Consider the following 144179-nt stretch of genomic DNA (forward strand, 5'->3'; position numbering starts at 1 on the left):
ACTTGGTTGAGGACAGCAGGCTGGTGGGTATCTACACCTCTACCTGTGGAGCCGTTAGGCACGACCCTGCACTGCACAGGCGGGCTCTGGGGCTCTGAGGGCCTAGCACTCCAGCTCATCCCTGCTTACTGAGGACCAGAGAAGAGAATCATTTTTCCCAAGGCCACTGACTCACCACAGGAGAGCCAGGTGTGCAAGAACCCAGTGACAGAAATAATGTGTATAGAAGCACAATTATGGGAGAACACACATGCACACAACATGTAAATATATACCCATCTATCCATATTGACTGACACAAACAAAGATACACAGATATACACACATACCTACATAGACATACATACACAGATGCATGTACACAGAGATAAAGATGCACATACATACACACATACACATACATGTCCAGACGTGTGTATACACATACAGATACATACACATATCCATATATATGTACACATGCACACACAAACACATATACATATCATGCCCATATATACATGCAGACACATATATTTATATCCATACGTGCACACATCCATGCATACATATGCACACATAAACACCTACATGTACACATATACACTCAGACACATGCTTACATAGCCATACATACACACATACACACACACACATATGCTGAAGGGTCACAGAATTCCTGCTGTGCTGTTGACACACTTGATTGCCTTTGCCTTGTGCGTTATTAGCGGTCCATAAAATAACCACTGCCTTCGTGATCTCTCGACAGAAAATACGCTGCTCTCCAGCAATGCTGCTGTGGCTCTTCCCATAGAAGAGCTCAGTTAAATGCAAGTAACATCTCCTCTATCCTAACAAGGGTGTCTAGGTGGGAGACAGTGATGATAGTTATCCATGTTACTGTTCTAAGATCAAAGACCTGAGGCAAGGAATGCCAGGTGAACACTGGGCAGCCCAGCACACTGCTCTGGCTGTGAGCAGGGCTGGGTTGTACTGGCACCAATGTCTCAGGTGCCAGCTGCTGACTCCCAGTGGCTGACTTGTGTTGTCCCTAGCCACAGCCTGTCCAGCATGCCCTCCCTTCCAGTCAGGCCTTGTCCTTGGATTTCCTTCACCAGCATTGCCAGTGAGCTCTGCATACAGAGTGTCCCTTCACCAACTTGGTAATGGCCCGTGTTGAATACCCACCACCACCATCCCCCCCTTTTTAAATTCTGCTTTGAGTAAGAGGAAAAACATAAAAACTGATTAGCATTCAACATCTGCATTAGTGGAAATTACTAGATTCGCAGAACAAGACAGCCACGGCTTCAGTGACAGAGGCCTGAAGCCCAGCTGACTGGCTGCTTCAGTGGCTACAGAAGCCGAATGGATGGCCTGTGCTCTATTTCTTCCCTAGCTGTATTTTTCCCAGTGCACTTACAGACAGACTTGGGTGGCAGCCATTTCCTTGCAGTTGATGTTACCTGTGGAAGCTTGTCTAAGCTTGGGTAGGAGGCTTTGGTAGGAGGCTTTGGATGGCTTAGCCGTCCTAAGCTGTGTGCAAAAAGTCCATCTTGTAGTGCTGTTTCTGCCCAGCGTGCAGATAAAGAGAAGCAAGGGAGCCTGCCCTCCTCCTCCCCAGTACTCTGATGGCATAGGGCTGCCTGCCTCTTGCTTCCTACACTAGTTTTGGGCATCCATACAGCTGGTAGGGTCCCTATGGGGAGAGCTCCTGGTAATCATGGTTGCTGCCCTTCTTGGCAGTCACAAGGAGGAGTGAAGAGAGATGCTGAGACTTGCTCCTCACTGCTTCGTTTGGGCATTGTTCAGACATGTTCAGTATCCTGATGGAATTTCATGACACACCTGCATGGAGGAAGCCATGGATGTCTCCTTTTACTCAAATGAACACCAGGAACAGAGAAGTGAAATAATTTGCCCCAAAGCCACCCAGCTTGCAATGTGGGGCTTGACCACTGCATGGAAGCAACTCTTAGAGTCCAGTGACATTACTTTGGCACAACCAGCATTCCAAAACAATTTCCCTGGTGTCTTCTGCCACCTAACACCTTCAAACAGAGAACAGGGCTTGAGGGTGTCTGTAGCCACAAGGATCTAGAGGCAGACTTGTGGATATTGTAGGTTTGTGAGACTGGCAGGAGGCTCTAGAAGTATCTTGAGGGCTCTAAAGTGTGTTAACCTGACCTGTCCCAAGTGTGGGTTTGTTTGTTTGTTTGGTTGGTTGGTTGGTTAGTCAATTTTTTTTTGTTGTTTTTTTTTTTTTTTTTTTTGGTTTTCTTTCTTTCTTCTTTCTTTCTTTTTTTTTTTTTTTTTTTTTTTTTTTTTTTTTTTTTTTTTTTTTTTTTTTTTTTTTTTTTTTTTTCCGGTTTTTTGAGATAGTTTCTCTGTGTAGCCTTGACTGTCCTGGACTCAGTTTGTAGACCAGGCTGGCTTCGAACTCACAGCGATCTGCCTGCCTCTGCCTCGGCCTGGGTTTTAAAGATACTCAGGAAGGATATAGAGCATTTGCTCAAGCAAAGCCGAAGCTATTTCTCCCATTCTTTGCTGTTTAAAATAACACATTTCCTAGACCAACCACAAATCACGACACCATGTTGCTCATGCTGAAAACACTGAGCCGCAGTCCACTGTCTCTGCACCCTTAGCCATGCAGCGAGGAAACTTTCAGAAAATGCAAGTGTCACTGGGTACGAAAAGCCCCATGTCAGCAGGTCAAGAGCAGACAGAGAGGCAGAGCTGGCAAGCCCTGCTCCCTGCAGCATTAACACTGCTGTGCACACAGCGGGATGCCAGGACCAGAGCAGAAATGATCACCTAAACAGGAGGGCAGAATACCCGCCTTCCACAGATTTCCTACTCTCACTTTAGGTTATGGTGAGCCGAGGATGTAGCACACTTGGTAGGAGGCTTGGCTGTCATGCACAGAGACCTAGGCTTGATCCCCCAGCACCACAAAAGCCAGCTGTGGTGGTGCAAGCCTGCCATCCCAGCACTGAACGGAACCAGGAGGATGAGAAGCTCAGGGTCATCCTACGCTCCCTGTGCAGTTCAATACCAGCCTAGGGTCTATGAGACCTCAGGGAAGAAGGGAGGGAGGTAGGGGGGAAGGGACGAAGAAAGGAAGGAAGCAAGGAAGGAAGGAAAAGAGTTAAGGACCGGGGTGAGGAAGGGAGAAAGAGAGAGAGAGAGAGAGAGAGAGAGAGAGAGAGAGAGAGAGAGAGAGAGAATTATTAAAGAAAATTCCTGTACTAGATGAATTCTTTTGACCAAGAATTAGAAGACTGGTGTGTCAGGTGTGGAGCCACTGGCTCCACAGATGGGAGACTACTGACCATTCTGCTTGACCATGCACCACACTTCAGAGCAGAAAGTGCTGTTTTGACTCAGAGCTGAAAATAGGTGGAACTGGCATCTGAAAACCCAAGGCTTTCTGTCACAGGCCACACTACTGGTTTTTTTTTTTAAACCAATTTTCAAGCTATTGATACATTTTAACATTTTCACCTTAAAACTGAGCTATCCTCATAGGCAAAAAGAGATGCTGAAAATAAAAGTAAGAGGTCACCTATGGTGTATTGCCACGTTCTTATCTTTTTAGCGGAGTAATTGACAAACTAAAATTGTATGTATTTGGAGGCTTATATTGCTATCTTGGCATAACTGTGTGTTAGAAATCATTAACACAATTTCATCACTAATAAGTCACTTCACATGTGAACTGTGTGTGTATGTATGCTTAGTATCTACCATACAATAAATATTAACTGTTATCATCTTAATGTCCCACAGATTGGGACTACCTTGGAATATGACTGTCACTTTGTTAAAGAAATTTCCAAATGTATGTAGTCCAATATGTAGTGTGTGGCATGTGACTGTGTGTGCAGCACGTGCTAGGTATCATGTGGTGCAATGTGTGTCCTGTGTCATGCATATGTGTAGTGTGTAGGGACTGGCTGCCATGTGACTTTTCCAGGGAGAGGGGCATGAATAAACATCTATTCTAAGAAACCAATGATAGAGTCAAAAATGATCCCACCAAAGTCCATCTTGGCAGACCAATGAGTTTATTGAGAAAACTTACAGAGTCTGGAGGAGCAACTTCTAGAATGGATAGGGCTACTTACAGAAGCATGAATGACTCAAAGGTAGCTGTACCCCAGCCTGGCTACTGACCCACAAAACCTATGCCCTGGAGCTCCTGCATGATTTGGAGGGTAAGAGAGTTGTGTCTCTTGGTCCCTTTAGCACTTATTTTTGATTACACAACCTTGATGAACTGTGTGAATCTATTTAGTTTCAGGAATTTCCTGAGACTTGAGAATTATTTTACTTTCTGAGTCTCATGACTCTCTTCCCTCCATCCCTGCAGGATAGAATGTTTCCGTTTGGAGGAAATTGCTACATGCACCACAGTGTTATATGTGATAGTGTGTGTGTGTGTGTGTGTGTGTGTGTGTGTGTGTGTGTGTGCCCGGAGGGTGTGTGAGAGGATGTTCCCTCCATTCATATCTTTCCCATTTCCTTTCTTCAGAAAAGTACCACCTTGGCCTATTAGATCTGGATACATACATGCACATTCCAGATTGGATTTTAAATCAGGGCAAATATGTGTGGCTCACAGCCCAGCTACACATTAAAGGGCTGAACCCATGGCTGGCTCTGGGTAGGTTCTGACATGGATTAAAGCTCATTAGACACGGAGTAGTGGGATGTTTGGTCCCTTCTCTTCTGCCCCCTTTCCTTGAAGCCTGAAGAGTACTGTGGAGACTGCTAGCATTTACCAGAAAGATCCACACTGGCAGATTCTGGGTTTTCTAAAGTAAGCTAAGTATACATAAAATTCTCCTGGGTAGTAATCATTTTCTTCCAAAATATCAAGTGGCATCTAATCCAATTGCTTTTACTGCAGACACTTGGATGGTTGACATTTCGCTGTACTTAATAGTTTTAAAATGACTCAACATTTCTTCCTGAAATTAATATGCTGTCTTGACATATTCAGAGATAAGAAATGAAGCTCGAGGCATTTTAAGAAGGAAGATGCATTGGTTATTGAAAACTCACCGGATTGGGGAAGCAGTGCTGGGTGGAGTTCTCATTTTCTAGCAGGCTGGATTATGCAGAGCACAGGCTTGAGCTCAGAGGGTACCAGTCAGGCTTTGCGCTCAGCCTCTGAACCTCTTGTTATTGTGGGTTACCCAGTCACCAAGATTCTTCTGTCTATCCGAGGCAGCCTCTTCCTAAGAGAGTGGATCTATGGTTACTTCCACCAGCACAATCCCCCTGCCTCGGGTCATCCAGAAGCAAAGTGTCTACCCCAGCATACACTCAACGCTTCTGTAACTCTTTTTGTTTGTTTGAGTTTTTTTCATTATTTGTTCGTTTGTTTTGTTTTTCCAGACAGGTTTCTCTGTGTAGCCTTGGCTGTCTTGGACTCACTTTGGAGACCAGGCTGGCCTCAAACTCACAGTGATCCGCCTGCCTCTGCTTCCCAAATGCTGGGAAGTGCCACCATGCCTGGCTACTTAAGAGACTCTTAGGTCTGCCCCATTCTCTGCTCTTTTTTCTTTGGTGCCATGGTTAATTTTGTCCTCAACTTGACCAGGATGCAGGATGCCCTGACCTTTGGCCAACCATTATTCTGAGAGTGTTGGTGACAGAATGCTGGGGTAGGCTGAATGAACAAGTGGCCACGCCTAGTGGGCGGGCCTAGTGGGAGGGCCTCGTGTGCTGTGTGGATGGCCTGAAAGCACAAAAGACTGGCCCTACCCTGGGTGAAATAAAACTTCTCCTGCCTGGCGGCCTCTGAACTATGGCATTGCCATTTTCCTATCACCAGACTTGAGCAAGAACACAGTTCCTCTAGACGGTGGGTCCTGCCATACTGAAGCAGAAGCTACTCTATCCAGAGAAGGTCCAGCCTACAGTTTGTCAGAGTCCATGCCCCAGGTTAATTATGCTTATGCTAATGAATCAACTAACAGACAAATGGCAGACTGCATCTCTATTGGCTCTGCTTCTCTAGCGAATGCTAGAGGCTAAAGCAGGTTGTAGGAGAAAGATGTATGGGTGAGTGTAGCCTGGTGTGTGAGTACAACACACACACACACACACACACACACACACACACACACACACACAGGGGGGGGGGTTATCTAGCATAATTCTGTGAGAACACAAAGCCCCTGCAGAATGAATGGAAGGGGCCCATCCCTTCCTAGAGATCAATGATGTTTGCACAGCATTCGGGCTTCTCTTGGCCCCACGATCCCAGCAAGCACAGGCAGATGCTGCACCAGTAAACAGGAAGGATGACCAGGCTCAAAGAATTCCCAGCAGAGGCCGGGGATACAGCTCAGAGACAAAACAATTGCCTAAAAGCATGAGATTCCAGATTCAGTTCCCAGAATAGCAAAAGAAATCTACCCTCAGGGCAAGGTATCCAGAACCCCAGACCCTGAGTGCCTCAGAGAAAAACAAGGGGAGCAGCATCCCCTTGCTGAGATCCTAGGGGCTGCAGACACTGTTTGTCCCCAGACCTTGCAGGACTGCAGCCAGCCTCACCATTGGCATGAGAAAGCAGGCATCTAGGTGTCTTCCCTGGGCCTAGGACAATCCTTTTGCCATCAGGGATACTTGAATGAAGAGGTCTTGAATGGAAAGGCATTTGGCTCCTTACTGAAAAGCCAATGCATCTGAGTGTGCTGTCTGTTTCTTATCTAACCAGCCAAGGGAAATGTGGTGTGTGGAGATGAAGGAAGGAGAAATCATTGCCCTTGAACAATTAATTGCTTCATCTTCTCTTGAAAAACTGGTTTATTATCTCCAGTGGAAATGCCCCTGCTCTCATCACCCCGTGCCTGTGTGACAATTACATAGATGTGCTCCGTATCATGTCGCCTCTCACTTCATTAGATGTCTCCCCTGCACATAAGATGGAGAGACGATCTCCATCACAGCTGGGTTAAGGAAGCCGCTCAAGCATGTCCAGTCCCAAAGCCTGTCCCGTCTCAGTGAACCCCATGCAGTTAGAACGACCATGCTGACACCGTGGGGCTTCCCTTAGGATTTTATGCTTTTACTATCAATTACATTTTTAGTCACTTCTTCATGGGGGGGGGGGGAGAATCTGTGACAGAGCTGAAGCTAGAAGGGAAGGGGGGGTGCAACATATTCCGTCATGAGCCATGACGCCTGCATTCCCTCCTCCTTCATCACCTGAACTTGCCCTCTCCCCGTCTCCTTTTTGAATGTTACACTGCATCTACACTTGCACGTCTTTACCTATGTGCACTAGAGACCAGAATCTGGGCCACCTTGCTTAGTATTATACTTTCCATACCCATCCTTTTTCTGACATTTTGTGATTTAAATTTTTACAGCTATATAATATTCCATGTGTGTGTGTGCGCGCACGCGCACGCGTGCGCACGTGCACGCGTGCGCACGTGCACACATGGATGTGCAGATATCAAGATATCTGCTCTGTTGCTTGGTAATGGTGGCTGAACTTAGTTACTACAGCAAAAGTGACTTGGGGGCTTGAACAAGCTTCTAATCTTGCTGGTCTTCCAAGTTAGAAGTTCTCACTGAGATAAGAAAATAAACCTGGAGCCAATGAAGACGTGGCATCAGTGCTGAGGGCACCTCTCCTGACATGCTTTATTGCTCAGCATTTTCAATACGTCTATTTTTATCAGCCACACATTGTGTGGTACAATGCCCCATGCAATACCCATGAATGTCTGTGTTTTCACATGGCACAGACTGTGTTGAGTGGTTGGAGGTGTACCACCTTAAAATGGAGACAAGGAAGTTAAAATAAACTGGTGGTTGTGGACTGTGTAGTCAACAACCCTTAACAGTAATGGCAGTCAAGCTGTCTCTCATTCCTGGGCTGAAAGGGAAGGAGAAGGAGCCTCACAGGAGGCCCATCTAGCTAAGGGGTACCCACTATAACACCACCCTCCTAATTTCCCAGAGTCTGGCAACCTGAGGAGGCTGCTAGAAGGTCATCAGTGCACAGAACGGCTTTCAGTAGGTGTCGGTTCCTTCACAGCAGCTCGCAACCACATAGGCCTCTAATTCTAGGTTAGGCATGCACATATGCATATTGCATATACATATATGCAGGCACTCACACGGTGGTGGTTTGAATAAGAATGCTCCCCATAGGCTCATATATTTGACCGCTTAGTCACCAGGAACTATTTGAAAGGATTACAAGGATTAGAAGGTGTGGCCTTGTTGGGGAAAGTGTGTCACTGGAGATGGGCTTTGAAGTTATTTTGGGAAGATGGATCTGGAGGGAGGGCTGGGGTTTGTCCTGAGCGGTGGGTGGACAACCTGCCATTTATTGAGAAAGCAAAGGCCCTGGGACAGAATCCAGAAGGGAAGGTTGATCTCCAGGGCAAGTTATGTTTGAGACTCCCAGCAGCCATGGTGCTGTGGGTGCCAGGCAGGCAGGTACCCTGTGAGCCTAGGGCCCAGAGACTAAAACTGTGGCTTCATGCATGACACCCAGATGGATTGTTGGACATGAATGAGCTGATTTAATGCCACAGACAAACAAACTGACAACAGCATGGTGGTGGCTTTGAGGAGGGCTCAGGTCCTAGCACCAGAGACAGCACAGCAGGGGCCCTGAAGCAGCACCCATCCTACCTGGCAGAGTTGGGGGTCTTACAGCTTTTGTGGGGAATGAAGGTGGTAGTCAGAGTTTCTTTGTTAAAACACCATAACCAAAGGCAGCTTTGGGGAAGAAGGGGTTAATTTCATCTTACACTGCTCAGGTCACCCTCAATGCCTGAGGCAAATGGGGCACACACAAGGGGGTGGGGACCAAGGCTGGCCAGGAAAGAAAGCTGTGTACTGCCTAGCTCCTTTGGCTCTCTCAGCTTACTTTCTTACACACCACCCACACCAACAATGGACCAGGCCCTCCCAACTTAATCATTAATCAAGAAAGTGTCCTGTAGGCTTATCTACAGGCCAAGCTTATAGACATTTCTCTCAATTGAGGTTTGCTCCTCTCAGATGACTTTAGCATATGTCAACTTGAGGACCTCGAAGAAGAAGAGGGGGGAAGGAGGAGGAGAAAAGAAAAAGAAGAAGAAGAACAAGAGGAAGAAGGAGGGAGGAGAGAAGAGGAGAAGGAGGAGAGGAGGAGGAGGCGGGAGGAAGGAGAGAAGGAAGGAGGAGGAGGAGAGGAGGAGGAGGAGAGGAGAAGGAAGAAGGAAGACGAGAGAAGAAGAAAAGAAGAGAAGAAGAAGAAAGAAGAAAGAAGAAGAAAGGAGAAGAGAAGAAGAAGAGAAGAAGAGAAGAAAAGAAGACGAAAGAAAGCGAAGAAGAAGAAGAAGAAGAAGAAGAAGAAGAAGAAGAAGAAGAAGAAGAAGAAGAAGAAGAAGAAGAAGAAGATTAGCCAGCCCAGTGGTGGTTTATAGCATAAGCCTTCAGCTTTCTGATTCCCAAGCGGGAGACATGGAAGAGGGTGGGAAGCAGAGTGTGTGGCCACCAATACTGTCTTTGATGCAAAGTCACTTCCCCAGGTGAGAAATCTAGGCACCTGTACATCTGCTAGCTTGAGCTTCCACAGTGACTCAGTAGGAGGCCAGTCAGTCCCTGTGAGGGGGGAGGGGCAGCTGCCTGCAGGATGGCCTGAGAAGCAGCTGAATTCTAACATCACATCTTACAGGGATGTGCTCAGGATGCTATGGACATCACCAACTTCCTCGCAGTAGGACCCCATGTACTCACTTGGGCCTAGGCAGGACGGTGACAATACTACCCTAGGACCTTGCTGGCAACCAGAGATAAGAAACAACTGATGTATGAGGCAGAAGAAAAGCCAGCCACATCACAAATGCTCTGAGGAGGAATCTGCAGAGGGAGGAAGTGGGGAAGCCATCAGCCTGTGGCTGATTGTGAGGTGCTGGACAGTTAGCCACTGGCCTTGAGAATAAGTGGCCAGCTTGCTTGCTTGTGGCACACATGCCTGTGGGACGCTTGCTTGCCTGTGGTATGCACAGCCCATGCAGAGGAGCTGTGAGGACCAGAACCCAAGACAAACCTGGAGGAAAACTGAATAGAATGGGGTGAGAGCTGACAGTGAGCTACAATGCAGGGAGGTGACTGTAGACGCCCTCATAAGACTCTCCCAGGTGAATCCCAAAAGGATTCATGTATGTGGCATGAATAGGAGATCAGGAGAACTCCAGCTATAGTTTCAGGAGAACCCCAGCTATAGTTTCAGGAGAACCCCAGCTATAGTTTCGCAGGCACCATCCACTTTGTTTTGTTTTGTCTCTTACATTCATTTATTAGTGTGCATGAGTGTGTGTAGGCGCATGTGTGACACAGATGCATATGGGGGTGAGAGGACAGCTTGCAGGAGTTGGTTCTCTCCTTCTGCCTTATGGGGTCTGTGGCCAAACTCAGAACCACCAGGCTTAATGGCTCAACACCTTGTCTTCTGAGACTAGCTCTCCCAGGCTTGACTTTTCTGCCCAGACAGGGTTGGTTACTCTTGAAGTTACCTACTAGGGGTAGGAAGATAGTGAGATTCAAGTTTATGATGTTAAAATGCGACAACCATCACTATGAGATACTGGCAGAAATGTGGGTGTTTTTTTTTTAATAATAGTTTTTGTTTGAACGTATGTGTGTGCACACAGTGGGCTCCAAATGAGCCCTGGCCAAATAGAGGCCAGAAGAGGCTGTCAGATCCCCTAGAACTGGATTTACAGGTGCTTGTGAGTAAGAGCCATCTGATGTGGGTGCTGGGAACCGGACTTGGGTCCTCTACAAGGGCAGCAAGCACTCTTGACTGCTGAGCGACCCCTCCAGCACCAGCTATGTGTTCTTGCCTTGGGGCTCTTAACCAGTGTCAGATGAGTTTCATGGCTCGCTTGCTCCCCTAACACCACTGGACACACTGGAATAGATGAACATTCACCCTCACCTGTGACACCTTGACCCTGGGGCTGTGAGGAAGAGGAAACTGGAAAGACTGACCTATAATAACCTCTGGGCTTTCTGAGAGGCCGCCCCAGCCCGAGCCACCTCTGCTAAGCTGCCAGCCTCTTGGGATTAACCAGTAGGGACCATAGGCTCTGCATCAACATCTGTTTTGTCCCTGTGAACACACTCAAGACTCAGGGCTTGGGCTTTTTCTAGGCCTCATCTAAACCTGATTTCTTAGACTCTCATTAGTTTCAAACATTACATAAAATACTAACTAAAAAAAAAAAAGTAGAGACAGGTCCAAGAAGAAAGTGAAACGAATTAAATTTAAAATTGTAGTTCACGGGGCTGGTGAGTGAGGGAAGTGAATAAAAGCACCTGGTATGGAAGTTCAAATCCCCAGCATCCTTCTAAAAGCCAGGCATAGCTCCACTGCAGTCAGAGACAGGTAGATTCTGGGAGCTTGCTGGCCAGCCTAGCCAAAGGAGACAGCTTCAGGTTCAGTGAGAGACCCTTGCAGGCTCAATTTTCTTAACCAATATATTTTGTTAACAACTTATTAACCAAGAGTATGTCGCTTATAACCTGACTAACCAAAGCAATAGGAAATGGGGATTAAGGAACACGACAACAAAACCGTAAGGATATCAGTTCTGAGGAACGATTCTTCTGGCATGATCAGGATTTCTTCTGCTGGAACCTGGAGTAACCAGAACCCGGAACCTCAGCAGGAGCCAGAGCCCTGAAGCCTTCCCTCCAGCAGTTCTCTCTAGGAACATCTCAAAGTGGAGCAACGAACAGTCAAAACTATCCGAAGTCTCCAAATAGCCCCGCCTCCAGTTCTGGGCTTATTTATAGATTCCCCTCCCAGAGTCTGTTCACAGGATCTTTTCAGCTGCCAACAATCAAGCTCCCACAGGAGGTGATCAGTCTCCTAGTGGCTTAACCTCACCTGTTCTCTCACAAGACCATTCATCACCCCACACTTGGGAAACAAGTTTATTTCTCCTTCAGACCCTGTGTCAAAGCAATAGAGGAAGACACCATTGCTCTCCTCTGACCTCCACATGTCTGCACAGGTGCTCATACTCTTGCATGCATATGCACACAACACACACAAACACATTCATGTGTGCATGCATGTGCACACACTCATGAGTGTGCCACATACACAAAATAATTCACATCTTAATAGTTTATAGTGAAGCTATGGCCCGGGTTTCATGCTTCCTTATCTGCAAACCGTCTCATGCCTTTTTTCTACTTTCTATGGGGCACTCCCCCTTTATTAATGCTTTAGTAGAATTGCTAATACATTTGGTAGCAATGCTTCTCTGGGCTACAAACTGTATTGTGTCTTTTAATGATCTAAAACCTTTCAAACTTATCCTTTAAGACTGGCATGTTAGTGACTTGTACATGGCATTCTTTGATCTCTTGAAATTACTGAAATGCGACTTTTTACACAAGTCTTTAATTGGCTCTGACATTCCTCTTCTCCTGATAGGCCACTGCACCAACTTCTGCAGCTGAGATCAAAAGCCACCTCGTCACAGGTGGGCATCTGCTCTGACTTCCTAGTGTGCTTCTGCACTAACAGCACCCCTCCACCATACTGCACCCCCTGAGCCAGCCCAGAGGAACTGGGTCGAGAGTCCCCTTCCCACTCCCAGGAGCTTTCCGTTGTGGACATCCACACTTACACAGAAGACGAGAATTCATTCAAGAACCTTGTCAAGATGTTAGTGGATCTCCAAAAATAAACTACAGCTCTGTTTAGGGGAGAAAGGATATTTCTACACCCCCCCCAAGTGTTTCTCTCAACAAAGGCACATATGTAGTTTTTCTTCAAATCTCTCAGTAAAACTCCAGAACTTCTGAGTATAGAGAATTATCCAAATGTACTCCATTATACCTTATATATTTTTGAAAAACAATATGTTATTATATATAAATCATAATTTAGTGTTATAAATATCAACTTACAAGAGTGTGTTGATATGCAGAATATAAATATGTATATATAAATTATAATTTAGTGTTCTAAATTCAACTCACGAGAAGATGTTGCTATGCAGCCATTGTAAATCTGTATTTGGCATGTTGATAACCTTGCCTTTGGAAGCTGGTATTACCAAAAGTCTTCTCTGTAAATGTCTCGCCAGGCTCTGCTTATTCATCCTTTAGTATCCTTATTATTCAATTTGAACTGTTAACGATTGTGTTTTTATAAATATCGCATTTTTTTTAAGGTGTGGGTTACAATCTAGAGAATCATTTACTCAGAAAATTAACTTTTTCATTTCTAACTCTTCAATTTGAGGATCTCACTCACTGGACCTGAAATATTAGAAGGCACATTAACCAGCACAGTGAGACGCTACTCTTCCAGCCCGACTCATTTAATTTGGATCCTTTAAAACAAAATTTTAGACAGCGTAGCCCTCGAAGCTCCCCACCTTACTATACAGCTGAACATGACCATGAATTTCTGACCACCTGCTTCTTTCCTCAAGCTCTTGCAGTACAGACCATGTCTCCTTGTGCTGCAGCTGGAACCCAGGGTCTGTCTTTCTTGAACTGTTGTTGTGACAAAAACACCATGACCGAAAGCAACTTACGGAAGAACGCGTTATTTTGCCTTAGGGTTACAGAAGGAGAGTCCATAGCAAGTGGGCCTGTGGCCGCAAGAGGCCAGAGCAGGAAGCCGAAAGACCTCCATCCACATACAGAAAGCAGAGAGCGCAAACTGGAAGTGAGGTGAGGCTGGACTCTGAAAATGTGCCCCCAGTGCATGTCCTCCTTCAAGACTGCACCTCCTAAAGATTCCACAGCCTCCCCCAACAGTGCCACCAACTGGAGACGAGGTATTCAAACACATGAGCCTGGGGGACACATCCCTTCAAGCCACCATACTCAACAGTACTCCCCTCTTGTTTCCCAACAAGTGGTCATCTTTTTTACATACATTCAGATTCTTTCATTTGGGCATCTTATTGTATACTTTCTGCTTATTGCTTTTTTTTTTTTTTTTTCTGCCTCTCCTCTCCCTTGGCAAGTGTGGGTTCATAGAGGCTTCGCTCTCCTTTCAGTGAGTCATTTTGTGTTCCACAGGCCATAAACATATCCACGCTCCCAAATGGCACAAAGATCTTAGGGAGCTCAAGACGACCTTCCACACCCACCGACTTTTATTGTTGATTCGTCCTCTTTCAAGGTTTCTTTCTTTCTTTCTTGTTTTTGTTTGTTTGTTGTTTTGTTTTTTTGAGACGGATTTTTCTGTGTAGCCTTGGCTGTCCTGGACTCACTTTGTAGACCAGGCTGGCCTCGAACTCACAGCAATCTGCCTGCCTCTGTCTCCTGAGTGCTGAGATTAAAGGTGTGCACCACCACGCCCGGCCCTTCACGGTTTCTTACCCACTTTCATTGGCATGTATTAAATAGAATTTGTATTCATTTGCCTGTGTTGCATCTGTGTATTTCTTTTTTTTTTTGACTCTTTTTTTTTTAACCTTTCAAACCTTCATCAGATCCATTGGTGTGTTCCAGTTGCATCTAATGGTTCTTCTCTTCCTGTCTGGTTTTTTGTGGTCTCTCTCTGTGATTTTTGCATGTTTGGTGTACATGTCTGTGTGTGCAGATCCATGCATATGTATTGGTCCATATGTGTGCACATGTGTATGGATGTCAGAGGACAATCTCAGATTGTCATTCTTTGATTCCTGGTGACTTTTATATTTATTTGTTTATGTATTTGTTTGTTTATTTATTTATTTATTCATTTATATTTTTGAGACAGTATCCCTTACTGGCCTAGGCCTTACCCATCGCGCTAGACCAACTGGCTCCAGGAATCCACCTGTCTCCACACTGGGATGACACTTGCTTCTCACCATGCCCATCTTTTTGGGTGAGGTTTTCTGATAAGAGACACTCAGAACCTCACATTTGCATAGCAAACACATCCCCCACCACACAGCATCCTCAGCTCTCCACATCACAATTTTCAGTGTGGTACCTTAATATCTTTAAACCCACACCCTCATATTGCACACATAAGCCCTCCCAGACCTGCCCTCATGGCTGAGTGTATCTGAGCTGTAGGCCCATCCCTCCTCTGTGTGCTCCCTTCCCAGCTCTGTTCTGCTCCCTGATCTACCTCTAGCATGTGGGGAGCTCTGGGGGTGGGGCGTGGAATTCTTCAAGGCTTTGAGTTGAAATCCACTTTTCTGAGAGAGTTTCACTTGGGGCTAAGCATCTGAACTACTGGAAACTTTACTATGGTCTCTTTGTTTCCTTGAGATTGTTCAGGCAAACCTGTAAAGACAGGCCCCAGGAGCACAGAGAGAGTTTGTATCAGAAGCCCTCAGACACAGCTCCTGTTCCCTTCCTCCTTCTGGCCACAGTCAAGGCAGGCCTATAAACCCACACATCCAGCTCCCACATGAGGCAGCACATCTCGGCGGCACCTGGAAAAAGCATCACATAGGAGCTTTCAGTCTATGGATCAATTGTTCATCCTGAGGCGGGTAAACATGGGAGACAGTTTTAGCTACCTGGGACCCCTTTTGGTTCTGCTGTAGTCACTCCTGCCTATAATATGCCATTGACAGCTTAATTGCACAACCTGAAAGGACTATGAACACACTCTCTCTGCAAACAATGCACCTAGCATCCTCAGAACTCCCACTCACATTGGGCTAGACACACACTCCTCTCTCCTGAACACTAGTTAGATTTCCCTGCCCCTAGCAACAACCAAATTTAGACAGTTTTAATGCAAGTGGCATTCTTAACATATCTGGACATAGAAAAGAAAAATGATGATCCAGTCTGAACTGGTTTGGGGTGGATATGCAGTAGAGCAAAACTGTTCAAGAGAACCTTAAGGGAGACCTTTGTGCTTACACAATTAAGCATGCATATGATTAAAATCAGATGCATTATGGAAAAGGGACATTCCCAGTTGGAAAAATAAATATACAGTGTGGTTGTTTTGAATAAAAATGACCCATAGGCCCCTATTGAGTCAAACAACTAGGAGGTGCGGCTTTGTTGGAGGAAGTGTGTCACTAGGGGAAGGCTTTGAGGTCCTCGGATGCTCAAGCCATGTCCAGTATGGCATTCTCATCCTGCTGCCTGCGGAGCCAGATGTAGAACTCTCAGCTACCTCTCCAGCACCATGTCTGGCCTGCACGCTGCCATGCTTCCCTCCATTATGATAATGGACTAACCCTCTGAACTATAAGCCAGCCCCAATCAAATCTTTTCCTTTATAAGAACTGCTGTGGCCATGGTGTCTCTTCACTGCAGTAAAACCCTAAGGCATACAGTTTAACCTGCCTATCAAACTATAACCAAAACTTCCCCCTTAGTAGTCAACACTTCCTTCTCTTAAACCTGTAGAAGAGAACTCCAAATAACATTAGTGCCTTGAGCTTCCCGTTCACGTGGCCTGCTGCCTGAGTACCTGCCGTTCTGATCTGTTCGACTGTTTTACTTCTAAATAAAGTTTCCTCATTACATTGCACGTATTGAGAACCTTGCTCAATCCTTTGAGTAAGGGGCCAGTGTGGTGGTTTGAATCAGAATGGCCCCATAAGCTCATATGTTTGAATACTTTGTAGTTAGTGAAGCTGTTTGGGAAGGATTAGGGGGTGTGGTCTTGTTGGAGTGGGTGTGTCACTGGGGTGAGTTTTGACTTTTCAAAAGCCTCTGCCTCCTGTTCGGAGTTTGAGGTGGGAGCTCTCAGCTGTTCTGGTTGCCATACCTTTGATTCTCCATCATGAACTCTAACTCTCTGGGATGATTAAACCCAATGAAATATTTTCTTTTATAAGTTACCTTGGTCTTGGTGTTTTATCACAGTACTAGCAAGTAATACAACAAAAAGCCTGGGAACACCCCGCCCAGACCACATCCTTTGGAAACACTTCCAGCCTGTGAGACCCCAAGATTATAACCTGGCACTGTGTGTGGCTCTAAAACTCCGTTCCAGCCGCCACTCTGTACAAAGAACATGTGTGAATGTAAAATGTGAAAAACAAAAACAAAAAACAAAAAAAACAAGAGAGAGAGAGAATAAAGACTGATTTGTGTCCCCAAGGAAGATTTCTGGCACCTAGTGAAAGTCGGCCTGGAGGGTTTTCACTTTATTTTCTCCTCTTCTAAACAGTTTTCTTATTCTGTTAGATATCCGTGTACTTCTTTAAACGATATTTTTAAAAGGCTTGTGTAATCATCACTGAACATTTGCTAAATGAAGGAAGGGGAAGCTCTGTGACTCCCCAGACTGTCGCATCACCAGAAATGGAGGTATGTTCTTTCTAAAAGTAGGGGCAATCAAACTAATTAGTAAATGAAAAGAAAAAAAAAAAAAAAAAACAGAAATCGATGCACTGAGCGGTTGGCACACCAAGCATGTGAAAGGCATCCACGAAGGATAGTGACAGACTATAAGTAAATACCACTTAGAGGCCAAGCAATTCAGAGCTCTCACTGCCTCAAATACAAGAAGACAATGTTAGGAAGCAATGGTGCTCTTTGAGCTGTTATGAAAATTAATATCATACAAGGAAAAGACAGAAAGAGGAGAGGGAATGGCATGAAGCCTTAACTGATGAGGAAGCCATGCATACAAGGTCAGGAAAAAATGATCAGGCTCATCTAATTTGCCACATGCATACACATGCCTGCACATGTGTGCACACACATGGAAGGATGTATGTGTGCATACAGGATACAGAGCAAGACAGTAGAGCTGCCTGCTATAGGAAGACACACAGGCCAACTGCACAGCCGTTTCTTAGCGAGCCAATCCTTCCAAACCACGTTAATGTGAAGGGAGAACACACCTAGCTGAGGATACTTCCCAACATGCACAATGGCTTTGAATCCCATCACACCCACTCTAAGTGCACAGTCCATAGACAAAAACATTCTCAAGTCCCATCTTAGCCAAAGAAGCCACTGTGGGAGAAAGTGATCGGAGGAAGATGAGGAAGGCAGTAGGGGAAAATAGACAAGGCTTTTAGAATTGGTTCAAAGTGTCTCGGAGCATAGCAGGCTCTTTTCATCCCTCACTTCATTTGCTTCAAGGCCCCAGATCCATTCCACCCACCACTCACATGCAACCCACCTGTGTCCCAGGAGCATACCACATATGTGCTATATATGACTGTGTGTGCCCTCTGTATACTCTGTGCATATGTGATGCAATGTATATACCGCTTTGTGTACATTTGAGTACCATGTGTGCCATGCGAGTAACATGGTACACCAAGTATGCACCACGTTTGTATACTAGGTACATGCCACAAATAATACCTATGTGCATTAGTGTAATAGGTTGCATGTCAGACATGTGCAGTATATGTAACATGTACACACCATGCATGTGCCACATGTATGCCATGTACACGACATGCATAACATGTATACAACAGATATGAGCCATATATGTGTATATAAATACATATATAAATTCCACGTGAGCCATTAATGTGCCATGCATGTCCCATACACACAATACCACATGTACAATATCCCAAGTGCATGTGTCCCTGAGTGGCTGCACCCTCGGTCTTGCTGTTCCTCAGTGTCTGACTCCACAGGCAGCCCACGTGGCACAGGAGAACCCTGAAGGGAGGGGACTCTTCACAAACTTGAATTTCATTTGGCCACTTTGTAAATGAAGAAATAGCAAACACACAGGTGGTGGCAGAGTGCAATCAAGACAGCTGCTCACCGTGTTATGACAACTATCTTCTATGTAAAAGTCCACATTATCACTTAACAATAAATAATAACATGACAATTTATTCAAGCAATATGTTGTCTGTGTAATTTTTCTGCCTATCTTTATAGAAAAGAATGGTTTTTAACTTATATACTGTAACAAAATGCACATTGAATGCACATTAAAATTTTTGGTTCTGGGACCTGAACTCCCGTCCTCTGTGGGAGCAAAAAGTTCCCTTAACCAATGAGCATTTCTTCACCTCCACAGAGCACCATTTTTTAAAAAGGTGTACTAGGGAACACACCTTTAAAGGTCATGCCAAAGTTACAAACTTCTAAAAACTGTTCTAGAGAGTTGATGCCTCAGCGGGCTTTTCCTACCAGCGACACGGGTGTGATCTTCCCTTCAACCCCTGCAGTAGTTTGTCATTCTGCTCTGCTTTGGGCTTACCTCCAGTGTCACTAATTCCTCTGCTGGCTACCCCTGGGTGTTTTGATTCTTCCCACACATGGAGATGTGGCTCTGCTTCCACAAACAATGCTGCGAGGAACAACTTTTGGCGCACACCTCTGTAAGTTTCTAGAACACAGTTGAATAAAATGTTACTCCCTAGAGTTGTTAGGTCTATTTCTTGCCAATGGTCAAGAGTGCTGTACCAATTAGGATTGCTTAGTTTAGCAGATTATGACCAAAATATCAAACTAGCATAAGTGAAAGGATTAGGGCTTTTCTTTACTCATGGCCCTACGGGGCCAACAAAAACCAGACAATCCAGGGCTGAAGCACGCTGTCCTTGCTGATGGTGACCCTGCATCTTGAGGCCTCAGCCAGGTCTCCACAGAGTTCCAGATGCCTACACAGGTTCCAGTCAGCAGGGCGGAAGACACCGATGGGTAGCCCCGTAAGACAGTTGTTCACAAACGAGCCCCACAGAACAACCAGGAGGTGCCCAGCAAGTGCTTGCCTCTGTCTGCTTCGAGAGGGGCTGATGAATGTCACATGATATGGATGTACAAATAAAGCAGAAGGAAGGCTGTGTTGCTAATGGAAGGAGGGTCCAGTTATTGTCAACAAATTACCAAATGCTGTAATGAAGTATTATCCCAAGCACTTGCATTCACTCAGATAAGAGCTCAGGGGGAAAGTCCAACTGTGGATGGATAGAGCAGCCTCAGAACTTTGTCCCTCGAAAGCCACCATCTTTCCTGCACCAACAGCCCTACCCAATATTGGAGATGTCACTGAACAGCAGGCCAAGGCTTCTAGCCAAATACCAGTCTCTGCATTCTATACTGATGGACTCTTCTCTCTAAGGACTCCATGTCTCCCTTAGAGCTACAATTGGGCACCAAGATCTTTAGATTGCATTTCCTGTTTCTTACTGCAGATGGGGCTCTCAGGCACACTGAACTTAAAAACACCCAGGGCATCTAGACAGGAATGTGCAGCATGGGGAAATGGAGTAAGCAACGCATACCTGTGACCCTATCACAGAGGAGGTGGACGCAGCAACATCAGGGGTTCAAGGCCAGCCTGGGGATACACAGTGAGTATAGATCAGCCTGAGATATATAGAACAAAACTCTATCTCAGAAAACAGAAACAAAAGAAAGAGGGAAGTAAGATGTGTGGGACCTTCCAAGAGAGATGCCAGCAAACGTCTCCGTACCCGATGAGGCATCGGCAACAGACACATCACTGAAGCCAGCTTGGTGCAATGACACCCAAACTGCGCCTCCTCAGGGCCCTTTCTATGCTTTTGTCTGTCTGTCTGTCTGTCTGTGGCATCAATAACTTTTCTAGCAATCCTCTTACCTAAAGAACAATCCATCTCAGGGTCCCCCTTGAGCCCTAAACTTGAAATGTTTCAGCTTTTGTCAGCCTCTTTCGTCTATGGCATACCGAGTAATAAACACTTGCCCCTGTCCTGAATGCTACTGTTTTGTAAAGACTGGAATGCCCTGTTATCCTATTATGGAGAAAGGAAACATAACATAAAGATCTCTGACAAGCATATATACCTGTCATTCCATAGACCTTGCAGACTTACTAGAAATCTCATAGTCAATGTTTATATATTTACCAGTGCTGCTGGAAAAAGGAACTCACAGCAGCATTTTCATCGAAGGCTTTCACATGCTTTGTTTAAAGGCATCTTTGGGAACATAAGGTGTTTTACCCCATCTCAGTTTTCTCTCACCCTTGGATACTCAAAGCATAGAGGAAATGCAATCTGCTGGTAAGGATACCATGTTTGCCAGTGAGCACTGATTTGGGCTTCTGCGCACATTCACACATGCCAGTGCTGGGGTGGGTGTTAGCGGGAATGACACCATTTTGTAAACCTCCTCCATTTGGGTGAAACTGCCAGAACTCACAAACAACAGTGATTTGGTTCCCAGAACTACAGTAACTCATTTCTCTCTCACCCTTCCCTCTCTACACTATCAAGCCCGGGCAATGGAGGCCAAGAAAGATGCTGACCCATCACTTGACACTCTTTAGCGCGTGCACTGTCCATGGTTTCCCTCCTCCCCACCCTCTGTCCAATGAAATCTACAATAAGGAAGTTCTGTCCTGAAACGCAGGCATAACTCTCCTTGGAACCACTGTCATGCTGCTGTCTGCCTGTCTGTCTGTGACTACAATCATTCTAATAAATCTCCTACCCAAAAGAACAATTTGTCTCAGTTGTCACCCACAAACACTAAAGTCCAAAGCCTTTCCATGGATATAGCCTGTGTTTTATTAAATTATTAGGAAGGGGGGGAGAAGGGGGGCGGGAGGAACTTCAGAGATAAATTCCCAAGTGTAGGCGTTTTCTCAGTCTGTCAAACATGAAAGTCGGATTTTTGTCACCAGACATCTCAAGCTTTTACTCAGTCTACTCTACCGTGGCAGCTGCTAAGCCACTTGCAGAGAGCAATCTCTTCATTCTAAAGTGTTCTCTACCCTAGAAGCCCACTCTTAACTTTTCATATTTTTGTTATTCAAATCAATGCAGCAGGCAGACAGGGAGTATTTACTTGGCCAAAATATATACAATTTGCATAGCAAAGGAACGGCAGGCTCGACATTATCATCACAATACAGAATTGTTCTGCCAGCTCCAGTGGAGTATGAATATAGCAGCCAGGGTCACTTTGTACAGTCAGTTAATTAGAAGCTACTCAGATGTCTGGGTAAGACTGAGATGTTGTTGCATTCTCAGAAGCAATGTAGTTTACTGGATTTGTTCAGGGACTTATTCCCAATTTTTCTTTTTTATACAAAAGCACCACTGACTAAACAGGTTGGCGTTATGGCAGCATGGAAAGATTATTAAAGGAAATCCTTCTGGTCAAAGGAATGGGATCTGCCTCTGAGTGGGAGGCATGCCATTGTTTCCCTCATGAAATAATCCATTTGGGCTGTCACTCACCTGGCCAAGGGACATTCCTCAGGAACGCTGACTCTGCTTAAGCCATGTTGAGATGAGAGGAATAATTATACCTTTAATGAGATACGTCCTTTGCCTTCATAGGATCTCTGCTTCCTAGGCGCTACTACACAGAGAAGAAAGAGGCTTCTTCAGCAAGCACTGAGAAAAGGCATTGGATCTACAGACATAAATAAACATTTAGAAGGCTGTTTGACAATATAGGACCTGTTTCTATCTTATTAGCACTCATTATTATGTACAATGTAGCTTGTGGACCACCTTACAATCTCATTGATGGAAGAAAAAAAAATCTCTTTGGATACAGCATAGTATACCAATATATTTTTACTTAATCTTTTAAACTTGGATATAAATTACCTCCATTGACCTCCTGTAACTTCAAAGGTCACAAAATAATATAGCTATTGTTAAGCCTCTTTTTCCTCCCATCCCTCTTTCTCCATGCCCAGGACTACATCACTTAAGTCTAAGTGCGACATGGCAAGACGGTCTTGTAATCTTCTTAAGGGCGTTTCAGGTTTAACTAAAATTTGTTTCTCCTTGATGGAGAATCTCATGGGAAATGACCCAGTTCTATTCTAGGAACCCAGAGTCGGGGTACCCCTTAGCTTCTGGTAAACTGCTTGCTTGTACAAACCCTTCCCTGCTGCTGCTGCTGCTGCTGCTGCTGCTGGGTGAGATAGCAGGGTATAGTTTTGCCTTTAAGAGCCTTTTGGTCTAAACACTCAGGGCTACAGGTGGGTCCCTGAATAAACTGGGTGTAGTCCCAGCCAGCTGGAATAAAGACATTCAGTTGACTACTGTCTGAGGGGTCGTCTCTGGTGGGCACCCTGTAACGTAAGCGTGTCACATTCTTATTTTAGTCATCTCATCTTGGATTCACTGGCTCATCCTGACCTTCTTCTCCACAATGGAAGTCAGAGCCCAACTGACTGCATCTAAGTAGCAGTCTCTCAGAAGAGCTCCCAACACAGCCCAGCTGGCAATCCGGGGTCGTATCACACAAAGATGGGTGACACACGGCAAGGCAAGGGGCCGAGGTAGCCACAATCAATCTGGCTCTTGCCCTGTGACAACTGAGTCACTGAGGTTTTATTCAGTCAGCCTTGTAAAATGTCTAACGCAGGCGTGATCTTTTAAGAACTTTAGCTGATGGTGCTAGAGCCACCCACATTTTAATTCATGACTCAGAGAGGGGCAAGACCGCCATCCCTCAGACAGAGCTGGACAAAGGGCTGGTGGGAGAGGATGTGGGGGGTGGGGGTAAGCAGGATGCACACTCAGCCAGGCTTGTTCTAGAACGCAGATGAAATCTCCAAGGTCTGAGCCACATATCCATTCCCATGGGGTCGGATGTCAACCCTGCTACACAGAAAAAGGGGATTGCACAGAACTAGCTCCTTTTCTGCATCCACTGTTGGCAAAGGTAGATTGATGCAAATTCCTTTCTGGGACGAGCTGACAGACTTTCAGAGTCTATCCTGCATCTCCAAATAACCAGCTAATAGCCAGCACAGGTGTGTCAGGAAAAGGGATTTGGAGGGGCACCATTGTTATGGAATATAATGGGGAAAGAGGGTATCTTTGGTTGGCCCAGGCCAACGTACACGTCTGCGAAATTATGTCATGCAACAGATCTGCTGTAAAAGGAGTTTATTGGGGAAGGGGAGAAGAGTGAAGACCTGGGGAAGGGTTAGAGGTCGCAAGAGAGCCATATAGACAGACAGCCGGATGGGAGCAGAGCCACAAGGGCAGAGAAAATGGAGGCAGAGAGGGAGAGAGAAGGGACATGTACTGAAGACAGAGAGAGTGAGAGAGCTGGGATGGCTGAGGAGGGAGGGGCTTTTTAATCTCTGCACACACCTGGTTCACCTGGCCGTGGCAGTAGGCAATGGCATAAGCCGCTGCTAGGTCCCGAGGCCAGGCCAGTGGAATCACCTGTGTGCTAACAACCATCATTGGAGCAACTCCTGAATAAAGCATCCCTCCCCCGCAAGGTGGCTGATAGTGCTAAACTGATCCTCATAAGATTTGCTCCTGTGGCTGTGGTTGGGGGGAGAGCCTGCAGCCCCAGCTCTGAAAACCACTGACTGAGCTGGGCTGCCGACAGAGCATCTCAGGTGTTCTCCAGACAGTCAAATCAGGCTCTAAAGACACGTGTTATGAGCACTTTGTGTACTCACCTGGCAGACATACGTAAAAGCTCATTTTTATCCATTTCTTTTCTTTTAAGATCTTGGGAGTCTCATGTAGCCCAGGCTGGCCTTGAGCTCATGACTCCAAGCTTCTGTTCCTTCTGCCTCCACCTTGCGCTGAGATTGCAGGTGTGCTACCACAACTCGCTTATGTGGTGCTAGGGATCAAACCCAGGACTCCATGATTGCTAGGCAGCTACTTTACCAACTGAGCTACAGCCCTAGTCCTATCCTGTGAACTGTTGTTTTTTTTTTTTTCTTCATAAAATGCTTAAAGTAATGGGTGCTGAGAAGCTTTTGACAATAACTCACTCGCTAGAGCCCAGAGAGAATGGAGAACACTGCAGTGACTATGAACACCCGACATCTTCTGTGTACACACTGTGTACAGAGGAGACTTCAGGAGACCAGGCAAAGGTTTTTGGTCAATGACTCGAACATGGAGATCACATTTGGGGTGAAGAAGGGACGAACCCCAGGCTAGCCAAGAATCTCTACGAGGTCATATTCTGATAATCTGACATTCACATCTGAATCCTAACTAGTGTGGCTATAAATTTTTTTTCAAGGTTTTTAAAACAACCTGTGACATGTACACACTGTCTAAACAGGCAATTTCTGAGGCAGCAGACCATACCTAATGCTTGGCAGAGGATGTCATCATGCTGTCATTTAGCCTCACAGTCGGCTCCCCAAGGGCAAAATCGCTTCCATTATGGGCACATTAATAACTGCTATAAATAGAGGCTGGGGGAGAATACAAAACTGTTATCATGTCTCTTCGTGCGTGAAATGTAAAGTCTGCACTAAGGAGCACAAGGCCTTGCTGACGCTGTCTAAGGAACAGTGTCTGAGCTGGCTCTCCTGACATGGCATGTCATCTGAGTCCTTGCTGTGCATTCTTAACCTCCTTCCTGACAGGATTAGCCCTTGTCCAGCTGAGACTGGTTTTTGCTAGAAGCTTTTAGCTGTTACCAGTTCCTCAAATAGAAGGAAGGTGTCTGGCTGACACTATAGTGCCCTCTGCTGGATATCAAAAGTCAGGTCAGGCAAGGAAAACCTCCAGGGGACAATTTTCTGTCTCTCTGTGTTTCTGTCTCTCTCTGTCTGTCTGTCTCTCTGTCTCTCTCCCTCCCCCTCCCTCCATGTGTGAGTGTATGTGTGTGTTGTGTATATATACATGTGTTTGTGTGCAGCTGCCTGTGTGCACATGTGTGCACATGCTTGTGGAAGTCAAAGTACAAGCTTCAATGCCATTCCTCAAATGCTTTCCACCGTTTTGTTTGAAGTAGGGCATCACTTTGGCCTGGAACTTTGTCAGGCAGTCTTGGTACTCCTGTAATCTACCTGTTTCCACCTCCACCTCCATCTCCCTAGCTCTGGAATCACAAGCACGCATGGCCTTACCTAGCTTTTTGCACGAGGATTGAACTCAAGTCCACATGCACTTGTACACTGAGCTGCCTCCCCAACCTAGGTCACTCATTTTTAATAAAGCTTATGAAAGTTGTGAAGAGATCTGCCTGAGAGTCAAGTATGGCTATTACAGTTAGACAACATTTCACTCCCCAGAGCCAGAACTAGGGTATCTGAAGATCACTTGAAGCTGGAGCCACAGTAGGATGTGCAGGAGCCCTTTAGGGTATGCAGAGCTTATTTTCAGGCCCCAGGCCTGCAGCCCCATTTGTGCCTCTTTACAGTTGGACACTCTGGTGTAAAAAGAGAATTCATGTAAGTGTTTGACAGTGTTACCCTTCACCATTCAACAAATACTGGCCACCATCTCTTAAAACTGCAAAGGCTGAAAACTTGCAGCCCTTGGGTAAGGGACCCCTGCTCTGGGATGGAGAAGGGATGAATCCCAGGCCACAGCCTCCACTCTTCCCTGGGTGTCCTGACCTCTGAAAAGCTTCTGTGGCTCCTGTTCAAGTCAGTGCCCATCACAGGGGAGCACTGGGCCAGGACCTTAGGATGACTGACTGCAATTTCTTTACAGCAGGAAATGCTGGCTGGGCCTAACAGTCTCCCTATCAGAACAGTTTATCAGAAAGATGCTGGAAACCCACTATAGATCCAGGAGTTTTCAAAGTGGGGAAAAAACATCCAATATGACACAAACGGAACAGTCAGGGAGTAGAGGTGCCAGGAGAGGGGCCATCATAGTCCCAGAAGAGAAGTTTCTTCATCCATTCCCCAGTAGTTACTGGGCATTGCCACAGGCTGAGCGTGACTTCTTGACCCACGGCCTCATGCAGAAGAAGAGAAAAGTGTGTGGCCACTGGCCCCTGATGAGCTGTTAGGCCCTCCGGCACCTATTGGGTAGGCCTGTTCACCCTTTCCTGCAGTCACAGATCCCAGGGCTGTGATCAAAGCCACACAAAAGCAGTTTCATAAGACTCTGCAGAGCATGCGACCCCTGCAATAAACAGTTTGAGCTGGTAGAAAGGCTCACACTGAGAGTTCTTTGCCACCAAAACTCTGTATGTGCTGAAGGAGATGACACGCACCGTCTGGGCACCAGTGGCTGCTCTTCTAATGTCTTTGATGTAGAGCCTGGAGGCATTACCACAGAGCACCCAGGAGCTCACACCACACAGCACCCAGGAGCTGCTCACACCACACAGCACCCAGGAGCTCCTCGCACCACCCAGTACCCGGGAGCTCACGCCATACAGCACCAAGAGAGCTCACACAGGTATAGATCTGCATGACTACTGCTAATGGAAGTCCAGAACAAGCCAAAGTCGGCCCCTCTCACTTTTCTTAACCTCTTTGGACCTGGGGAATGGGAGTGCATATTTTGCAAATTGTTGAAAAGATTAGTGATAGTAGAGACAAAGACCACAGACACTGTATGAATGGTAGTTATTAGTATATTCCATAGTTAACTAAAACACATGCATAGGCCATGTGTAGTTCATTTCACACACACGAGAGTGCATATAAAAATATTCCCATGAATCACTTTTCTATTCACTCAATATTTAGTCTGATAGTAGAAAAGAGGAGGAAAATATGTACTTATTTGATTACAAGGATAAATGGGATTTTTTCTTTTTTCTTTTTTTTTTTTTTTTTTTTTTTTTTTTTGAGGTAGGGTTTCTTTGTGTAAGAGAGCATTGGTTGTCCTGGACTCTCTTTGTAGACCAGGCTGGCCTTGAACTCACAGCGATCCACCGGCCTCTGCCTCCCAAATGCTGTGATTAAAGGCATGTGCCACCACTGCTGGCACATAATGGGATTATTTAAACAACTAAAAAAGTGAAAGTCACAAAGTTGCAAAGACCACCATCCCTTTCTCACCTCTTACTAAATTTAAAACTTCTGCTCATTAAAAGACAGCAACATGATGAAGGAATGCTTGCCCTGCGTGCCTGCCAACAGACTTTGATCTAGGCTGTAGTTCTAACACTTGTAATAGTCAAAAGATAATTTAATTTAAAGTAGGCAAACACAAGTCAAAACTCAAGAACTCTTATATAAGAATTAGTGAGCACACTAAGAAGAGACTTGATACGCTATGAGCATATACAGGGGGAGGAGGTCCCCCTCAGTCACAGTCATAGGGGACGGGAGTAAGGGGGAAATGGGAGGGAGGGAGGGAGGAATGGGAGGATGCAAGGGATGGGATACAATTGAGATGTAATATGAATAAATTAATAAAATATATTTTAAAAAAAGAATTAGTGAGCAAAATATTGAGCAGCATATGGGGCAGGCTCTTTTAAATAATAGAAAATTCCCTAAGTATACAAGAAGATGCTTGGCTCACATGGCCATCGGGGCAACCCAGACCTCAGTGTGGCTGCCCTCCAATCTCACCAAAACACTGAAGACAGACACTGAGGGGCTGGGATGGAGGCAGGGAGAGGAAACACTGGGCCCTCCCACTGTGCAGTTCCTTCCAGGGGCTGGTGCAAGCCCTTTAGGGCAGAGAGCTGGGCAGTTTCCGGTAAGCAGCCTTCTCCTCAGTGACTCAGCGGGTATGCTTGCATGTCCTGCAGCTTCGCTCAGACTCCCCAAACAGCAAGCAGCCCAACACAGGCAGACGAACAGTGCACACATATGCAACACAGATGACATACTTACAACACGCACAAGGCATACACACAACATGCAACACATACATAGTATACGGGTAACATATCACACAGACACAACCACATGCACAGACACAGACACACACACCAAAGGCATAATATGTACCATACACATGGCACACACGAACACATTCACAAAGACATAAGTACAGGCTGCTCACAATGCACTGCATGCATACAACACACAAATACACACACACACACACACACACACCAGCAGTTGAAAAACAAGCAAACCTCTTACTTAACATTCAACATGTGTCCATCTGTAGGAATAATGTCTATCCCACTCTAAGACAGTCTACAATAACAGCTGGGTATAGTATAGTTCAATTCTTTTGACATTCCCTACCTGGAGACATACCCCACAGGGCAGGGACCCCAAGGTCTGCCCCATCAACCCTAGGTTGGGATTTATACGTCTCACCAATTTGCTATAAACTGACTCCCCTACCTCCCGTCCTCAGCTTGAGTTGGATGACTGGATAGGGCAACTCACAGAACTCAGAGGAACATTTGGCATTTATTTTGAAACAATCATAGTTGTTACAAAGCTGAACAGCCGGAAGAATAGGGAAGGCACTAAAGGCTCTGGCTTCGCCACCACTATCCAGGTGTCCCAGATGCTTACCAACCCAGAAACCCTCCAAACCCTGGCCTTTAGAAGTCTGTCTGGGAGGAGGGCCTGCACCTTCAGGCCAGATACCACCATCTGGATCACGCCACACCTCACTGCAGCTGTCTTGGACAGAATTAAGAAGCTGTCTGTGCTGAACAAACAGCCTTCAGCCATGATACCTTGCTTTCCATGCTCTCTGTCAGATTGATTATGCTAAACGAAATCACATGATATCACACTTCCTGCCAACCCGCTAAGCTTCTAAAAGGTGTGTAGCTCCTTTGTTCGAGGAATTTGGGTCTGAAGAATGCTTGGGGAGGTTTATTTAGGGCAGTTCTCCAAAGAGGCTCTAATGGTTTCTCTCCCACACCCTTTCCATGGTGGCTCTCTCTCTCTCTCACTCTTAATGAAGCTCGTCTCCAGACTCTAAAGGGGAGCTGCACCTTACCTTTAAGGCCCCAGCAAGTTCAGATCTCCATAGGGTGTACTGTTTGCATCTAGTGCTTCCTCCCACACTGAGACCCAGTCATGGCCTTAAAACCCTTTCCTTGTCATAAACCTCATCTGCATTAAAGGGAATCGTGCCGGTAGATTAACTTTAATTCTCTTATATTACCTTACTCACACATGACTGGTCAGACCCACAGCCATCGGCAGCCAGCCTTCGCCCTGGGACACTTTACCTCTTTGTCTTCCTGAGGATTGCCAACTCATCAACCCTTTCAGTCACGCACACATTCACACACCTCTCCGTCCACTCTTCCCTTCTCGTGGTCTTGGCTCTTTGCAGCATGACCTCCAGCTGAAAAGGCATCGTGTTCACCAGCTTACCTGTACGTTACCCATCTGCCCATCAGGTGGCCAGTGTCAGGACAGAGACCTTCTGTGTGGTAACTCCAGAGCTTAACCACAGCACGGGGTATGCAGGCATGACACACACAGAACATGTCGATTGGCCATATTCCTGGCAAAGGATGTGGGGTAAGCCTCCCGCTGCCTGTTCACACACACACACACACACACACACACACACACACACACACACACACACACATATATATATATATATGATCTTCTGAGGTTTGGATTTTGCAAAACTTTTGGTATAAATGTTTGCAGGGCAGGCCTGATTCTCTACAGGGAGTTTCTTCGTTTTATCTGTGAAAAATAAGGTTCTTTTTTTAAAGCATCATTATTGACGCTTCTCTCCAACACACACCCCTTCAGAAGTGTTTCTTCGTGTTTCATTTCACTGTTGGTCATGGTGTGAGGCCTGCCAACTCCATGCCCTTCCAACCTCGGGGAGCCCCTTCCATGCAGCCACTTGCTCTTTCCCAGAACACAGGCCTACCTAGCGGATCTGTTCACGGTCTCCTCATCGGGCTCTCCAAGAAAAGAGTTAAAGACCATCTGTTCCAAGTCCCCAAGAAGACAAGCCAGTAGGAGAAGCCAGGGTTTCTATTGCCCCACCCCACCCCACCCCCACCCCTGTCAGCACATCACCCACCACACCTTTGCAAGTTTTAGGGTAACCGAGCAAACTCACCATCTGATTTCACATCTGGTTTGTGGGAACACCATTCACCAGCCCGGCGACAACTATTCTTGGAGCAGCTTTTCTGACACCCACGTCTCCGTGCAGAGAATCTGCCTTTGGGTGACATGAGGCAATCAGCTCAAAGACCCAGACCCTACATGCCTAACCTCTCAGTGCGCCCTGCTGATGATGGCGAGGCTCCTCCCCCTTTACCATTCTCCCTCACCTTCCATCCTCCTCCTCCATCACCTCACCTTCCGTCCTCCTCCTCCTCCGTCCCCTTCTACCTGTTCTTTATGGCCAGTGAAGATGAGTGCTGGTACAGTAGACCGAGCCACTCTCTCAGTAACCTTGCTGTCAGGTCTGGGCCAGTGCCCGGTGGGAACAGCACAGGCCTCCTCTTGGCTTTGAATTTCTGCCCCCAAAGAATTCTGCTTTCGGTTCACTTTCTTTCTTCAGTTTTCTGTTCTCAACTTGAAGTTTCTTCTCTCAAACTGTCTGCAAAATTGTGTCCCTAAAAGTAACTTAAGAGTGCTTAAGGCATTCGATGGTTGGCTCTGCCTCTGCAGCTTTTGTCCAGGAGAACATCACTGGCTGCCATTTTTGACAAGGTATGCCAGAAAGTCATAAAACAATGAACAACTTACTTTCTTTCTTCTTGCTTGCTTGCTTTTTATGGCCTCGTGTATCTGGGTCTGGATTCGAAATCTCTGTAGCTGAGCATGACCTTGAACATGACCTTGAATTTCTGATCCTTCTGTATTTAGATTAAAAAAAAAAAAATGAGCCAGGCTCATACTGAAGATCAGCTGCACTTGAAATTTTTTCCTAAAGATTGAAAAAAAAAAAAAAAATGAGCTGGGTGTGGTGACGCATGCCTTTAATCCCAGCACTTGGGAGGCAGAGGCAGGCAGATCACTGTGAGTTCGAGGTCAGCCTGGTCTATAAAATAAGTGCAGGGCAGCCAAGGCTACACAGAGAAACCCTGTCTCGAAAAACCAACCAATTAACCAAACAAATAAACAAAACAAAGGAAAAACAAAACAGGCCGCACCCATCTTTGATCCCAGCACTTAGGAGGCACAGGCAGGCAGAGATCTTGAGTGCCAGCAGCCAGCCAGGGATACACAGTGAGACTCAGCATCTAAATAAGTCAATTAAGTTAAAAGGTTGTTTGATTCATGTGGGTTTTTCTAGAAAAGTTAGTATGTTGTGAAGTTGTCTGATACCTTTTTAACTTGCCTCAATAGCTAGGTGACTAGAAAACAGCCAGCAACAGAGTTAGATGAAACTCCAAGCACAGCAGCCCAGTTGGCAATGTGAGTGCCAACGGCAGGGACGGCCATTTTCCAACAGCACTTCCGGGGCTGAGAGGTGCATCAGAGAACTGGTTCCTAGACACAGTGTCTATGTAGCTCCATGGAAACAGCTGTGGCTCATGAAAGAAGAGCATGGAAACCATTTTTAGTTTTGAGTTCCTCTAGTGTCCTTGAGAAGAATCATCTCTTTTCTCATAGTTACTCTCATCCCACTCTCTCTCCACCACAGGCCTCAAGGATCATTTCCAGTTCCTGCATTTGGGTCAAAGAGGTCATAACCCCGGGCGCCTGGCATCCTCTGAACCACCATATGTTTCCCAAGTTTGCCAAGTTCCTGCTACAGCAAGTGTAATCACAGGATCCTGGCTCTGTGCATTCCCTCCCCTCCCCCCTCGCTCTTTGGTGTGTGTGTGTGTGTGTGTGTGTGTGTGTGTGTGTGTGTGTGTGTGTGTGTGTTTCCTCTTCTTACTGTTCTGAAGTAACAGTGGCGGTCTTATTATGTGTTGCGCTGGAAAATTGTTAGTCTAAAAATATGTATGCACATGCCTGAAAGCTTTTCACAGGACTGTTGTGTCCCACGTGTGTCCACACTCTCAGGAACACTAGAGTGACCTGAAGTCTGGGGCTCTTGAAACCTGAAGACCTGGCTTCAAGTCATGATTCTATGACTTCCTGTCTGTGTGAGTGACCCAGGGCAGGGGACCTCTTCTCCCTCAGCTCCTCCACCTGTGAAGCAGACACAGTAACAGGCCCCACTTCCCAGACTGGAGCAGAGAAAGCCAGGGCTGCAAAGGAATGGAAAAAAGGTTAACAGCTGGCACTTTCACAAACATCTCTGTGCTATCTCTTCTGAGCAAAACCTACCAGAGGCTCTATGCAGATAAAAAGAGGGAAGTGCACTGACTCGAGTAAACAAAGCTGGAGACGTTGTTGTGCTGAGAAAGAGGAACTGAGCCCTAAAAGGAGGAACTGAACTCAGCTGATGCTCATTGCTGTCAGGGGTCGCTCTTGCACTGTGTCCCTTAGTGGCAAGAACAAAACGAGAGTTGGTGTTTGCCACAGGCTTTTAGTAGCCAAAAAGGGAAGCCCGTGTCCCTGTAGCCCCTTAGCCATGGCCCTGGAAATCTTCACCCATGCCCCTGGAACCTGTCACCCATTGCGTTAGTTATGATTTTATTGCTTTGAAGCGACACCATGACCACAGCAACTCTTACAAAGGGAAACACTGAATTGGGGCTGGCTTACAGCTCAGAGGATTAGTCCATTGACATCATGGCAGGAAGCATGGCAGCACACAGGCAGACATGGGCTGGAGAAGGAGCTGAGTACTTTATATCTTGATCTGCAGGCAGACATGGGGCTTGTCCGAGGCTAGACCAGTGGGATGTTTTGTCTCCAAAAATATGAGCAAGCACAATTCTTTTCGTGGGGCATGCTAGTGCACTGCTATAATCTCTGGCTCGGGTCAGGGCTGTGGGACAAACAAATAACTAAACAAGCCTTACAAAAGAAACTCCCCAGCCTTAGCCATTTGGTTACACTGACAGAAAAGAGAATAAAATATCAAGCTCTAAGAAATTAGAGGGGAGTGGTTGGTCTCAGATTTCTACAAAGCAATGCTTCAAACTCAGAACAAAGGGTTCAACCAGTCCTGGCAAGAGGAAGGAAGCTGAGCCCCAGCATCCCACCCAGTAATAGTGACACAGACCACCCTGCGACTTGACAAGGCTGGCAGGGTTAGTAGGTGGGGCGGGATACTGCAACAGAGGCTGTGGGCTGGCTGCCCTGAGTTGGGGTTCTTCCCAGAGGTGACAAGGAAAAAAACTGAGCACCTCAAGACAAATAAAGACCCAGAAAAGATGACAACAGGCAGACAACACCCCATCAGGAAGTGGGATCCACAGAACTGGCAGACAGTAAAGTAGTGGTCTGGGCTGGTTTTCACAGGGCCCTCAACTCTCCTTTCTCATGATCCCCTCTTTTCTTTCTCTCTTCCCTCTTCCTCTCTCCCATTACATCATCTCCTCCTTTGGACTGTCATTGGCCCAGGAAGCTAACCCGCAGTGAGTAAGGAAGCACCCAAGCTGCAAAGGGAGGGGTCAACTCAATGCATAGTCTAGCTGCTATGTGGGAGTGCTATCTTTTTCCCTCAGCCTCTTCCTCTACTGCCTTTCTTCCCTGCTAACTCCTCACAGAAACACTGGTGGAAAGACCCGGAAGTTAACAGTCCTTTAACTCCAGAGCGAAGAATAGGTAGCTGAGGGGGTCAGGCTGGAAAAAGAGAGCTTGGCTGTCTAAACCTCACACAGGAGGCACCACTCGGAGGTCCTGTAACAGCAAGTGGTAGAAGCAATTACCTATCTGGAGACTCAGAGACGAGTTAGTGCTCTAAAATTCAAGCTGACTGACTGCCTAGCCAAAGGGATTAAATGCTCATTTTTTTTTTCCTTTAATAAGTGGTACACTTAAAAACAAACAAACAAACAAATAAAAAAATAAAAAAACCACCACCAACAAAAAACTCATCTGTGATACTCACTTCCGTAAAATCAGCTCACCTTACATGTTTATTCTGTTAAGTCAGCTGTTGTATTTTATATGGATCTAATGATGTTTAGGGTGGAATCCGAGTTACAATGAGGCTGTTGTCATGTGTGTACACGGGAAGAGAAGTCTGTGGCCACTCTCTCGAGTGACTTTCTCAAGGATGTGAACACAAACCTGACAAGGGCAGTTTCTGGGAGGAAGGCTTCATTCTGGTCCATGGTCTGAGAAGATACAGACCAGTGTGGTGGGGAAAGTGTGCAGGAGGATGGCCCTGTGACTGTAGTGACAGGACTGTGAAGTGGCTTCTTCATATCTCCATGGACCAGGAAGCAGAGAAGACACAAATAGCCGTCCCATCTCTAAATCCTCAAGCCGTCCCCCTCCCCTCCTCTCTCACACACACACACACACATACAGACACACACACACAGACTTCACTCACACACCTGCATATACATACTCACAAACATGTTTTTACAAACTTGCACACTCATAACACACAAACTCACACTCACACACACTTATACATATTCACACTCTCATACCCACAAATTCACACACATACAGTACCCTCTCACACATATACATACTCACATACTCACACACTCACATGCACAGACACTCACAGATACACACTTATACATACTCACATGCACACACATGTATGCACACACTCACACACACTCACATGTACTCACATATACTCACACACACTCACACACATGCACACATACTCGCATACATACATATCTTCACACACTCATGTAGATACACTCATACATACTTACACATTCACACATGTATGTATACACACTTACACACACTGTTACACACTCAGACACACATACATTCAGTGATGTCAAGCATCTGCACTTTGGACAGTCGAATAGCCTTGCAGTGGAAGTTCATCATTGTCTCACTCTGCATTTGTGTCTACAGATAACAGGAGCATCTTCCCATGCTCCTCTTCTCCATGCCTCCATCTTCCTAGCTGAGGTGACTCCAGTTTTTCTGGCCTTTGAAACTGGAGTCTCAGTTTATTGCTGTGTCTTTGGCTCTTGGTACATTTTGCGCAGCAGTGCTGTCGCTGTTGTCTCTCCAGGCCTTGTCCCTGGTTTGTTTCTCCTTTCACTCTCCTGACACTGTCTTTCAACAAGAAGTCATTTTAAAAACCATGTGTTTTGATTTTTTTTTTTAAAGCACCGATTGATCAATGGAGCACTGATGGATCCGCGATCAATGGTACAAGATTAGAAATACACCCAGTGTATAGTGAATTCTAGATGCATGAGGTAACTGATATTTCTCAACTCAGGGCAGAAAGATTGCTTATTACAGCTGGTATCATTGGGCCAGTGGGAGGACTCAGTGGGTAAAAGCACTCGGCACTTGCCCAACATGCCTGATGTCTTGAGTTCCATATCCTCAAATTATAAAGGTGAGGGAGAATTGATTCCCCACATACACTGTGTGTGTGCATGCCCATGAACAGGTCATACACACACATTACAGGCAGGGGTGGGGGAGACTAAAGACAAACTGGGTTCATTATTTCTTCATTTTGAATACAGCTGTTAGCTGACAGTCCAAGCTAACTTATAAAGAAAGACAGATGACTTTCCTGCTCAAAGAGCAGAGAATGATCACCTTTAACTGAATTGTGCACACTGCACATTCCTTACATGTGTTAATGTAAAAACAAAACAAAACAAAAAAGGTATATTACCTTTAAAAGGACCAGACACCAAAGAAGACAAGAACCGGTATCCCAGACAATTCAGCCTCACAGACCGCCTCAGTAGCTGCTTCCTAAAAAATCCGCATCCAGCTTCAAAAATTGTTCCAGCCAGGACATCATCACACAGAGACGGTACAGCTGGCTTTTTTAGGGCTTGACTGCTATGCCAAGTTTCTTAGGGCCTCCAAAAGAAACATCACCCCAGACAATAGAAAGCAATTTTAAGTGAACAATGTCCCATTCCCAAAGTGTGGAGTGGGGTCACTTTTTGGTCATTTGATGGGTGATAGATGTTTGTCATTGTTAAAGGAGGGATGTTTGCAAATTGTCTTGGTCAGGGAGGAACAAAATAAAGGAGGTTAAATTCAGGGATATAATTTTCTCTTTCTTTTTCTTTCCTTTATCTTTCTTTCTCTATCTACTTTTAAACTAAAGAGCAACTAATAGTCTCAAATATTTTTACATTGGTATAGATTATTGTATATTTGATATAAATTTGTGTTTATTTTTGTTATAACACACTATATATTTATGTTTCAATTCTTGTATAAGGTACTGCACCTCTGCAACTCATTTAAAAATGTAATGTGAATTTCGAGTCCTTGAAAGCTGCCATTACAAACTGCTTAGGATAATTTAAAAATGCAAATTAGTAGTCAGTCAATCAAACTTATGGTCATGTTAGATACTAGTTTAGTTAGTCACAAAATAAGTTTTATTTAGTCTCCTATACATGTTTTTTAAAGTTAGTCAGATAATAAATAGCTAGAAAGAAGCAACATTTGCCTATTAAGATATACTATAGATAGATAGTTGGCCTTCAATAAATCTCAGAGACCTATAGAATATGGCATTTAAAGATGTTTTATTAATAAAAGGTTTTCTGACAGTGAGACATGTCAGATCCTGGCAGCACTCACATTCTACTTCAAAGAAGACGATAGGCATTGAAGAACCTCCATATGGAGTTTGCTAAGCTAGCCACAGGGGAAAAAAACTACCCTTTCCTCAACTGCAGACAGCATGCTGTCCAAACTGGACAGTCTGGGCACAGGATAGTAGATTGCCAACCTTTGCCAAGACAAGGTAAACAGCCCTTCATAATTCTTGCATCACAGAAAAATCTGTCATATACTAAGCCAGAAGGCTAAAGAGGATGTCCTAACATTGCTGAGGAATCTTGGATGACTGTCCAGGCAGCCAGCTGGGTTTGTCATTTCTATAATTTTGGAAAGTGCTTGCTCCACATTTCCTTTTAATCAGGTAATATGTACCATTCTCAGATCTCTGATGGGATTGAAGACTAGATAATTGTAGTCTCACATATAAGTGTAAGTTGTGAAGGGTCTAAGGAAGTGTTTTAGGGTCTAAGAAGATGTTTAAGGATGGCAAATGCAAGTTGTGAAAGTTTACGTTGTCAGTAGGTGTTTTAAGATTGGGAAATAAAAGTTAGAGGGTCTAAGAAGGTGTTTTATGAAGGTTGGAGGAAGTTGTAAACAGGTGTTTTAAGGTTGGTAATTGCAAGTCGTGAGAGTTAGAGGAGATAAAGGTTTAGGAAGTGATGTAGGTAAAGACTTTCAGATACACCAAGATAGTAGCTAATGGAATACTTTCTTCAAGATTGCCAGTACAGATGGACTAAACATTGTGTATATAACTCATATCTGATAATTGTCATAATTGTTCTTATTGTATATAGTTTATTATTTTAACCGAATGAGCCTTTTATTGGAGTAAAAAGGAGGTGTTGGGGGATGGTGATGCACTGTGTTTTCAGATGCTGGTTTCTGTGCATTGTCATTTTTATGAAGAATCTACTGTATCAATGATGTGTAAAAATTGTTCTCCATAATCTCTGATTGGTTAATAAAGAAGCTAATCAGCCTATAGCCAAGCAAGAAAGGACAGGAGGCGGGACTTCTGATCACAGTTAGGAGGTCCCACATAGGAGGAGAGGGGAAGGGGAAGGGGCCACGAGGAGGTCACCATGAGGAGGTTGCCATGAGGGAGCCACGAGGGAGTAGTCAAGAGGACAAAAAGATGGAGGCAGAAGGGCCAGAGTACAACTAGACAGCAGGCAAAGAGGGCATGTGTCTGGGAAATAGTCTAGACCAGTGTAGGAGGGTTAGAATAAATGAGTGCCTGCCCAGGTTAGTGCTTTAAAGTTTACTAATAAATACAATGGGCAGTAGAAAGACCACTACTTTTTTGCTTACAGTTAATTTTATGTGTCATATCATATACCAAGTTAAATTTCAAGGAAGAAAGATCTAAGTATAAGAAGTATTAGAAGAAAATTTAAGACTAAGCGGGCAAGGCATTTGTTTACTTTCATTGGAAGGTTATATTATTTTTAGATTTAAAAAATGCCTATAGGTATTTTGCCTGCATGCAATACCCATAGAGACTTCTGGAACTAGAGTTATAGGAAATTGTGAGCCCTCATGTGAGTGGTGGAATCTAAATTCTGGTCTTCTGACATGAAGAGCAAACATTCTTAACTGTTGACCCATCTCTCCAGCACTTAAAAGGTTAAATTTTGTCTGTGAAGGTTTTTTGTTTAGTTTTGTTGTTTTGGTTTTCGAGACAGGGTGTTTCTGTGTAGCCTTAACTGTCCTAGATTCACTTTGTAGACCAGGCTGGCCTCGAACTCACAGCAATAGGCCTGCCTCTGCCTCTCCTGAGTTCTGGGATTAAAGGCATGCGCCACCAAACCCAGCTTAAAAAACACACTTTCTTATTGAATGAAAATGTCTTCTTCCTGGCATCACTCTGAAGGAGAGATTAACCTGTTTTTTAGGATCCCAAGTGTGGGATCGGAACGGTCTTGTGAGAGAACAGGTGAGGTTAATCCACTAGAAGACCAACCACCTCCTGCAGGAGCTTGATTGTTGCCAGCTGAAAAGATCCTGTGAGCGGACTCTGGGAGGAGATAGATAAACGAGCCGAAAACTAGATGTGGGGCCTTCGGAGACTTGGCATAGTTTGGGCTTCAAGACTCTCCTAGAGAGAACTGCTTGAGGGAAGGCTTCGGAGCCAGCTCCTGCTGAGGTTCCGGGTTCTGGTTACTCCAGGTTCCAGCAGAAGAAATCCTGCTGATTCTGCCAGGAGAATCGTTCCTCAGAACTGATATCCTTACAGTTTTGTTATTGTGTTCTTTCATTCTCTTTTCCTATTGTTTTGGTTAGTCGGGTTACAAGTGGCATACGCTCGGTTAGTAAGCTATAATAAAATATATTGCTTAAGAAAATTGAGTCTACATCACCCAACTCCCTCAGATAATTTTTTAGGGATATGAGTAGCTCACAGTCAAATGTCACTGAGTGTGCAAGGAAGTGAGACACCATGAGCAAGAAACAGCAGAGAAACCCAGACAAAACAGCCAGAGATGGAAAGACTTCCTGAGTCAGAATCAGCATTGAAAACAACTACACTGAATTTGCTATTTTATAAGAGCCTGTAGAAAAGAAACAGTTTTTTTTGTTTTTTTTGTTTTTTAATGTGACTTTTAAAATGTGATTTTCATTGGGAGGTCCCAGGTGCGGGAGAGTAGCTAGGAGGGCATTCAAGGCTAGCATGCTGTCACAGCAAGGGTCTGGGTGTGTTAAGGGAGAAGCCTATAGGGCAGTCTTTAGAGGGGCATGGCACATGAGGAGAAATGCTGGGAAACATGTTGGTATTTGCGTGGTTAGCTTCAGTAGCAGTTAATGCCGAGGATGACTCAGGCACAGGAAGGACAGTGATGCCACCTTATCCCCACACAGTGGAGCTCCAGAGAGACATCACCTGTTGGAAAAGGCTGGGTTTACTCTGCACATCCAGAGCCATGGACACTGTCTTACTGCTGTGTCTGCTTCTGCCCTCAGGGCTTCCAGACACCATTGTACACTGGGCTGGGCTGGAAGGAATGGCGCTTAGCCAGGCGGGTGGGCTACGCAGGACCTTGGTCAGTGGTGAGTACGGGGAGAAATGGCCTTCTCTGAGATGGTTTTCAGTGAAACAGGTCTCCTTTATTGGGAGGAATAAGGGGATGTGGGTAGGGGTTTGGGGGTGAATGCACATCATTGGTTGGGTCTGAGGTGCTGGGAATGCTTCATTTGCACGGAGAGGAATTCCAGGTGCTAGCTGGACATGTTCTTATAAGGAAATAGGATGTTTTAACCTGAAATTTACCCACCAGGCTATGTGAGTACCTCAAGGGTGGCAGAGATGGGGGTCGCAAGGCTCTGTGCACTGGGGCATGCAGGCCCAGAACAGGGGAGGAAGTTATCTTTACTTCTGCCAGTTTCAATATGAGATTGGAGGGTTTTGTACAAGTCTGGACTTTACATCCCTACTCCTCTACACCCCATATCTCCATCCCCCATCTGCCATCCCCGACCCTGCTTCCATCCCCACCCCTACTCACCTGTCTCACATTCCACATGTAGCAATAGTTTCCTCTAAGTTAAAATGTGTAGTCTTGGAAGGAAGCTAATCAAGACTCACAGCTGGCCCACCTAGTGACAGACAAGTAGTGATGTCATAGGTTGCTAGGCAGCCTGGGGGCAGTATGCTAACATTCCTCTATCTTTTCTTATAATTTAAAAAAAAAAAATGAGGATGTTGGATTGTTTTTCATGTAAGGTAAGCTAAAGTATGTAGCTAAAGCTAATGTAGGTTCATTGGAAGCAGCTCTTGGCTGACATGTAAGGGGGGAAATGAGAGAGAGAAAAGCAATAGCAACAAAATGTCCAGATTATATGGTGAAGGGGTAGGAAAAAACCCTGCCCTGGAAAATTCAGGGTAGAGGGCAGGGTATGCCAGCCATGTCCTGCAGCAGATAGGAACCAAGGAGTACTGAGAGAGCCTGGAGCTGTTTGTCCCTAGCCTGGAGCAAGTTAAAAGGCTGAAATGTTGGCCACGTCCAGGAAGAACAGGCTGCTGTATTTGCTGTCCAGGGTCTGAGAACACCTGTGGCTAGGAGGGGCAGTGCAGGTCCAACTTGCACTATCTGTGAGTTTGAACTAGAACATCTGTGGGTAGCTGCTTTGGCGCTGTCCTGGAAGTAGGAAATCGGGCAGGATACTAGAACATTATATATATATGGGCCGAAGACAAAGTTAGTAGGCTAGGGAGAAAATTTTGGGGGGTGTACATTTAAAACTTTTGGGAGAGCAAGCAGAGAAAAGGCTTGAACATGGAGAATGTCCTTCCATTTTACCTGATTGCTGGTGGTAATTAAAAGTTTCATTTTGCATCTGCCCAAGTTTGGTTGCAGAGGTGTGTAAGCTTATCAGCCCTTAACGTGGGTGCAGGGATTTGAAATTCTCCAGAAGGCATCCCAGAGGAGCCTGGAGAGACAGTGAATGGACTGTTTCCACGGGGAGGTGAAGTCAGCAATCCATTAGGGCTTCACCAGAAATGGATTGTGACGCAAAGAATAAAATGGCTGGTGTAATCCGTTCTTGCCATCTGTCGACAGGAAGGAGCTGAGCAAGGAGAGAGAGTCACCTAGGGCACTAGGATTTTAGCGATGAGACAAGGGAGTGGGAGTGGGGGTGGGGAGGCACGGTGATGGACTGTGTCGGCTTCCTGGGGTGGGCTTTCTGTGATGTAGCTGCCTTTGAGTCATTCATGCTCCTGTAAGTGGCCCTAAGCTATAGGCCCTAAAAATAACCCCAATAAACAATTTGTTCACCAAACTGGATTTTGATGGTATGGCTATTTTGATCTGTTGTTGATTCTCTATCTGGGGGTGAGTTGATGCTTGTTCATCTCTCCCTAGAAAACTGCCATTTTTAACCGGCAACCTTGAAAACTCCTATAGACTCTGCAGCCTCCTTTAAGGGAACAGTGGTTATTTTGCTGGTTCACCGAAGCAGGTCTAATGCTTGACAAATAACTAACCATAATAAATGATTAAGAACAATAAAAATCCTCTATTTACGTAAAAATACTTAGTGACAAAAATGAATATAAACAAAAAACCCAGGGTCGTTTTAAGTGGAAAAGACAAGAGAAGCTCCCACCGAGACAAACAGCCCATATTTTCCTCTGTGCCTCTTTTGTTTCTATGATGGTGCTTGAGGATCAGGACACAGCATTTTAACACAGGCACTTAAATAATCAGTGTCGCCAAAATATTCTAGTGATGTTTGGGGGAGGGTAGGGGAAAAATGTAAAGGAAAGTTTTCCGTAAAAACATTCAAAGAGGGTTGGAAGGAAGACTTAGATAAAATGCTTGTCATACAAGCACAGGACCTGAATTTGACCCCCAGCACCCATGTGGGAGGGTGCAGGTGGGAGGAAGACAGGAGAGACCATAGGCTTGAGGCTCAACTAGTGTAGTAAAATAAGTAATCTCCAGGTTCAGTGAAAGATTCCGTCTGAAAAGGTCAGATGGAGAAGCACTGTGGAAGAAATCTGGTGTCTACCTCTGGCCTCCACATGCGTTTGTGTGCATGCATGTACATACCTGCACATGTGTGTACTTACTACACACGCTTGCACATAGGAACATCTGCACACACATATAAGCATTAATCACTTAAAAACAAATTTAAAATTTCAACTAAAAATCGGAACAAGGACCACACAGATTTTATAGAAACAGTGGATTTGTTTGGTAGTCTTAGCGTGCTGGATTGGGAACATGCACACCAGAGTACACTTAGAGCAGATCCTACAGGGGATGAGGAAATGGGGAGCTTTTAATGGCACAATGCTTGGGCCAAGCCCCAGTACTGTGTAAAAACAATAATCCTTGCTTGCAAAGATCACTAATAAGGGTGGTGTCCATTCAAAGTAACATGGGAACTTGTTGGACCCACATCCTTGCAGAAAGATTTTTTATGTGTAAGGCTGTGGTGGCCATTGTACAAGGCTATGTTTTTAACAAAGTGCTTTGTGATAGCCTTTGGTATTATTTCATGTGTCTTAAGTACCATCCTTCACCATCTCCCTCTTATATTTACTATTTATTGCTAACTGCCTCTCTACTCCAGCTTTTACATGAGTACTGGGAATCAAATTCAGGTCTTTCTGATTGCATAGCAAGCATCTAAGCCACCTCTCCATCCCTGTTTCTGTGTTTTGACAGGGCACTGCTCTTTAAAATTTACCACAAACAGCATCTAGAATCTTACTGTATTTATTTATTTACTGCATCTAAATATTGTATATATTTATTATTGGTTAGAGTTTAACAAAACTGACCAATCCTGACAATGTTAACAGGCTAGCAGAAAACAAAACCAAAAATGTATCAAGAACTGCAGGACAGGATTCAAGAAACAGACTGTGGGTAACAGGTAACACCCCCAGAAACAGACTGTGGATAACAGGTGACACCCTCAGAAATAGCTTTGGGCAGGCAAAAGCCTCTGGAGCCACCTTTCAGATCACTTGGGTTCTCTGTTAGCAGGAACATTTTGGCCGGCTGACATTAAACACACCGTAAGGTAGGCAGTGTCGCTCCAAACTGGTGGAGGGAGAAGGGGCCTGAGGACTAACTAGCTTGAGCTTGGGAGATGAACTTTCCTTTCTGCATAGAGGGCCCTTGGTTCCCAGGGCTTCTAGATCCTGAGAAGGGCTTATTCCTCGGGATTTGTCGCACCAGGGGACTGTGGGCCAATTGCCTAGAGGTGCCACCTGGCTCAGTTTGTGGTATTGCCCCTGCTCAGGCTTGGCTCTACTGACCAGCTGGGTTCCTGGTGCTGCCCTGCTCAGCTCAGGTTCAAGGTTTGGCTTGGGGATCCACCAGGTTGAAAGGACTGCCGGTCCCCGGCTCCGTTTGGGGCTGCTGCCTACTCCAGGTTCGAGGTCCAACATGTTTCAGGCTGGATTCAGCCTGCTGTTGCGTTCTAGCTAGGGTTTGGGGTGTCACTATAGTGGATCTCCTGTACTTTCCGGCCAGGCTTTGTTCCTGGCGCTGCCTAGCCCTGCAGGATTCTGGGCGGGGTGCTACTTGTCTCAGGTTCGGGGCGGCGGAGGAAGCGCAGGCGCTGCCCGGGAAATTTGAGGAAGTTCCCCGGAGGAGGAAGCGGTGAGCGGGGCGGCGGGGAGAATCAGGGACCCCGGTGCACCCGGCAGGAGGAGGAGCGGGAGGAGAAGGCGGCGACCGCGGCGAAACAGGCGAAACAGGAGGGAGGAGGAGAAAGGGTTGGAGAACGCGGCTACCTGCTCAGGTAGGAGCCACTGCACCTCGCCGCGCCTTAGCGCAGGGCCACGGCCACTCCCAGGCCGCAGACCTTGGCTAGTCCAGGCCGGACCACGGCTTCTCTCCAATGGCTGCGGCTGAGCGCCGTCCGGCCTGGCCAGGGTGCGCGGGACCCGGACTCCCGCATGCAAACGTGCGCGCCGTGGGGCGCAGGGAGCACGGTCGACAGCGGGGCCGAGCCGGGAGCTCCGCCTCTCGACTGTGCTCTTCTTCTGGCTGATCGGTGAACCCCGGGACTACCTCTGTGCGCGTCCCCGAACCGATGCAGAGTCCCCAAGCATTTGAGACCCGGGACTGCCCTCGTGTGCGCCCCTGAGTAGATGCAGAGTACCAGAGCCTCTGACGTGCGGTAGGTGAGGGAAAGAGCAGTTTCACCAGTCTGAATCCCTGCCACACAGCCAAGTTCGCTTTGCCTGGCAGACTTCCTTTGTGAACTCACCTCTCCAAATCCTTGGGAATTGTTTAAGGCACTATTTGAATATATATCAGTATGGCTCCCCAAACTTAACCCCACCTAAAAGCCATTGAAAGGAGACTCACTCCTTTGAAAGTCCACGGAGTAGAAAGAATTGGAGAAGTCAGTCAGCTTCCCGTTTTCTTGGGAACGTTTTTTAAATGTTTATATCTGGCTGAACAAAGACTGTGTTCAAAGTTAAGTAAAATTCTGGACTTGGGGTATTTTTCTTGGCTTTTGCTTGGCGTCTTCTCTTTTTTAAATTCTTTAAGTGTTTCAGCATGGGCCCCTCTGAATTTTAATATTAAAAAATGCCGTGTGTGTGTGTGTGTGTGTGTGTGTGTGTGTGTGTGTGTGTGTGAGAGAGAGAGAGAGAGAGAGAGAGAGAGAGAGAGAGAGAGAGAGAGAGAGAGAATAGACACATGCACAAAGACACAGAGGTGGGGAGGTGGGGGGGGCGCGGGGAGAGGGAGAGAGGGAGATGAGAGAGAGAGATGTGTCAGGGCGTTCCTGTTCCTGGGGTACTGGGATCAGATCTTTGCTTGCATCTCCCCCTGTGACAGCAGTTCAAATAGTGTGGGGGCATATTTATATTTGAATAAAAAGATATAAATACAAGATAGCAGGTGTTTTAAGTGACAGACTTTGTCACTTGAAATTATTTCACCAAGTCATATTGTTCTAAGCAAATGAATATTTTTGTTTTAATAGATTTAGGGAAATTTTGCAATAAAACTGATTGATTTGTATTCTGTATTTGAGATGTTTAGATATGCCATATTTACTAAAAAGTCTTTAAAATGAATTTTTTAAATGTTGCAAGTTAGAATAAAAGTGGGAAACATATTTTGGGACTATATTTCATTCCTGAGAAGTGAAATTGATTTTTAAAAAATTAGTATTTATTGCTATTTTGTATGAAATGGTTCTTTGGTCCTCTTAAGGCCATATTTAGTCTTCTAGAAGTAGGCATGATCTCTTAGATTTGTGTTTTGATTTTTAAGCAAAGGCCTCTTGGTAGAATTTACCCAGCAAACTGCCTCACATGTGTGTTTGGAATTTTGGCGTTTTCAAGATTTAATGTTTGCACTTACAGTTTAGAAGGGTATATGTACACCGGAACACCATTTCTTGTGATCACTCTGGCACTGCTGGGAGTGTGTTTTGTTTCCCAAGCACCACTATTTATTCATATTTAATAGTGTCTCTACTCCGTGGGGAATAGATACCAACTATAAATAGCTGTGTCAGTTCAAACCAGGTGTTGTCACTCAGTGAGCTTCCTTAAAACTCAGTGCAAGAAAAGAAAAACAAGCCTTGTGTTTTCAAAGCTGGGCCTCGAGGATTGGGTCTATATTGGACTCCTTAAATTATGGTGTGATTTTTCAGTCAAGTGCATTTACTCCTGGATACGTCCCGTTTCCAGTACCTAGTGAGCAGTCCCTGTTTGCCTGGGTACTGGAAATAGCTAGGGTCCACAGAATGCCCAAGGATTTTAGTTAAACCCCAAGTCATATAAGATGGAGCAGGATGTTTCCTTTGCATCATTCCTGTGACTTCAGGAGAGAGCAAAAGACTGTCTAGGAAGGGGCGTGGTCATCCTTCAGGGCTCTAGTCCTTGGAAGACTCATTTCCGGTTCCCTCCAGTGGGGGTGGGGGGGTTGGGGGGGTTTTGTGACTGTCTCCGTCCGCTCTGCCCAAGGAATGGCAAGGCCTCCTTTTCTATGTCAGTCAATATGCAGCCTCTGTATGGACCTGTTTCTAACAACCCACGCTGTCCTGTCCACCCTCCTTTGCAGCTTTTAGCTATTTTTTCGGCTTCTGGATTGATGTTGTGACAAATGGGTGTGAGGAAAATAATTAAAATACAGGCTTTGATACACACACATACATATGTATACAATATATATATATATATATATATATATATATATATATATATACACACACACACACACACACACACACATATACATATTCCACAGGTTGGTTTTTTTTCTCTTTATGTCAGAAGGCAGTCACAATGATATAATTTAATTGTTCACTTTTGTTGGATTTTATACCATAATTTTCAACCTTGTATTTGAACACTAGGCAAAAAAAAAAAAAAAAAAGGTAAATACAGTCAAATATGGTTAAAACCAAAGATATGCCAAGAAAGCATATTTCTTTTATGTTACTATCAGTTTAGTAGAACAAAAGTGGCCTTTTTTTTTTTTTGTCTTTTATTTCTTGCAAACTTGGGGTGAGAGGAGGAAGAGGGGGTGTTAGGGATGTTGTGGTAGCTTGTTGGGGTAGGCCCTGCCCTCCCAGGATGGACTTCAGGCTTGGGCCGAACACAAGTGTGGGAAGATTGAGTCTGCCAGAGTAGGTCAGGCGGGAAAGGTGGAGGGGACACCCCCATGGCAGACCTGGGTGCTCTGAGTCGGGAGAGAAGGGCTCAGGGCAGTTAGTGGGATCCATAATCCCAATATTGATGCACTAATGTGGGTTTGGCATGTCTATAAGAAGTATTGAAATGTCCACCGTGGAAGTTACTACTGCCTCTTCCTGTAAGTTTGACTTCACTAATGGACCTTCCTCCTACCTAGATCTGCCTCCTATGTCATTCACTTGACAGTTCCTGTGGTGTGGCCATGGAAATCTCTTAGTGTGACCTGGGTTGACTTTTGTCTTTTTACTTCATTTTAATTTAACTGCCACCCTCCCCTTTCAGTCTTCACATCCCATCTTTCTGTCCTAGAGACTAGCTTCCAGGAAGCAAGTTTTTCATTTCAGAAACTGTTCCATACAGGCTAGTTTATTTTATGTAGCAATTTCAGATAGCATATCTGAGAATGTGGACTGGGTAGAATCCAGACTCTCATACCTTCCAGTGGTGATTGTTCTGTGATTCGGACTTAATGGGTTTCAGCAAGTGTTTACTGATGGTGTTAACTATCATGCATAGCTTGCTGAGTCCACTTTGGTCATAGCATCTCCATTCTGAAGATCCAGCCGGACGGAGCACTGTCCTCTTCTACTGTGACCCTTGCCAGGCACTCCTGAGAGCCTTCAGTTGGCATCCTCACCAGCTGTAAGCACCAGGACCCCTTGAGTATCCTATGGTTTGAATCGTTTGCCTATGGCCCCAAAGGTCTGTGTGCTTGGGTTAGAGTGTCACGGTGTGCTGAAAGATAGTTGTACCCTAGGTGGGTCCTAGCCATGGGGTAGGACTGTGGGGCATTGTCTTTAGCAGTGATTAGCATAGTTCTTTGGGGACCCTGAGCAAACAGCAAGCCTGGCTTTCAATGGCCTTTGCCTCCTATCTCTATATATGATCACTTCCTCACTCATGACCGCAAGGTACCTTCCAGCTTGTTATTCTGTGGCTCACAGAATAACCAGCAACTAAACAAATGGGACCACCCTGTCTTGGTCTTCAAAAATGTGAGCGCAATAAGTTTCTACCAAGTACTGAGCTTCCAGTATTTTGTCATAGCAACAAAAACCAGGTCAAGCCATTGTGCTATGCCAGGGTATGCCCTTTCTGCTTCCTCCTTTAGCCATATCTGCTGTTCCTAAGGCAAAACTTTGTTTCGGCTTTTTCTCAGTTTGCATAGAGCCTAATACAATTTTTCTCTCAACCTTATGACATAAAACCGAAACCTCTCTTGATACAAGTTTCCACACAGTCAAAAATTATCTCTCAGTTCCATTTCTTCTTCTTTTTCTTTTTTTCTTAACCATCCCCCCCCGCCACGTGGATGCACGTATGTTAAGAACTGCAGAAAGCCCTTGAGGATCGTGTTGGCTAAATATATTTCTTGGTGCTCATTGTACTCTGTTTTGCATTTTTGAAGGCCTTTGTGTAGATCTTAAAGATATCTAGGCCGGTGAGTAGACACATGATCTTGCCATACCCTGTTGTCACAACTGCTGGGCACATGTCCCATAAGCCTTTTATCTCTGTGGCTACTTGTTTTCTGATTTTCAATAGAACTTCTGTGGTTTCTTCCATTTGGATGTATTTTGAATCATGCTTTGTAAGAGGTTGTTCTTGCCTCCAGTGCAGCAGTTAGGCATCTACACTTTATGTCAGTGTATTCACCCATTACAGAGGCTCTATTATCTATCTCTGGAAAGCCCAGGCCCAGCCTTCTCCTCAGTTCTTTTAACTGCTAAGGTAACTGTCATGGGATGTGAACACCACCTCTGCAAAACGATCTTTGAGCCAAGGTGGAAAACATGGGAAGGGTGAAGTTTAGCAAGCAGAATTCATCTGAAGGACTTGGTGCATAGCCGCTGCTGCTCCGATGACTTCTGTAAGTCTGTAGGCCTCTCATGGGCAGAAGCATGTCTTTTCCAAGTTAGGAGAATTATGATATAACAGAGTAAGGTTTCGTTGGAAGGATGGGTGGTAAAGGAAACAAGGAAGGAAACTAATTGAAACATGACATTTGTCACATCAGTCAGGCAAACTCTGTCCCCAAACAAGGACCAAAGCTTCCAGAGGTTGAGGATTGCCCACCGTCATGTAGACTCAGGTGTGCAGTGTCACACCTGGAAGTTGTCTGTACTCCAGATGCTCAGGTCTGGTTTGAGATGCAGAGAGAGAGGTCTGGGCTGTGGCCTCCTGCACCATTCTGTCTGGAACAGCAGGACAGGGATAGAGAGCTCACCATTTCAGACTGGTTCCTGGGGTGACTAGCACATCCTTGAAGGCTAAAATTGGAATTTGTGAGTGTGCTGGCTACAGTGGCTGTTTTGTGTGTTGTAAGTTGCAAAGACAGGGTGGTTCACAGAGTTCACTCCCCATTCACTCCCCATTTGGTTTGTGTGTGTGTGTGAGAGAGAGAGAGAGAGACAGACAGACAGACAGACAGACAGACAGACAGACACAAACAGAGAGACAGAGAGGCAGAGAGACAGAGAGACAGAGAACAAGCACAGTGAGGGGAATCATACAATCATTTTCCATCTGTACATAGGTGTTTATATTCATAAAATCTGACAGTCTTGGAATTTTCAAGGTGTTTGAATGGGAGTATCAGTCTATTCTCAGCCAACTGACACATTCACAAGAGAGAAACTCACATCAGATAACTCTCAGGGAGGGAGCATGTGCACCCACTTCTACACAAATCTGATGACACGCTTTCTATCTTGGTGCTTATTTTCTCACATTGTTCTTAGTCCACCCGATGGCTGTGAGATCCCAGCATTGCTTTTGTGCCTATTTCCGTGACCTGGCTTTTTTTTTCCTCATGAGAACATACGTGCCTTCCATCTGGTTGAGATAGCTCGGGCTATGGTTTCTGGGTGACTGTGGCTTGTCATCTGGGCCTTTCAGGCTGCAGCAGAGGGTGACCTGAAGCCCGCTCTTGTGTAAGCCGGATGCGGATAGTGTGTGCAGTCACTTGCTCAGTTCCAAATGTGTCTATTTGCACTGCTGTACTCACCACAGAAAGCCCAAGGACTTTTCACATACACCTTTTTGATGCAAATGCTGAGACTGTGGCTTTGAGTAGCACCGGCTCACTCTAAACAGTGGTTTCCTAGGGTCCTCGGAGCAGCATAGTTGCCTGAGGCACCCAGGAACCTGACTCCACCGTTTCAATTAGTTAGGTTCATATTTTCTCACCTGCAAAATGATGTGGAATGTTTCCTTTCTCTGGAGCCTCTGTCCAGTCTTACAGGTGCAGTGTGTGTGTGTGTGTGTGTGTGTGTGTGTGTGTGTGTGTGTGTGTGCATGTGTCTGTGTGTGCATGTGCGTGTACATGCATGATGCAGGTATGTGCAAGCGTGTCTAGAAACCAGCGGTCAACCTTGGGTGTCATTCCTCAAATGCCGTCCACCTTGGTTTTGTGTGGTTGTTGTTGTCATTATTGTTAAGATTTCATCTTATTTGCATGTGTATCTGAGTGTGTGTATGTGCATCACATGCTTGCAGGTGCCTATAAAAGCCAGAAGAGGGTGTTGGGTGCCCTGGAACTGGGAATTCAGGAGCCCATAAAGCACCTGATGTGGGTGCTGAGAACTGAATCAGGAGCAAGAGCAGCGAGTGCTCTAGCCACTGAACCGTCTCTTCAGCCCAGTCCTGATTAATAATCATTAGCCTAGAGCTCAACAGGTAGGCTAGAGTGGTGGGCAAGTGTGACCCGGGAATCCTCCTGTGTCTGTCTCCCTCACAAGCACTGGGGTTACACGTGTGGACCACCAGGTCCCAATGACTGCTGTGAAGATGCTCAACCTGGTTTATGCTTTGAATGGACTTTTACCAACTGAGCCATCACCCCATCCCCCTTATACACGTGTCTGTCTGTCTGTCTGTCTGTCTGTCTGTCTGTCTATTAGATATGCTTTGGACACAGCAAAGCAGAAATTTGGAACAATATGTACCACCCCTTTAACAAAAAAGAAAAACTGTAATGTCCAAGTTTGGTCTTAATGGGAGAATTTTCTGGAAGGGAGAGGCATATAGAACTCAAAGACTGTCCCTTGGGGTATGTTTATACAGTGTCACTCATGACCTTTTCCCCCATGTTAGTCCCAGAGTAGGCATGCATGCTGCCCAGGTGGGCCCAGAAGGCTTCTCTCTAACATCCCGCCAGTGATGTTCAACGTGAGGCAAGTAGCCATGCCCATTTCAACTAAACATAAACAAAGTCGATGATTAAGTTCTGAACCCACATTGCAAAGGCCTCGTAGCTGGTGGCTATGTTAGTGTAGATAAGCATTTCCAGGGTGAAAGGACTGCTGGACCCTGCATTAGACTTGAGCCTGTCTCCCACATCCAGAGGGCCTTTGAGAAGCGGGGAAGTGGGAGGAGTTTTGCTAGCCTTGCCTGGCTGTGAGCACTGTTGCTCACAGTATGTACCTTGTCATAGGTAGCACTTGCCGTGTTTCCATTGTAAGATGTCTCCTCATGGCTATAGTTTCTATTGCTGTGACAAATGCCACAGCCAAAACAACTTAGAGAAGGAAACTTTTTTTTTTTTCAGCTTATACTTACTCCCATCACTAAGAGAAGTCAACGCAGGAATTCTGGTTGAAACTTGAAATAGAAACCATAGAGGAATGCTTCTTGCTGCTCTGGATCCACAGGTTCATGTTCAGCTGGCTTTCTTATACTGCCCAGGTCCAGCTGCCTAAGGGATGGTTCCGCCCATGGTGGGCTGGGCCCCACCTGAATTAAAACCAATCCTCCATAGACCAATCTGGACTAGGCCGTTCTTCAGTTGCTGAGGTTCTCCTGTCACATGCCTCCAGTCTGTGTCCAGTTGACAATTACAGCTAACTAAGTCACCCTCTTAAAGAGATCTGATGCTCTGAGCAGAGGGGACCTAGGGGCATAAGCCTCGCTCCCTTAACACAGCATAACACACACACACACACACACACACACATACACACACACACACACACACCCCAGTATGGTCCACTCAGTGGCATGCTATTTCTGAGTCATAAGAAAAACTGAACTGGTCCTGGTGGTTTTCTTGCTGAAGTCTTACAAATGAGAACCCAGCTTCCGAGGACTGTAATAAATTCTCACCTTCTCAACTTAAAACAGTGAGGTTGGTTGAGTGCACATGTAGCCCTCACAGCCACAGTTTCCTGAAGACTGACCTAGTCTCAGACACAAAGTAGTCAAAGACAGCTCCTCTGTCTCTGTCCTGAGTATGTGTACACCGCCCTTCAGGCCCTGGTTCCCTCACAGGACAGTATATGTATGCAGCATTCGCTGTGTTGTGCCTCATGCGTAATCTAGAGATGATAAGGCCTGTGTGAAGATGGATGTGTTTGTTTGAGTAAATTTGGCCCCTCTAGGCTCATATGTTGGAATACTGGGTCCCCAGTTGGTGGAACTATTGGGGAGGGATTATGTTCACGTTGCATGCACACATGCACACACACATACACACATGCATGCATACATATATACATGCATACACACAAGGGGGCAATTGTTTTAGTGTATATTTAGAGTCTGAACTTTGTCTATCTTCAAAGGAAGATGAAAAGAAAGGGGAGTCATGTCCCTTGTGGGGAAACATGCAAAGGCCATGCTGAGCAAGCTGTCCTATTCTGCTCCTTTGAATACAGGAAAGCAAGACTAGCTGCTGTAACAGAACCTCATTTGCTACCAGGCGATCTGAGAGCAACCGGAAGGGCCATTTCTTTTCTGGTCTTTAGCCTCCTGTGCGCCGCGCACGTGCTCGCACACACACACACAAACACACAGACAGTTATCCCCAGTATCTTTTCATTTCCTGCCCCCCTTTTCCCCAATAGGCACCCATGGTTTAAAAGTCTTAGCTCAATTACTTTGGGAAACATTCTCTTCCTGCTGTCAGTCTTTGCTGTTTTTCTTGACTTCCATTTCCTTTGAGTAACCATGGAGACCCCTGTGGGCTTGTGTTTTGATATAAGTCATGCAGGACATCAAAGCCTGACTGTCACAAGGAGGTCATCCATGCTCACAGGTCCCTCAGAACAGTCAGTACCCTGTTTGCAGGGTCACATGGGGAAAGAGTGCAGGGGTGAGGGTGTCAGGGGTGGTGGGGTGGGGCAGGAAAGCAAGAGCAGGCAAAGCAGAGCAGACCAGGCTGATTGGTTTATGAAGTGATGTCAGGCATTGGAGAGAGGAGGGCCTTATGCCGTTGCCTGTTCTTGTAGATCAATCAGGACAGGGCACTAATAGGTTGGCATATGACAGCCTGATAAAGGAAGTGGTTTAAGGTGGACTTTGGATTGGTTTGTTTACATATGGAGTGTTTCAGTTTCTCCAGAGATTGGTCAGTGCCGGGGTGGGTTGCACCCCCAACATCAGCAAGTCCCTGGGCATCAAAACCTCAGAAGATAAAGATGGCTAAAAGGTTAGTTAATACACGGCTCACTAGTGAAGAGGTCTTTAGTGAAGAGCTGAGAAACGGGCCAGGGAGGGAACAAGTGGTAAGTGTGGAAATCACCAGAGTCTTCTGTACAGGAGAGCTAACTCTCCAAGGCAAAACACACGGCCAGAGCTGCACTCAAGAGCTGGGAACTCCTCAATGGCTTCTTCTTTTCCAACAAAAGAGTCAGACGTCCAAGGAGACGTAGCAATGCTAAACATGTATGCACAAACCAACAGGGCATCAAAAATGTATAAGGCGAACCCTGGCAAAACAGAAGACACAAAGAGACAAAGCCAATATTATGGTCTGGAATTTCCGTTTCTCTCGTTCTATAACTGATAGATCAAATAGAAAATTGATGGTGATAAAGAGGCCAGAGCAGCTGAGCGTGGTGGTAATCCCAGCACTTGGAGGCAGTGCCAAGCAGATCTCTGTGAGTTCGAGGCCAGCCTCGTCTACAAAAGTGAGTCCAGGACAGCCAGGGCTGCACAGAGAAACTCTGTCCTGAAAAACCAAGAGAGAGAGAGAGAGAGAGAGAGAGAGAGAGAGAGAGATACAAACACACAGAGACATTGTCAATCAACTTGATATGAGATGCTTGCTCTTATAACAGAAGAATGCATTCCTCTCAAGTTCTCAAGGAATATTTATTAAAATAAAATACATGCTTGGAAAACTGGTTAAGTTTATATTTTAAAAGGTCATGTAAATTATTTTTAGAACATAACAAAATTAAACCATATATCCATAGCATAAAACTTTATCTAGACACTGAAAATGAGCTTTTATATAGCCTGTGAGTTGAAAAAAACTCAAAAGAACTCTTAAAATATTTTGACTAGCATGAAAATGAAAAGTCAAAGGGATGGAGAGTTAGTGCAGCAACTAGGAGCACTTGGTTGCTCTTACAGAGGACTCAGGTCCAAATCCCAGCACTTTCCTGACAGCTCACAACTGCCTATAACTCCTTTCCCAAGGAATCTGATTTCCTCTTCTGATATCCATGGGTACCAGGCACACATGTGATATACATACATATGTGAAGGCAAAATACTCATATACATAAAATAATTTTTAAATGAAAATACAGTTTACCAACATTTTTAGAATAACACCAGAAGTAGTGCATAGAGGGAAATTCCTAGCACTTAAAAAAAGGGAGTTTAATTTGGCTACAGTTTAGGGCTTAAAAAACAAAGTTCAGAGCCATGTGAGGTGGTGGTGCACACCTTTAATCCCAGCACTTGGGAGCAGAGGAAGGCGGATCACTATGAATTCGAGGCCAGCCTGTTCTACAAAGCGAGTCCAGGACAGTCAAGGCTACACAGAGAAACCCTGTCTTGAAAAACAAAACAAAACAAACAAAACAAAACAAAAAACCCAAGTTCAGGCAGCCACATGGCAGGTGGCACCAAGTGGTAGAAGAACATGATAGATGATGGCTGTGGATGGGACCAAATTGGTGGAATGACCTTGCTCTATAACAGTCCTCTGTCATAGTAACTAGCCCAGTCCTCTGAGACATAATAGTCCTCTGAGACAGTCATTAATATGTCCAAGGATGGTGCCCCTGTGAACTCGTTCCCTCATACCAGACCCCCTACCTCTTAAAGGTTCCGCCACTTGAATGTGCCACACGCTGGCCAAGTTTCCAGCACACCAACCTTTGAGTGTCACATGCAAGCCATGACAATATGTCAGATAAAGTAAGTAAGCCAACTCGGGCACCTATAATCAATGATGCTCTGTGGAATTATAGCCAATTAAGTGTAAACCAGAATGTTGAAAAAGGTAACAGGGAAAGCTTTGAAACCCAAAATAAGAAACTGTAAACAAAAATTAACAGAGCCAATTTTGAGCCTTTAAAATTATCAAGATTGTTAAGCATAATATAGAGTAAAAGAATGAGAAGAAAAAATATATATATCCTAAATTTGGTACACAGTTTTAACCAAGATGTGAGGGAAATGTGTGAGAAACAGTATGCCTGCCCATCCTGGTCAGGAAACTCCACGTCCACTGGCCTTCCTCATCTGGCCAGTGTATGGGATCCCTGCCTTCCGACTCTTAACTTCGTTACGAATATGAACTTAGCAAGCAGCACGGGGTGGGCGGGCTCTCACTTCTGCTTTCTGGCCCATCTTGTTGCTGACACTTTGAGGAAAAGCCACTTCCCTAGTTACAGACACCAGTTAACAGCAGGAAGCCTCCGCTTGTCCTCCGCCTGCTCTCCCATTGTCGCCATCCCCATCTTCAAGCCTGCCAGCTTGGTCTCTTCCACACTCCTTGCCACCTGTCTCCCTCTCATCCCTACGCCCGGGAGCCCAGGCCTTCTATGAGTCCAGGACAGGAAGGTAAGTCAGATCTGTGGCCATCAACAATGGTGACCCCAGGGCTCTCTGTGGCACGGGCGGGCGTGAGAAGGCACGCCAATCTCTGAGTTTGTGTGTTCCCCTGGCTGTTACCATCCCCTGGGTTACACCATGCCCTGGCCTGTATTCGTTCATCTTGAGCTATGAAGGAACTGACCATTACTGCAGTTCCCGTGCTGTGCCGCAAAACCATCCTTCTGCCCCGTGTACTTTCTTTGAGCACTTTGTGTCTTTAGATACAGTGGTGACACCTCCTGGAGTGCCCATCACGATTTCCTGGAATATTTTACAGTCATGAATTTTAGAATAACCAGGTTTCCTTGAGCTGGTGTGGCGCGTCCTTTGTGTCGAAGTTGGGTTGTTTGTCTTCTCTAGAGGCCTTGAGGGCCCTGTTGTATAGTGTTCTTGTGAGGTGGGCAGATGGGGAAGTAAAAATAGTGCCTAGATGCCAGCAGGCTCAGCTAGGCTCCCACGGCCTGACGGAAGTGGAGTCTGCTGGTCACAGTGTCCGTTGTGGCCTCGCCCCTGGCCACCCAGCTGGGATTCTCTGGGATGGGGCTAGTTGGGGGCTCCGGTGGAAACCAGAGGGATGCTGTAAAGCGGCTCTCCACTTGTCCTGAGTGCTTTCCTACAAGATGACGGCAGTGAAAGCTGGAAGACATTTTTATCATGAAAAGACTGGTACTTAGTCAGCTGTTTGTATTTTGTGTGTGTGTGTGTGTGTGTGTGTGTGTGTGTGTGTGTGTGTGTGGTGTCTGTGCCAGAGGGTGGGGGGAGAGCGCCAGAGAGAGCACTGACATGTGCCTGCCATGGTTCACATATGGAGGTCAGAGACCAACCATAAGTGAAGCCAGCCTCTTTGTAGTTCAGTGCTGTGTGTATAGGCTCCCTGGCCCATGCACTCTGGAGATTTCCCCAATGTCTATTCCCATCTTCCAGTAAGGATGAATGATGTATGCTTCTGTGCAAATGGGGAGTCCTTCCTGGTTGGTTTCTCTGCTGTGCCAAGGAGCTGTTCTATTTGCTCCGGCTGCCTGACCAGTCCAGGGAGAGTATGGTCTACCTGCTTCCCTCTCGGGCAGTGTCACTTTAAGAAGGAAAATGCTGGGCTTCCAGCAGAAGTTTCCAAGTTTCCTGCTTTAAAATCCCCAGGAGAGACGTTTGTGTGGCTCTCCTGTTCTCTGGCCTCCTTTCTGGGTCTAACGGTGCGTGTGGCACTGCCACACTGAGAATGCAGACGCTTGGACCTGCAAGCACTCTTCTTCCTTTTTCAAGAGTGAGATCTGCGATGACACTTAGCCAGTTACCACAAGATGCAAAAAGTACCTGTGAGAACCAGGGTGCATGCAGCCCTGGCTAGATCATGGCACCTTTCATTCCAGAACTTTCTTCTACCCGCATGTCATCAGGGAAACCATGCAGTGTGGTCTCTCTGGCACAGCACTTGCTACCTAGCTTGTGGTACTCACTTGGCAGGTCTGTCATTGGGTTCATGACTTAGACTTGAAAGTTATGTGCCCCAGGATCGGGGGGGGGGGGTGATAGCTCAGTTTGTAAACTGTTTGTCAAGCAAGCACAAAGCCCTGAGTTCAGTCCGCAGCACTCATACCTGTGAAAGCTGAATGTGCTACACGTGCTTGTAGTTCCTGTGCTGGGGAGGTGTGGAAAAGGGTCTGTCCTTGGGGCTTGCTAGCCAGGTTAACCTGGCCTACTTGGCAAGTTCTAAGCCAGTGGGAGGCCCTGTCTCAAAATACAAGGTGGATGACACCTGAGGGAAAACACATGAGCTTGATCTCGGGCCTCCATACATTTGAATACCCGCACATACATGATCATGAACAAACACTTAAGTGCACTAACGTGGGCTAGATGCTTGTTTCTAGCAAACAGTTAATATTCTGCGGACCACAGGCATGCTCTGTGACTTGTGCTAACGGCATCCAGGTGGGCACAGAGACCAGCTTAGGGAGCTTGCCTGTGGAATCTGAGGCTGTCCTGCGGCCAGCTGAGATGGGTTAGCCTTTGCCAGGTGTGTTTTAGGGGTTCTCTGCTCTGAGGCTGCCTCACACCAATCCGGTTTTTTGAAGGGCCAGGATGTGCCTCTATGCATTTTATTGGCTCTCTGTTTCTGAATGATGGTGGACACCGAGCAGGCCAGCCTTGGCTGAGCTTCCTCTCTGAGGTACAGGCCTCGGTATTCTGAGAAGCCCTCTTGTGCTGCCGCCAAGTACTGAAAAGAGAGGTGCTCCTCAGAATAAAGGCGTGGCTCCTCCTTGGTAGGCTAGGTGTCTGTGCAGTGTGACAACCAGGCAGGGCACAGGAGGTCTGGGGGGGGGCAGACCCCCACAAGAGGACAGCCTTCCAGAAGACAAGCCGATGAAGCCAACCCAACTGCTCTGAGTGGTTCGGGCTCAGCATCTGCTGGGTTCCATTCCTCCCTGCCCATGCCTCAGGCGTGGGCCCATGTGTTTTCTGCATGGCGAGATCCCACATAGAAGCCCTGTGAATGCTGGTAGCTCCAGGAAGAGCAGTTGCAAACAGTCAGCTGTAGAGCCCGGTGTAATGGGGTACCCCTGTGGCACCTCCCTTTCCTTCGTTATTTCTCTATCACCAACCAGCCTGACTAGCCTAGCGAGACTGATTCTCCCTCTGGGCTGGGCTCATTCCTCTTTTTTTTAATTATGAAAATTAACATAACCCCCAGAGGAAGTTTTTCTTTTTAATGAAGTTCTAGTAGTCTACTTACTCAACTTAAGGCTGCAAGAAAATTTCCCAGGTACCCTTGAGTGGGGCTGCTTTGCATCTGGGTGGTCCCATGGTTTCCAGCCCGATAACCTTGTTATTTGCATGTTCTTGATTTTGCTTCCCTCTGAGTGTGGCCCAGATTGGGCAGATGTTATCCTTGGGTGGTGTTTTCCCAGAGAGCTGTTTTCTCCAGCCACACTTCCCATTACAGCAGGGCCTCTTACGGCCAAGTGACGGGAACACCAGCAATCGTAAAGGGCTCAGAACTGCTGCCAGTGTCCTGCAGGGAATGCGATGGGGGGAGCTGGAAAGGGAGGGGAACCTGGCCTGCAGAAGCCATGCTCTGGTCTCCACATGGGCTAAAGCCTTGCCCTAACTGGTCAGAGACCCTTTGATAATAAGGAATGTGGCTAAGCAGAGAAAGTGTACGTGATTCATGTCCAGCTAGGAAGTGTGGGAAATAACATTTAATACAGGAGAGTTGTGCATAGGCAAACACAGTCTTAGTATACAGGTGTCCTCAAAACTGTGGAGGCAGCATTCTGGGTCTTTGTGAAAGAGATTGGGTCTTTTCATGGAAGTGTGGAGAGAAGGGAGGAAATTATTTAGAGCCACTGAACACTGTTCATGGATTCCTCATGTGAGGAGTCACTGTCTCTGGATCCTGGAGTAGATAGCCCAGTCTGTGTTTGCCTTGCAAGCACAAGGACCCGAGTTTAAACCCTTGCCCATCTACAAAACAACAACAGCAGCAACAGGCACGGTGGCTCACACATCTCAGACCTGGAGAGGTAGGAACACATGGGGTCCCTGGGGCTGACTGTCCAGCCTAGCCTGTTTGGAAATCTCCAAGTCAGGAAGAGAGCCTGCCTCAGAAAACAGGACAGATGAAGTCTGAGGAACAACAGTTAAAGTTGGCCCCTGGTGAGTACACACACACACACACACACACACACACACACACACACACGCATGTTTCACTGTTCACCAACTTGTATTTGCCCCCTAGTCAATCATGGCATTTTGCCACTGTTTGTGGACATGCACAAAGTGATTTCATTTTGTTTCTGTGATTAACAAAAAACAAACAAACAAACAAACAAACAAACCCTCTGACCAAAAGCAGCTTGTGGGAGGAAAAGGTTTATATGCCTCCCAGGTCACAGTCTGTCATTGCGAGGAGCCGGGGCGGGAACTTAAGTAGGACTTTATAAACACAACTGTGTAGGAATGCTGCTTGCTGGCTTCATTTTCAGACACGTGCTTATTAGCTTTCTGATCTAGCCTAGGACCACCTGCCTAGGGATTGTGCTGCCCATGGTGGGCTGGGCCTTTCCACATAAATCACCATCAGTTAAGACAATCACAGACATGGGGGCAGGCCAATCAGACCCAGGCGATCCCTCGGTCGAGGCTTCTCCTTTAAGATGACGCTAGGCTGTGTCAAGTTGACGATCAAGGCTAACCAGAGCAGTGGCCCTCATCTTATCTTTATAGCATAAACAACACCCATTTTCTCGCTCTGCCAGGGGCCACTTTTTTTTTTTTTTTTTTTTTTTTTTGAGGCAGAGTTTCTCTGTGTAGTCTTAGCTTTCCTGGACTCACTTTGTAGACCAGGCCAGCCTCGAACTCACAGTGATCCACCTGCCTCTGCATCCCCAGTGCTGGGATTAAAGGTGTGCACCACCACACCCAGCTCCAGGAGCCACTTTTTAATAGAGGTTTTTGTGCTTTTTGGTGGTGATAGTCCTATTGACAATGGTTCCAAGCATGAGGCTAAAGTGCTGCCTAGTGTCTCCAAGCACAAAAGGCTGCTGTGTACTTCATTAAATAAATCACGATGTTCAGCGAGCTTCTCACAGCATGGGAGTACTGCCTAGAGCTCAGCGTCAGTGAACTGATGGTGGATGGATATGAGTTGTCTCTTTAAAAAGGCACATATCTGACACAAGATTGCACCTTGTCTGGCTGACAGAAGCGTAGCCAGATCTCCAGGATCTAACCATAAAAGTTCCGTGAGAAACAGTGGTTGAGAATTTGTAAATTGTAGATAACTCTGTGGAAAGTGTCTTCTGTATTTCAGAGGAGGTAGCTATATTTTGTTTCATGCATTAGAAAATAGGGTCAAGGGCAGGAAGATGGATGGAATGGAGAGAGGAGGAAAGAGAAAGACATGACACTGTGAAGATGTGTGAGCCGTGACCCTTGTGATGGTAAAATAACCAGAGCACAGGTTCATCCCTGACCCCAACCACAGTGGACATTAAGTCCTGGGCTTGGATGGTCCTATGCTGAGAGAACCCAGGCAGAGTACCCTGGCCTCTGGCCTTTCTGGACAGATAGAGACGAGGCGAGGGGAGAGAGGATAAATGTGGTAGCATCCTGGAACATACCCTAGGCATGAGTGTCTAAGCATCTTTCCTCACTTGAGTTCCCCTTCTTTTTCAAATTCTGGGTACCAGACTCCCCAACTGCCAAGAGGACAGCCCCACTCACTGCCCACTGGCTTGTTAACACTCCATTCGGATATTTAGGCACTGGTCGCCCCTGTGGTCTGGCTTTGTATACATTCGTTCCGGGATCTGTCTGTGACTGCACCAAGAAATGCCATTCTTTGATCAGCTCAGTGGCTGTCAGAAGTACTGTACTTGCAAGGGTGGGCATGGTTATTGCTCAGTCTCTATGGAGTCATTAACTGACAAGATTGCATTACACTGGTGCATGTGAAAGGAGACAAAAGTCACACAGTCCTCCTTCCTTCTTTCCTTCCTTCCGGGACTGGGGCATTGCCATGTGATTACCTAATGGGGTAGGATGGTAAGAAGTGAGTAAAGTGCTTGTCCTGCAAGCGTGAGGACCTGAGTTCATATCCCCAGCTCCAGTGTAAAAGGCGGGGCTGGAAAACGTTGTAATCTCAGGGCTAGGGAAGCAGAGGTCGGCAGATCCTGGGGCTACCTTAGCAGACAGTCTAGCCCAGTGAGGGAGCCCTAGGTTTAATGAGAGGTCCTGTCTCAAGAAATAAAGCAAGGAAAATACCTGCTATGAACCTTTGGCCTTCACCTGTAACATGCATTATACCCCACCCCTCTCCTTTCCTCCCTCCCTCCCTCCCTCCCTCCCCCTCACCAGTATGAAATGATATTGTGTAACTGGTTGTGAGGTCTGCCGATGGGATTCTCAGCACTGGCAGAAGGCAAGGAAAGCCCCTCAGCATGTAGCCCCTTCCTGAAAGCATTCTGTTTTCTCCATCACCCACACCACAGCTTTGGAGGAATGGTACCTTTAGGGGATCTGCCTTAGCCCTTTGCCGAACGTCCAGAGAGTTTCCTTTACAAATGCAGACAGTTGTTGGCCATTCCCTGTAGCAGTGGGAATCTGAGTATCAACTCTGAGGGCCTCTGCCTGAACTGGAGACAGACACAGAGCTACCAGCCTCTGGATTTAACACTTCTTTCCTGGAGCCCTGGGCCTCCCAGGTAGCCTGCCATGGACTCCTGGACATGTCTGTGGTGGGAATGTCTGTTGGTATCTGTAGGAATGCAGGAAATACTCTGTGGTTAGCCTCTAACTTAAACCTAACAAGGACCAAGCCTATGAAGAAGCATGGCCATGCTCTAGACTGAACAATACAGTGTTCTGAGGGCGGGGGGGGGGGGGGGGGACACCAGTTGGTACCCCGGCTGGAGCACTGCTTTCGGTTCCTTCCTGGCTTCCCTGGGCATCCCACCTTCCACATGTCGATATGCCTGTCCCTGGTTGGTGAGCACATGCCCCCCTGCCAAGCATACACTTCTATCCCTCCTCTTTATATCTGTGAAACCCAGTCCTCTAATCTGCTCAGAGCTTGCCATGGTGAGGTGCCAGTTGCCATGGTACCCACCTTCCATCCATAACCAAAGCACTACAGTCACTTGGACACCGTCCTCCCTGTTACTTGGAGAATTGCTGAGGTGCACAGGTGTCAAGGTCACACAGAGTCAGATGGGACACCAGCAGAGCTTGCTTTTCAGCCTCTGCCACTACATCCTATCCCTGCCACCCTCTAGGCTTAAAGGGCATCGTGCCAAGTGTCCCTCTGGGTCTCCTGTCCTCTGCTGTTTTGCAGAACCATGCTTAGAGTGAGATAACAGCTCATCAGATTAGCTGCTCCTGCTTGCAGGAGTCCAGCAGGGCCCAGTCTGTGGACTATGACACAACCTCAGAGAAGGGGGCTGTGATGGGGGTCATTGGACCCTCAAGTGATACTACAGTCACCCCTCCCAGTTGTTTGTACCTAATTGTGTGCTAGTTGCGCATGGCTTAGGGTCTCACGAAGGGGCCCCGAGTATGTGAGCTTGGGAAGACTGGAGAATGAGGATTGTAGCTGCGTAGCCATGGGGAAGCCGTCATCCATGCTGGCTACTGACCTTCTAATGCAGCTGCTACCCATGGACCCCTCACCATGTTCTGTAACTAAGCCTAAGGAACTCATCGGTCCCCTAGGGTGAGTTGTGGTGGACTCAAAATTCTTTGGGGCCCTTATGAGGAAAGGGGAGATGATGTTTATGTCTCCCCTGGGGCGGAATTTTCACAACATCTGCTCACTGTTGAGGCTGATCATCAACTAAAGAAAGGGTTAGATACTTAGTTATTTACTATGTAGGTGAAACCAAAGACAGAAAGACGGCCATATCAGATCTGTGTCACAGTAACTAACCTAGTGGTTTCCAGTCCAGGGCACCTTTGCCTCAGGAACAGTGGAGGGCAAAGGTACTGCCAAATAGTATCTACTGAAAGAGAAGTCTCTACTGCCATAAACACACATAACTAAAGACAGCCCCTCTGTCAAGACTGCTGCAGCTGAGCAGCTCTGAGATGATACTGTAAAAGGCTCTGGAGAAATCCGTGGGTGGGGTGGGGGGGGGTGGGGTGGCAGTGCAGCTGTCTTCATATGTAAATAGAGGGTGGAGAGGTGTCTTAACCAGATGTGGAAGAGAAACTTCTCATCCTCCAAGGAGCCCAGCACAGATGCTGGATGGCTGCGGCAATGTTTGTGAACCCCTGGCCCAGACCAAAGAGATCTAGGCAGCGGCAGCAACCTTGTTGTTGTTGCTTTTTTAAAAGGAGCCTGTACAACATCAAGTCACGTGGGAGAGAATCAGGAAGATGTGAGCACTCTGGAAATACTGCCAAGTAGGAAGAATGCTTCAACTGAATGTCCTCCGTGGGCAAATATTCATATACTTATTTTTATGATCCTCCATGAAACATCAAGAGCTGGCTGCCACAGTTCCATTCATACCTCCCACAGCCCTGCTGATGTGTTTAAAGGGATGTCATCTTGTGATGATGGACTGTGGAGAAAATGGAACTGAGGAGGGGGAGACAAACAGCCAAGGACAAACCTCTAAAATATCACTTCATATTAAAAACTATCTGCTTGGTCTGGGCGGTAGCTCAGTGGGCCAGGAGCTTGTTTTGCAAGCACAGGGGCTTGAGTTCACTCTCCAGCACCCATGCAAAACAGCTAAGCTTAGTGGCGCATGCGTGTGTGCAGTCCAAGCACCGAAGAGCCAGAGACGGGAGGAACTTGGGGCTTGCCAACCAGCCAGACTAGTCTATCTGGCAAGCTCTAGGTTTAGTGGGAGACCTGTTTCAAAAAGAATGAGATGGAGAGTGAAAAAAACCTGAAGCTGACCTGTGGCCTCCATATGTCTACGTGTGCAAGCATCCACACGAACTTGCACGTGTGCACGCACGTTTCCTTACCACTAGGGCCTTGCATGTGTAACTTACATCCTAAAAGGCCCCAAGAGAGTGAGAGATTGACAGTTTTCTGACAGGCTCTCCTGCTGCCTCACTGCTGTAGAGCTACCTGTACAGCTATCCTGGCTCATTCTGGGTTCAGGTGGAGTGAGGAGGAGTAGAGGTGGGTGGTTTGTCAGGACGGGGGTCTTCTTAAATCTTTCTCGAGTCTACGCTTTTGTAAAGCGGCCCCACACACTTGTTAATGTCAAACTCAGAAAACTTGGCAGCATTGAACTGAGAAGGAAGAACAAGAGTTGTCAATGGTGTGGAGGGTGCTGGAATGGTCTTTGGCAGCGGTCCCTCCCCACAGTCAGAGGAGAAGAGCTCAGACATGCCATGCCGGCCACAGTGGCAGGTACAATGAGTTCCGTGGCATCCAGAGGAGCCCATGACTCAAGTAATGTTGACTCTCCAAGAGGCAGGAATTATGGAGCTGCGAAGGCTGTGTGTGGCCAACACTAAGCAAAACACTGGATCTCTTTGTCGAATGTCCTTTAGGACTTTGGTTGGTTGGTGTCCTAGTCTCATTTCTGTTGCCATGATACAATATTTTGACCAAAAAAAAAAAAAAAAAAAAAAACCTAGTGGAAAAAAGGGTTAATTTGGCATATAATTCCGGGTTGCAGCTCACCACTGTGAGGGAAGTGAAGGCAGGAATTTATGGCTTCACATCCAGTCAGGAGCAGAGAGAATAATTGCTCGCACCCTTACTTGCTGGCCTGCATGATGTTCATACTCAGCTAGCTTCTGTTACTTAGAGAGTTCGGGCCGAGGAGGTGAAATGCTGATACACACATTTGGAGTGAGTCTTCTCAACTTGATTAACTAGAAAAACAATCCCCATAGAGATGCCTAAAGGCCAACCTTACCTAAAGGCTTCCTCAACTGAAACTCCCCATGTTGTGTCAAATTGACAGCTAAAACTAACTAGCACATTTGTTTTTTGTTTGTTTGCTTTTTGTTTTTTGATTACTTAACTTACTTATTAGATAGAGTCTCACTCTGTAGTCCCCACTAGCCTGAAGATCACTGTGTAACCCAAGCTGTCCTCCAACTTACAGCTACCTCTTCCTTCCGAGTGCTAGAAGCAGAGGTGTGTATCACCATACATGGCAAGAAACTGAATGTGTGAGTTTGACATCTTAGGCAGAAGCTAATGATTGCAGAACAGAGCTGAGTCTTGCTTGACTGGTGGCCAGAAGGCAGGTGGCCATCTTATACGGCAGCTTGGGTAAGAGGATGATGGGATAGCAGGATGAGGTCCCAGGAGGGCACTAAGGGTGACAGCACTAGAAAGATATACATGTGGGTCAGGGACTTGGTGCTATTCCTGTTCCAAGTTGGAGCCCAGGATACGCCAGGAGCTGCCTCTGCACCAAACTGCCACAACCACGGGCAGCAAGGTGCCTGCTCTCTCCAGCCAGCACCTGCACTACCTGTGGTGTCAGAAGCCAGCTGGTCAGAATGAAGCGGGCTGCTAGGCAGGGAGAATGCCAACACTAAGCTTCTTCCTTTGAAAGGGGCTTCCTGCTGGGGAGGGAGGCTGCAATGTACCATGTGAATTCGTGATTCCTGAGGCTGTGGGCCATGGTAGGGACAGGGAGAGGCTAGCCAGAGGGGACGGAGTTACATCGAGCTCCCAGAACTGGGTCAGCTATAATATGCTGCATATTTCAAAATAACTGAAAAGGAAGGATTCTGAAGATTCTCACTACAAGAGTAAAAAAGGCTATTAAAGTGATGACTATTTGAGAAACACATTCAATCATCTGCCTCTGTAAACAGATCAAGGCATCAACTTGCCACATTATAAGTCAGTTACAAGTGAATGATGCACTGGGGAGATGACTCAGCAGGTAAGGGTTCTTGCTACACAAGCATGAGGTCCTGAGTTCAAATCCCTGGGACCCATGTAGGAAACCAGGTGTCATTTAATTTTTGCACACATTTTTAACCCTAGAGCTGTGTGATGGAGAAGGAGGAGGGATCCTAGGGGCTTGTTGTCCACCAGCCTAGGCAAAAAAAAAAAAAAAAAAAAAAAAAAAAAAAAAAATGAGCTCCAGGCTCAGTGATAGACAGAGAGACCATGCCTCAAGAGAGAATGGTGGAAAGTGATAGAGCAGGATGCCTGCCGTCATCTTCTGTTCTCTGTGTGTCCACAGCTCAAGTACTAGCATATACCACATACATGCATGTACACAAAAACAGTAAACAAATGAGCAGTAAGTTGACTACTTAGCAAATAGCAAGACCCAAGGAACACCTAGTGTGTCCCTGTCCATAAAACCCCTGGCCCTGGCCCCCAGCACACCCAGCCCTGTTCTACAGGGAAGCAGAAAAAAGCACCAGCTGCTGTCCACATTAGCAACAAACTAATGAGTTAAAGAATGTGGTTAACGTCCAGGCAGCTCATGAAGCATTTGAACGTGGTTGTTTTAGTTGGAGCTACTAGGGAAGTAAAGCTCCACAAAGAGAGTCAAGAGGACACAAGGGCATGTAGGGACAGGAGCAGCCCCAGAGTGGCCGCTCGGCCAGTGTGGTTTTTGGTGGCTGAGGGAGGCCTGAGAGTGGTAGGGGAAGGGACAACATGGCCCCTGGAAAAGAGTGTGAGGGTAAGGACAAGGCAGAGGGGCTCAGTGGCACTGTGGTGATGTCCAGCACGCTGGACTTAAGGCTCCCATCAGGAAGAGCAGGTGGGCTAGAGGGAGTATCTGGACCACAGGAGAGGGAGAGACAGCGAGCATCCCACAGAGGTGAGGAGTGGGAGATGACAGGTGAAGGGCACAGGCATGAGGTGAGGCAGGGACAGCAGGCAGAGGTCATGGACACAGGGTGGCTTGGAAACAGTGACTGAGAGACTACAGAACTCTGGAACATTCTACATTGCTTAGGCTCTTCATTGGGAATCTCAGCACCTGTCTGCACAGGGCAGCATGGACAGCATGAGAGGAACCAGCACGTGTCATTGGGGTGGCAGGAACTGTAGTGCCTGAGGCCCCTGGGATTATCAAAGGTCCCTAGAGGGTGCAATACAGAAAAGCTGAGGAGTGCCAGCAGTGGAGGGTGAGATGGGGTGGGGAGCAGTGGGAGGATTTGGCAAAGAGAAGGATGTGACAGGGTGGATGGGCTAAGAAGAGAAAGCTTGCCTGTCACTGTGTCAGGGCTGAGATGAAGTCTTAGAAACTGGTCCGACAAAGGACATTTGATAATAGTCAAATGTTAGGAAAAACCCTATGGAACTGTGGGGCTGCCTCAGGGTATAGTGTCAGGACACTGTCACCTGTGCCCACATGGCATCTTTGGCGTGTGCGGCCACACAGAGGATGACTTCAGAGACTATAACTCCATGTGACGTGAGTGTGTGTGTCTATATGTGCTCACGCTGTGCTGTGTATGTGTGTGGTATGTGTGTATGCTGGGCTAAGTGTGATTGTGAGGTGAGCTTGTGTATGGTAGGTGCATGAGCTGGCTGTGGTAAGTGAGACATGTGCTATATGTTATGTATGTGTGGTGTGTGTGCCAGTGGTATGTGATATGTGTTCATGTGATATGTACCAGTGGTATGTGATATGTGTTCATGTGATATGTACCAGTGGTATGTGATATGTGTTCATGTGATATGTATCATGTGGTTTGTGATGTGTGGTATATATTGTGTGTGTGTGTGACGTGTAGTACATACACGTGGTATGTGTGAGATGTGTGTTTGCAGCAGGTTGTGGGCAGAGAAGGTAGTTTGGGAACGCTGAGAGGGAAGTGTTCTCTGCAGAGGAAAGGAACCCCTTTGTCTATTTTTTCTCAGACGGCCAGCACTTTTTATTTAAACACCCTTTGAGCACTCTGGATGGTCCTGTGCATCTTTTTTTTTTTTTTTTCATTGACAAATGGATCTGAGCGTTTGTGTCTCTTCTGCTGTGTTCCTCAGAGGCAGTGTCTTCCTATTTCCAGCTCTTCACTCACCTCCAATGACTGACTGCTTATCTGCTATGCAGTGGCAGTGGGGTGGGGTGGGGGGGCACTGAACCAGTCAAGTGCCTGGATGTGTCTCTTAGTCACACCCAAGGCCACCAGAGAGGGGACTCTGGGTAGATGTCACTATTTATAACTCAGGGAGCCATTTGCTGCTCTTTCTGCCCCAGGCGGGAGGTGGGAAAGCCTGTGGCGATGAGCGATGGCCATGCTCTCTGAGGTGTGTCTACAGCACTTGCCTACACAAAGTAGGTTCCATGGGCTTAGGCTGTAGCTCAGTGATAGAGTGCTTTCCCAGCATGTGCGGAGCCCTTGGCTACACCTCAACATCATATAAACCACATGTGCTAGGTCATGCCTCTGATCTCAGACTGGGAGGTGGAGGCAGGAGGATCAGAACCTGAAGGTCATCCTTGGCTACATACTGAATTCAAGGTCAGCGTGGGCAACGTAAGACCCAAGAGACTGAGTGGGGTTATAGTTTTTCTTAGTGTGGTCCGGGATGCCTGAGGCCACCTAGAGCTTTGAGTTCTTGCTGGTTCTGCCCTGTGTTCCACTGTCCACACTCAGGGTATGCCCTTGAGCACCGTGTCAAAAGACTACTGTGTGCTTCTCTTTTTCTGTGTATCTTCTTAGAATTCCTTTCTTTTTCTACCAGGACAAAATACTAGTGAACGGGGATCACCTTTGCCAAAGGCCATGGATTTGGTTAACTAACCACAGGGTGTGTACTGGGAAACTGGAAATTAGGTAACAGAAAGGGCTGTGCACCAAATAGAGCAGTGTGTCCAATCCCTTAGAGAGGCTTGTGTCCCTGTGGGGAAGCTTCTGGAGGGCTTAGCCGGTGTCCCTTACTGTTTGGGTTCCTCATGGTGCCGCTCTCATCTTTGCTCTCCCCAGGTACTTCTCCACATAACTCCAGGAATTCTGAAGGGGCCTAGACATGGCGGGCAGTGCGGCAGACAGTGCCAACCACCTGCCTTACTTTTTTGGCAACATCACCCGGGAAGAGGCTGAAGACTACCTGGTGCAGGGAGGCATGAGTGATGGGCTCTACCTACTACGCCAGAGTCGCAATTACCTGGGTGGTTTCGCTTTGTCAGTGGCACATAGCAGGAAGGCACACCACTACACCATCGAGAGGGAACTTAATGGCACCTATGCCATCTCCGGTGGCCGGACCCATGCCAGCCCGGCGGACCTCTGCCACTACCACTCTCAGGAATCTGATGGCCTCGTCTGCCTCCTTAAGAAGCCCTTCAACCGGCCTCCGGGGGTACAGCCCAAGACCGGACCCTTCGAGGACCTGAAGGAAAACCTCATCAGGGAATATGTGAAACAGACCTGGAACCTTCAGGTGAGTCTGGTGGGCACTGCTCCCTGAGACCACGGAGCCCTGTGAACCCATCCAGAATCCTGGGGCAACAGTGCTGTTTAAGTGGATTTTCCAGCATCTGCTACATTCCAGGCGCCTGCATGGCCACGCCCCTCGCTGCCTTTGTTCCCGCTCCATCTGGGCATGTGCTGAAAGGAGAGGCCTCACTAGCCTCCTCCCTTCTCCAGGTGTGAGAAGGTCCTGTTTTCATTTTACTCTGGTGGTGGTGGTGGTGGTGGTGGTGGTGGTGGTGGTGGTGGTGGTGGGTGTGTGTGTGTGTGTGTGTGTGTGTGTGTGTGTGTGTGTGTGTGTGTGTGTGTGTGTCTGTCTGTCTGTCTGTCTGTCTGTCTGTCTGTCTGTCTGTTTCCAGGTCTGCAACATGCATGTGGAGGTTGCAAGGTCAGTCTCTCTTCCACCATTTGAGTCCCAGGAACCAAACCCAGACGGTCAGGCTCAGCAGCAAGCACTTTTACTGCTGAGCTCTTGCTACCCGTGACCTCACACACATCTTAAGGCTTCTTGTTTGTTAGAAAGTGATTAGGTTTTCACACAGAACCCAGTTTGAGTAGACAGCTGTCTTGGAAGGCTGCATTCTCTGAGCCCGTTGGTATAGGACCTACATATTCAAATTCTTGTCTGGCTTTTCAAGGGTCCATCTCTTCACTCCAAAACATATTCCTTTATCTATACACTTGAAGACGAAGACTTGCATGTGTATCTTACTGGTTCCCTCATTTTAGTGACTAAATGAGGGAAGGATGGGTGAGTGGAAGGGCAGAGTTTGGTCCTGATTTGCTGCATAGGACCTGGGTCAGATCAGGTGTAACTTCTCCCTAACCTCCCCCCGCCCCCACTGCAGGGCCAGGCTCTGGAGCAAGCCATCATCAGCCAGAAGCCCCAGCTGGAGAAGCTGATCGCCACCACTGCCCATGAGAAGATGCCCTGGTTCCATGGCAACATCTCCAGAGATGAATCAGAGCAGTCAGTGCTCATAGGATCAAAGATCAATGGAAAATTCCTGTGAGTGTCATGCCATCGCCCTACCTCCTACTTCTAGGCCCCCTCACCGAGAGGTTACAGCTTCCCCATTCATAGAACCCAGGTGGCCTCAGGGAGGTGTCACACATCCCCATCTATCAACAATGGGACTTGGTGTCCCTTGTGACCCAGAACTTGTTTTGTCTAGTCTGACCATGAAGTGTGACATGGTGCCTAAGAAAAAATGCTGTTTAGTTTGTTATCCAACTTGGTGGGACCAGCAGTGCTTTGGGCTGGGGATGTTTTCTGATGGGGGATACTTGCACATATGTAATGAGATGTCCTGAGATCTCATCCGAGCCTGCACTAGAAATTCATTTACCTTTCAGGAACACTTTATGCTCATACTCTCTAGGTACTTTCTTGTGTGTGTAGGTTTTCCTGCTCATGCATGCACATGTGTGTGCACATGCTTGTGGAGGTCAGAGGAGGACATCAGATGTTTTTGTTTGGTTTTGTTTTCTTTCTTTCTTTCTTTTCTTTTCTTTTTCTTTTCTTTTATTTTTTTATCTTTGAGACATTGTAGCCCTGGCTGTCCTGGGCTTGCTTTGTAGACCAGACTGGCCTTGAACTCACAGAGCTCTGCCTGCTTCTGCATCCTGAGTGCCAGGATTAAAGGCATGTGCCACCATTCCCGGCTGAGATCAGGTGTCTTAACCTTTGCACCACATTTATCTTAATGTCTCTTTCTTCTTTACTACTGTGTGTGTGCATGCTGGTGGGGGGAGTACATGTGCCACGGTGCATGTGCAGAGATCAGAGGACAACTGTCATGGGGTGAGTTCTTCCTTCCACCTTTCATTGGTCACTAGGCTTGAGTGGCAACCACCTTTTTACCCAGAGAGGTTAGCTCGCTGCCTCTCCCTTCCACTGTGTGTCTTGAGACAAGGTCTTTCACTGAACCTGGAGCTTGCTGACTTGCTGCCCCCAGAAATCCACCTGTCTATACCTCTCCAGTGCTGAGATTATGGGCACTCACTGCCAAATCCAGATTTTTACATGGGCCATTAGGATGAGCTTAGGGCTCCATGCTTGTGCTGCACGCATTTTACCAACTGATTCACTGTCCCAGATCCCTAGCATCAAGGCGATTTTCCCCACAATATTTTTAGTGCTTTCAGAGTAGAGGTCCTCAACCTTAATTCTGCTTCAAATGACAGATGGGGGGCACACAGTGTGGTGACAGAACAAGAGTAAAAGGGTGCAGGTTGTTTACTCAGATCTGCCCCCAGATGTTGGTCTTGAATTGTGCTTGTGCTTGGAAGTGAGTGCTAATGCAGGCATTCAGGAGCAAACCCTTGGGAACAGCACACACTGGACCTGAGTCTAGCAGTCTGAACACAAGTGGGTCTGTGAGCTTCAGTCTGGGCAGCTCAGTAATGTGAAGGCTTGTATCCTGGTTTCCAGGCCTGGGCATCTGCAGTGGGTCAGTGTGAGCCTAAACTCAGAAAATCTTGGAGCAGTGGTAAAGCTGGGCAGAGTCTGTGGTCTAGGAAGGCCAGGAGCTGTCCTTGGGTGGGTAAGCCTTTTCCTTCTAAAGATGTATCCGCCAAGGTGGTGCTATGGGAATGCCTGTATTTGTTGTTGCTCAGAGTGCCTACACAGAGGCCTGCTGGGACTCTGAAGAACCACCAGCCCGTTCCTTCCAGTGAAGCTGTAGCCTCATGGTCAGGCACACTGATCAGCAGCAGGCTGTCTTCCTAGAAATCCAAGTGTTTCTCTGCATTTGCAGCTAGCTAGAGTTTTCCTCTTACTTCTGATATATATATATATATATATATATATATATATATATATATATATATATATATATATATATATATTTTTTTTTTTTTTTTTTTTTTTTTAAGTATGTTAGGGGCTGAGGAGATGGCTCAGTGGCTAAAATCACTGCCTGCTCTTCCCAATGAACTGGGTTCAGTTCCCAGCACCCACATGGTAACTCACAGCTGTCTGTAATCCCACTTCCAGGGGATTCACCACCCCCTTCTGGCCCCTTCATGAGCCAGGCATGACTTTGGTGCACAGACATGTTTAGGCAAAGCACTGACAGATATAAAAAAAAAATTAGTAGTAAAGTGAGAATTATCTTTAGATTATCTTAGTCATTTATTAAAGAAAGAACAGAGTAGCCCAATGCAGTGGACACTAGTGGCTAGAATGTGATGTTCCATGGGACAGAGGCCTGTCACGTAAGACTGTAGGAGAAGGAAGAGTGTCTCCTTGTGTAGATGCCTAGCAGAAAATTTTCCTAAGGTCCGTCAACACTCCATTTTTGAGCAATAGTTTCCGGCACAAATACCCCAGGGCGGCAGGTGGCATCGTGACATGTGGAGCACCCAGAAGGTACACTGACCCCTCCAAAAGGCTGCTGCCCTCCTGCTGGCCGGAGCCTTTGTTCTCAAGCTCTTTGGGGAACAGCTGTGGCAGCATGGTCTGTACTCCTGCTTCCTTCCCGGGGACATGTATAACCCATCTCCTACTCCCCTGCGGGAGGGCCTCCAGCAACCTGTCGAGTCAGCTGCACAGGCGTCCCATGCCTCTTCATGCCACATCCACCCCAACACTGGGCCTTGCTGTTTATCGCGGGGCATTCTCAAAGCTGGTGTGTGTCCACATCAACTGCTATCAGAGCTCAAAGGATGCAAAGGCCTCATGGACCAGGGACCAGGGTGTCTGTTTCCACAGTATGCTCACGATCCCTTTGGGAGTGGGTCATTCCTTTGCTTTATGTTGCAGTCACCTAAAGTCCCCTTGTAGACACAAACCTCTCAGACACTGCCCCCGCACCCCTGCTTATGTTGTGGACACTCCAGCTCCACTCCTTCCCAGGCTCCCGCTACACCTGCAGGGCTTGCTCATGCGTGGAGAAGTGGAGAGAGTACTTCAGCTAAGGCCTTACTTCAGGTAGTCAAAAGCAGAGGTCACACATGGAGACTGTGAGACCCTTCCGCACACCCTACCATCAGGTCTGTTTTAGTATCTAACTCCAAGGTACTGCCTCCCTCTCCCTCCCCCTCACTTCTCCCACCTTGAGCTTATGATCCTCCTGCCTCTGCCTCCTCAGTGTGGTCCATCAGCCCTAGTTTCTGCAGCACTGGGGATTGAACCCAGGGTTTCATGCACTCCAGGCAAGTGATCTACACGCTTGGCTACATCCCTGGCTCTGCATCACTGCCTTGAGGAATAAATAAAGATGCATGCAATCTCACAGCCCAGTGTGTGTGATCAGCATGGGTCTGGGTTTTCTCTCTGTGGCTTCTATATGATTTCTCCATCGTTAGCATCACGGCATTCTCCTGACTGGGGAATCGAGTGGCTTCTCTCGGTCACTGCCTTGTGGCTGCCTGACTTCTTAGAGAACCTAGTAAGCTCAGCTTTGTCGGCCTTGTGTTTTCCACTCTTTTCTTTCATCTGGATGTATGAGCAAGGCATGTAGACTGTGGGAAGTTGGCCAGTGGTACCGCCTGTGCCCCAACCCTCCCTGTATCTGGATGGGGCAGAGTCTGCCCTACAAGACAAGATGAGCCTTCCAAGTGAGTCCAGGTTGCCCCAGCCCAGCTGCATCTTCCTTCCATTTGTTATGTGAATAACAAGTAGTCACATGTTATGGGAAACTGAGTTAAAAGCTCCAGAGAACTCTTGGAAGCCAGCCCTGGCTGCCAACCCATAGTCCCGTTCTCCCGGGACAGTGAGCCAAAATTGAGGGAGACCCTGGACTTGATTGAATAACCCCAAACTAGCCCTCTTACAGTTCATTTTGTAAAATGTCCCTTACTTCCAATGACCATCCACGGTGTAGAATTTTTAAAGCCAAAACTGGATTACATTTACAGCTGACTGTCCTCAGAGGGGCCACCTCACCCAGGAACACCGAGCCTGCCTGGAACAGCCAGGGGTCTAAGGCAACTGTTGGCTTCCTCCTAGTCCCCTCTCTTTTCCAGCAGATTTCTTTTTGTTCATATTTTCCTAAGGAGTAAGTCTCCTGTCATTTGCTATATTCAGCATAATCCCACCCCTCCCAGTCAAACATAGGTAGAACCTCCATACAGAGGCACAGAGCTCCCAGCATGCTCATGGCCACCGGGGCTGCCAAAGTCAGTTCTGCAAGGGTCTGTGCTCATGCACACAACGTTTGAGCAAGGTGAGGAGGCTCTCTCTACACTAAAGAAAGTGACAGCCACCTGCCCCTCACACTGTTTCCTGCCAGCCATCTGCTCTGTGATGGAGCTCAGGGATGGCCACACTGCCCTAGGAGCTGAATGCCACCTGGTGTATACTTCCTACACGTGGGATGCCACTGTGACAGGTGAGACCACCATCACCACATCCTGCAGCTCCACTTCCCTTTACATGAAGGAATTCATGAGTGAACAAAATCATCAGGCCTTCAGCCGGAGTCCGCAGGAGCTGCTGACAGAACTGCACAAAATATAGGAGTCCCCAGGGCAGCTGTGGAGGCAGCAGGCTACCGTTGTGTTCCCAAGAGCCGTCAATTTCATATTTGTCGAGTCATCGAGGCAGGAAGTCACTAAACTGCTGTTTGAGCCACAGTTCCTATTTTCTGACCTTGGACATATGTTGTGCAAAACCAAAAAAAAAGCACGGAAACGGTTGTTCATTCAACAAGAGAGTCACGAGTCACGTGTCTAACTAGATCTGTAGTAGGCAGCCAGCGTGGTGGGAGCTGGGGTTCTGTGACCACGCACACAGGGCTCCCCTCCCCTCCTCATTGTGCTTTCTATGTTGGGGATGATGTCATTCAGGTCCACATGCTACATGTGACATGAAAACATGCCACTCTCTGCCGTGGTGTCTCATAAAGTATGTGTCTGCCTATGTACATATTCATGAGTATGTTTGCATACGTAGGGAGGGGCTCAGAAGTCAACTCTCAGAATCTATTGCTCTTCACCTTATGTTTTGGGATGGGGTCTCTCGCTGAATCTGGAGCCCACTGATTCTGCTAGACTGGCTGGCCAGCAAGCCCAGAGCATCCCTGTTTCTGCCTCCCCAGTCCCTGGACTGCAAGTACACACCATTCCAACTGGTTCTTTGATGTGGGCTCTGGGGATTGAACTAACGGCTTCGTGCCTGTGTACTGCACACTTTGCGGGAACCATCTCTCTAGCCCCGTTGTCTACTAGTATAATGACATGTGCTATGGCTGCTGTTCCTTTGCATGTTTACTCCTCATCATTTTCACTCATTCTGGGTGCCTTGGGAACAGGGACTGGGCTCTTATCACAAACCGCTGTAATCTGAGCCTGGACAACAGTGCCTCAGTGCAAGGAACTCTCAGAGCGGAGAAAGAGGAGGTTCGCTGAGAAAGGGAGTTTCCCAGCAGAAGGAGTAACTGCAGAGCTCTAGGGACCTAGTGTGGCCAGAACATGTTGTGTGTGACCAGCTGTGGGAAGGGAGGTGGCCAGACCAGATAAGAAGCTCCTGTGATATAGCTGACCATGTGACATTTTGAGAGGGAGAAAGGACTACTCCCCGGTCGGGAGGAGGGAAAGTGGGAAGGGAAGCAGGAGGAGGCAGGGGAAGCAGGCGAGTAGGAGGAAGGATTGTAGGGCCAACCAGGCCGTCCCAGTTAGAGAGCTTGGAAGATCATTCTATGGTGCAGTGGTAGTGCTCAGCGGTGATCTCTACTGGCATCTGGGGTTGAGGTCCTGCCTAGCAGAGGGGACAGTAGAATAGTGGAATTAGGGAAGTGAACTGTGAAGGCCTGGACTCCAGCAGGAGACGTAGGAAGTTCAGCAAGGCACCTACAGTTCCAGGGAGAGTGTCCTCCAAGAACAGGCCATTACAGCCACGGCAAATGAGTGGTTCCGGCATTATGGTGAATCCCAGGTTGGCATCACCGTGGGAGAGGACGTGAAGCCAAGCGAGGAGGTCCCAGCAGAGCCATACACCATGAATCAAAGAGTGGCCCCAAGTGACAGTACATTGGCTGGGTGGGAGAAGAGATGGTCCCACTATTGTCTCGTGATCACTTGCTGGGAGGGGGCGCTCTGAGGGCCCCCTGGGAAGGAGAGCTAGACACCCAGCTCTGAGGTGGAACCGTCAAAAGATGTTTCCAGGGAGCAAGAAGAATGCTGTTCGTGGAATGCCTGAGTGACGGACAGATGTGAGAATGAGGTGGGGGCGGGGCTGAGAGATTTCAGAGAGGAACCCCAGGGGATTTTGAGGCACCCATGTGGACACTGAAGATGAGAGATGTGCGCTGTGGGCTGAGCTGGCTCGGGAGTTCAAGATCAACCCTGTCACTTGGAGTCAGGATGGCCTTTGGCACTTTGCTGTGGTCTTTTCCATTGTGCATGATCAAGCAGGACCCCTACATGTGTCCCTCTCTCACACAGTTCTTTAGTACTGCGGTTAAATGAAGCCCCAAAGAAGACCTTACTCCCTGTATTCAGAGCAGAGTGTGTACACAAAGGGGTGAAGCCTGGAAGTATCTCTCAGACATACGAGTGCCTCTTTGTGTGCGAATGTGTGTGTGCATACACGTGTGCACACAGACCTATGTGTCACTGAGGGATGGGCAAAGTATGCTTGGAGGGTCCCCAGCCCTTGAGCTGTTAGTTCCCTGGGTTTAGTTGGCCACTTGGCAGTTCACATTTCTAGGTTCTCAAATGCTGCCGGTGGTGGTTGTAGTGGTCTGGTGGCCTTGCCTGGGTCTCTGCAGAGGCCTGATGCCTTGGCTGCTTGAAGAGCGGCCATCATTTGAGGTTTTCATAGGTCTGTTACCATATGTGGGGAGATACTCCTCCAGCCAACCCAAGTGCTGCAGTATTTGTCTGGTGAGGTAGAGTGACCCTTCAACTGTATGAGAATGCCTGAGAGACCTGCTAGAGGGGCTAAGGAGGAGCTTCGTGATGGAGCATTCACCCAGGGGTACAGAGCCCTCAGAGCCCTGTCTCCTTGACAAGCTACTAGAAAGTGAACTACCCAAGTGGACTACCAAGCTTGCAAGGCAAAACTTAACTGCGTGTTAAAAAGGAAAATAGACACTGGGCAGATGGCTCAGTGGCTATGAGCTCTTGCCGCTCTTCCAGAGGACCAGATTTGGTCCTTAGTACACACAGCAGCTCACAGCCTCCTGAAACTTCAACTGTGGGGGATCTGGAGCCCTTCTCTAGCCTCTGAGGCCACTGTCATCCATGTGGCACTCACTCTCACACACAGACACGTGTACACGTAAGCAACTATAATAAAAAATAAATCTTTATGAAAAAAAAAAGATTTTAAGTTGGAGAAAAATGAAATGGGTGAACCTTACATCTGCTTTTACTGAGGGAAACTTGAGAGAACAGTGAGCAACTTAGGTAATGAGACCATTCTCCTGCCACCGTGAGCTCCACGGTGCAGACATACTCCTGAGGCCTCATTTCGTGTCTGAGCCCCTTTTTATTTAGTAATAAGATGAAGGGACTACCATCGCCCCTTTTATCCATGGCTTCATGGTCCAGGTTTCAGTTAGCTGTCATGAGCTAAGTCTGCAATTGCTAGATGGAAATTTCCAGAAACAATTCATAAGTCGTAACTGTGCTCACTCTGAGCAGCATGACTGCCTCTTGTGTTACCCTGCCCCATCTCATGTGGCACCAGGTGAAAATTCTATGTCCTAAGGCAGCTCATCTTTTTCATGTGTGTCCACCCTGTATATGCTATCCACTCACCAGTAACAGTGCAGTCATCACGGTTATTGGTTCCTGCCAAGCTGTGGCCACTATGTTAAAGCCCTTGTTTTACTTAATAATATCTCTAGAGGAAAGATGCTGCTGCTGCTGAAGGAAGCTATGCTTAGTAGGGCACTTAGTAGGGTGCTTAGTCCACTTCTCTGCAGTATCAGGCATCTACTGGCAGTCCTGGGGAGTCCTTGTAGATAAACTGTCTGCTGGTGATGATCTGGGTCTTGTGTTCAGGGCTGAGTAGGTGGTTGTAGACCCGCATTTCCCACATCCGTGGGTCTTTCCGATCAACCCTGAAGAGTGTCTACTTCCCCCTTGTCCATACTCTGCCCTTCCCCATGCATAAGCCAGTCCTTCCTTGAGAGGAAGCGTGCCGGGCCCCCTCACTGTGGCTTCCCCAGCCTGTCCACTGCCTCTCCTGTGTCACATGGGTCCTGTCACCATGTTTCTTGTCACTAACTTTTGCTCAATCTCTGGCCAAGCTGTTGTTTTACTTACTCATTAATTTTTGAAGTTACTTATTCAATGTCTGGAAATTATATTTGAAGTAGAGGTTTTTTTCTCTTTCAATATTGTTTCTTGACATTTTTAGGAGTCATTGCTTGGTAATTTTTATGGTTCTAAAATTTATTTCTCTGAATGTTCCTTGCAGAGCTCGTTTATAGTCTGAACCATGTGGTTTTAGTACTGAGCATGCCCTGGTATATAATCCTCCATTCCTCCTGTCTCTCTTATTGGATGCTCCTTCTTCTTTTAACTCCTGTTTGCTTACATTTAGAGTGCTCTTTTTGAGCTTGTGTTTATGAGGAGGCTGTGTACTCCCTGCTGGGAATGCTTTCCTCCAGGGTTTAAGCGGTTACTGCTGGCCTGAAAGTCAGTTTCTGCCCACTGCAGTGCTGGCAGAGGTGTTTGACCTCAACCCCCACTGTGTGTGTGTGTGTGTGTGTCTGTGCATGCATGTACATGCATTCAGGTGCACATGAGAGTTCATATAGAGGCCAGAGGTCAAGCTTACATTCACTTCACAGGAACCATCCACATCGTCCCTTAAGACATGGTCTCCCATGCTTGCTCAGCCAGCACTTTACTGACTGACTTCCCCAATGCAAGCCCATGCTTCTGCTTTTATTTGCCAAACAGTTCTGCCTCCCCCCGCTTCAGCTCCCTTCGTGTTCTCCACATACACTTCAAAATTACTTCGTGGGCATAAAAGAAACCCTTTTCTTTGGTCATTAATGAATGACACAGTGGCTGTTGTGAGCCTCCTGTGCCACTGTGAATGCCAGGTTTATGACCGTGTTCCCACCCTGCCATGGTGGATCAAAGCAGGTCGTTTCATTTGATCTGTGTGGCTTTGCTGCCAGGCTCATCAGCAACAGCATCATAGCCAGGCTGAAGGAAAGATTCAAAGACAGCCATGGACTGACGTCAGTATTAGGTCATTGATGCTGCTCAGAGGGCCCGGGAAGCTGGAAGAGGAGCCACAAAAAGACGAGGATCAGAGGGACAAAGAGAAAGATGCATTTCGTGTGTGTGTGTGAGTAAGCCTCAGGAGGATTTCCTCAGGAGCTTCCGCCTAGTTGTTGAGACAGGGTCTCTCACTCGGACCTGGAGCTTGCTAGTTATGCTAGGCTGGCTACCCGGCAAATCCCAGAGATCCGCCTGTCTCTGCCTCCCCAGCTGAGGGATTACAAACACAAACCCTTACACTTGGTTGCTGTTGTTTGCTTTAATAGGGATTGAACTCAGGTCATCGTGGTTGCAAGGTGAGCATGTTACCTACTCTATCACCTCCACAATGCAGGGAAAGACATTTGTGAAAAAGTGTTCCAGATGATGCACGTGTGGGGAACACATACTTGGCATGCCCCAAATCTGGTTTGTTTTAGGGACTGATCTTGCTTTCGGGGTCTGCACAGAGGACACGCAGTGTGCCTATGTGTTGCCAGTTCAAGGTGTTGGCAGGCCCAGTGTTTCTGTATGAGATGCGACTTTCTCCTCAATTCCCACCTCCCTCTTTCCTTAGCCCTCCTGGAAAAGCTACTATTCACTTTCAGCTCAGAGAGAGGATCGTTTTCCTCTCCTCCCCTTCCCTCCCCTCTCCCCCTGCCAATTCAGGATCCTTCCTCCCCTCTAGACTCTGACACCCCACCAGAGATGCCTCTGGACAATAGCCACAGAGGCTGACTAGCCTGTGGGCTGCAGTGTACCTACTGCTCTGTTCTTTCCATAGCAGATGCAGAACATCTCCCTAGAGTCAGAGAGAGGCGACCTGTGGTGTCTCATCAACTCCCAGGCCCTGGCCTTACCACCACCCACACCTTCTCTTGCCCTGGAGAGCACACAAGAGTGGAGAAGCAGAGGGTTAAGCCCTTCTGGCAAGAGTAACACCCTCCTTTCTCACCTCTGTGAGGGGCAGATACAAGGTCTGTCTGCTGAGCCACAAACCGAGACCTGCCAAGGAGCAACAAGGTCCCTAGTAAGGCAGTTAGCACAACATCCCAGCATAAGTCTCAGGGCATCACCCTAAGACTGGCACTTCATAAGGTAAGAGGAAACTAAAGATCCGCTCACTTACTTATTCCAAGGAAATTGCCAGGTGGAAATAGTCTCATGCCAAGTCACGGAGACCACCAAGTCAACGAGGTGGTGTTCTTGTAAACCTGAGGATGTGACTGAGTTCAGTCCCCAAAAGCCACATGCACACTTGTCACCCTAGCACTGGGGAAGAGATAGGAGATTCTCAGGAGCGTGCTGCCCAGTTCAGTTAGAGACCTTGTCTCAAAAAGTAAGGTGGAAAGCGGTGTCAGCCTCTGACTTCAGCATGCACACACACACACACACACACACACACACACACACACACACACAGACACACACACACAGGGGTGGAGGAGCGCTAAACATTAAGTCAAGAGCTTCTATGGCCAGTCTAGAGCCAACAGAACCCAGATCTATCACAAAAATTAACTTTGGAGCTCTCTTCAAAGACCTGGGCCAGTATGACACCATGACACACACCAGGTCTTTGAGAAACAGGAGGCAGCCAAGATGGAAGGTAGGCAGCAGCTTCCTAAGCGGTTCTCCTGCTCTGAGTTAAGACAATCCCAGCCAGCTCCGTCTGTAGCCTGCAGATACCCGAGAATGGTTGGGCCGTTGGTGTGGCCAGCCCTTCTGGTCTTCATCACTTAACAGATGCTGAGCCTGTGGGTTTCCCGTCTCGGCCTCCATTTCCTCCCAGCTACCACGTGCACTGCTCAGGGTGTGTGTCCAGGAGGTAACCACAGCTCTTGGCTACCTGTTGCCTGAGGGGAGCTTGGCATCCAATACTCTCCCTTTGGAGAGTTTTCCAGAAGCAGGAGTCCGAAAAGGAGAGGTCATCTCCATTTGCTCATATCTTTCATCTGTTTTTACTGTGAGATACTAAATTCCCCAGAGCTACCCAGGCACAGTTTAATGACTAAACATCAAGTAATTACCACCTATATCAAGAAGCAAAATACAACCCAAGTTGCAGACAGCCCTCCCCCAACCCCCAGCCACCCATCCCCCCAAGGAAGATGCTTTCTAAGACCTGTGTTCGTGAAGTGTTTATACCTCTTTTTCTTTTTTCAGCTTTACCATCAAGATGTACATCTCTAAATACAGTCCTTCACTCTTGCCCTTCTGGGTCATTGTGTATGTGGAGTCAAGATCAAGGTGTATGCTTACATGGGGGGGGGGGGTGTGATGTGCATGTGTGCACACAGCTGCACATGTGCATGAGGAGGCATTTGTGTGTGGAGGCCGGAAGCTGATATGGGGTGCCTTCCTCTTATCACTCTCCTTCTAGTCTTGAGTCAGGGCCCCTCACTGAACCTGGAGCTCACTGATTCAAATAGGCTGGATAGCACACGAACTCCCAGGGTCGTCCTCAACCACCCTTGAAAATGTGAATCTCGGGGATCTGAACTCAGGCCTTCGTGCTTGTGTGGCAAGTGCCTTGCCAGTGGCACCTCTTCCCCAGCCTCAGGACGGTTTCTGTTTCTGACACTTAGTGGTGCTCTGTGTAGCTGCCACTTATTCACTTTGTTGTTCCAGCTCTTTCTATTGTGTGAATGGATTTGTTTTAGGACTTGACAGTTTACTCAGTAGCTTGTGAACACTGAGATTGCGTGCAGTTTCTGACAAGCATGGAGAAAGCCAGTCTGTCCCTCCAGCACACCTTCTGAGGGGCTCACAGTGGAAATGTCATGACAATGTGGACCAGCAGAAGTCTAAACAATGTGTAATAGCAAGTGCTGCTGACATGGAGGAATACCCTCCTGTGCTACCTACCAATCCACGGTTGTCATGGCATTTCCATTGTGAGTTCAATCTGGATTCCCCAGATTTCTCCTGGGGTCAGATACAACATGCCTCTGGATGTCTGCCAAACTGGGTACCTGTGGTCTGCTGTACTGGGTTCCTTTGTTTAATAGCAGAACACTGCTATGTTGCCTAGGCTGGCCCTAAATTCCTGACCCCACCAACCCTTCTACCTGGGCATGGTGTGAGGTGACCTCCAACAGGTACAAAGGAGATTGGAGGCTCAAAGTCTCAATGGATATTTTCCGTACCATCAAATAGTTTTCCCCAATACCGCAGAGCCTGGGGCTTCCCTTGTCTGCCTAAGCTACAGAAAACCAACCAAGGCCCGAGGCCAGATAGATTAGTCAGTACACGTTCAACACAGATTTAGACATTGGAATTGAGGCCCCATCTTTATTTCCATGACTCTGGGATCACAGGCGTGAAGGACTCTTAGTGAGAAGAGTGGAGTGTAGGTGTGTCTTTCGGTCATCTTTCTCCCCAGACCAGCTCTTATAGATATGTGTACAAATTCCTCATGTACTGACATCTCTGTGCCTCTTGTTTTGGTTTGCCTTATCCTTGAGGCAGTGTCTCCTATACCCCAGACTAGCCTCCAGCTCACTGTGTAATGGAGGGTGACCTTGAGCTGCCAGTCTTCCTCTGCCCTCTACTTCCTGTTGGTGGCATGATGGGTGGACATGTTGTGCCTCTTCCCCCTTCGTTCTTTCTTCTCTCTCATCTTTTCTGTCTCTCTGTCTCTGTGTCTCTCTGTCTCTCTCTGTGACTCTGTGACTGACTCTCTGACTCTGTGTCTCTGTGTCTCTGTCTCTCTGACTCTGTGTCTCTGTGTCTCTGTCTCTGACTCTGTGTCTCTGTGTCTCTGTCTCTGTCTCTCTGACTCTGTGTCTCTGTGTCTCTGTCTCTCTCTCTGTATCTCTCTTTGTCTCTATCTCTGTGTGTGTCTTTCTCTGTCTCTCTGTGTGTGTCTCTCTCTGTGTCCCTCACTCTTTCTCCGTCTATCACTATATCCTATGTGTGTTAATGTGCATGCCTGTGCATGTAAATGCAGGTGCCTGAGGAGGACTTCCAGAGTCTTCCTCTATCGCTTTCCATGTATTCCTCTGAAACACAGTCTCTCACTGACCCTGAACTCACTGCTTCAGCTGGGCTAGTCAGCCCGTGACTCCTAGCATCTGCCTATCTCCAACATCTGTCACTGGGCTTAGAGGCACATGTGGCCATGTCTAGCCTGCCTTCACAGCAAGTGCTCTTACCCGCTGAGCCACGTCCCCAGACCCTCACATATATGCATGTACACGCATTATTCTCCCTGCAAGCTCGTGGTGTCTGTAACATAGAGCCAGCACACAATGTGAATGACATCCCTAGTGTCCATATATGGTATTTTATTGTGTGGTTGGGCATTACCCAGTAACCAACAAGGCTTTAATCAGCCACATGACTATCTAAAAGGAGCTGGCACCTCAGGGTGCTGGTGACTCACTGTAGGAGGGAGGGGCTGTTTCCACAGTGGTGAAATTTCAGAATAGGCATCTGCAAGGACCAAGAAGGGTCTTCTACCGTTCACCAGCTGCCCTGAGGGTCAAAACAGAAGCCTGGAGGGAGCCCTGCCCACTGTGCCAGCCAAGCACCATTTCAAAAAAGACCTCCCCCCACTTGCAAGAGATAGGCACGGCAGGAGAAAGGGAAGTGTGGTCACATCCGGTTCCAAGGCCCAGCTCAGCCTGAACTGTGGCTGTGGCCATGGCCTTGGCATCTTGTTCCTGGAGAAAGCAGTACAAATTGCTTCCCCATTTGCAGACCCCTTCCCCTGTCATCTGGGACCCAACTGAGCTCTTCCCAAGTTGGATACATCGAGGTGTTGCTGAGTGCTCTGAGGAGTCATCTTCTGTGTTTTAGCAAATGCAGAAGCCACAGAGACCTCAGGGACTCCCAGACCACACAGATGGGGGCCCAGGGGACTTACTGTTCCCCAGGCTTCATGATTAGAAGAGTGTGGGTTGCTGGAAATCGAGGAATGGCTTGGCTGGAGAGAACTGAGATTCTGAAGTGGAAGAGTCACTTCTCTTGTTGCCATGTCAACCTGGATCACACTCTCGCTGGGGCCTAAGCTTTCGAAGTACCTCTTCCTCCTGTCATTATAGGAGGGTGTCAGGCCTGCTTTGCACATATATCTGGGTTCAAGGGTACACCTGTGTGTTTTCACTCGGCACAGGGAGTCCGGAACCCTACTTGTAGTTCATGACAGCAGTGAAAATGATTTCTTTCCTCAGTTCATCTATAGTGGCCTACTGGGCCTTGGCCTGTCTCTTTTGGCTAACCTCGTATGTCTACCATTCTCTCTCAGGCAGGGAATGTCACCTACTAATATCAAATGGTGTTTTAAACCTAGCCCTGGCCCTGGGAAAAGATTAAGAAAGAGAAGAAAACCATGGAAGTAGAAGCATTCATAAATCTTTCCTGTGTGCTCCAGAAGATTCTGTTAAAATGACCACTAGATCCCCCCATCTGCACCACACCTGCACCTGTAGTTAAAAACTAGAGATGAGTCTAGGAGCTGCATGGATACCCCAAAGCCTGTGCCTGTTGCCCTGAGCTCTTTTCACTGATCTCCAGAGATCCACAGGCCTGCTGGACCTTGGCCATGTTCCATCTCTAACTCTTAGCATTTCCTTTTTGGCTGGCGCACTGGCTCTGGTCCTGGGCCTTCCTGTGGTTTGGAGGTCTGGTGCTGCCTGCCAACTGCCTGCCAGCTCACTGGTTCTGGTGAGCTCCGGCTGCCCACCAGGGCCACCAACTGTGGCTAGGGTGCTGCTTCCCAGGTCAAAAGGTCAGAGTAGAGGGTAACATGGTGTGTTCGCTCTCCCAGGATCAGAGCCAGAGACAACAGCGGATCCTACGCTCTGTGCTTGCTGCATGAAGGGAAGGTGCTGCACTATCGCATCGACAGGGACAAGACTGGGAAGCTGTCCATCCCCGAAGGGAAGAAGTTTGACACCCTCTGGCAGGTACCTCCTTGCCCCTCTCAAACGCTTTCTTTGCACACACACTCTCTCTGTGCAGTCTCTGTCTATCTCTATGTCTCTCTATCTCTGTCTCTCTTTCTGTGTTTGTGTTTGTGTGTGTGTGTGTGCGTGTGTGTCACTCCTCTCTGTCTTTCTCTGTCTGTGTCTCTGTCACTCTCTCAACACTGTCTTTGCACACATATACTCTCTGTGAGGTCTCTGTGTCTCTGTCTCTCTTTGTCTCTGTCTCTCTAGCTCTGTTTCTCTTTCTGTGTATGTGTCTCACTCTGTTTCTCTTTCTGTGTATGTGTCTCACTCTCCTCTGTCTCTCTCTGTCTGTGTATCTGTGCCTCTGTCTCTGGCTCTCTTTCTTAGAACGCATACACACTCTCTGTGTGGTTTCTGGTCTCTGTCTCTCTCTCTCTATCTGTCTGTCTCTGTCTCTCTTTGTCTCTCTGTCTCTGAGGGCACAATGCAGGCCCATAGGGCTGCTAGTTCTAAAACTCTTAGAAACAAGAGGAGGAATGAGGCTACCTGTCCCATATACTCCATCAAGCCACTTTCTCAAGGACTTGTTTGAGAAAGTTGACACAGAGATCATCATAAAGGCAATGAAGCGGCAGAGGTTCCCATTGCCCGTCTAGAGCCATTAAGTCTTTGGTGCCTCAAGACCATGAGTTTCAGGGCAGTGTTCAAAACTTAACAGAAGGTTCTGCCGTAAGGGGCTAGAATAATACACACACACACACACACACACACACACACACACACACACACACACACACACACACATCCTACCATCACAAACGACCAAAGAAAGAGCCTAGGGGCTGTGACCAAGCTGGTTCTAGAACTGAGAGACACCAGGGTAGACACTCAATTTCAGGTGACCCCACAGTGGGTAGCCAATGTGGGGTATACCTTCCTAGCTGAGCCCCCACAGGAAGCTAAAGCAGTTTAGAAAGCAAGTTTACTCTTGCTGGGATCCAGACAGCTGCCTGTCCAGGAACACAGCTCCGCAAAGTGTTTACTCTCAACCTAGCTGTCAGTAAACCTGGAGGCAACTCAAGCACGCAGGAGCACCCCCACATTGTTTGCCCAGCTTCCCACAATTGCTACTCTGTGCATTTTGCTCCCTTAATTTGGCATCACGATCACATTAACTGTGGAGGCAGAAGGATTGAAAGTTGAAGGCCATCCTCAGGTACTGTAATAAATCCAAGGCCAGCCTGGGCTATATAGCAAAATCCTATCTCAGCAAACAAACAAATAAATCAAAGGACGAGGTGGTGGAGATGGCGTGGAGACCCCAAGTCCCTACCGTATCACTTTTTGGGTGTGTATGAGTGCTTTAAGTGTTAATTTGACACAATCTAAATCACCTGAGAGGAGAGTCTCGTCGAAGGATCAGGTCGGTGAGAGCATGCGCATGCCTGTGGGGATTGCTTTGATTGCATTAATTACTGTGGGAAGACTCAGGCCATGGTAGGTGGCGCCTTTCTCTAGGCTTGAGTTCTAGTTTGTGTAAGAGCGGAGAGTGTTTAACTAAGCAGCGGGTACGAACAGCACTCATTCACTCTCTACTCTTGACTATGGATGTGACCAGCTGCTTCAAGGCTAAAATGGTTGTTGGCTCTACCCAAGGACGTCCTCGGCCCTTCCCCCACGTGCCTTGTGGAAGAGAGCGTCTGGGGTTTCAATGGCTTTAATGCCCATGTGGGCTGTGACTCTGCCATGGTCTCCTTTGCTCTCCCTGTTAACCACCTTCTTTCTTGCTTCTCTTGCAGCTAGTGGAACATTACTCTTACAAGCCAGACGGGCTGTTAAGAGTCCTCACAGTACCATGCCAAAAGATCGGCGCACAGATTGGTGAGTAACTGGGACAGCCTAGGCTCTGGTTTGGGGAAACTGGTCACTGTCAGCCTGGTGTCAGATTCACCTGTTGCAAACTCAAGCAGGTTGAGGCTTTGATTTTACCATGTGATTAAACCTTTGGGGAAACTGGTCACTGTCAGCCTGGTGTCAGATTCACCTGTTGCAAACTCAAGCAGGTTGAGGCTTTGATTTTACCATGTGATTAAACCTGATGTCACTTCAATTCTAGGAACCATTATTGAAAGATAACCAATCACTGTAACTTAAAAAAAAAAAAAAAAACCTAGTGGATTTTAATTGCATATGTTACCGGGGTGGTGGCACACACCTTTAACCTCAGCATTAATGAGGCAGAGCCAGGCAATCTATGTTGAGTTCAAGGCCAGCCTGGTCTATATAGTCAGACCTCATCTCAAAAAGAAAACCTTAATTGGATGTGCGGGGAAATCCAGTAAAAGAGAAAATTCCTGGTGCTGAAAGTTTACAGCCCCCCCCCCCAGTCTGTTCCAGTCACATTGGTTGATCTGAGAAGTACAAACAGAACAGTCATTGAACTGTGCCATGGCATATTCTTCTTGCAGGCAACCCACCAAGCCCAAATGCCCATCCTGTGGTAAGTATTATTAAAGGTGCCTCTGCTGGGGAAGCAGTGGTATCTGATCACAAGAGAAAACCCAGGATTTAGTTAGCACAGGACCTGTACTCCAAGCACATCCCTGAAGACTCGGGAACTCTCGTGAGTCTGGGAAACCGTCAGCCTGCTATTCGAGGCATGTTTTCACAGTGTTGCTGGCTGGCTGGCTGGCTTTCTCTCCATTCTCTACAGACTGAGGAGGAAAGGCCACCTGTCGCATGTAGGGAAGGGGAATATGTTGTTCAAGTTCAGCCTTGCGCTGCCTGTGTGAGCTTGCATGTGCCCTCACAGGCCTGCCAACACGCATAGCAGCATCACACAGCCAGCAGATAGGCATCTTCTTGAGGTTGGCTACCCAGCTCCTTTGACTTAACCAATTGACATGCCATGACTAGGGTCTTAACTCCTGGTTAGGGGAGGGAAGGTGTTATTGGTAAGAGCTCACTCGAAAGGTCTAGAGAAGGAAAGAGTCTTGGGCCACGGCCCACATCCCACTCCATGTCACAAGATGAGAGTGCACCTGAGATGTCCCTATGTTGGGTTGCCCCTTTCATGCCTACAGAGACGGAAGAACCTCAAGTCCCTTCTCCATCCAGGATGTGGGCACTGGTACTTAGGCTGCTGCCCCACAGGTGTCACTCTTCTCTTATTTTAGGGACTTCAATGTGGGCATCCCAGCCCATTAGCGCCATCAGGGAATAATTCCCCACTTCTATCCTGCTAGCTCCTAAACACCCAAAATCTACCAAAAGCCAAAAACATCTCTGTCTCCAGTGGGGACGGTTGGCCAGTCGGCATTGAAACTGTTGGTTCCAGGATTAGCACTTGTTACCAAATCGAGAGACCGTGAATTGGCGAAAATGCCAGTGAACTTTTAGGGTCCTTGGAGACACAGTGCCCCTGGGGTCCTCATTTGATTGGGGCCCTTGTGCTTCTCGGGGACCTGGTGTTTATCATTCTGTGCCCTTGAGGGAGATCTGTTGTCCCTTTCAGGCATGCCCCACTGGTGGCCTGAGAGCTGCCTATGGCTCAGTATTTGTAGATGACAATGTCATCATGCAACCATTGCCACTGAACAGGGACACCCTTGGGCAGTCAGTGACTAGAGTCTCTTGTCAAGCCTGAGACACGAGATTTCCACAGACAACATGGCTGCTTCACGTCTCAGGTTTAATTTTGTAGCTGTCAATGGAAAAGGCTTACTGAACATTCTAGACCTCTCTGCCAGAATGATAGACTCTTCTGAATGCATCTCAAACAATGCAGACTCGTATCCAAGAAATCTCCCCAGGGCAGGTGGAGGGGGTGAGCAGTGCATGTGCAGAAGCCAGGCCGGGTAGCATGTCATGGTGGAGCGTATCCTGCATGTGTTTTCTGAAACTAAATGCTCTGTTCCTCTCTGCCATTGTGGTTTCTAGACTTGGTCACCAGGTGGAATACTCTCAAGAATCAAATCCTACTCCTTCCCAAAGCCTGGCTACAAAAAGGTGCTAAAGGGTCCCCTGCTCGCTGCCCCTGACTAAGTGCTAGGGTAGACCCGCAGTGCAGCCATGCTTAGCTGGCTGTCCCCTTACCCAGCGTAGATCTGCCTCCAAGCCTCCCACTCACTGCATACCCAGCGCAGGTTGCCCTTGCTGAGCCGAGCAGCCCTGCCCTGTGTCTCCACACCTCTTTCTTTGCCCCCAACCTCCTGTGCCCCTGCTGAGCCTTGCACCCCCTGCACATGTACGCAAGCTTTGTGTGTGGCTTCTCCATAGTCTGTCCACGTGACTTTGCTCTCTACCAGCACATAACTTCAGTCATTTCAGTGAACACAACCTGCCGATTCTCGTATCAGAGAGTCTTTGCACGGTCATCTCATCTTCACTGTCCACAGTCACACGCTGCAGCATTAGGGCCTCCGCTACATAAGGTTTTTCCACAGAGGGAACTGAGGTCTCCAGAGGTACCCCGCCTTTGAGACATCAGGTTGGTTTCTATATTTAGTTACATGACTGAATTTGGAGGGACAGTAAAGGAAAACCTTGAGGGGAAGGTAGCCCAGAGGCTAAAGGCACTTGCCACCAAGCCTGACAGCCTGAGTTTGATTCCTGGGACCCCCATGGTGGAAGGAGAGAACCGACTCCCCGTGAGCTGTCCTCTGACTCCCCCCCACGACTGTGCCATGGCTCACGCACACCCTAAAGAAACAAATGTGAAAAGGTTTTCCAGGGCTTAGGAATCGAACTCAAGTGCTTTACCGCTGAGCTATGTCCCGGCCCTTGCTTTTTGTAAGGCAGGATTTTACTCTGTAGCCCAGGCTGTCTTTGAACTTACCTTCACCTCTCAAGCTCCAAAATTACAGGGAGTTGACTCGAGACCTTTGTATTGGTTTATTTATAGTGAGTTACATATTCAAGGATGCACACGCATGTGCGTGTGCACACACACACTTATATGTCATTTTACATGTATGCACAAATCTATGTATTCTGGAACTTTATCTAAAAAGAATTAAAAATAGATATGAAAAAGCAATCTGTTTTTATCCTTTTTAGGTAAAGTTGACTCTATTAACAGTTATTTTCATTTTATTTTACTGTTTTTCCACGCATGTGGGCACATGACAAAACATAGGCAAACTGAGTTGAATATCCAAGTAATTTTAGAAGCAAAAGGCATAAATGCTCCATATTGACCACTCCCTAGAGGGTTTTACTCTTGTTGCCCAGAGCACAGAAAAGAGAGTAATGTGGTAGCTGAAGAGAAAGGGGGGCTGTGTTGTGCTGGAGAACATTCTGCAGCTGCCCCCTCTCCACAGCCTGGGCCTCACTCAGAGTCTGACACGTTCTCCTTGCTGAGGGCCCCACTTGGCAACTGGGGTAGCCCATGTCCAGCACGCCCAGTGGGAAGTAAGTAGCATGGTGCCTCACAGACTAAGGTGCTTACTATGTGGCCCGGTTGAGGGAGCTTTTCACAGGTGTCATTGTGAAGTCTTCTCTGGCCAGCAGCTATAGCATGGCCAGACTATCATAGACTTGATAGCCCTCAGTGTGACACCATACTCACTGAGCCTTGCAGAGCACTGTGGGCCACTAAGTAAACCTTGTGTGTCCTCCTCTCCTCAGCCTGACTGACTCCTCACATGCTTCCTCCCATACTCTCTCATTCCCCTCACCCTAGTCCAAGACCTGATGCTGACTCACAGCTCCCGGCTCTGCACAGTCCTAGCAAGGAGCACTAACTTCCTGTCACTTCACATTTATTTCTTGGGTTCTACCAGAGGCGTATCAGCCAGAGATGCTATCTGTGCACAAACACACATAAGTGTGTATGACACACCCATATACACATACATACATGGAAATATCTGTGCCTGTGTGTACAAAGTTTTATGTTATATTTGCATCACATATGCACTTCCATATATCTGTATGGAATGTATATTTATGTATGCATGTACCAGTGCTTATCCATGGCAAATTTATTTCCTGCACATATCTGCTCACAGATTTATTACAAGGGCTTACGTAGTTACACAGACTAGCTAAGCAAGTGCAATGTCCATGGGGAGACTGTCAAGTGGGGAAGATCCAGAGCCGGACAGAACCTCAGTGGCATGGCTAAAGCTGCCCAATGGTGTGGGGGTCAGTAAGCTTCCCTTGGCCCCATTTCCCCTTTCTTCAGAAAGTCTAAACGTACATCTAAGGACCCTCAACTGATTGAGTCAGGCCCATGCAGGATAGTCCTCATATGGGAGTCAGCTGGCTAGGGACGTAATTCCATCAGCAGAGCCCCTCCTCAGTAGCAGTACTGACTCAGTCTGAGATCTCTGTATGGTTCAGTAATGACCACACAGAGTATCCAGCTAGCACAGAAAGAAGCCAGCACTGCAGCTGGGAGAGATGGCTGAGTTGTTAAAGTACTAGCCACACAAGCGTGAGCACCTGAGTCAGATCCCTGGCACCCATGTGAAAAGCCAGGCACAGTGGTACATGCCTGTCATCACAGAACTGAGGAGGTGAGGCAGGAGGGTCCCTTGGCTACCCAGTCTAGGCAAATAGGCAAGCTCTGGGTTTGGCGAGAAACCCTGACTCAGAAAATACAGCGGGGAAGCTATTGAAAAAGGTATCTGACATCAGCCTCTGGCCCCTGAATATCCATATATGCATATACACATACATGTAAGCATACACACACACACACACACACACACACACACACACACACACACACAACTGCTCAGCCACACACACACAAGCTCACAGTATGCACACACACAAGCATGTCTAATGTGTCACCACTTGTAATGATGCATTGTGACAGAGCAGTTAGAAATCAAAAAGTATCTACCCTAGAGAACTGGGTAGCCGACGCCATCAAGAGGCTCCTAGAAATTGCACATTGGCCGAACGTTGCGGGTAGTGAGGCTGGCAGCACTTTCCTTACAGCTCAGTTTTCAGTGCAGAAAAGATGATGTCAGGGAAGGGGGCAGAGCAGCAAGCACAGAGTGGAGTGACTGACAGGGCATTGCCCGTGCTGTCCACCTGCCATGCGCTTCTCAGCACAGCTCCCATTTCCCTCCATTTTAACACTGACCTGAGCTTTTGCGTTCATCCCTTTAAAAGGCCCCTAGTTCTTCTTTCAACTTAGGCCTTTCTCCGGAGCTTTGAGTGGTGACCATGGTCCTATCAAGGGCTTGTTTTCAAGTACTGTGGGAAAGCTGGGACTGGGGCCTTGTGTCTTTATCTCCATCATAAAACAGCCAGCTGCTGCTCATAACCATCCCAATGGAAAACTACCCATGTCTTCTGTCAAACAGTCAGGTGAGGCGCTGTTACTGCCCCAGTCCCATAGGCCTCCACCTGTGCAGGGAGCAGGAGGGGGCAGGGACTAGGGCTGAGGCCTGAGAAAGGTTATGTATCTCTTGGGTCTCAGTGGCTGTCTGTGTCTGGGTCATGAAAGCTCATTCTCATAGGGTGCTTTGTGGTGGGCAGGCTGGAGATGAAGCCCTGAGCCACAGCCACTCAAAGTGGAGTCCTGCTTTCCCAAAGAGATGCCTGATCTTTTCCTTTGTCAGTTAGACGCAGGGCTAGCACCTGTCCATGTGGCTGTGAACTCCCTCCAGGAAGCTCGGCTGTGCAGGGTCTGTCAGCACTGATCCCTACTTGCTCCTGATTCACTGGTGTGTGTGTGTGTGTGTGTGTGTGTGTGTGTGTGTGTGTGTGTGTGTGTGTGTGTGTGTGATTTTTTAAAGATCATCAACTCTGCTTTAAAAATATCCCAGGAAATTGAACTAGGGAAACCTGGGTGCTGGTTTATTTTAACAAGCATTTCAAAGCCGTCTTGCTCTGGAGAATATTCCAGAAAGGCTGCATGCAGCCCCAGAATGGGGCACTGAGTGTCAGAGGGCAGGGCTCTCACATCCACAGGAAGGACTATGCATGTTCTCCCTATCCTTGAGTACCCTTTAGCTCCATGACGGGTCAGAGACTGTCCTGGGAATCTCAGAATAAAAATCAAAAGACTCGACACGATGGTCATGCTAACCTGAAAACCCATTTAAAAATTGCTTTCTAGAGGGAGCAAAGCAGAGCACGGAGGATGGCTATGGTAGAAATCATGGAATATAAGCTAGAAGAGGTCTCTTTACGCAGGGCAGTGGTAGATGATACAGATGATAAGGGGAATCCAAGCAACACCCAACATCACTGAAGTCGTGCGTAAACATTTAAGAGGCCATGAGACATTACCAGAACCTATTTCTCTTTCTGAGTGCAAAGACTTAATAGAGAACTCATTTAAAACCATGTACATATACATTTCACATCTCCTTCTTATGATAGGTTACTTTTAAATCTTATTTGTTCAACCATCTACCCATCCATCTGTCCATTCACCTACTCATCTATTCAGCCATCCATCCATTTATTTATCTATACACCCACTCAGCCATTCCTTTATCCACATATCTATCCATATCGACCCACCCATCTATTGATCTGTACATGCATACAGACAGACAGACAGACAGACAGACAGACAGACTCATACCTGTCCATCTGTCATCCCTTCTTTCACATGTGCATTGTGTGTTTTTCCTTAGCATGCATTTCCAGCCTGGCGCAGCTACTTAGCTCTGATTTAATACCTAAATCCTATTATCATGGTTAGTTCCATTACATGATTCTGGGGGAGGGGAGTAGAGACAGTCCCTGAGAAAATGGGTCCAGTGACATCTGAGACCCGATGTCCCTTGGCTTTACTGAAAGGGCCCTTTCCACAGGCACTGCCAGCCTCTAGCTCATGGTAAACACCATGGAGCTAGCAGGTCAAGCCTTCGTGAGATGCATGTCTGTGTTGGTAATGACACAATGCAACTTTTGTTAACTTTTGACGGGTGGAACTGTCATGTCAGTGAGGCGGTGAGCATTTAGTGTGTGCTTCGAGACAGTGGCTGTGTAATGTCAGCTGAATGTCTGTTGCTTTAAATTTCCCCCAAATCTGGTGTTATCTCATTTCTCAGTGCAATATGGATGCTGATAAGGTAAACAGATACTGGATCAGATAACACGACCAAAACCAAAACAAAACAAAACAAAAAAACCCGGAAGAGGGTGGTCAGAATTGAGCACTGGTCTGCTCATGAGACAAGTTTAATTGCCGACACCTTGTTTCAATTTGTGCATAAAGATGAGTCAGAAAAAGAGAAAAATGCTTCAAATGGAAAATCCTTAGGAATATAAGGGGATTCAGCCCTCCACTTATTTCAGGAGGCAAATGGATGCTGATCAAATGAGAAGCCTGGGTATGAGGGCCAGTGAGGTGTTCCTTCGGTTTCTGCCTCCATGACCAGCCACAGGTGAAGAGGGACAGTTCTTTTCCTTCAGGAATGCAAAGGGAACTTCTCTTGCAGCAGGGCATGTGCCTGCCACCATCATCTCTGTCGTTATCATGATCATGACAATGACTGACAGCGGGTCCACAGGGTGGGGGTGCGGCAGGAGGATGCAGCCTTCCTCTTCGGGACTTGCAGCTCACTGGCCCGGGTTGCCCTGTCATATCAACGCGTTGTGTCTACATCTGCGTGGAAGGCAACACAGATGGCCACAGCTTGACTTCACTTTTTAAGTAACTTCCATATAAAACTAGACGAGGAAGGGCAAGTTCAGGGGCAGAAATGAATCTGCTGGAGAACGTGTGAGATTCTTCTGTCTTCTGGGAGGTGAGAATCATCCTCAAAGGGCACCTAACTGGGAAGGAAGGTCTACTGGGGTGAAGAGAACAGCTTCCCTCCCCCCTGTCTAAGGCCACGCCAAGGGTGGGAGTTGTAAGGCGTGAGCCTGTCTAACCTTCTCAGGTCCAAACAGTTGCCTGAGGAATGAGATAAACCTTCCTGACCTCTTCCTGATTCTCTCCCTTTGTCTCCTGTGCATAAGATAATCTGTTAGCATTTGAAAGTAATGATGTCACTGCAGAAAGTAACATGCTGCTGTTTGTGTGCTTCAGCCTGCCCCGCCCCAAGCGAGTCGTCCAGAGTCTGTGTCCTTCAACCCCTATGAGCCAACAGGAGGGTCCTGGGCTCCAGACAGAGGTGAGTGGTCTACTTTTACTCCATAAACACTCAGAGCAGGGTGCATGGATGCTTGTCAGTGTGTAGAGTCAACTTACAAATTCCTGGCACTGTTCCAAGTTTGCCTTCCAGTGAGGCTCAGCAATTAGGCAATAGTGATGCCCAGCCACAGGCAGAAAAGAGCACGCATTCATACAACAAGCAGTTCTGTCAAGTGAAAATGATCGTTCACAATTACAACAAACAAAACACCAAAAACAACAACAACAACAACAACCCCCCTCAACAAGTTGTCATTGTTGCCAGCACCATGTTGTGTGTCTATCACATGCCATGGAGCCTGGTTGCCTCTCTTGGAAGAACAGGTTCCTAAAATGGTGGTTTTGACAGTGGAGACAACTCACAGTATCTTTGAGATGTGTTCAGGGAGCTGTGATGATGAGGAGGCCACAGAGAAGCCAGGACACAGTGACTTGTCCCCATAAATATGACCTGTGGGTGTCACACCTAGCTTAAAGCCTAAAGGAAGGCTTTACTGCCATTACTGCTGGTGTAGAAGACCCATCTTCATGTCTCATGAAGACCTTTGGTTCACTTCTCGGCTGCATGCAACTGCCCCATAAGCCCAGAGGAGTGGAGGGCAAGGTGGCAAGAGGTAAAATTCCACAGGAGTCCAGTCTGCAGTTATGTGTTGCCTGAATACCTTGCAGGCCTCCAGCGAGAAGCCCTACCTATGGACACGGAGGTGTATGAGAGCCCTTATGCTGACCCTGAAGAGATCAGGCCCAAAGAGGTCTACCTAGACAGAAACCTGCTGACCCTGGAGGACAGCGAGCTCGGCTCTGGTAACTTCGGGACTGTGAAAAAAGGATACTACCAAATGAAAAAGTAAGCATCGTAGCTCCATTTATGCTACTGTCTTTCTCAGTGTGATTATGCATTCTAGAAACTTCTAAGAATGCATGTGAAATGTTTATTTAATCCCAGGCACAGTTTCACCTGGAATGGCTAAGTACTTTTTCACTACCATTATACTTACTAATTTCTGATACAATAATTTTTAATTTATTGTTTATTTTGTTTTCACACATACACACACACACACACACACACACATCACAGAACTCATGTGGTCATCACAGGACACATGAGTTGGTTCTCTTCTTTGCACATGGGTTCTGGGCATTAAACTCAGGTCATCAGATTTGGTAGCAAGTTCTTTTACCAATTGATCCATCTTGCCAGCCTTCAGTTCTGACTCATTTGTAATAAAAGCATTCTTTGTGTGCACTAACTGGCTACAGTAATGAAATGTTTGTTTTAATATATGTGCCTCATAGAAAATAACCCAATAGAAATAAGCACATTCATAAAAACATATAAACATCGTACCTCCCAAACACAACTACCTATAACTAACCTTGGTGTAGGCATTTGTTAAATCTTTCTGTGTGTATGAAGTTTTTGTTTCTGGTGCCTCATTTTCTGTGCATACACATAGAGTCCATGATGCATGGTTTTAAATGCATGTATGTGAATCACAGTCACTCTTAAAGTTGAATATTAAGGGATAGAGAGATAGCTCAGAGTTAGTTAAGAGGGCATAATGCTCTGCCAGAACCCAAACTTAGTTCCCAGCACTCATATCAAATGGGTCACAGGTGCCTGTAACTCCAAGAGTTCTGCTGCACTCTTCTGGACTCTGAGGGCACCTGCACTCAACATGCACATACACAGAGTCACACACTTAAATACATAACTTGAAATAAATCCTTTGAAAAACTGAGTATTCATTTTATTAATTCATTAATTTATTATTTATTAGTAATTTAATTTACTAAATAAACTAAGTTTTATTCATTAGTTAATAATAATATATACTATTAATTATATAATTAGTATAAATTGTATCTAGACATAACTTATCTTGATTTGTCTTATTTTATTTTAATCCCTTGATTAATTAATATAAGGTGAATTTATTCAGTTTCAACTGCAGGATTTAGGAGTTTGAGAACTGTGTCCTACCAAGACCATTGAGCGAGCAAACAGTGTCTTTATTTATGTCACTGAGTCTCGAGGTTTGCAGACTCGGGCCGTTCCTTCCTGGACTCTGTCCATGACTGTCCCTCAGATTTCTCTCAGCAGACTTCTTTAGCGTTCTGTGTCAATCCTTAGTCAACTCCTTACATGCCTTCTCAGGTACCCTGTGTCTAAGTACAAAGTACTTTTGGTATTATTAGTAGTCTGATGCTAATGTGTGGTATCAGGTAGCATTTTCCACTTAAAAAAAAAAAAATCTCCTACCCCTTATATATGAACTAAAACTGATGGCATACATAGATGCGACAAGCACCAATGCTGATGAGTTCTCCTGTGACCAGTAGCAGTTTATTTAGCTATTCTTTAATTACATAAGTGTGTCACTCATGAATAATGGAAGATGTGTGTGTGTGCATGCACACATGTGTATGTGTGTGGGTATGATATGTTCAGATTCACAAGTATGTTTGGGGGTGAGTACACATTTGTGTAGGCACAAATGCATGTAGAAGTGTAAATATCAACATCAGTTATCATTCCTCAGGACTCATAAGAAAATATAAACATAATGTACCTCCCAATTAGTTGTTTTTATTCTCCAGTCTGAAGGTTCAGCAAAACAAGCAACTTCTTATTCTTGTGGAAATTTTATCACAGGTGTGATTTTTCAAATCATACATAATGTTTGAGGCCAGAATGGATTGCATAAGACCCTGCCTCAAAAAAAGAAAGGAAAATTTAAAACCATGCATGCTCTTTAATTCAGGGCCCAGAAGTTCATTTTCAATATCACAAAGGAACTTGGTATTCAGGAATGCAGGTAGACATAATGTAACTGGTAAATCACATGACACATGACACGTAGCAAGCTATATGTATGTCATAGCTGGTGGGTTTTATAGCAGCTGTTTTAATATTTTAATATTTTACGATTCACGGGTTTTCCTTGGCTAGGAGCACCCTCCATCACTGTCTGCTATCCTTGGTTACAGGTAGTGGGGGATAGTTCCTCAGTCTGGGAGATGCACACAGACATCTACAAGTCCCCCAAAGTCCAACATGGGGAACAAGTGACTTTCTTGGGCTTCCTTCAGAGAACATGGTGGGAGATGTAGTCACCACTGAGTGGCTTCACTGTGGATGGTAGCTTCTACAGGGTGTGTCACATCCCCCAAACACCCCCTCACAGACTCCTGATAACCTCCACAGACTGTGAGCTCTAGCACCTCCCACGACCATGAGTCTATGTTCAGTGAGGACATAAGCTCACACAGATGGCTGGGAGGTGCCAGAGGGAGTTGCAGGACTCCAGGTGGCAGACAGATTTGATGGAAACGACACTTGTAAAACTCAGAGGAAGCCAGGTGTGGTGGTGCACGCCTTTAATCCCAGCACTCGGTTGGCAGAGGCGGGCGGATCGCTGTGAGTTCCAGTCCAGGACAGCCAAGGCTACACAGAGAAACCCTGCCTCAAAAAACCAGGAAAAAAAAAAAAAACCCTCAGAGGAAGTTAAAGATGACCTTACACTTCTAATGCTCCTGCCTCCACTTCTGGGTGCTGGGGACCACAGGTGGGCACCCCCATGCCCAGTTCAAAGCGCACACAGTGTTAAAGCTGAGTTTAAAAGTAAGAAACACTTCTCTCCTACTGGCTTTGTTCATTTTAAGCAAGCCTCAGCATGTCCCCAAAATATAGAGTTTTCATCTTCTCATAAAAATATCACGTGGATCATGCTGAACTCTTGAAAATATTCTAACAAAATGTGCTTGAAGTGAGAGAACAAACATTAACTATGCATGATTTGAAAAAATCACACTTGTGATTAAATCTCCACAAGAATGAGAAAAATAGCAATGGCCATTTTTAAGTGTGTGTGTGTGTATATGCGTGTGTGTGTGTGTGTGTGTCCTTGTATGTGTGCAGGTGTTCCTGCCACAGCATGTATAGCAGGACAACCTTGGGTGTCATTCCTTGCTTTCCACCTTGTTTGGAACAGTCTCTAGTGGTTCACTGCTGACCCCACAAGTGTCCATGGAGCCCCCCCCCCCACCTTCTCTGCCTCTCATTTTTCCCTAGAAGCACTAGGATTACAGACATGCTGCCATAGCCAAGTGTCTGTGGGTTCCAGGGACCTGAACTCCAGTCCTCACTCTTGCATGCACGGGGAGTGGGCTGTCTCCCCAGCCCGTGGCCATTTCCTGAAAGGCTTTAAAGGACTCTCGCCCTGCCGCCGCCCCCGCCCCACTCCAGCAGAGGACCCCTAGACAGTTTGCAAAGGTCCTCACAAGTCACAATCTGTGTTACAGGGTTGTGAAGACAGTGGCTGTGAAAATCCTGAAGAATGAGGCCAATGACCCTGCTCTGAAGGACGAGCTGCTGGCTGAGGCAAACGTCATGCAGCAGCTGGACAACCCCTACATTGTGCGCATGATCGGAATCTGCGAGGCAGAGTCCTGGATGCTGGTGATGGAGATGGCAGAGCTGGGGCCCCTCAACAAGTACCTGCAGCAGAACAGGTGCCGTGGAACTGTGCGCAGGCCTGCCATGGGCTGTGCTGGGGCCGGAGTTGTGTGGGAAGCTCGCCCTCTCCCCCCCTTCCCTTCTCGTGTTGCTCCATGCTCAGGTCTTGAGAAAGGAATGAGAGGAGAGATGCAGCCTTAGAATCGGGCTTTCTCTCTCTCCCTCCCCACCCCCCTCTCCCTCTCTCTGTACATCTGTAGGGGTGCACCTGTGTGTAAATGTATGTGTGTGGAGGCCAGAGGTCAATACTGGGTGTCATCTTCCATCCTCTATCGCTCTCCATCTTATCATTTTTTTATTTATGTGCGTATGTCTGTGAGAGTGTGTGCCACATGAGTGTAGATACTCACGGGGACCCAGAAGAGAGCGTCAGATTGCTGGGAGCTGGAGTTACAGGCAGTTGCGAGCCTCTCAACATGAGTGCTGGAAACCTAACTCAGGTCCTCTGTGAGGACAGTATGTGCCCTTAACGCAGAACTATCTAGCTCTTCACCTTATTTTTTGAGACAAGGTCTCTCATTAAAATTCTAGAACTCACCAGTTCAGCCACACTGGCAGCCACGGAGCCTCAGGGAGCCTCAGTCCTCACAGGAGCAGGTTGCTGTTCGCTGACAGAGGCCATGGGTGGGCTAGGCACAGCTTCTCTAAGCTTTAGCTCATCCCATCCTTACTACATTGTTTATATTTTACCCGGCTGTTGCTTTTGACTCTGCAGGTAGGAAATGAAAGCACAGAGTTCATTTGTAACCTATCCACTATGGAGCAAGGGTTCCGAGCCATCCATGATTCCTCTGGAGCCAAGGCTCATCTTATATAGCGTTTCTTTATTATTTCCAATATGCATGCAGGAGTATAAGGGTTTGTGCTGGTGCAGCAGGTGGAGGCCAGAGGTCAACCTACAGCAAGGCCCATTCCCTGGAATACCATCTTATCATCTGCATCCTTTGAAACAGGGGTGTCTCATTGGCCAGAGCTCATCAATTATGCTAGAATGGTTGGGCAGGGAACACCAAGAGTCCACCTGTTTTGCTTCCCCAGCTTTGGAATGACAAGCATGGGCCACCATGCCTGGCTTGATTTTCACATGGCCTCTGGGGCATCGAACTCAGGTCCTTGCACTTGAAAGATGAGCACTAAGCTTTCTCTACAGCCCTCTATGAATTTTTGTACGTCTCAAAGCATGCCTGAAAATGAAACACGTTGAGCATCTGGAGAATGGTGTTCAGTCTGGAACAGGCTGTCAGAGGGATTACCTGCCACACTCTGGCCTGCTGTGGTTGCCTTTTGCATGCTTGTGTGTAGTATATGTGTGTGTATACACATGTGCACGGGTATGCATGCCCATGCAACCATGCAGAGGCCAGAGGACGACATGTGTATCCTCCTCTATTGCTCTCCGCTGTATTTCCTTAGAACACAGCCAGCTGTGGAGGCAGACGCCTCTAATTCTAACACCAGAGGCAGAGGTTGGTGGCTCTCTGTGAGTTTGAGGTCAGCTAATGCCAGGCTAGTCAGGACTACACAGTGAGTAGTTTTAGGTTTTCGGCTATGCTGGCAGCTAGCAGGCCTCAGGACCTTCCTGCCTCTGCCTGCCCCACCGGTACTGGGATTACAGACACGTGGCCATGCTCAGCTTTTTCAGCAAATGCTCTTAGGCTGAGTGATCCTCCCAGCCTGTCCTATTGCTTAAATGGGACTGAGTGGAGCCCTCCTCCGTCTACGCGGGGAACATGGCTGTGTTTGGAATGGCCATTGTCCACTCCTGCTGATGACAGCCTGTGATTCTAGGCACATCAAGGATAAGAACATCATAGAGCTGGTTCACCAGGTTTCCATGGGAATGAAGTATTTGGAAGAGTGCAATTTCGTTCACAGAGATCTGGCTGCAAGGAACGTGCTTCTGGTCACACAGCACTATGCCAAGATCAGCGATTTCGGTCTTTCCAAAGCCCTTCGTGCCGATGAAAACTATTACAAGGTAGGAGAGCTCACTGCAGGCTCATGGCACAGGCTTAGGGACAGCTCAGTGCAGACTGAGGGACTGCTCACTGTAGGCTCATGGTGCAGACTGAGGGACTGCTCAGTGCAGACACTGAAAGATAAATGTATGCTCTCTGAATATTATCACGGTAGAGCTCCCAATAGTAACCATGTGGAAAAGTATTCTTAAGAGTGATTCTGTCAATCAAGAAAACAAAACAGAAAATATTGCAATAACTCTCAACTGGAGACTTGTTCAAACTAGCACCCTATGTTTGTTTGTTTTTTCCACATTTGTTTACCTTGTGCTGTGTATGTAGTCATGTGTGCCACCGTGTACTAATAGAAATCAGAAGACATCGTACAGGAGTTGATTCTTTCCTTCTATCATGGAAATCCAAGGAATTGAACTCAGATCTTCAGGCTTGGCAGCAGGCATCTTACCCACTGAGCCATCTTGCCAGCCCTGAATACTCGTGCTAACTCACTTTAAGAAACAGGAATTGAACAAGTTGATTTTTTTTTTTTTAAAGGCATGGTTTCATGCAGCCCAGGCTGGCACCTCTCTCCTGGGTGCTGGGGTTACACCGTGTACCACCAAGACTGGGTTATCCATTGGTTGCGTCGTAACGCTGCGACCCTTTAATCAGTTCCTCGTGTTGTGGTGACTGCCAACCATAACATAATTTTTGTTGCTACTTCATAACTGTAATGCCGTTATGAATTGTAATGTAAACACGTGATATGCAGGATATCTGATATGCAACCCCCCAAAGGGGTTCCAACCCACAGGTTGAGAACCACTGAGGGCTTTGTGCATGCTGAGCTACATGGCTACTATCTGGGCCACTTCCTCTGCCCAGAACTGGGTGATTCTTGAGAGACGTCTCTGAGTCGTTTTCATTCGAGATGACTCTCTGAATTTCAGCAGAGGCTTTTCTCTGCTCCACTTCTCGAGCCCAGCTCCTCTGTGGATTAGTGTGTGCACACCCGACTTAACCCATCACAGCATGCCTGCTCTGCTTCCAGGCGCAGACCCATGGGAAGTGGCCCGTGAAGTGGTACGCCCCCGAATGCATCAACTACTACAAGTTCTCCAGCAAGAGTGACGTCTGGAGCTTTGGCGTCCTGATGTGGGAAGCATTCTCCTATGGGCAGAAGCCATACAGAGTGAGCTATACTTAGCTGTGTGTTTTCATGTCTCAGCCTCTAGGCCTTGGGGGAAAACATCACTCAGCATAGGGTTATTGCCACAAGAAGCTGAACCCCTGGGATCTGGAGACACCCTGGGGTCTCTCATGACTTTCTAACAGTGGGCAGTTAGCACAATCTCAGCTTACGCTAACCTGGAAATGACACATGCTGCTACGGGAACCCATTTTTCACTGTGTGTTACACACATACACACTCACAGGCCACAGCCCCAGACTATCCTTCCTGAGAGTTAAAATAGAAATGGTGACACTGATGGCACCAACTATTTTAGCTGTTACTATGCGTGTTCTTATGTGTGTGCACACGTGTGTGTGTCTGTGTCTGCTGTGTGTGCATGTGTTGTGTGTGTGCGTCTGTGTCTCCTATGTGTGCATGTGTTGTATGTGTGTGTCTGTGTCTCCTGTGTGTGCATGTGTTTTGTGTGTGTGTGTCTGTGTCTCTGTGTGTGAGGACATGCATGCATGTGCATGTGTGTGTATGTGTGTGTTTTCATGGATATATGTAGATCTTAGGGTGCCAAGTGGATTGTCACAAGTGACGCCTCCCACAAAGCCAGGCCCTAAATGAGGAATCAGAACAGAACCCCAGAGCCTCCCTTCTCCACTCTGCACCCAGCCCTTCCCACTGGGCAGCCACTTCTGACTCTAGGATTCCAGAGGAGGGCCCCTAGCCTTGTGACTGACGTCACTTGAAATTGCACAGCCCGTGTCTGTGTTCTCTGTGTCGGGAGGCGAGGCACTTTTGTTTGTATGTTTTAAAAGCTTGTGTGTGTTTTCATGGCTCAGGGGATGAAAGGGAGTGAAGTGACTGCCATGCTGGAGAAAGGAGAGCGGATGGGCTGCCCTCCAGGATGCCCACGAGAGATGTACGAGCTGATGAACCTGTGCTGGACATACGAGTGAGTGCCCAGCCCTTCCTGCCGCTGACCTGAAAGTTCTAGAAATATGTGTGTGGTTGGTGTCCTAGTTTCATTTCTGTTGCTGTGGTAAAATACCTTGGCCGCCAAAAACAAAAAAACAAAGCAAAACAAAACAAAAAACCTGAGGGAAAATGATTTATTTTAGCTCAGAACTCCAGATTACAGCCCATGGTGATGAGAAAGTCAAGGTGGCCAGAACTTAAAACATCTGGTCACACAACTTCACAGTTGAGAGCTGAGAGGAAAAGATGGCGCACGTGTTCTGCTGCTCAGTGTACTTTCTCCTTTCTTAGAAAGCTCCGGATTCCCTGATCCAATGGTAACTTGTGGTGGGTGGGGCCTTCACATCACAAGCAAGATAGTCCCCCACAAGCCGACCTGTTTGAGATAGTCCCCCCACAAGGTGACCTGTTTGAGACAGACAGTCCCTCTTGAGGCTCTCTTCCCAAGTGGTCCAGACTGTGTCAAGTTGACAACTAAATCTGACCTTCACAGCTGGTGTTATGGAGTTTGTGACCCCTAGGGAAAGATCATAGGCTCAATCCAGTTATAATTAAAAGATTTATCAACCAGCTTCCAGCAGGACGAACACTCTCTGAGACAGATTTGAGACTGCCATGGAGGAAGGGTGTGGGAAGGGTTAGTTTTAAAGGCAAGACCCACACAAAGACCTTCAGTATCTATGCGAGCAAGAAAAACACTGGTGTGTTGTGCCAAGTGAAGTGATTAAAGCAACTCAAAACAATCTTTGGTTCTCTGTGTAAGCAAGTTACAGAAGCCAAAAGAAAAATTTTTTTAAAGTTAGTCATATCATAACAAGTAGATGGTCACAGCTGTGCGTTTTGGGTGGGGATCACTGGGCCAGGGTCACTGGGACCTCATCTTCCAGGGACTGGAGTCAGAGACAAATGACTGATGGGTACCAAGATGGATGCCTGACATAAAATGGGGTTTCTTTAGCTGTCACTCTGGGTATTAAAATGAAGTATGAATTTTCTCGATGTATTGGGAATGTGTTGCCTTCTGCATAAATGATGATGGCAGGAGGTGGGCCAGAGATGGACTGCTTTACTATCTAATCGTGGCTCTTCCTGGCAGGGACACTATTATATGCAATTTGCAGCTGTGAGAATGTCACAGAACCTACTTAGGCAAAGTAGGACAGCTGGAAGTCACCAGCTGTTAGGATCTTAGGAGACCATGATGTGGATTGGGGAAAATCGTAGAATCCCAGACACCGTGTCAAGCATCGGGAACAGTCCTGCCTTCGACAAACTCAGATGTGTCTGAGAGCATCCCTGCCCCCATGAACCCTTACATCAAGGCTAGAAGCTCCTGCTGACCACAGACAGCTCAGTGCCAGAAGTCCCCAGACAGTAGCACAGAGTTGGCACAGGCCACAAGACGGCTCTGCTCACAGGGTCAGAAGCCTCATCCCTATTCTTAGGTGCAGTGCGCTTTGCTTTCCCCCACCATCCTCTGAGCAGGACACTTTGCACACAGTGGGAAGGTGAACAGCACCGGAAGCTGCTGGGCTTGTTCTGTGATTCCGGTCCGGGAGGAACCCAGTCACCGTGCTGAAACCTTGTAGTGCGAGTGAAATGCTCACTGTTAGACAGAGGAGACTGAGAGCATCTATTAAGATGCTACCGGACCCGACCACCCATGCAGCTCGGTGGAGCTCTGCTCTGGGAGAGATTCCTGGCCCTGGGTTTTATGTCTCTTCTCACTAATCTTGGCTGAGCCCCATGGAGCTTCAGCTGTGGCAGATGGCAGAACAGGGCCAGTTTGAGTTTAGCCCCAAGTTTCCTACTGAAAACCCTATCTGTTCTGTCCTAACAAAGTCAGAGGAGTGACTTCACAGCAAGCTTGGAGGCCCAGGTCTTAAGGACAATGGCTGACTCTCAGCCCCCGCAGCCTCCGAAGCGATAGGCTTACTAGGTTAGCTTTAATTGCATCTGATGGGATGCATCTGGCGTCGTGTTTTTCTTGCCATTGTTGCCTGCACACGTCAACTACGTTTTCAATTGCTACATCAAGCCTAAAGGTTATTTAAAACGCAAAGACTGGTCCTTGCGGGTGTGTGTGTGTATGTGTGTGTGTGCGCGTGCGTGTAAGTGTGCTTGCCCATGCACTCACATGTAGAGACCACAGGCTGACTTGGAGTGTCTTCCTCTATTATTTTCCACCTTATTTTTCTTCATTTAGTCTCGTGTATGTGTGTGTGTGTGTGTGTGTGTGTGTGTGTGTGTGTGTATAAGTGTTTGAGTGTGACCCAGCACACATGTGGAAGTCAGAGGACAGCTTCTGGTTCTCTCCTTCTACCATGTGGGTGCTGAGGATCCATCTCGGCTCCTTTGGTTTGGCAGCAAGCACTTCTACCCACTGGACCACTCCATTGGGCCTCCCTGATTTGTTATTGGAGACAAAGTCCCATACTAAACATAGATCACGCTATTCCTGCTACACTGGCAGCCAGCAAGCCAGTCGGGAGTCACCTGTATCCTCCTCCCACTGCTTTTATGCAGTGGTGACCCGCATTTGGGCCCTCACCCATGGACAGGGGCACTTTATATACTGAGCTGTTATCCCAGGTCATGTGCCATTTTATAGAATGAATTTGAATTGAGTTCCTCTGGGGATGGGTTACCTGGTGGGGCTGGACCCATCCCCTCATAAGCACACAGTGAGGTGAGCTCCCTTTCAGTAATCAGGTAGAAGTTTCACCCAGCACTTGCTCACCCCAGCGTTTTACTTGTCAATGGCACAGACTTACTGGGCAAAGATTAGGAGGCACAGGGTCTGGGCCTCTGCTTTGGCCACAGAAATCTGTGAGTTCTAGCAGGAGCATGTGCAAACACAACCCTCCTTCTGAAAGTCCAGTTGGAATGTGGGTAGGGTATGTTACAGCTGTATCCATAATCTCATCGTAAGATTTTGAACAGAGGGACTGGAGACATGGTTCTGTTGGTAAAGTGCTTAGGCCGAGTTCAATCCCTAGAACCCATGAAAAAAAATGGCAGGCATGGTGGTAAGTGTTGTGGTCCCAGCAACAGTGAGGGACATGGAGTCAGGAGGATCCCAGAGGCTTAATGGTCAGCTAGCCAGTGTACTTGGCAAGTGCCAGGCAATTGAGAGACACTGAGTCAGAAAACCAAGGTGGATGGTGTCTGAGGAATGACACCAAGGCTGTCCTCTTTGCTCCACACATACCTCCACACACATGTGTGCTCACGTTTATGAGAATACACACAGAGATTGAGTCAACTGTTTGATGCACCTACAGCCCAGAGGCCAGTTAGGTGTCTTCAGACATGGAATATATTCTGTACCACAGTGCAGAACTCTTCCAGATCACCAGGACATGGAGCCTCGGGATCCCGTAAAATGCAGGCTTGAGTTCTTTAAGTTTAGAGTCAGAAGAGACCACACTGGTGCTGGGGTGCAGTGACCAGAATTTGTCACCAGGGGGCACAGTGATTTACCCATGTTTCCGCAAGCCTATTGGCAAACATTAATAAATCCCTTCTTTCAGTGTAGAGAACCGGCCAGGATTCACAGCTGTGGAGCTGAGGCTTCGAAATTACTACTACGACGTGGTTAACTAACAGCTTGAAGACCTGTCATTGGCCACCTTGGATTCTCGGCGATCACAGGAAATTCATTCAGATGAACTGGCTTTCAAAGTTTCGTCTCCCTCTGCCCAGAGTGAGAGCTAAGCAAAGCTGGGACCTACCGTCAGTCACAGCAGGTCTGGTTCCAAAAGACAGACAAGCAGCAAGACCTCAGGGCCCATTTGTCTGTGGTTTCTGTTTTGTTTTGTTTTGTCTGTTTGTTTCTATCTGTGTGGTTTTCGTTACGGGTCATGTTCAGGAACTATTTCCAATTTTTCTTTGCATCATTCTGTTCCTCTGGGTCCAGGATTGCAGTGTCCCCTGCAAATCAGAAACAAACATGCTATGCCACTTAAGAAAGGAAATAAACAGAAAGCTCACCGGTGCGGTTGGCAACCAGGAAGGCGGTTAAGGAAAATAACAAGTTTGGACACTGCTTTTGCTCACAGCACTGGAGACAGAAATACCACGTGGATGAGATGCTGAGACATGTTGACGTGACTTACATGCCCCTGGTGTCTGCCTTCCCTTCCTGCAGAATTACTTGAAGTCTGTCCTTGTGTGCTTGCAGGAAGAGGTGTGAATAATGCTCTGCCTGGTGGCTGCCAGGGAAGGTGGGCTCCCATAATCCTCTGCAGCTGAGGAGAGTGTGTCGGGCATGGGTCAGACTCCCTCCCTTCTGCAGAGGGAGTGCAGCCAGGATCCATCCTCATTGCTGCCACGAAGTGCCAGACAAGCAGCTTTAGGGAGGAAGGGATGTTCTGGCTCACAGTTGGAGGGGATACGGGCCATCATGATGGAAAAGACATTACAACAGGCAGGAAAGGCTTGGTGGCATGAGCAGGGAGCTGGAAGGTCACATGATATCTACACTCAGGAAGCAAAGAATGAACAGAAAATAGGGCCAGGCTATAAGACCCCAAAGCTGACCCCCTAGTCACCCACTTTCTTCAGCAAGGCCCCACCTCCCCAATGTTCCACAAACTTCCCAGACAGTGAATGCCACCAGCCTGGACCAAGTGAAATGCATGAGCTTGGGGCGGGGGAGGCAGGTGGGGAGGGGGACGTTTCACATTTAAAGCACATCAGGATCCATCCTTTTTCTGTGGCTATAGCTGAATGCCTAGATAAGATGATGCACAAAGAAGAAATGTGTCCGTTAGACGTATATCTCCTCTTCTCTGAAGGCTGGACCCTCCACTGGAGAGGTGCAGTGCCAGGCAGGGGCCTTCCTGCAAGATGAAACAGTGTGATATCCTGACAGAGCAGGTGTGAGCCATCTCAGGTCTGTCCTCCTCCTAGGAACCCCTGCTCCCATCTCAGGGACCCCCTCAGGATCCCTCTTCATCTTGACCACCCCCCCCAAAAAGCCCTGTCTCCAAACATCTCAAGACCGAGACCATCTCAAATTGAGTTTCTGAATGGCATTTTAATTCACAATAAAACCAGATTTGACCATCACCACAAGTGAGCCTTGTGTAGTGTGACTCTGACCTGAGAATTCCCCTCTATCCTCCTAGACTTGGCTAACGCTTGGCTTACTGTTGAGCATACACAAAGTGTCACCCATTCACTTTGGCTGAGGACATCAAAATTACAGAGGCTTCATAGCCTTCCTTCTGTGTCTGGGGAAATATATAAGATGTGGGCCTGTCATCTTTGCCTCTGAGACACTGGCATACACAGCCAGGGATGATGCAGAAGGCCCTCCTGGCGATAGGTGAGGAATGGAGAGAAGGTACGGATGGGTGCCTCTTAGACCAGGAGTTCTCAACCTTCCTAATGCTGCAACCCTCTAATACAGTCCCTCCAGTTGTGCTGACCACCCCCCATTGTTAGTTATTTCATTGCTGCTTCATAACTGCAGTTTTGCTACTGTTATGAATCCTAGTGTAAAGATCTGTTATATGACCCCAAAAAGGTCATGGCCCACAAGTTGAGAGCCACCACTTTGATGTGGATGCACTAAACTCAGCCTCCTTAGGCAGAAGTCCTGTTGAGCGTGGTTAGGATGTACTTAGAAGCTGTAAGTGTGTCTTGGAATTGTGCTAACAGAACAACTGTCCCATGAAAGCAGGGATCCCTGTATGCTGAACTCGCTCAACAGACCCACAGAATATAGACTTTGTGGTGAAGTCCCATGGGTCAGGCCATCTGTAGATGTGGAGTTAGGGGAGGAAGGGCCAGTGTATTGGTTATGGAAACTGGATGACGTGGACCACACATGAGCAAGACATATTCTGCTGTCCCCAGGGTAGGGCTAGGAAAGGGCCACTTCACAGGTCAGGAGCCTGTGTGTAATAACCCTGTGGAGGCCTCTGTCTTCTTTCTGGCCTCTCTAGCAATGTCCCTCCTTCCCGGGGGTTTGGGGATATGGCTGAGCAGGATGGAGGCAGGGGTTTGCCTCTCTCCAGAAGGCCAGGACAGGTTCCTATGTGCAGAAGTCACATTGTGGCCATTATAGGACTCTCATCGGGTGAAAGTCATGTCCAGCTGTCAACCTTAATTCTCTCCCCTGGGGTCACAGAGGGCAGTCGGGGAGAAGATCCTTCCTGCAGTATGTAGACTACAGATGTGCTAAATTTGCAGGGTCAAAAATGATCCAAGATCCTTCACAGGCATCAATCCTTGCCTAGGTCTCTTCACAAGCTGCCTCTGATGATCCAAGCCCCTTCTACCAGGCAGCTTGGCTCACTGTGTGCCTTGAGCTATGACCTTTTGTCAGAAGATTGTGAGGAGCATACCAGGCTGCCTTGCCACATACTGCTGAGTGCAGATACCAAGGACCTCATGCAGAACCCAATGTCTCTCCAGTCAACACCCAGGCTAGCCCATCATTAAAATTATCTCTGTGTGCACCAGAACATGTCCTCACAGCACACATCCCTGCTTCATGTACCAGACAGTTACCCCACAGGGATGTCAGCCTTTGTGATTGCATTTCTCCCTGCAAGGGAAGCCCTGGGTTTTCAGTCCCAGTGACTCCCTCCAGCAGCGGTACAGAATGTTTACCTGTTACTTCAGAAATGACTATTAATAAAGGTCTAATATTAGTCTGGTGATGATTTTTATGGACGTGGATAGTATATGACAGGCTATACTCTCAACCAGAGTTCACCAGCGTCTTCATAAGTGCAACCTGCTTGTGAAATGTTGCACCCTTGGTCATCCTGCTACACGTGGGCAGGAACAAAGTCCCCAGAACGTAACTTGAAATTCCGCCATTGAAGGAGGCAGCCTGTAAAGAGGGCCCTGTCTTGTCCACAGGGGGTACATCTCTGTCCAGAATTCACGGTCTGACGACTGATAGCCCAACCCTAACCTAATAGAAGGAGACCCAGCGACGGCCTGGGAGGGGTGAGATTTGCCACTGTTGAAGGTGACCTGCAAACAGCCGGGCAGAGAAAGAGAAGGGCCAGAGCCCTGAGCTCCTCTTGTTCTAAAGGAAGTTATGGGCAGGCACACATGCGTGCACTACATACAACCATACATACACATTCATGTGTGGACAGACAAGCATTGCATGCATGTATATGCAGGTATGCATATATGCATGCATGTACAAACCCAAAAACAAACACACATGTGCAGGCAAATGCAAACAGTGTACTCACAAACATGAACCTGCGTACACACACTCACAATTACATATATATGTTGACATACTCGCAACGCTCGGCATCACCTTGCCCTCAGGGCACTCCCTCAATCGAGATCCCCTTCTCAGGTGACTCTAAGCTGTGTCAAGTTGATAGTTTAAGCAGGGCACAGAGAGCAAATGAGAACCTGAGTTTAACTCCCCAGCCAGATGCAGTGGCACACATCTGTAGCTGCGGGAGGGCGGGGGGGGGGGGGGGGGGGACGCACAGGGCAGGGGCGGCAGGGAAGAGGAGAAGCAGCTTCCTGCAGCTCACTGGTCACCTAGCTCCACCCACCATGGTTGTCATAGTCCAGGTCTTAAGACCTTGTCTTAGAAAATACGGTAGAAAGTAAGTGATGACGTCACTCGGTGTCAGCCTTCCACATGCACACATGTGAACATGCGTATGTGCACATGCATGTGCATGCACACAGAGACAGAGAGACAGAGAATGTAATCCCTCGAACAACCTCACTTTAAGAGCACTGCTTACTCACACAGCAGTCCTTGCCTAGCCCACATGACCGTGTATCTAAAAGCAACAGACTTTTAAGGCTGGTAGAGTCACACATTGTGACAATCAGTTTCCCTGTGCTGTGACAAATACCCCCCAAAGAATCCATTTAGAAGGAGGAAAGGCTTCTCTTGGCAACTGTTTCAGAGGTGAAAGCCAAAGTCCATGCCCTTGGCCAGCCTGACGAGCCAGGTCCAGACACTTGTCTTCAGTAGTTCAACTCAGGGCACAATAGTGAAAAGCAGACAAGAGATACTTAGTCAATGTTACCACAACAGGAATAGGAGCAAAGAGGGCCAGTGGCCCTCATAAACCCATCTTTTGGGGTCCTGGCATGAAGTTTAGGTTTGAATAGAGGAGCAGAAATATGCCCCGGTCAAGGTGTGTGTTGGCTTTTCATGCCGAATCAAGCGGCAGGGAAAGCTCTCCTACCATAGACACCCTTTGTAAACTTTGTGTAGGGATTCCACTGCTGGTGGCAAGATCAAAGGTGGCACCGCTGGTGTTAGCAAGACCAAAGGCTGCTGCCATCACTGCTGCCCAGACCTAGGGCCACCAGGGCCATCGCTACCACTGCCCCAGGCCGCTGCCAACACCACCACCTCCACCACTGCTGCCAAGGCACCTGCACGCAAACACACACCACACACACACACACACACACACACACACACACACACACACACACTTAGGAATTTCTCCCATGCCTAACACTACCAACCAACTCTCACCCAACCCTGTGACAGAATACTTTCCCCAAGCTGCTGGGAACCCACTCTCGTCTGTCAGTCAGTCCATCCGTGCCCCCCACCCTCCTCCACATTCCTTCAGCCCAGAGTGCCTAACATTATCACCACTCTCCAAAGCTATGTAGCCCTTGAGCAGCGGGCCACTAAAATTTAAAGTGGCTCTCTACTTCAGGCCAGTCACCCCCTCCTTTCTGCCCTGAGGCTGGGAGACCTAAGACAAAATGGCCAAGGATCCTGTGAGCCCCTCAATAGGAGCTGTCCATGGTGACTATTCCTGCTTCAGCCTTGAAAAACAGACACCTTTCCTGCCTCAGCAAAGGGCTGCCCTGGGAGCTGTGGACAACCTTTCCTGCTCCAGCCCACAGCCTTCACAATGGACTGACTCTGGGTAGCTCTTTGACACATTGTAAACTATATTGCCCCAAGGCAGAAAATTGGCCAAATCTTTGCCTGAGAAAGCTCCAGCAGCCCAGCCCCCCACCTCTGTAACTGCCATCTCCAGCCCCTCAGTAGGACTCATCCTGGATTATGCTAAGTTGGGATGAGAAGTGTGGACAGAAACTCAACAGTTCCCAAGCTTCCCCCAGCCCAGGCTGGAAATATCACCAGTCCTCACTCTGGAAATCGCTGCCCCAGAAAGCTCCGCCCCCTAAGAAACCTTATATAAAGGCTGTGTCCGCCCAGTTTTCTGCTGTCTCCTCCCAGGAGCAGAGGCAGCCACTCCTAGTTGTCTGTTGTGAATCTCTCACTGGGGAGAGGAGGAGGAGGAGGAGGAGGAGGAGGAGGAGGAGGGGGACTCAGGCTCCAAAGCTCCTCAGTTCCTCAGGGTTTGACAACCCTCCCCTGGGAGCTGCATCATCGCTGTTGAGGAGGTCTCTTCTCAGAGCTGTGAGGTTCCTGAGTTTCCATGTCTCAGTAGATACCCTTAGGATACTGTCCCACCTCAGGGATGGAATATGTTCCCAGCTCTCAGAGTTGTGGACACCCTTCCACTGGAGTCCCAGAAGGGAGGCCACACAATACACATAACACCTAAAGCAACAATAACACTTCACAAACTTTGTACACTTTGTAAACTTTGTATACTTTGCAAGAAAGTGTCCAGGCCCCTACCTGAGGAATTCCAGCAGCCAAGCCTGGCCACTTCAAGTTTTGCTTCTAGGCACCCCCTACATCTTTCCCCTGGTGCCCTCTCTTCAGCCTTTCAGTTCCCTGGGTGCCACCCCCTTCAGCCTGTGCTGCTGGCCTCTCAACACCTCCTGACAGCAGAGTGGCTGAAGCTAAATCTCCACAGCCCTGGGACCTGAGATCAGACACCTGGAGAAACTGGGAAGCTGAAGCCATGGAGAAAGCAGCAGCACCCGAGGCCTCAGTTGCTCCTGCTGCTGACAGGGAACTCAAGAGAAGGAAGGTGTGTCCAACTGGAACTAGTCTGGAACTCTGAAGCCATCTCTGTAGCAATGATGTACAAACTAGCCGTCCCCCGAGGCAGGAAGCTTTAGGTGGTCTGACACTGCCAGCCAGGGGCCAGAATCAGGAATATGGCCCCTCAGTATAAATTCACAATTTATTTCAGGAAAGTTGTTTAGCTTAGAGTCAAGTCTGTGTAAACCCCTTAAAGCATAAGTCAATAGGCTCCTCCCTCAGACCGCTCTAACCTCTAATGTCATAATGGCATTTCCAGCCTCTGTAACTGTCATAAGTAAATTAAACAAATAAATTAATTAATAAATGTCAGACCCTCAATAGGACCCTTCCCAGATTATGTTAGTTTTAGGTGAAAAGTCTGAACAAAAAGCCACCAGTCCTTGAGTAGGAAAACCCACCAATCCCTGAGCTCCCCAAGCTCAGAACTTGAAATCTCACCAATCCTCACCCTGGAAATCTCTGTCCCAGAAAGCTCCACCTCCTAAGAAATCCTATAAAAAAGGATGTGGCTGCTGAGTTCCTTGCTGTCCTCTCCTGGGAGCAGGGGCAACCGACCTTGGATTCATCTTTTTCATACCCTGAACCCTCCCAACAAGTCTCTTTTATGAGACTGTTTCTGCCTGTTGTGACTCTCTCATCAGAAGGAGACAAGAAACATTGATGAGAAGAAGGGAAGAAACCAAGAAGTAGAGCAGAGCTGAGACTCCTGAGCTCCTCAGCTCCTCTGGGGAGACTCTCGCCTGAGAGCTGCAGCACCCCTGCTGAGGAGGCTCTCCGAGCTGTGTGGTTCCTAGGCTCCCATGTCACAGGGTGCCCTTTGCTTGGGACAGTGTCCCATCTCAGAGCTGTGTGGATCCTGGTGGGTCCACACCCGACCGGCTAGCACCAGACATCAGCCTCTTCTTTGTTCCAGCCTGAGACTCCTGGGGAGATTCCGTTTCCTTGGCAGCCTTGATGCTCTGATGGCCGAAGGGAAGGACACAGCAGTCTCTCTGTGGTGACTTCACTCCTGCCAGGATGCTCAAGCCTCAGCCTGTGGTTACCTGACACTGCTGATTTGTGTCTGGGGTGGCACAATGTGTCACCAGGGGAACACATGGTGGAGGAGGCTGCCATCTTTCGGTGGCCAGGAAACAAAGAGAGGGAGGAGGGGCATTCCCAGCATCTTCAACAGCATTCCCCAGTGGGCTTTCCTTCTACTAAGTCCCATCTGTTTGCATTTATAATTGTATTCTTTGTGTGTGTGTGTGTGTGTGTGTGTGTGTGTGTGTGTGTGTGTGTGAGATGTGTGCAAGGATTCTTACAGAGGCCAGAAGAGAGTGTTGGATCCTTGGAGATAGTTGTGAGCCACCCAACATGGGTGTTGGGAACCGAACTCTAGTTTAGAGGAGTAGTAGCAAATGCTCCTAACCACTGAACCATCCCTCCAGCCACAGAAGTCCCACCTGCTAAAAATCCCATTACTTCCCAACAGGGTCTTAGGCATAATCTCTCTCTACCCCTCTCTCCCTCTTCTTTTTTCCTGTCCCTCTCTCTCTGACACACACCCCAGGACAGTATAACCAACATTTCCTTCAAAGAAAAAACAAAAACAAAAACAAAAACAAAAACAAAAAAAAACTAATACCATTTGGATACAGCAGAGGGCAGTAGAGGACTGGCTTTGACAATTCATCACAGAAAGCTGTATTTGCAGCCACTTACTATTTTATCGCTTTCCCCTTCTGAATGAGATTTAAGCATCCTCCCTTGGGTCCTCCTTGTTAGACAGAGGTAGTGGCTGAAGAGAGGGAACAAGGTAGACCAAGGGTGCAGAGAGAAATGAGGGTGGAGGTCTGGCCTGGGGATGCAGGGGTGGGGGAGGGGGGGGGGAGGGGAGGACAGAAGGCCTGCAGAGAAATGAGAAACTGCGGGCAGGGGCATCTCTGTGGCAAGCTGGACTCCTAAGTCAGAATAGGCCTCTGGGAGAATATGAGGGGAACTCTAGCTGGGACTCCTGGTAGCAGGGGTCATGGAGACTGAAGAGGAAACCCTCTATCTAGATGAGACTCCTAGTGGAGGGAGGAGGACACCAATCCACCCAAAAAACCTTTGGTCCAAAACTTACCCTGCCTACAAGGTATGCAGGAATAAAGATAGAACAGATAGAGCAGAGATTGATAGAATGTCCAACCAATGCCTGGCCCAACCCAAGTCCCACAGGATGGAAGAGAGCCAACCCCTGATACTATTACTCCCTTATGCTTGCATATTCTGATAAGCTTGCAGACAGGAGCCTATCAGAATTGTTCTCTGAGAGGCTCCACCCAGCAGTAGTTTGAAACAGATGCTGAGACTCACAGCCAAATACTGGACAAAGCATAGGGAGTCTTGTGGAAAAGTGGGGGGAAGGATAAAAGGATCTAGAGGTGACCAGAGCTCCACTAGAAAGCCAACAGAGGCAACTAAGCAAGGCCCAGAGGAACATGTGGAGTCCAAGGACCAACCAAGGACCATACATGGGCTGGACCTAGGTCCTCTACATAGATGTAGAGGCAGCTCAGGCTTCTTTTGGGTGCACGAATAATTGGAGCAGTAGCTGTCTCTGGCATGGACTCTGTTGCCTGCTTTTTGATCACTTCCCCCTGATGGACTGCCTTGCCAAGCCACATAGGAAGAAGACAAACTCAGGCCTGATGCAACTTGATGGGCTGAGGTGGGTGGGTAGGATTGGCTCCCCTACTCTGAGGAATAGGGAGAAGGGAAAAGGAGGGTGGGACTGGGAGGAGAGAGGGGACAGGCTACAAATGGGATGTAAAGTGAATTAATTAATTAATTAATTTTAAAAGAATTTTTTTTAAAAGACCTAACTTGTGCTAAACCTTCTCAGGGAAATAAAGGATAAAGGGAAAAATAGCTTTACAAAATGAACCAACAGGAAGAAAAAACACTCCCAAAGCTGCCACTACCAAACCCAGGAAACAATAATCCCTAGGACGCTCTGGCTACTAAACTAGGAGCCCACCCCTTACCGGCAAGCTTGTGCTCCAAGCTCATCCCTGCCAGCTGTCACCAGAGCTTGAAGCCCACAGAGCTCTTTGCTTTCTTTCTTTTTCCTTTCTCAGGTTTTTTTTTTTTTTTTTTTTTTTTTTTTTTTTTTTTAAGCTATGTATTTTTGCACTGAAGCCATTAGTCACAGGCCTCAGAGCGCAGCGTCTGAGGTCTGGGGTGACTCAGTGCACCGTGCCTGTCATCGAGCCGAGGAACAAAGAGTTCAAACTGCAGACTACTCATAAACAACTCTCCCTCGCTCGTGGAAAATAAAGAGCCAGTGTCTGGGACAGTTTCTTCTTTACAGCTCGTATCAGATGACACCATCAATTTCTATAAATCACTGGGGTTGACAAAACCAGTGGATTACAGGCCATAAAGACTCTGCTGCCTGGGAACAGGTCCTCAAAGTCCCCATATCCCTATGTCCCTTATGCAGAAGAGAAAGGCCTCCCCTGACCCCCGACCCCAGAGGGTGGGGGGCAGGTGAGGAAGCAGAGGGACCATCACTTAGGAAAGCACACTGTCTGATGGGAAGTAGCTTTCCTGGGCAGGGCAGACCAGGGGCATCACTTCACAAACTGCATGAGACTTGCTTCTAGAATGAACATGGAGGCTCACACAGGGTTGTAGGCAGGCAGGTTCCTCCCAGGCAGGTCCTCTTCTGCACCCTGTCCCCTGAACTGGTGGGTCCTCTTCTTGTTCTCATTAATGGTCAGCTATGAGGAACAGAGAGGAGATAGTGCTTGTTTACAAAGCTAGAGACCTCTGCTGCATCCCTCACAGGCCTGTGACTGATGCAGGGGCACTCCCACAGAGTGCGAAAGCTAAGCAAGCTTCCTGACAGGAAGAAGGGCAGGTCTTGGAAGATGGAGAGACAGAATCCTGAGAGCATGGCACAGATACCTTCCTTGGTTGACAGTTTCTTCCTGTGATTAAAACATTCAGAAAGTGTTCATTCCAGAATGCATTTCCCTTGACATTAATAAGATACCACATGTGAATGTTTTCTCAGGAGACTCATTTTTCTCAGTGTCTTCCCATCACTTTACTCTCATGTGCCTCACACACATCAGTTCTTCCCCTGATAAAACATTCTGCCTCACAGGGAAGCTCTTTCCGAGTCACGAAATGAACAACTCAAAAGCTTCAGGAAGTTCCTGAAACTGACCAAGTGTACTAAGCTCCTCCCTTATATACTGCTTATATATACTGCTTATAAAAGCAGTAAGGACTGCTGAAAACAATGTGAGCCAGGCTGCCTAGAACAGACACGCTTCCAAACTGTTGAGCTGCCTGGAAGTTGTGCAGAGAGCTCTGAGGCTCCAGTTTTCATGAGCTGTCACCCATGCTGGGGTGGGCATTTTGGTGTTTTGCTGTGGCCTTTGTGTCTTCCCTGGCCCCATAATCAAGCCCTCACCCATAATCCTACCAGTGATGACAATAAACTTGTAGGTTCACCAAGAAGAACCTTGGTGCTATGGTTACTTTGGTATGTCATTGAGTCTTTCTTGGTGGGGAGTAGCTGTCTATTCACATCTCCCCAGGAAAAAAATGTCACATGACAATACCAAGCAGTAGTCAGTCTCCTTCCTGTGTGTGTGTGTGTGTGTGTGTGTGTGTGTGTGTGTGTGTGTGTGTGTGCACGTCACATGTATGCAGGTGCCTACATAGTCCAAAAGACAGCAATAGATCATCTGGAGCTGGAACTTCAGACATCTGTGAGCTGCCTGATGTGGCTGCAGGGAATCAAACTCAGGTCCTCTGCTAACCCACAACCATCTTTTGAGAGAGCCATTACTATTAATTTTATAAATGAAACCAGAGGAAAGTGAAAACACACACACACACACACACACACACACACACACACACACACACACACGACCCAGATGTCAGGCTTTCAAACTTGACTGACCCCCCAGAAGCAGGCTGGGTATTAAAATGCCCCCAAAGTCCCCGAGATTGCATATATAATGGGTCTTTAGTGCAACCTAAGGCACTCTCCAAAAGCACATCAGGAGGCGAGGATCTCCATTCCAACACACCATGAGAAAATCAGTCACTTGTCAAGGTTTGGATGGCAGCCACTTGGAGCCATTTGAGCCCTGTTTGGGGGAGGGGAGGGTCAGACCTGACCAAGCCCTGGCCACTGGAGTGGCCCCTTCTGATGCAGATACAGGCTTCCTGTGTGAATGCTGGATCATCAGTTGACCTCAGGAACATCACTCTATGATGCCCAGGAGCTTCAAGCTGGAACTGGAGCTGGCAGCTCCACAGACGCCACCTTTTAAAAACTTCATCGCCTTTCTGTGGTTTGGGTTCTGCAGAAGAGCAGAGTCTACAGTTGACCTGGAATGTGGTGAGGTCAATGCCAGCCACAGTGCTCAGCACCTTCAAGGGCAGAGCTTGAAGCCTTTACTCCTGTGTCTGGAAAGCCAGCGAGTTGGAGGTTTGGACATCATTAGGGTCTGAGCCAGGCTTCTAGAACACACATCAGAGTCAGCCTTGGGACGACTCTCCAGAGGCACTGGTGTTCTGTAAAGTCCAGACCTTTTGGGGAAAAGAATACAGAAAATCCCAGCCTAGCACACCACAACATTGCCATGTCCATCCTTGCTGGCTCTGCAGACACTAAACAATGAGCAAAACCCTGGGTATTTTCAGCTTGAAGCCATCCTGTGCCAATATTCCTGGAGTCTGGGCCTTCAGTGTTGAACTTCACATCCAAAGAGTTAACATCTTTGGGCATATGCCTCTCTCACCAGAGAAGCCACAGGTCTCCCAAGGTTGTTCTCGGAGGTCAGGGCAGATGCAGAACCTGAAATTCATATGACCAGGAGACCTCTTTAAGAAAAAAAAATGCTGAGGACCACATGGCCAGGGACCAATAGAGTCGCCTCTGGTTCAGTTTACAGAACCACCAGCATTGACAATGGCCATATGGCTACAACCTAGTCCCATGGCAGACAGTGGTAGAATGGGCAGGTCTATATACAGCCTCTGAGCATGGGGCAGTTATCAGCTGGGAATGTTGCTGAACTTTCTTCTATGAAACTTCATTTAAAAGAGAAAACCCAAGATATGGGATGTGTCTAAATGCATATGACTTTGAGAACTGAACCTTCCTCTATACCACCTCTCCGTGAGCCCTCTTCAGTGAGAAGAGCTCCCCAGGAGCCCTCCTCTGTGGGAGGCCTTTCCCTAACCCCCTTTTCATGACAAGAACTTCCTCCAAGCTATGGTCCATGAGAAGACCTTGAAGCATCATGGCTCCACCTTGTCAAACCAAGTGCTCTTAGGACTGACCACTGCATGGCATGTGAATGTCCCTTGTACCCTTTGTGTCTCAAAAGCAGGTGGTCAGTAAGGCAGAGGGTGAGCTGTGCTGCCCTGGGTAACTCGCAATGACCTAACCTCCACATGGGAGGACAGTCCATCACTCACATACCTGCTAGAGTCCAGACTCAGTGCTTTCCAGCTCACTTTGTTTCCTCCCGAACCTTAAAAGTGCCTGTGGCTGTTTCTGATGCTAGCCACAAGGAACTCAAAAAACAAAGGGACAGCTGTCTTAACAGATTGTGGGCAAAAATGTGTTAATTTGGGAAAGTTCTTTTTAAAATAATGTGGCTGCCTTGGTACATCCTTTCTCGGGATCACAGAAGGAGCCCATGCAGACACCAGCAACAGAGGGTCACACTGCAGTGGCAATCTGGCCAGGGGACAGGGTGCCGGAGAACAATGAGAACAGTGCGGTGCTGGGATGGAAGGCTTTGTGGAGACAGGAAGGGAACAATGGTGAAGAGGGGGAGTGGTGGGAGAGGAGAGGAGAAAAGGAAGGAGGGAGAGGGTGGAAGGAAAACGGGGGCGGGGGGGGGGGGAGGAAAAAGAAAAGCAGCGTAAAGTGAGGCCATGAAGGACAATGGGAAGAAAAGAGTATGAAAGAAAAGGGAAGGAAAGGGGGAGGGAACTAAAAGGGGAGAGGGAGGGAGGGAGGAAGAGGAAGAGAGAAGGAAGGAAGAAGGGAGAGAGAAGGAATGGAGAGGCGAAGGATGGATGAAAGGAGGGGAGAGGGGGGAAGTCAAGGCAGGAGTTAGGAAAGAAGGAGTTAGGGCAGGAAGAAGGCGGTGTGTGTGTGTGTGTGCGTGTGCACACGTGCGCGCGCTGTATTGGGCATAAATGACATGAAGAACAGGTCCGTGGGGGAATGCCCCAAAGAGACAAGTCTTAAACTAAGAAACACATTCCCAGATCTGGAGTCTGATCACAACATCCTCAGATGTAGTTCCCACCTGTGTGGTATGGAGGACACCATGCCCCTCCCCCATGGTCAGCTTGCTGCATCCCCTAACCATCCTAGCAGGAATGAACGTCGTCTAGTCTAAAGAGAGCCTTCCACCCCAGACTTCTGAGACAAAGTCCACAAGGAAACAGAATCTCCCACTGGGGAAAGAAGAGGCTAGCCAGGTCAGGGGGTGCAGGTGGAGGAGGAGGTCTTGTCTTCTGGAAAGATATCATGCACACTGCTGACAACTTGTAGAAACCCTGAAGGTGAGACTGGGACTGAGATAATAATTCGGAATACATCTTAGACTGCTGAGTTACATATGCAGCCTGGCTTCTATGTAAACATAAACTTAAAACTAAAGATGGCTTAGGTGGTCTGGGCATCTCCCTCCCCTACTTTTTACCAAGACCTCCTGTTTAATAGGTGTACCGAGGATAGGCAGCCAAGAACAGCCTGATAGGACTTCCAGGGCCTGGACTGTCACCCTCACAATCCAGTATCAGAGCCCACCATGTACTGACCCGGACTCCAGGGCCCATCCATCATCAGCCGGGGGAGTGGGACTTCCAAAAGAACCCTGGTTTTAGCTCTTAGCATCTGCATTGAAGCAACATGCACATCCCCTTTAGTGACCACTGTCTGCTTTTGGCTAGACAGATGGGCACAGGCAGGGTGATGCTCTGGCATCATCTGGGTGGGGAGGGGTTCTAGATGCCAGGTTCCTCATCTAAAACAGCCTTATGGGATTTCTAGACCAAGACAGGCAATAAGTGTCACCAGGTAAGACAAGGAAACCATGCATGCCACAGCTGACCAGGGTCTACATTAAAAACAGCCCTCAAGGGAGTCAGCCTAGCATGGGCAGTCATCAGAACAGCCTGCAGCAGCCCTGCATTGGCTATCATCAGAGCAGCCTATGTGGGCTCTATTCAGCAAGACTTGCCAAGTCCTAACTTTGTTTTCTGATCCCACAAGAACAGGCACTCAGAGGTAGAAAACTCTATCCCATAACTGCCTGGTCCCTTACAGGCCCCCAGGAACACAGCCATCTCTGCTCTTGAAGAGGTCTGGGTGGGGTGGGAGTGGGGGACTTGGAGAACAAAAGTGAATACCACCACCATTGTCTCAGCCATCCTTGGAGAGTGAGGGCCAGGGTTATATATAAGAACTCAAAACTCTAGGACTCCACGTTCTCAGCAACCACCACCTCCCCCCCCCCATGTGTGTTTGAGAGATGGCGGCATGAGGAAAAGCGGGAGGAGAGAGTAGAGGAGACAGAGTTAAGAATGTATGCGCAGATATATAGAAAGGGACAGAAGCAAGGAGACAAGTGGGGTGTCGGGGAAACTCTGGGGAAGTTTCCCACAGCCCAAGAAGGCCTCAGACGTTTTCCGTGAAGCCTGGCTTGGCCGGCTGAGTCCTGTCCTTGTAGAGACTTGTTCTAACTCTAAAGGGCATTCCTATGAAAAGCGGGAGCTGAAGGCTGAGGTGATTTAAAGCCCCAAGCCATTCCGTGACACACCAACAGTTAGTGAAAGACTCAGAGCCCTCACTAGGTTTGGAGAAAACCACTGCCCACTATGGACTCCGCAGTTGTCAATGAGCAACAGTTGTACCTGTGCGGTATGGTGCCAGGTGGGGGTGGGGGGAGGGGCAGACACTAAGGTGACATTGTCCTCAAGACTGATCCAAGAGTCCCCCATCCCATGCCTAGTACCTGTCCCTCTGGCCACACCCAGTCACCAGGGTACCCAGCACCAGCTCTGAGCCTACTTGGTGAAGCACCTTGGCACATCTCTACTGTGAGCCCCTCAGAAGACACCGCGCAGCCGCAGGAAGTCAAGTCCCATGCTCAGCACTCAGGCTTGCAGAGCCCATGGTGTGAATCTCACCCCTAAAACATGCTGTCCCTGTAACCCCAACACAGTCTTCGGGCCAACTCTCCTGCACATGTCATGGGGTGGACCTGCAGGACGGGCCACACATGTAATACTGAAACCAGCGTTCAGATGGCGGTCCGTTCGCTCTTCTGGTTCGTTTCTTTTAGCCTGGCCTATATTAAAAAGCAAGCACTACGAGGATGTCGCAAGGGATGGGAGGAAGAAGAGGAAAATGAGAGCAAGACCATAACAACAACTCCCTAACACAAAGATGGCCATGCCTGCCAGTGGGGGCCCTCTCTGTGCTGGACAGGACCCCACCCCCTCTTACAGATGATTCACCAATCCAGAATGTCAGTGCTACTCTGCACATGTCCAGTAGGTGGCAGCAGACCCTCAGACAAGAGTACCAACCCGTCCACAGGCAGGAAATGGAGACTCTACCTTCTTAAAACAAAGTACCCGTTTTAACAAAAGTCTGCTCTGCCAAGTGGTTAGACACGGCAGGAAATCACATTCCAGCAGGTGCAGAATTATTATACGGAGTTATATACGAGGAAGCAATTTCTAATCTTGGATATCAAAGTACTGCTGAGAAGTGATTTAAACGAATCTCTTTATTTACTCTTTTAAAAATCTACTTGGCCGAGTGATGCTTTGAAGTTCAGTCGGTAGAGAGCTTGTCTGGGTGTACAAAGCCCTAGGTTTGCTCCCAGGACTGAGTAAAAAAAAAAAAAAAAAAAAAAAAGAGCAGGTGTGGTGTGTGCCTGCTCTGCTGCACAGTAAATTCAAGGTCTCACTTAGCAACAAGAGACCCTATCTCAAAGAAGGAAGCACAAATTCCTTTCTGCTAGCTTGACATCAGATTGGATCTTGGGTGCTTTAATTGGCAATGGTGGGGTACAGAATGATGGGGACCCCAAATCCAACTTGGTCTCTGTTCCAAAGTCTCCTGATTTCTGGAACCTCGGGACATTTCCCAGGCAGCCAAAGGTCTCATAGATAACGTGAGTGCTTAGGCTTGCTAATGGAGAGCAGACAGCCTGGGATTTTGACCAAGGGAAAGTGTTTTGAAAACAAAGCAGTGAACCTGTGTGTGTCACCGGGTGACTCATGAATCATTACAGACTAGAAGATTCGGGCTTTCAGGATGGAGGAGCCAGGGAGGTGACGAAAACAAGCCGGGCCAGTGCTTTCTAGGTAAGAGACATGGCACCCAGGAAGTGTGAGCCGCTTTCAGATGGGCATGGGTTGAGACCCTGGCTCCCGGCTCTGTCCCGCCTCCACCAAGTTCTCGCAGCATCTTCTCATGCTCAGGCATGCTAGCTTTGTTGAGAAACCCACAAGACAGGGACAACTTATGTCTCTCCTTGATTTTGAGACATGAGTCAAAACCAAAGATGAGCCGCCCTCCTGACACAACCAAGAAAATATCTGAGAAATGCCGAGAGATTGGCACTTCTTGGGTGGTGCAGAAGTGTTTGTCAACACAGACAAACACTTTAGCTGATTGGGACTAAAGCCTGATAGCGCCAGCAGGGAGAAAGGTGTTCCCCCTGAACCCAGCACCAGGAAGCCAAACTTACTACTCAGTGTTTCAAATAATGACCGCTGCTACCCTGCAGACTATTCAGGACTTGTAGGTGTTCCGGACAAGTGTCAGCTCTCCGGAGCTTTCTCATGGCCTGGTATCAATAGTCATGTTTCTATCACTGTGACCATAATATCCGATATAGCAGCTTAAGGAGGAAAGATTTACTTCCCAGTTTGGGGGTTCTGGCCCATCATGGAGGGAAGGCACGGTGTGGAAGCTCAGTTACCAGCGGGGGAGCACACGGTGGAGCCTGTCCACATTGTGGTGAACCAGAAGATGAAGAAAGCATGTGATCCAAGGGAGGCTGGCAGAAGCTTCAAAGGCCCACCTCATAACCTGTCTCTAGCTCCTAGACCTCGCCTCCTGAAGGCTCTATGGCCTCTCTAAAGACTGCTGTAGGTTGGGAACAATATTCATATGCCAGTGAGAGACATCCAAGATTAAAACCATGGCGTGCGGATCACAGATCAGAGATCAAGGGGTGGACATGGGACGATGTCACTGACTGGTGTGCCTAGCGGCCCCTTGGCAACATTTTCCTCCCCATTCTTTAGACTGAACTCTCTGCTGGCCTTGAAGTCTTCATTCGAGAGGAAGGGAGATGACTCCAGAGCAGGGCACAAACATGACTGCATGGAACTGGACTGAAGACTTTATCTAACCCCTTTGGGCTCCTTCATAATTCCAGGATAACAGACTAAAAAGTGAGTTACGATGTCTGCTAGGGTGACTGATTCACTCCCCCAAGAGAAAACAAACTAGGTTATCACAAAAGAGGTGGCAAGGAGTCTGCCTGGGGCGCAGGAGACGCCTCACACATCCCAGCCTTACCAGGCCCTGAGAGCAAAGCCAAGGACTGCGACAATGCTTTGTAATGGCAACAACATCTCTTACACCCTAAGAGATTGGAACTTCTGGGGACCTCACAGCCGGAGTTAATAATGCATCTTGAGGTCACTTAAGACTTAGCCTACTGGCCCTACTGTGTGTTCAATAAGCAACCTCACTCGCCTTGGATTTCCCACGTAATCAACTTTAACAACCAAAGCAAATGCATAGCTGTGATCTGAAATCATGTACTTTTCCATGTCCCCGACCCAGACATGGCATGTGTACCATTTGCTGACGGCAGCAAATACAGAAGTTGAAAGCAGCTTCCTGAAGTCCACCATAAAGGCTGGAAGCATTCTTTTAAGGATATTGGTTGATAAACAATGGTGTTTGTTTTCTGGTCCAAGTGGGGCCAGTTGGAGATAGTGACTTAAGTCCTTTTAAACTCTAAGATTTCTGGAAAGCGTCCTGCTCCTTCCCTCCAGTTCTTCAATAAGGACAGAGCAGAGTTCTTTGTTAGGAATGGTCACACCAGACACAAACACAGTGACAGACACACATGGTCACAGAACAGACACAAGGTGAGTTTCAAATGACAGCTTTCAGTCAGGCACAGCTTTGGACTCATGCGACAGACAGACAGGGGACAGAAGACCCAGGGAGCACAAAGCAGAGAATTTATATCTTGATTCCCTCTTGGTTAAATGACTCCATGGGGCAATGCTTCTATTTCTTTCCTTAATGCAATCCTGACACATTATTGGTGACTCAGAGCTAATTGCTAATGTGTTTAAGCTGCACCGGGGACAGAAACCCAATCCCAGTAGGATCCTGGGGTCTGGACCCTTTGGGAATGGTGGTGTGAATTACCCCATCAGGCAGTGATGAGCAGAGAGGCTTGGAGACTGGGAAGAGAAGGCAGAACAGACATTAAGGAAGATGTTACTAACTTCAATCACAACCATGAGATGAGAGTAGGGCCAGGAAAAGGACCAATGGCTACGCGTTTGCGTGTCTACGCAGTAATACTTTCTGCTTCCTTCTTAGTGTCTTTTCTGACTTTATGTAAGAAGTTGAGTACTGGTAAGTGTTATGGTTAGGGTTGCCAAGTTGCTACAATTAGAGTCACCAGGGAGGAAAGTCTCAATGAGGAATTTTCTAGATAGATTGGCCTGTGGGAATGTCTATGGGAAATTATCTTGATTGCTATAATTAATGTAGAAAAACCCAGGCTGAAAATGGGTTTGGGTTGTGTATAAGAGTGGCAAAGGTGGGGCTGGAGAGATGGCTCAGAGGTTAAGAGCACTGTTTGCTCTTCCAAAGGTCCTGAGTTCAATTCCCAGCAACCACATGGTGGCTCACAACCATCTATAATGAGTCTGATGCCGACTTCTGGTGTAGGGGCAGGCAAAACACTGTATATTTAATAAATAAATAAATCTTTAAAAAAAGAGAGTGGCAAAGGTAAGCTTCATTGTAGCTATGCATGGATTCATTCTGTCTGTCTTGACTGCACTATGACCAGCTGCTTTAAGATCCTGTTGCCTTGACTATTTCCCTGTAACCTAGAATTGTCAGCTATGACAAACCCCCGTGAGTTGATTTTGGTCAGCGTCATGTTTAGGAACTCCATTACTGTGATAAAACACCATGATCAAAAGCAACTTGGGGAGGAAAGGCTTTGTTTCAGCTTACTGTTCCATAGCACAGTCCATCACTAAGGGAAATTTGAGCAGGAACTCAAGGCAGGACCTGAAGCAGAGCCTGTGGAGGAGGAACACTGCTCCCCAGGCCTTGTTGGAACTGCTTTCATATACAAGCCAGGTCCACCCGCCTAAAGGAGGCACCGCCCACAGCGGGCTGGGCCCTCCTACATCAATCATTAATCAAGAAAATGGCTGGGAGATTTGACTATAGGATTTTATGGGGGCATTTTTCTCCATCGCAGTCCCTTTTCCCAAATGGCTCAAACTTGTGCCAAGCTGACGTAAAACTAACTAGTGCCGCCAGGGTTTTATCACAGCAACAGAGAGGAATAAGGGCATGTGGCTTTACAGGATAATCTACAGAATGAATATTGAGGAGACCACGTGTCACTCAAGAGCTTTTCCCTCTCTTCCTGCAAGGGATTAGTGAGTTTGGCATTATACACAGCATACTTGCATCATATTAGGTGCAATTAAGACTTTTGAGGTGATTGGCTGTTAAATATCCTCTAAGAAGATGTGCATAGGTGTCAAGTTGACAAAAGGTAAATCTGAGATGCCCATTTTTATGCACCGCCTTGATTGGACTACAGGTTGCCCAGATGGCTGGTAAAGCCTTCATTATGTCTGTGTGTATCTGAGAGGAAGTTTCCAAGAGGGATTAACATATTCATTGGCGGACTGAGCTGGGAAGATCCACTCCCATGACCATGAGTGGGCACCATCCAAGCTGCTGAGGGGCTGAATAAAGCATGAAGGTAGAGGAGAGTGAATGGACTCTCTGAGCTTGAGCTGGGTCACCCACCTTCTTCCCTCAGCCAATGAGGCTCTCTTTTGGGGAGGAAAGGGGTCTTTAGGGTGGATATGTACCATTGGCCTTTCCTGTTCTCAGGTCTTGGAGTAGGCCCAGATGACATCACTGGCTCTCTTGGGTCTCCAACTCCCATGTAGCCCACTGTGGGACATCTCAGCTTCCATTAGCACATGAGCCAATCTCTATAATAGGAACACATCTACTGAGTTTCTCTGAAGAAGCCTAACACTGTCTATTTGGTGTAGATGAGACAACACACATCCTTCTAAATCCATGGGGCTCCCCATAAGCCATATGCTCTCCTGAACAAGTGGATAGTTAAATCCATTGAAACAAACATTGATTCATAGCCAAAGCCTCACTGGGCAGTTGATAGTCTCACTGTCAGTCTTCTCTCCACTTATGCTATAGATGTTGCCAAAGACCCAGGAGCTTGGTAAGGAAGTAGTTAAGGGAGAGAGAAAGATGGCTTGCGGGGTAGCTGGCTCATCAAACTTTTACCATCTCCACAATTTCTTGTTTTTTCTTTTCTTTATTTCACAGAATGAGTGGTCTTTCTGCAGGGTCTTTGACACTTGCATGTCTCTGAGGCATTTCTTTAGATCTCACCACTGAGCCAGACAGTGGTGGCGCATGCCCTTAATCCCAGCACTTGGGAGGCAGAGGCAGGTGTCTCTCTGTGAGTTCGAGGCCATTGTGGTCTACAGAGTGTGTTCTGGAACAGCAAAGGCTACACAGAGAAACCCTATCTCAAGAAGAAGAAGAAGAAGAAGAAGAAGAAGAAGAAGAAGAAGAAGAAGAAGAAGAAGAAGAGAAAAAAAGGAGGGGGAGGATGGGCAAGAGGAGGAGGGAGAAGAGGAAGGAGAAGAAGAAAAAGGAGAAGAAGAAAAAAGACAATGACACCATTGAAGGAACAGAATGACCACACCTGGCCACTTAAAGGGCTCAGGGCATCCGGTGCCCATGTGTCTGAGGGTGAATGGTCCCATAGAGCCTCCTGCCTAGAGCTTCTGCAAGGCTTGAGTCCAGTGTCCCACACATGAGGGGTGAGTACTGAACTACAGCCCCCACCCAGCATATCTATTGAGTCTCAAATACCTTCTCAGACCCTACATGGAGATGGGACTTAGGATTCAAGAACACTTCAACTTGAGGATGTTTGTAGTGCTTCTTTACCAGGTGGCCTTGAACATGTGGTCCAGCCTCTCAGAACCAGAGCTGCTGCTTCAGCCACTGTCCAAGGTAATCACCATGGTGATGGTTTTGGTACCGGACTCTGTGTCCTCCTTAGAGCATTTCAGCACTCCCCAGCTGCTACTTCTTCATGCACAAGGCCCAGAGTCTAGATCCTCACCACAGTATGGATCTGGAACATTCCTCAAAGGCTTAGCAGTTAGGGACTTGATCGCCAGCTTGGCACTCAATCATGAAAGCTTTAAGAATTCTTTGGGGGCACAGGGGTATACATTCAGAGAGGATTCTGAGAATCCGGTCTCTCCCTTTTTCCTCTTGCTTCCTGGCATGATGGGAGCTGTTTGTTTCTCTCAGTGTGTTCTGTCATTACCATGGGCACCTCCCACTGGAGGCCCAGAACCTCTATCATTGAACTCAAACTTTTTCCCCTTTCTAAGTTTATTCTTAGTTCCTCCGGCACACCATCTCCTAGGTTCACTGTCCCCCAGACTTATGACCAACAGCCATACTGCCCCCAGGCACTTTGTCTCCATGTCCCCCTTCTTAGATGGTTCCAGCTGAGAGAGTGCTTATCATGGCCTCTTTCAGGAGCACACAGCAGAAGTAATAGGGGTAAGCTCACCTTCCATCTGCTTCATCACAACAAATTGCATATTTTAAATATAGGAATAGTTTCCATGGCTCTATATATTTGAGTGTGTATCTACATACCTGGCTATCTGTCAGTATGTCTCTTTGTATATGCATCCTGTGTGCATTTGTGTATGCATGCATGTTAGTATGCCTATATGCCTCTGTGTGTCTATATATCTGTCTGTGTGTATATGCATGTATATGTACCTGTCTGTGTGAATCTATGCACATGTCTATCTGTGTATGCCTGTTTATACAAATGCATCCTTATGTGTGTCTGACTTCATGTGTGTATACAGTTCTATGTATACCTGTGTTTATGTCTGTATATGTTTATGTGTCCGTTTGCTCGTGACTATGCGCCTGTGCACATGTCCATCTTTATCTGTACTGTGCACGTCCGCCCCTCTGTGAAGGCACACAGTTTATCAGCACATGGACCCACAGCACAGACATGGGCACATGCATCTCCCCAAAGAGTACAGAATCTTCCCGTCCTGTGCTGTCCCTGATACCCTCACTGGGCCCCGTAGAGGACCACACAGTCCACATCTCAGTTCAGCCAGGCCACAGGGACACTGTTCTAAAATGTCCTCAGTATTTCAGACCATTTTCCTACAGTGACAGCCCAGTCAGGCTGGATCTGGGTCACTCCAGGATCCACATGTGGCCCCAGGGCGACACTGCAACTCTGGGAAGGGAAGCTCTGAAGATGAGTCCCTGTACAGAGAGCTAGCTTCCCTGTCTCCCTTGGCTCCAGTCAGCCTCCCACCATACCTATTTTTCCTTCCTAAAACTCACAGTGTCCCCGACTCGGCCCCGCCAGCACCTGCCACTGTCCAGTAATTTAATTTCACAACTACTCATTATCCTAAAAGGTCAAAATCAAAATTTTAAGAATGGTCTCTGACTCTGGTGGACACTCAAAGCCGGGCTGGCTGTCTTGGGCGCCTGTACTCAAGCAGGATGGATATGAACTGCTACTAAAGAAAAGGCTTCCTTCTTTCTTCAAAGGGGCTTTTGGCTTGTCATAGTGTTTTTCAGCTGGGGTCCTTAAAGAGGGCTAAGCACCAGCCTTCATCTCTTTCCCTCTCTGTTTCCTGACTGTAGATGCAATGTGGCTAGGGACCCCACAGTCCAGCTGTCATGACTTTCCTGCCATGGTTGGTGACCAAGAAAAGAAACTCCTTCTCTTCCCTAAGCTGCTTTGTCAAGTGTTTTGTCAAAGCAACCAAACAGTAGCTGCTAAACCCCTCACTCCATTTAACTCCCCAGAGACCTAAGGGAGAAAGTGGTTTGGATATAATACTGTATAAAAGTTTTAGGGCAGTTGAGCAATAAAAACCATTTTAAAAATTAAAGATAAATAAATTAAGATAATAGGGCAGAAATGACTCCTGAGAAGAGTGACTTGGGAAGCCTACAGAACCCTTAAGATGTTTTTTTAGATCAGTGGTTCTCAACCTTCCTAATGCTATGACCCTTTAGTACAGTTCTTCATGTTGTGGTGACCCCAACCATAAAACTGTTTCATTACTACTTCATACCTGTAATTTTTTTTTTTACTGTGTTATAAATGGTACTGTAGACATCTGACCTGCAGGATATCTGATATATGACCCCCAAAGGGGTCATGACCCACACATTGAGAACTACTGTTTCAGAGGCAAACACCTCAGAGGGCATGATTAAAGATTTGTGTACAGTGGGGCAGCTACCGACAGCAAGCTGGGGCCCTATGAGACACACCTCATGGGAGCCACAGGGCTCGGCTTTCCATAGCTGCAGCCTCTGCAGAGAACAGGGTGGTATCCATCCTTTGAGACACCCACAGAGCTGCTGAAATGATGGTGTCACTGCTGCTGTTGCAACAGGAAGCTCATTAGAGCCAGTACTGATGGCGTTCCTGCAGCACATTAGGCTATACTCAGCAGAATTTAGGACTCTGGGATATTTGTGTTTACTCCACATGTAAGCATTCAGCGGTGACTGGGGGTGGATAGCTGATGTCAATAATGGGCGTGTGGTGCTGAGATAACCACATTGTAGAAGCGGTAGTTATACTTCAGTGGAATCCTTCTAACGGCTGAGGTTGCTGGCTGACCAAGGAGTGAGAGTTGAGAGTTTGCTGTCTGGATATTCGAAGGACCAGCTAGGAACGCATCTTCTGTTGGCATCCTCTGATGCTGCATGCACCGGATAGTCTTACTAATCCTAGCACCCTGTGCAGGTCCAGAATTTCATCAAACATCACGCCACCACTAAGACTGAGGCCCCTGAGGGATTCAGAGCTTCTCAGAAGTTCTTCCCATCCCAACATGTCATCAGTCCACTGGGAAGATAGATTTCCAAAGATCAAAGTTGAGCACAGATCCTCGGTGACTCGGAGGAGGTTCTGCAGAGATGGTTGCATTCCAATCAGAACCCGGGAGGTTAAAAAAAAATGGCCAAAGAAAGTATGGAAGGAAGTTCTAACCCAAAGGAGCTGACTCTGCCAGATGGCCAAGGTCACCTCCCACGGAGGACTGGCGGGGTCTCTGTCTGGTGAAGCAGATCTGGGATACGTGTCACTACAGAGGGAAAAAAAAAAAAAAAAAAGAGGAGGAGCCTGGAGTTGTCACAACATACCCCAGAAATGAAAGATGTCACTTGTGCCCCCAAACTGGATTAGCTCCAAGTGTCGATAAGACTGTAATCTGAAAAGTTGGGAGTATTTGAAGCTCAGTACTGATTGTCCTGAGGTCCAGAATGGGATCCTACATAGATAAGGGGACACAGATATCCAGGGAAGAGAACCAGGATGTGTAAAATGTGGGTTCAGGGAGTTGAGAAGTGTCATAAACATGCTTCCCAGGGACCCGACAGTGACTTGAGATGATTGAGGAAGGAGGTAAGGTGGGGAGGTGCAGAAGCATGGAGGAAGGAGGTAGGGTACGGAAGGAGGGAAACCTGGATGGTAGAGGAGGTCCATCCATACGAGCAGTTCTGATGGATGCTCCTGTCAGGTCCACCTTGAAGACAATGGAGCTTGGAGTTTATACCCCTCCCCCTAAAATAGGCTGCGAATTCAGATAGTTCCTGGCTGAAGGCAGGTCCCAGCAGCTGAACTATAGGATCTGTCAGCAGAAACCTTGCGTGGGAGTTAAGGGGACAAGGCCATGAAGGGCCATCTGTGGGAAGCACCTCAGTGTTCCTGACTGAGGGAGGAGCTGGGGTTGTTGAGATGTGGCCTGGAGATTTCCGAGCCATGATTTTCGATAGCAAAGCAGTCTGGAAGTGCAACTGAGAAGTTCCTTTGCAACAGGGCTTGTTGAGGATCTGTGTTGAGAGAATTTAGTGACACTTATAGCAGCTGCTACTTAAGAGGGAGGAGCAACAGTGCGTGGAATATCTATAATTTACAACCAATCTGAAACTATTCTGGTAAATCTTAATTGTATGTTTAACAAAGCTTAAATTCATCTGAGAAGAGAAGCCACACTGAAGATTTGCCTAGATCATGTTGGTCTGTGGCATGTCTGTGAGGGATTATCTTGTTTATTAATTGATGTAGGAGAGCCCAGGCCACTGTGGGTGGCACCATTCCTTGGGAAGGAGGCTCTGGGGTATATAAGAAGAATACTTAAGTATGAATATGTGAGCACACCAGATCAAGCCAGGAAGCTGTGTTTGTTCATGATTTCTGCTTCCGGCTTCATGCATTGAGTTCCCACCCTAAATTCCCTCAAGGCTGGAGTGTGGTGTGGAAATACACGCCAAATCAAACAATTTCTTCCTTCTTCCCAAGATGCTTTTGGTTAGAGTATTTTATAACAGCAACAGAAAAGTAACTAACACCAAAATTGGTACCAGAAGTGGGGTGTTGCTGTGATGGACCTATCCATGTTTCGGGGGTGGGATGGGGTGGGGGAAATTGAATATTTGAGACTTTGAGATGGAAAAGCTCTTGAGTTCTCAGAACTTACTGGGATGCTTTAGTGAGAGCTTGTAAGACAACAAACAATGCTGAGAGAAATGTACACGGAGGAGGCCTGGCTAGTGAGGAAGGGAGCAAAGACCTAATTAAGGACTGAGCCAGGGGCTATTTATGTGATAATTTGGATTTAAAATCTCTATGTTGGTGAGATTTTGGAAATTTAGGAGTCTTGTTTACTTCCTGAGTGAAATGATCTTGCTTCCTTCCTCCTTCCCTCCCTCTCTTTCTTCCTCCTTTCTTTCCAGGAAGGAATGCTTCTGTTTAGAAGAAACTGCAGCACAACGATGCCTCTCAATAGGAACATGTACATGCTACATGCGAACCTAACTGAGTTCTCTGGACTAACTCCATAATTAATGAAATATCCTTCAGTCCCTGATGCAACTTGGTGAGCTGGGGCAGCTTGGTTAGAGAAGGGAGCCCCTTTTCTGGTGAATAGGGGAGGAGGTGAGGGTGGAGGGAATGAGGTACGGTGGAACTGGGAGGAGAGGAGGGAGGGCCATGATTAGGATGTAAGGGAAATTCATGCATTCATTCATTCAATCATTAAGTTTTAAAAGATCCATCAGGTGAGGGATGAGGTGGCTCAGTTGGTAGGGGGCACTTTCCACCAAGATTTGTGAACTGAATTCCATCCCTAGAACTCAGATGGTAAAAAGAGAGAAGTGACTACAGCAAACTGTCCTCAGATCTCCATAGTACACCTTGGCGTGTAAATATATGTACCCCACACAAAATAATAAATGCAAAAAGGTTAGAAAGAAGGGAAAAGATGGGATCTTCTTGATATGTTAAGTGGAAGTGTGTGTGTGTGTGTGTGTGTGTGTGTGTGTGTGTGTGTGTGTGTTATCATGAATTCACCTATCCAGAATTCACATCAACTAAGAGTTCTAGGGGAAATGGAAGACTGTTAACTCCGATACTGCTGTCTTTGAGTGGTGAGCAGATAAGGAAAGCCCTGGGTATCTTCCCAGAGCAGAGAGTCCACATGGACACACTCATCCTTGGTGCACCACTGGGCTGGAGCTGCATCCACAGGGAGTTCCAATAGACCCTGCCACTTTCATTCATACCGTTCTTCATATCAAAGCTTCATGAAACTTAAGTCTGCCATCTCCAAATATAGCAGCATGTCTCCAGAACAAAAGCTGCAGCAACTCAAAAGTGTAGCTTTGAGCCAATAACTTCCTTCTCAGAGTGTGAGGCCCATGCTTGCTAAGTTCCATTGCTTGCACCCATGTTGGCCTTACAACCTGTAACTCCAGCTTCAGGCACTCTGATGTCCTCTTCTCGAGTCTTATGTGAGCACCTTCACTCACATAATCCAAAATAAAACAAATCTTTACAATAAAGAGGAAATGAATAAATCAAGACCATCAGAGCAAATTACGCACCTTTAGATTCATGCACACATTTCGGGTGAAAATTATGACCTCGTGCAGATGACTCCTGAGCATTAAATCAGAATTGTTCTCAGAAGCTGTCTAGTATAACCATCGTACTGTGAAACTCAGGCACTGGATAGACCTCACTTTATTCCTCGTTACAATTTTATGAGGTCATTAGGATGAGAAATGCCAGGGCTCACGGGTAGGGTGGTTGGCTGAACACAGTTGATTTCCAGTTATGCTTAGCTGGTTATGCCTGAGCTCCATTTAATTAAGGCTGACCTGTTCTGGCACTGTGGGCTGTAGTCACATGGTACTCAGCCTAACACAGGGACAGTGAGCCTAATGACATTGCTATAACAGTTAGTCACTACTTGACCTATCCCCTGTCACATCACCTAAAGGACCTATAAGTTTGTAGAACACATGAGACCAGGAGACCAGCAGGGTCGATGGCTCCCACCTTTGAAAACATAAATCTGATTCTCAAATAAATTAAAATAATTTAAGTCACATTCCATAACTGACATAATCTGTAAACAAGGCTGAGCAGGAACAAAACCTGGAGCTATTTGTGTTCCTGTGAATGATTCAGACATAGTACATTCTCAGAGGAGTGCTCATGGCCACGAGCTGCCACCAAAAACACCTATCCAGATGGCTGCTCAGTGCATGTAGCTCAGGACACTACAGAGGAACTATGAGGGCTTGATCATGTGGACCAATGAACAGGGAGTAGAAAGAGAGACCAACTCTGAGTGGGCGTTACCTCTTCCATGTAGATGCCATGATGGCATGGAGGGCACATGCCAGGCTAGCTGATGTGTCTGTTTCTACCTCTGCCCTGGTATAGTCTCGAACCATGATGTCTCCAACATGTGTTATACAAAAACGGCTTGGAAAAGCAAAGGCAAGAGCCTACCAGTTCCATCTGCACATAAACAAAGTGCAAAGGTTATGGATAGATCATATGACTAAAGTACACATTGTGATGAATTGTGCTGGGTGTGTGCAGCTAAGAGGAAGAAATGAGAACAGGTGTGAGGCAGCAGTCTCTGTCACCATCAAACCCAAGTCTCACGTCACCCCATGAGGCAAGAGGCAGAGCCCTCTGTGTAATAAAAAGCCTAAAATGTTGATTAGATATCTTATTATTCAGCAAAGTCAGCACCAGCTGCAGAGTGTGATTCTAACCCAACCACACGGACACTTTAGGAGAAAATTCCACAGCAGAAAACCACCTACTATGCCCTTCCTATTAATGGTCCTGTAATGGTTACAATTGTCAGCTTGACAGAACCTAAAATCACCTGGGAGACGAGCCTCTGAGTGTGTCTGTGGGAAATTCTCTTGATTATATTGAGGTAGGAAAACCTGCCTACCGTGGGCAGCACCATTCCCTGTGCAGGGGATCCTTGGCTGTGGGAACGGAGAAAGGCGCCTGAACAGATGTGTGCACTCGCTATTCTCTTCCCACTGTAGATATAACCAGTTGCTTCAAGCTCCTGCTGCCTTGACATTCCCACCATGACTGTGTGTGTCTTGAACTGCAATCTCAAAGAAAGCCTTCCTCCCCTAAGTCTATTTCAACAAACAAGTTTATCATCATGAAACCATAACATAGGAACATTATTTAGGGGGTGCTTGGGATTGAACTCCAGGCCTGGTACATGCTGGGTAAGAACTCTATCGCTAAGCTACACTCAGCTCTTATATGTATCTTAACAAACTATTGTGCAGAAATCCTTTCCCATATCGTTTCTGAGGGCTGGGAATTGGGAACTGGCTTGGTTGCGTGGTTCTGAGTTTTGACGTCAGGCTGGAAAGTGGCTTACCTATAGATCCATCTAAGGTTGGGGACCTTAGTTCCAGGTAGCAGGCATACCTGTGCTGGCTGTTGGTTGTGGATCCAGCTACGTTTCCAGAGTGATTCTCCACAGAGCTAAGTCAGTGTTCTGTTGTCATGGTGTCCAGCTTCCCCAGAATGATCCAGTGGTTCAAGGAGACGGTTTTATCACAGGTTCAGAAGCAATGGAGTCAGACAACCATGAAACAAACATCTTGTCCACCTCCACACATGCTGCGAGCCTGAGCTGGGGCCAGAACCTAGGCTTTTCACACACACACACACACACACACACACACACACACACACACACACACCTACACTTCAAAAAGAGATGAGTCAATTTTTTTTGCATGCTTCTATCCTGCCCCTGTACCCTCTGGGTCAGATGCAGAAACCCCATCTATTATTTATTGCATGTGATTCCAGAGTGCATGGAATTTCCACCCAGTGACTAGTAAAGACCTTGAATGACACTCAAGCAACACCTCACTTGTGCACAGTGGTCAGGTCATGCTGTGCGTCTCCTGCAACCTGTAAACTCTCTCTCCAAGGCTGCACTTCCTCACTCCATATGGTCCTGACTAACCAGGGGTAGAAAGGGCGGCCTCGTGCATGTGGCTACTCAGCATTCTCACTCTGCAGAGGCCTGGGGTAATTCCTTATATTCATAATCCATTTTAAATTGACTTTTACCTTTGGAACACATGAGTTACAAATAAACTGAAGGCCCTGATAAAACCCCCAAAATACAGTATCTGAAATATGTTTACTTCCCTTTAATCTGAGAGAAAAGTGGGCTGGGTAGGTACAACACTCAGCTGCTTTCAACATGGGCTTTTTAGCTCTAGGTTCTCAGAGCCAGTATGATTTCCCAGGTCAGGCAGTGGGGCCAACCCTTTCCTCTCTAAGGTTTCATCATTTCTTATCTCATCTTATTATCTTTAAGTAAATAAAAAAGATCATCTTGCCAGGCAGTGGAGGCACATGCCTTTAATCCCAGCACTCAGGAGACAGAGGCAAGTGGATATCTGAGTTCAAGGCCAGCCTGGTCTAAAAGCTACACAGAGAAACCCTGTCTCAAAAAACAAATAAGCGGAAAAAGACTGTCTTATAATCATTTAAAAAAATTTTGTTTTTATATTTAATTGTATGCATGCATATGTATGTGAGGGGAGCATGAACATGAGTGCATTTGTCGGTAGAGGCCAGAAGATGGCACCAGATCCCCTGTAACTTCAGGCTGTTGCAAACCTCTGAACATGGGTGTTGGGAACCGAACTCAGGTCCCCTGCAAAGGTAGCATCTGCTCTTAAACCTTTGAGCTATCTGTCCTTTCCCCGTCTCATCAGTTTTTAACTTGGTCACTTGGCCCTGACAAGTCTCAGAAAAGAACAAAGAAATGTGGCCCTTAGCTGAGAATCAGTGCACTCAGCAGGTTTCCATGCACAACAAGAAGAATGGATGAATGGATTGTGATGATAACTGCCTTGGCTATCTGCCTGGCCCTCACATATTCTTTTTGCATCCCTCAAAAGAGTTCGTGGGGGGTTGCTGGGACACGGACATCAGGAAGCATTTGTTACTGACCTCAGTTAAAGGCACTGGTTCTCATAGTGGCCACAATGAGACAAGCACTATCCACAATGCTCTCTTGTCTTTTCTCCACTCTTTCAATAAATAACCTCTTTAAGGGTTTATCTTATTTTTACTTGTGTGTCTGGCGGTAGGGGACAGTATGTGCTCATGAGTGCAGTGTCCATGGGAGCCAGAGAGGATGTTAGATCCCCAGCACCTGGAGTCACTGGGGGTTGTAACACACCTGACATCGGTACCCAGAACCAAACTCGGGTCCTCCACAAAGGCAGTAGTCAGCCATCAGGTTGTCTTTCCAGCCCCCGCAATGTGCTGCTTTGCTACAGGTTCAAATGCCATGGACCCTGCCAATTCTGGGCCAAAACTCCTAAAGCCATGATCATAAATAGTCTTTTGATCATCTTAGGTCTTTGCTACAGAGTAAAACTGGCCAGTGTCTCCGATCGACACCTCCTACCCACCCCTGAGCACTAGAATAAAGCTTTCTTGAAGTGGGCTGGGTATATTGGGATTATAGCTGGCAGCCAGCAGCCAAATGATTCAGAGGACCTGCAGGAAAGCTTAGAATGTCCCTCTCCTTGTGGGTTGTGTCGAGGCTCACCCAGCCACGATAATCTGGGTGTTTCTGCTTCATAGGAGTCTGGTATGCCGATCCCATTCTCCAGCTTGACATGGCCCTCACTTAGAATCCAATGTCCTGTATTTGACTTCCCATCTCTAAGAGACAACCTTCCCCAGTAGAAGAAATCTTCCCTGATGGTCTCCATGACAACCCTGGAAGGGCTGGTGCAAGCAGCTAACAGGCCTTGCCAGTAGGCAGGACCATCCCACTAATTGGATAATGTATCTGAAAGGGCTGATCATTCCTGGCACCTAAATCAAAGGGTGAACTCACCAGACAGGACTCACGCCAGCTTTTTAAGTAGGCACAAGCATTTTCATTCCTGGCCCCAGTAGCAATCCTACTTAGAAGAATGTGTCATCTCCCATGCCTGTCTGATGTCCATAACAACCCTAAGCTTTGCAGTTCTATTTTTGTGAAGGTGTAAGAGACTGAACCGAATCAGAACTTGATTTTCTTGGCCTATTTAAGCTGAAAGGGATGCTTGGGTTTCTGACATTGTGTTCAACTGTCGGGGGCAGACAGAAGACTAGAAGAAAAGAAAGGAAAAGACATTACGTGACGTAGCAAGGATACAAAGCCACCATGTGTGTTTCATACATTTTGATACACAGATGTTAAATACATGGACCATACCAGCCCCCATCCTTCCCCACACATGTAGAAACAGAGACAAGAATCTATCTTCTCTTTTAAGGTCAATTGTATGTCTGTGTATGCAAAACTGTGCATACATGAAAGCCAGAGACCCCCCACCCTGCGTCTTCCTGCACTAGTCTTCACCTTGTTGTTTTTTGTTTTTGTTGTTTATTATTGTTGGTGTTTATTGTTTTCAGGTTTTTTAAATTCTATTTTTCATACATCTCACTACGTAGCCCTAGCTGGCCTGGAACTTGGTATACAGATCAGACTGGTCTTTAAGTCCCAGAGAGTTGTCTGTCTCTGCCTTCTGAGTGCTGAGCCCACCTTATTTTTGAGATGGATTCTCTCATTTACCTACAACTCATCATTTTAACTAGAGTAACTGTCCAGGGAGTTCCCATGATTCGCCAGTCTCTACCTCCACTAGTTCTGGGATCACATATCTACCACACCCACCTATTCAAAAAGGTCCTAGGACCCAAATGCAGTTTCTCGTGGTGATACAACAAGCACTTTACCAATGGAGCCAACTCTACAGCGCCAAGAATGTGCTTTCCTACAGTATGAAAAGAAATGCAGTGACAATGGATTTAGGAGATGGTCCAATGGTGAGCCACTTGCCTGGCAAGCACAAAGCCCCAAGTTCAATGCCCAAAACCTTGTAAAAAAATTCATGTGTTGTGGCCTGTGCCTGTACCCCAGCACTGGGGAGGCAGAGGCAGGACCATGGGTCTCACCGGCCTGTTAGCTGAGCTGAATCTGTAAGTGCCACATAAAAGTAAGAAATAGTTGTCAAAAAACAAACAAACAAACAAAAAACCAGAAAGTAAATTGCAAAGGTACCTAAAGCTGACTTCTGGCCTCTACATGTTTGCACATACACACACACACACAAACACATACACACACACGTGCTGAAAGACAGTAACTTTCTCTGCCATCCCCCAGACCCTAGTTTCCCCAATTTTCAGTTAGAGAAGCAACCACCATAGCAAGTCCTATGAGTAAGAAGCAAAGAGCTCGGCCACAGCCGTGCCTCAGACACCTGTGCCAGAGTCCCCTCCCGCTGAGTCACAGTCAGCTGAACATCTATTTCCAACAAGACCCAAAGTTCAGCAACCAAACCCTCTTCCCAGAATCCAGTGGGTTTCAGATTCCAGAGTGGTTTCCATGTTGCTGTCGTCACAGAATCTACCAGGTAGTAGCCCTACTCTGACAGTCCCAAACCCTAAAGGCTCTGAAGTCAGAAACCTTGGATGTCATGCTCAAAAGCTTTCAAGTCTTGGCATTCTCATGCTGGGGCTAGGGAGGGAACCTGTGCATGGTTTGGGGGAAAATAGTGGTGGGCTTTATTTTAGAGGGAAGAATTGAACTTAAGAAGAAATGATACCTTTTCTGCTTGATTCATTCAGAAAAATGGTCTGAGTGTGTGAGGCAAAGAAACCAGATTAAAATATATATATATATATATATATATATATATATATATATATATATGTATGTATGTATGTATGTATGTATGTATGTATACACACATATATTGTCATCTGTGAAATTAGCCCAGCTGACGGAGGCTCTGGAGGGACAGCATTTGAGATAGTGGCCAGGAGTCATTCCCTATACTCAGCCACATGTGGCTAAAACATATGGGAATCTCTGGAGAGAAAGTCACCAGAGAGGACCTGAAAGGACAGCGTGGGATCCCGCTCATTCACTGCTTTCTTCTTCAGACTTGACACACGCGTCCATCAAAGCCTCATTTAACCTCAGGGCCTGGTGATGTGCACACAACGGCAAGAGCCCCCGGCCCTGCCCAGTGCGGGCAGAGAAAAGCCTGCAGCTAAGCGCTGGCCTGCCGTGGCCTGCCCAGCCCTCCCCCCTCCCTCCCTCGCTTCAGTCTTTTGTTCTCTGAACATAAAAGGCCTGACAAGTCTCAACTGGGTTTAAAGAGGTACCCTTATTCTATAAATGCAGACTTCCTTGTCCTTTCTCCCTTGTAGCTGAGGAGAACCAGCTCTTCGTGTGACAGGAAGTGTCCACCGCCCGCTGTGTTTTTGTTTGGGGGTCTAGGCATCCTTGTTTGGGGGTTCTGGGCATCCTTGCAGTTTCCTCTTTTGTTCAGAGACACTGTTCTATGGCCACTAGGACATGAACAGGGTAACTGTAGCTACCTTAGCTACTGTTCCCAGGGAGGCCTTTAGGAAAGCGGCTCACCTGCATTGTTTATTCAATCCTCTGGCCTGTTTTAAATGTATTATTATTACCACTACTTTCCTATTACCGTGTGTATGTGTGTAATGTGTGTGTGTGTGTGGTGTGTATGTGTGAGGGTGGGTGTATGCAGAAGCACACATGCTGTGGCATACGTGTAGAGGTCAGAGGATGGCTTTCAGGTGTCAGGTCTCTCTTTCTGCTGTGGGATTCAGGGATTGCACTCAGGTCACACATTCTCCCTTACCCTCTGAACCCCCTCCTGGCTCCTATGATTGTTTTAATCAGGCAGAACAGAGGGCAGCGGTCCTGACTTTATTTGACAGATTGAAACCCAGTGCAGAAAATTCACAGTATAGTGGAGTTAAGTGAATGAGAGCTAAATGGAGCTCTCCTATCTGACCCAAGCAGAAGACACCCTGGCAGGTGAGCCAGCTGCTGCCTCTCATGCTTAGAGCTACCCGAGGGTCACATCACCTCTCAGCCATATATATGGCTGCTGCTGAGTGCTACCCTCCTTATGAAAAGGGTTCTCCCAGCAGGGCCGCATCATGAGAAACACCAAGGCCAGTTTTACACAAGTGCACAGTTATAATCTCAGCATTCAGGAGGTGGAGGCAAGAGAATTATGAGTCCCAGGCTGTTCTAGGCCATAATACACCTAAAAATATGTCACCAACATCGTTGTCGTCGTCATCAAAAATATCAGCAAAACCAAGCGAACTTGTGTCCACAACAGAGAGCGCACGTCTCTATCAGTGCAGAAGGAAACCTCACAAGCAGTCACTGCAGAAATAATCACACACATGCTTTTTAAAAGTACTGATAAAAAGAATATCTATGAGATCAATCTGAATGAGTAGAAATATTGCTGTAATCTCTCTCCTCCTCCTCCTCCTCCTCCTTCTCTCTCTCTCTCGTGTGTGTGTGTGTGTGTGTGTGTGTGTGTGTACATGTGTATGCATGCGCACGTGTGTGTGTGTGTGTGTGTGTGTGTGTGTGTGTGTGTGTGTGTGTGTGTGTAGGACACACATATAAACCCCAGATGTTGTTCCTAAGGTTTTGTCCACTTTTTTTTTTTTTTTGGACAGAGGTTCTCTCATTGATCTAAAATTCACCAATTACACTGAACTGGCTGGTCATGGAACCCCAGAGATCTGCCTGTCTCTGCCTCTTTACACTGAGATTA

At 47.3% G+C, this 144179-nt stretch overlaps 1 protein-coding gene across 2 annotated transcripts; it reads left to right on the forward strand.

Moving 5' to 3' along the window:
- The first annotated feature begins 56022 nt into the window (after positions 1–56022).
- Positions 56023–108559, forward strand: Syk (spleen associated tyrosine kinase). 2 transcript variants are annotated; one of them, XM_051171291.1, is made up of 14 exons: positions 56023–56072; positions 69814–69948; positions 70826–70986; positions 85921–86059; positions 87844–87925; positions 88513–88544; positions 89984–90052; positions 96054–96138; positions 96828–97005; positions 100467–100676; positions 102469–102658; positions 103690–103830; positions 104661–104773; positions 108330–108559. In XM_051171291.1, exons 3-14 carry the CDS (start codon positions 70904–70906, stop codon positions 108400–108402), a joined length of 1395 nt encoding a protein of 464 aa, XP_051027248.1. In that variant the 5' UTR covers positions 56023–56072; positions 69814–69948; positions 70826–70903; the 3' UTR covers positions 108403–108559. The 2 variants fall into 2 exon arrangements, with proteins under 2 accessions (XP_051027248.1, XP_051027239.1); XM_051171282.1 differs by lacking the exon at positions 56023–56072 and having other exon boundaries at positions 69514–69948.
- The last annotated feature ends 35620 nt before the right edge of the window (positions 108560–144179 follow it).

This window comes from Acomys russatus, chromosome 3 (genome assembly GCF_903995435.1).
Source record: "Acomys russatus chromosome 3, mAcoRus1.1, whole genome shotgun sequence".
Taxonomy (NCBI): Eukaryota; Metazoa; Chordata; class Mammalia; order Rodentia; family Muridae; genus Acomys; species Acomys russatus.

What these genes read in the sequence shown, in the direction of transcription:
- Syk (XM_051171282.1), top strand. Translation starts at nt 69,535, where the DNA reads ATGGCGGGCAGTGCGGCAGACAGTGCCAACCACCTGCCTTACTTTTTT. An exon ending in CAAAGCCTGGCTACAAAAAG is followed by an intron (nt 90,053 to 96,053) that starts GTGCTAAAGGGT and finishes TGTGTGCTTCAG; the next exon opens with CCTGCCCCGCCCCAAGCGAG. An exon ending in CCGATGAAAACTATTACAAG is followed by an intron (nt 102,659 to 103,689) that starts GTAGGAGAGCTC and finishes CTCTGCTTCCAG; the next exon opens with GCGCAGACCCATGGGAAGTG.